The 113,332-nt window shown below is 42.3% G+C and overlaps 3 protein-coding genes across 3 annotated transcripts; 2 read left to right on the top strand and 1 right to left on the bottom strand.

The window, feature by feature from the left end:
• Positions 1–3,275: 3,275 nt before the first annotated feature.
• LOC147011328 (protein FAM162A-like) lies at positions 3,276–18,801 on the bottom strand. The gene is made up of 3 exons (XM_085856682.1): positions 18,564–18,801; positions 8,158–8,260; positions 3,276–3,423 (listed from the first exon to the last, which is right to left on the bottom strand). The coding sequence occupies exons 1-3, from the start codon at positions 18,709–18,711 to the stop codon at positions 3,291–3,293; spliced, it is 384 nt and encodes a 127-aa protein (XP_085712808.1). The 5' UTR covers positions 18,712–18,801; the 3' UTR covers positions 3,276–3,290.
• Positions 18,802–62,834: 44,033 nt separating this feature from the next.
• Positions 62,835–87,675, top strand: LOC147011329 (cystatin-B-like). The gene is made up of 3 exons (XM_085858499.1): positions 62,835–63,005; positions 85,831–85,932; positions 86,757–87,675. Exons 1-3 carry the CDS (start codon positions 62,913–62,915, stop codon positions 86,883–86,885), a joined length of 324 nt encoding a protein of 107 aa, XP_085714625.1. The 5' UTR covers positions 62,835–62,912; the 3' UTR covers positions 86,886–87,675.
• Positions 87,676–88,746: 1,071 nt separating this feature from the next.
• Positions 88,747–96,323, top strand: LOC147011330 (cystatin-B-like). The gene is made up of 3 exons (XM_085858500.1): positions 88,747–88,934; positions 94,326–94,427; positions 95,376–96,323. Exons 1-3 carry the CDS (start codon positions 88,863–88,865, stop codon positions 95,502–95,504), a joined length of 303 nt encoding a protein of 100 aa, XP_085714626.1. The 5' UTR covers positions 88,747–88,862; the 3' UTR covers positions 95,505–96,323.
• Positions 96,324–113,332: the final 17,009 nt, after the last annotated feature.

The raw sequence follows: 113,332 nt of genomic DNA on the forward strand, positions 1-113,332 counted from the left end.
CCAATGGAGGAAAAGACAAGAACGAGCTGGGAACATTTCTAAACACATTTATTTAAAACCAGAATGCGAGGAAAGTTATGTGGCACAGTAAATGGGGTTTATTGCAAATGTACAGCGGGGTAAACGAGGAATTTGTGGGGTGCAGCAAAAGGCAAACAATGGTTCAGAAGACACAGTGCAGAGTTATCCCGATAGTTCTTACACAGTCTTAACTTTCACTACGACAGGCGCCATCTCGCACACGGAAAATTAGAGATAGCCCAGAGAGAAAAAAATCGTTGAGGATTAATGACCTCTCACTACCTGGTGTGGCGGGCAGACTAGCGCGCTTAGTAAAAGGGAGGAGGGAGAAATATTGAGGTTGTCTCGGGTGTGGGAGTGTGAGGTGTGAATGTAATGCAATGTGGGGGGTGCGGCATCGTGCAAGAGGAAAAAAGTGAGTTGCAAGTCAGTTTGCTCTTTTAGTTTACTCTTGAGTCCTGCCCCGAAAAGAACAGTTGGTTGGTCTTTGCCCGTGTTGATTGCTCTTTTTGCATCCACAGTTGCTGAGATGCACAAGGTAGAAGAAAGATACGTGTGAACCCTATCCTATTCATAAGAATCTGTACATGTAATCTAATGAGCATCGATTGGAATGGAGCAACCTCGGCTTGTCGCAGCAGCACGTGTTCGTTCCTACGCTTGGTCATACAGACTCGTGGCGCCCCTCGCTCAGTGCCGACGTTTGTTCTCCTTACACCGCCTGTCTCCCCGGCGAGGTCCGATGTCCGACGAGTGCTGCTCCGGCTCGTCCTCTCCCTGTCCCTGATGGTCCAACCTGCTCTCCAATAACTAACTACTCCAAACTGCTCTTTTTATGAATGAGCTCTGGGTGAGGGGAGGAGGCAAACATCTGATCAAACGTGGCTGTAAGTGAAGTCGTACTTCCCCATTGGTCCGTAGCCGTCGTAGACAGGTCCCGAACGTGAAAACTGGCTCAGTCGCTCGCCGACTTGGTCAGGCGTCAGAGGTCAGAGTTTAACATGGTGCCGTGGTTTTTGGAAGTGTTCTCCGGCCCGGAACGTGCGGTGGTCTCCATTCAAATGTGGGATTTTTAGGGAAATCCCTGTGCCACTCGTAGGTCCTTAAACGAGCTCGAGCGCACGTTCGCGCTTTGAGTTATGCCCAGAAATAACCCGACCTACGTGTCCTTCGAGGCTATAGTGAGAGTTCAATCACCATGGGGCAGTTGCGGTGGTTGTAGAGTCTTGCGAACATGTGGAATTTATAGCGAGAAGGGATTGTAACATGGCGTTGTGGGGAGGAGGCTGAAGTTCGTTGTAATGAGATGCTGAATAAAGGTCACGTTTGTAAGCACGAGTTGCTGCAGCGATTTTTCTTAGTCGTACGAAGCGGTTATGGTGAGTGTCGTTTAGTTTGTTGAGTGCTATGAAGGCAAGGAAAAACGGTGGTTGATTGGTGCTAATGCACGGGAGGCGCTCGCAGCGTGGACACCTGGGAGGCGCTCAGTGTGTGCTTCGTTTCTATTGATGTGCGTGCTTGCTTGCATGTTTCGTGTGAGAGAAAGAGGTGGCACAGAGTGTGAAAGAACTGCAAGGGTTAAAGGTTAAAGAAGTATGAGAGGTCTAACTGAAAGAGTCCCACACAAGGCATATTTCCCCTTTAACTACTGGACATATGGAAGGGACTAACCAGTACACAAACTATTGTGTTCCGATTTAGTCATCGCGGGACCTCATTTTGACCAGTCACGGTTTTTCAGCTAAGATGAGTCATCGTTTGCGTCAGCATGTACGATTATCTCACATTTCGAGCCTTTTGTTTCTCGCACATCGTTAGTAATGGCACCAAAACGTAAAACGATGGACAAAAATAATTTGGCCAAAAAAAAAATTGAGTTAGAAAGGTTGTCTGGAGGTAAAAGTGTGGGATCTGTGAGCTGCCATTGCAGGATCAATGAATTGACTGTGCGGTATATCCGTGCAAGTGCTGCCGTCAGCTATCCGCAAAGCGCAAAAGTATCATTCCAGTCACGTGATCCTTGTATTGAAGGGATGGAAAAAAGCCCTTGATGTTTGTATCGAGGACCAAACACAGAAAAAGGAGCCTTTGAGTGGATCGGTGATGCTGGAGAAATCATTGCGGATTTATCACCATTTCTCCCAAGGCACCCAGGGCCGAAAACTCCAGTTCAACCACAGCTACCCACAAGCTCCACGCCAGCAACGGCTGGTTTGAGAACTTCAAAACAAGATTTAGCCTCTTTCATGTCAAATTAATTGGAGAAGCAGCATTGGCCGACTATGATGCGCCGCAGCTCGTGGAACTAATCGAGGCGAAGGGATTCATGCCGGAGCAGGTCTTTAACGGCCGACGATACGAGATCATTTTGGAAGAGGATACCATACCAAGCAGGAAAGATCTATTCAGGCCAAGAATCGTCTAACCCTTCTGCTATGTGGCAATGCAGCAGGTGACTTTGTCGTAAATTTAACTATCGCAGCATGTTCCAGGAACGTAACCCCTGCAATATCTTTGGATTGACTGCATATGGTTAAAAAAAACAAAAAACTTTGTGCTCAGCACTGCTCTACTGATTTTAAAAATCAAGCGGGAAAGAATAAATTTCACTTGTGGTCCTCCATCTTGGTCGAGCGCATGTTCCAGCTGTTGTGTGATGTCATTTCTGACCATGTACCCAAGCAGAGCATCTTTAGGAATGCGACGATAAAGCAATGCCGTTGTTGTTGGGGTTCTGTTTATTATCGGGTAGCAACTGCTGTGATCTGGTGTTTCATCGATGGATGTACGTGAGTGGTTATGCGAACATTTCCTTGCTCACGCACTTCCCAGGGAGCACTGTGTTGCTTCCCCTTCTTTTTCCTGTTCCCTGTGTGGTGTGCAGGTAGACCTTGCTGGAAAGATTGGTTGTGTGATTTCTCGGCAAGCGAGAGTGGAGGGAGGGGGGGAGTATGTGTGTTGCATGGTGAAGTGACACGCTGGCATGGTGTAGTGAACTTATGTGCACACCATGTTGGTGTTATCTGCTGACATTTCTAACCCTATCCACTTTATTCCATCCTGTGTTTTTTTTTTCCATATCCACTGATAGATTTTATTCAATGGAGGAACGCAGTCGTTTCACAGGTTAAGACCATCCGATTGGCCTTTTGCATACCGCACTTCGAGGAACAATCACCGATTGTGTTCGGCTTTCCCAAGACAAGTTGCCACCATTCATTGTATGCACCAAAGGGCAATGCTGACTTCGACATCGTAAGTACTTCGCTTCATTCATTGTTTTGATGCAATACCTTTTTTCCAGAGGTTATCATGATGAAGCAGCCAATAATCGTGAGAACCATCATGATGTACGCAATCTTCACTCGGAGACGGTTCTTGGCAGTGTTGATCATCTGGAAACTGAAGAATGTGGCACTCTCTGAGTTGTACAAAAACATTCAAAGGTCCTGTCTAACATGACAGATTTACATTTAAACAGATTTTTTGGGGGAAAAGGAAAAAGCCACGGAGGCAACACACTGACATGGATCAGCAGGTCAACAAGCAAGGCAAAGAATGAAAAGGAAAGGGAGGAAACGCAGCAACAGACACAGGAAATCAACAAGCGGAGGAAATCCAGGTGAGGACACCAAGGCATGCAGCACAAACGCACAACATGGCAGTTCTCCATATGGCCTGTTTCCTCATTCAATCTTTGCTAAACCTTATCCTTAATCAAACTTGTCCTTTAATTGTTTAGAGAGTCCGTTCTGGGAGGTCGGCAGTTTGAACCCTTGCCATGTCTGACATATTAAAACAAGAAAAAGAGCAATCAGAGATTGCAGACTCTTGCGAGGACTTATTTTGTGTGGCATTTATTTACCGGTGTGTTATGTAATTAATAAGACATACCAAACTGCCACTTTATAACTGCTGGCAGTGATGACCGGGTTCCAAGACGTCCCGCTTTTTGCCGGTCACATTTGCTCTACGCCGAGGATACGGCGGCCGTACGCCCTCTGAATTGACAGAAACGTGCGGTGGCCGCAGAGTTTCTGCGGTGGCCTCAGGATGGCCCTACGCCGTTTGGCTATATTTTACAGGTGGTAAGGTCGCCGTGGAATTATAGCGCGGAGTTATAACTTTTTTCATTTATACGTTCGCCGTAGCAATTCGACAAGCCGAAACAAAAGAACTGCAAAAAAACCCACTCGTTGCCGTCCGTCTGGCCGCACGTTCGCCTTAGGGCCCCCCTGCGGTCGCCTTACGGGCACCTTGCGTCTGCCTTGAAAATTCTATGGCCGCCGCAGGAACGCCCTAAGGTCACCGTGTGACATCAAATCAAAGACCGTACGGCACCCCCACGTTTTCGGTCTCCACAATTTATAAATAGGCCGTGCGGCTACCCGAAAAATAAAAACATATATGACTGCTCCATCGTGTGACCGTGGAAATACTGCAGCCGCTGTATAATTGCTTGTGGCCGTAGATTTTGGAGACCCCACGGCTGCCGTGGCAAATGTGACTTTGGCCTTAATCGAACACCTGACCTTGACCAATGACATTTTAAAAATTGTTATTCATTATTCAAATGAATTTAGAATGGGATTCAAATAAATTCAATTCAAATCAAATGGAAGACTAAATAGGTCGAGTCCTGCATTGGAGTAATCAGAAAGAATCCAAACAAGCAAAAAGTAAAGATGAAGTCATCAGGAGGAACCTGGATAGGATTCACATTTCAGCTGCTGCTACTCTACCCTCAAACTCGTCCAGGCACAGCCAAGTGAACCTTATTCAAAAAAAAAAAACTCGTGTCAAAAATGAAATAATTCTGGCTGCCAGATCATGTGTCCGTCCGATCACGTTGAAATTTAAAACGTGTATTCCCCATCACTACTCGATCGTAATTGTGAAGTTTCACGACGATTGATTAAGTGGGTCGAGAGAAAACATTACTAAATATTTTTCTTCAATCAAATATGGCTGCCAAACCATGCGACCTATGACGTCACGTGTGTGAACCTTTTTACTCGTGGACAGACGGTCATACGTGTAAAGTTTTTGCCTCAATCTGTTCAGCCACTTCAGAGGAAGATTTTTGAAGGTTTCTTTTTGAAACGATATGGCTGCCAAATCACGTGACTGATGACATCAATTTTTTTTTTTTTTCTGTGAACAATTTTATCCCAAGATGACCCTCAAAATTTTTCATACTGATCAGATGTGGTGCTATACATATGCAATTATGACGTCACAAGGCACCTATGACATCATAAATTAAAATAAATCGCACTCATTCCCTTTGAGGAGTACTTGTTATGTGTGAAGTTTCAATTTTTTTCATTGGTGGGGTTTCAGAGATACAGGGGTCCAAAGTTTTTCCGTTTTTTCCATGACTGCCACACCACGTGACCTATGACGTCATAATTAGCATTGTGACCTTCTACATGAGTAGTCGTACCAATGGTGAAAATTTCGTCTCGATCTGACAAGCGGTTGCGGAGAAAAAAAACAAACACGGAAGTTCTGTGTGGACAAACGGACAAACAAACACCCAAATGCAATGCCCTCTCTCCTTTGGCGAGGGTAACTCGAGAGTTCATCGAACACCTCACCCCATGCAGTCTCGATTAAAAAGGACATGGGAAGGCTCTTTAAAACTGTGGCTTTGTGTTTCCGAGCACGATCTATATTTCCAACAAGCCGCCATTTTATCTGAATCTCGATATTCTCCAGAATGCTGAGTGCGAGCAGCAAGTTGGATTGGCTGAGATGGCGTAAAATTTTGTCCAAGTACTGCTGAACTGGAGCTTTTTGGAAGTGGCAAGAAGACTATTTGTGCTCTATCATGTTCAAGTCTCTAATTAAAAAAAAAAAATTTTAATTAACGTTTTAAGGGTTGTAGGAAAAAAAATATTTGAGAAGTTTTCCGCCGTTGACGCATTGTCTTTTGCACCACCTTATCACGTTAGATTATTTATTTGTGCCTGTTTGTGTCCTTTATGACTTCCCTAAAAACGGTTATCTTCCTGTTTGGAATTGATGATTTTGAATGTCGGACAAGCAGACGGAGTAAAATAATTACCTTGCTCCTTCCTCTCCGCGCATGTACAATCGGGATGAGATTCTGTACAATTTACCAAATTCAGAGCCAAAGTACCGATAACCTGCAGGTCCGTGTTCCGATTCATGTCGTTCAGTGTTCAAAGCGTAACATTCGATCAAAATTAACTTGTCCCTGCATCATAAACCGATGTCTGGAGCCGGACAAATGAAACCGATTGCTTAACCCAGCTTTGCGCCGCACGCGTGCGGTTTACAATGGAAGTCGTGCTTCCTTATTGACGCCCACCGGTGGAAAGGGATAAAGCACGGACAAAAGATAGCGGCTCGTGCTTCGCAAACAGATACTCCACGATTTCATACTGCTCCCCTTGGATCTCATCTTGTAATGAGAGACCCGTGTCCATGGTGTCTTTCCCTGTCATTCTCTCCTTCCTCCTTATCCACTGCTCTGTGGAGATTCCCATTTGTTCGTTAAAATCAACGGCCTTCATTTTCGCCGCCTCTATGATGTTATCCCTACTGAGCACGTAATTCTCCCACATTTCATGCGTGTGCGTGCGTGCGTGCGCGTGCGCGCCCCCCCCCCCCCACCTCCTCTCGTCTCTTCCCATCTGTTCATCCACTTGCTTGTTCACGTATTGGCGCTTACCCTCCACCCCACTGCCAGTACTTTGCCCCTCATCCAACAGAAGCTCATCCACGAGCCTTAATTTTTTGAAAAAACAAAATAATATTTCAAAATCCGACCTCATAGCTGTGTTCACATGGTTAGGATAAGCCAGTGAGGGTCATAACCATATGTGGTAGTGCTGCTAGTTTTTCTTCCAGACCCACTAATTCCATTTGACTGCTGTTTACACAAGCCCATGCCTGGAAAGAAAATTACTGCCACTAATAACCTCAAAATGTATCACAACAGGAACATGAAATTGGGTTTGGAGCCCCTAAGGAGCTAAAGTGTACATGTAGTCCACATTGCATGAAGCAGCTGTACCATGGAGAGGTGTGTGATCCATCAAATGCACTCTCATAATAACCTCGAGGCTGGGACGGTACCGTTTGGCATGGCAGAGGGCCTTCAGGCTTTGCCTTGCTCTTCCCACAACGCTCCATGGAGCAACCAATGGTGTTTATGTTTGTTGAGCAGAAGCTGCTACCCAAACAAATACACTCTGTGATATGAAGTAGCGTAACCTGCTCGGTGTGTCCAGGGATATCCAAGAGGACTAGACCGCTTGCTGCATGCAATCCCAGTTAGGAATTTGTAATCCGTTCAGGGTGCCGGCGATAACTCGCCTTCTCTTCGCGAAAGACACCGTGGGGTCTTTCATGGCCACAGAGTCATGCCGGCAGACGTGACGTCCGGTTTAACGTCCATCCGAGGGATGGCGCTCGCATTGATGAATCGCCCTGCCTGCGAAACGCCGGTTTATAGGTGTGTCGGGATTCAAACCCGAGTTGGCTCGGAAGTGAGTGTGCTACCTCCACACCACCTGGTGGGACACATTCGTTGCATAAACGTGTCGGGATGACCGTCGATGTGGAGTTCTTTTTTGGGGTTTTAAAAATGAAACAGCAAATCCTCGTTTGAAGTATTAATCCTGAACAGCGATGTGAACGGATCCTTAAGTTGTACAAGGAGAGTACAGCTCAAGATGGAATCCACATGGGGACGTTTGGTCAAAATCCTGCTCCCATTGGTGCTATATGTCTGTGATTGAACACGTACACCGGTGTCATGGCAACTGATGGAGAGCTAAAAGGTACACCGCACCCCAAGCAGGGTAGGTGTTTGGAACTCGGACACCAGGGATGTTTAACTATATTGCAATGAACCAGGTTGAGGCGTTTTGGTGCTAACACTACGTCGGGTACAAGTCCACCGTTGCAGGGTTTGTCAAACATGGTTTCAGGACAAGACCCATGATGAACGTACGACTCGGCACATTCCTTACGGTGATACTCTTGTCAGCTTCTATCTCCTCTACCAGGCTACATGTTATCCATCTTGAGTGTGCAAGACCATTATGAACCATTCATTAATTTTTTTTGCTTTTTTTTATGATCCCAGAATTCCCTGCTTACCTCACAACTTCTGGAATGTCATCGAAAGACTTGTACCTTCGTGCCCACAGCAGGATGCGCTTGTCCAACGGGGTGGGTCTCCGAGAGGGCAGCAAGGGCTTGTCTGAACAGGAACACGGGTGAGATGGTGTCAGGGTCAGCTTCTGTACTGTCATTGCAGATTACATGATAACCAGGGGTTAACGACTCTCAATCAAACGGAATTGGTAAATATCCAAACTTCCCACCGATTGCTTCACCGTCAGGTTACACGTGACCCAATGCTTGTGCTTGCATTTCCATTAAGGAAACCAGAGAGTGTTTATTCCAGGTTGGAATTTGTTTGATTCCCAAACATGTCTCTTAAATTCCAACCTTGTGATGGTTCAGGATGTTTCACTTCTTTCATTTTCAGCCACGGGGACATCATCATCATCATCATCATCCACAATCACAGTATTTACATAGAAGGATATTTCTCAGTAATTGGAGATGGGGTCTGGAGGGGGTGGGGGGGGGGGTTGTAGGCAAGCGAAGGTGGAGGGGTTGTGGGTCTGGCCGATGGAGAGGTTGTGGACCATATGTCAAATAAGTTGAAAATAGTTTACAAAACACTGGATACAAGGAAACTTCAGTTGTCCCGTTGTAATTGAATCTCACCAACCAGATGCACCGATAACGGCTTAAATATACTTTACGTAAATTTAAATTGAGAAAAATTGATGGAATCAACCAGAGGTTCATTGAGGTAGGCTCACCACCCTGGGGAGCGAGGAGACCTTTCGGCCGTTATCCCTTCATCAGAGCCAAAATAACATGCTGTTACCATTACCCAGCAGCACGGTTTCACTGGTCGTTTGCTTTTCCTCCAATGATGGATTAACGCCCAAGATGTCAGCTTCTCCTTGCTTCCCACGGTGATTATCATCCTTCGGTAAACGTGGTGTTTGTTTCGTCCATTGTTCTACCTGTCCGCCAAAATTCACCAACACTAACCTTCACCAGCAGCACGAGTTCATTGTATTGGTTGATAACACTTACTTCGCATAAAGGTGAGATCGTTATCTTCATCCCATCATTCTTCCGAGGCAGTTGGCAAATGAAGCAAAGATCATTACTTCACTCCGGATCGAACGTCGGACCATAACTTGGGTGGACAGGGTGGCTAGGACCATGACCAGGGTGGCTGGGACCATGACCTGGTTGGCTGGGACAATGACCAGGGTGGCTGGGACCATGACCTAGGTGGCTCGGATCATGACCTTGGTGGCTTGGATCATGACCTGGTTGGCTTGGACCATGACCTGGTTGGCTGGGACCTTGACCTTGGTGGACAGGACCATGACCTGGGTGACTAAGACCATGACCTGGGTGGCTCGGATCATGACCTGGTTGGCTCGGACCATGACCTGGTTGGCTGGGACCTTGACCTTGGTGGACAGGACCATGACCTGGGTGGCTAAGACCATGATCTGGTTGGCTCGGACCATGACCTGGTTGGCTGGGACCTTGACCTTGGTGGACAGGACCATGACCTGGGTGGCTTGGACCATGACCTGGGTGGCTAGGACCATGACCTTTCCCCTTTTGATTTGGTACATCTTCCTTTTACTTCACTGTATCACATGCATCTGCAAGGGGGGTATATTTTTAAAATGTCCTTGTACAACCTTTCACGTTGTATAATAAAAAAAATGTTATTCCCATATTTACTTATGCCCATCAGCTTTGGGTGAAAGAAAGCATAAAACGAGTTTTGTGGAAAACAAATTTAAAATATCAGGTGAATCGGGTCATCTGTAAAGGTACCAGGTAATCTTGTCCCACTCCGGTGCGTCAAATGTCAGCGACAGGTTTTTGTGTTTTCTCCTACAAGCAACTTAAATGGTTTTTAAATCTTTACAATTCCTTATATAGCCTTAAATCCATGAAGTGCAGCGCACAGGGACGGAGTATCGTACAGACTGTGGGGCTGAGAACGAACAGTGAGAAGCACGTCCAGCACGGTCTTGGCCTTACCCACCAGCACGGTCTTGGCCTTACCCACCAGCACGGTCTTGGCCTTACCCACCAGCACGGTCTTGGCCTTACCCACCAGCACGGTCTGGCCTTACCCACCAGCACGCTCTTGGCCTTACCCACCAGCATGCTCTTGGCCTTACCCACCAGCACGGTCTGGCCTTACCCACCAGCACGCTCTTGGCCTTACCCACCAGCATGCTCTTGGCCTTACCCACCAGCACGGTCTTGGCCTTACCCACCAGCACGGTCTTGGCCTTACCCACCAGCACGGTCTTGGCCTTACCCACCAGCACGGTCTTGGCCTTACCCACCAGCACGGTCTTGGCCTTACCCACCAGCACGGTCTTGGCCTTACCCACCAGCACGGTCTTGGCCTTACCCACCAGCACGCTCTTGGCCTTACCCACCAGCACGCTCTTGGCCTTACCCACCAGCACGGTCTTGGCCTTACCCACCAGCACGGTCTTGGCCTTACCCACCAGCACGCTCTTGGCCTTACCCACCAGCACGCTCTTGGCCTTACCCACCAGCACGCTCTTGGCCTTACCCACCAGCACGCTCTTGGCCTTACCCACCAGCACGCTCTTGGCCTTACCCACCAGCACGCTCTTGGCCTTACCCACCAGCACGCTCTTGGCCTTACCCACCAGCACGCTCTTGGCCTTACCCACCAGCACGCTCTTGGCCTTACCCACCAGCACGCTCTTGGTCTTACCCACCAGCACGCTCTTGGTCTTACCCACCAGCACGCTCTTGGCCTTACCCACCAGCACGCTCTTGGCCTTACCCACCAGCACGCTCTTGGCCTTACCCACCAGCACGCTCTTGGCCTTACCCACCAGCACGGTCTTGGCCTTACCCACCAGCACGGTCTTGGCCTTACCCACCAGCACGCTCTTGGCCTTACCCACCAGCACGCTCTTGGCCTTACCCACCAGCACGCTCTTGGCCTTACCCACCAGCACGCTCTTGGCCTTACCCACCAGCACGCTCTTGGCCTTACCCACCAGCACGCTCTTGGCCTTACCCACCAGCACGCTCTTGGCCTTACCCACCAGCACGCTCTTGGCCTTACCCACCAGCACGCTCTTGGCCTTACCCACCAGCACGCTCTTGGCCTTACCCACCAGCACGGTCTTGGCCTTACCCACCAGCACGGTCTTGGCCTTACCCACCAGCACGCTCTTGGCCTTACCCACCAGCACGCTCTTGGCCTTACCCACCAGCACGGTCTTGGCCTTACCCACCAGCACGCTCTTGGCCTTACCCACCAGCACGCTCTTGGTCTTACCCACCAGCACGCTCTTGGTCTTACCCACCAGCACGCTCTTGGCCTTACCCACCAGCACGCTCTTGGCCTTACCCACCAGCACGCTCTTGGCCTTACCCACCAGCACGCTCTTGGCCTTACCCACCAGCACGCTCTTGGCCTTACCCACCAGCACGGTCTGGCCTTACCCACCAGCACGCTCTTGGCCTTACCCACCAGCACGCTCTTGGCCTTACCCACCAGCACGCTCTTGGCCTTACCCACCAGCACGCTCTTGGCCTTACCCACCAGCACGCTCTTGGCCTTACCCACCAGCACGCTCTTGGCCTTACCCACCAGCACGCTCTTGGCCTTACCCACCAGCACGCTCTTGGCCTTACCCACCAGCACGCTCTTGGCCTTACCCACCAGCACGCTCTTGGCCTTACCCACCAGCACGCTCTTGGCCTTACCCACCAGCACGCTCTTGGCCTTACCCACCAGCACGCTCTTGGCCTTACCCACCAGCACGCTCTTGGCCTTACCCACCAGCACGCTCTTGGCCTTACCCACCAGCACGCTCTTGGCCTTACCCACCAGCACGCTCTTGGCCTTACCCACCAGCACGCTCTTGGCCTTACCCACCAGCACGCTCTTGGCCTTACCCACCAGCACGCTCTTGGCCTTACCCACCAGCACGCTCTTGGCCTTACCCACCAGCACGCTCTTGGCCTTACCCACCAGCACGCTCTTGGCCTTACCCACCAGCACGCTCTTGGCCTTACCCACCAGCACGCTCTTGGCCTTACCCACCAGCACGCTCTTGGCCTTACCCACCAGCACGCTCTTGGCCTTACCCACCAGCACGCTCTTGGCCTTACCCACCAGCACGCTCTTGGCCTTACCCACCAGCACGCTCTTGGCCTTACCCACCAGCACGCTCTTGGCCTTACCCACCAGCACGCTCTTGGCCTTACCCACCAGCACGGTCTTACCCGGATGGTTGTCTGACTTTGTGTCCTCCCATACCACATCAGGATTTCCACCTCAACCTCTTCACCATGCAGCGCCGGCACCTCCAATGGGATCTTGTGGAGGTGTATGAGGTTGTGTGGGTTGATGAAAATCTCTCAGGGCATCTTGTGGAGGTGTATGAGGTTGTGTGGGTTTATGAAAATCTCTCAGGGCATCTTGTGGAGGTGTATGAGGTTGTGTGGGTTTATGAAAACCTTGACCAAAATCAATTTTCATCTTTCATCAAGATAACGCCCTGCGTGGACACCCTCTGACGATCTTCAAACAACAAGCAAGAAGGAATTTCTGCTCTTTGGCCTTTTCCCATGGAATTATGAACCTGTGGAATGCCCTCCCTTCCGAGTTGGTTCTCATACCAACAACAGCTGCGTTTGAAGCCACACTGGATATCGCAACGAGCTCAGCTCGTCCGACACATTATTTAACCTTTCATTAGCTCCGTCACCAAACGTGGAAGGATGTTATGTTTTCACCTCTGTCGATCTTCTTGTGTGCATGGTTTCTCAAAAAGTTGTCGACGGATTTGGACGAAACTTGGTGGACACGTTGGGTGTTTGACAAGGAAGAATTGATGAAATTTTGGTGAAGATCCGGATTCAGATTTGGATATGAGAATTATTAAATTTATCAGGTGATTCATCAGCATTGAGAGATGGGGCCAAAAACGATCCTTCCACGCACCATATCACAAAAAATTATTGGGCCCAATATGTTCCACTGGATCAGGTAGCGGATCATGTTCTACTGGATCATGCGGAGGTGTGCGCTCTACCGAATGGTCTTCCAATTTTATTACCTCCGCCACCGAGAGTGAAGGAGGTTGTTTTCACTCCTGTTTGTCTGTTTGTTTGTTTGTTTATTAGTTGCAAAATTGAAGATTTTTCAAGTACATTGGTTAGTCGATTATGTTATTCTGTTTGTCTGTTTGTCACCTTCAGGTCACAATTTCAAAGCGATCTTCACGAAACTTCAGCACATGGTAGAGTTTGTCATCAGCAAGAAGCCTATTGTTTTTGAGGTCAAAAGGTCAACATCTTTGTCAAATTTCTAAAATCCTCAATTTTCATCCGATTTTCTTGAAATTTGAACAGGATTTATAGTTTGCGTCACCGATTTCAACCAGTGAATCTACTCAGATTCTGCAACCGGTCCAGACGGCAACAGCCCACGTGTCCTAAAAACCTGCTCCTCTGCTCTTGCTCACCTTCTCTCTGTTCTATTCACCCTCTCATTTGCTCAAGGTCATCTGCCATCTGCTTGGAAATCTGCTAACATCACTGCCCTGCACAAAAAAGGTGCAAAAACAGATCCCTGCAACTACAGACCAATCAGCCTTCTCCCAATCATCAGCAAGGTTATGGAATCCATCATCGCTTCAGACATTAAATCCTTCCTCTTCTCCAATGGCCTGATTTCTGATCATCAACTTGGATTCAGACCAGGTCACTCTACCCTGGATATGCTGCTTCTGCTCTCCCAACAATGGATGGAGGTCATCAATGCCGGACATGAAATCTGAGCCGTATCCCTGGACATATCACGTGCTTTTGACACGGTCTGGCACCCTGCTCTGCTCACCAAACTCTCTTCCTATGGTATCCAAGGCCATCTCCACTCATGGCTCGCAGACTTCCTCTCCTGTCGCAGCCAACGTGTGGCCCTAAATGGAGTTCTTTCATCCCCTCTTCCTGTCCAGGCTGGAGTTCCTCAAGGTAGCGTTCTGGGCCCTGTTCTTTTTCTTGTTTTCATCAATGATCTCTCCGACTCTCTAGAAAATCCTCTATCTCTTTGCTGATGACTCCACCCTCTGTCGTACCATCTGTCATCCCTCAGACCGGCAAGCAGCAGCTTCTTCGCTCACTGCAGATCTGGATAAAATCACAAACTGGTCCAACACATGGAACATGTCTTTCAATCCGGACAAATCTCACTCTCTCACTATGTCTCTCTGAAAAGACCATTTGGAACCCTCCCCCCCCAATCCACTTTCTCAACAATCCTCTTGAAGAAGTCCTTTCTTTCAAGTTTCTGGGTCTCACTATCTGCCATGACCTTTCCTGGGAAAGCCACATTTCCAACCTCGCCTCCAAAGCCAGTCACCGACTGAGCATCCTCCATCATGCAAAGTCCTTTCTCAGCCTACCTGAGCTTCTGACCATGTACAAAGCTTTCATTTGCAGCCTGATGGAGTACTGCTCTCCACTCTGGGCTGGTGCTCCTGCCCCTCACCTTTCTCAGCTTCATGCTGTGGAAACCAAGGCATTTCGGATTATTGGTCTCTCCCGCGATGAGGCTGAATCTTTGGACCTCACTCTCACCACAGGCAGGTCGGTGACCTTTGTCCTCTAACCTCTCCTCTGGTCTCCCCCCCCCCCACCCCTGATCTCTGCAATTTGTCCCCAACATAATTCCACAGGCGCTCAAGGTCCGCCAACAACCCCCTTCTGATAAAACAACCAAATCATAAATCACTGCTCACCTTCTTGATCATTCCTTTTTTCCTGCCTTTGGAATAAATTCCCTCACTCTCTTCAATCCCATTCTTCCCTCCAGGCCTTCAAACAGCTGTTCACCACCACCTATCATCCCCAATCCAAATCCTCGATCTTTTCTACCCCCATTAATCCATCCAAACCCACCTCCTTCAAATTCCCTGCTTTCCTTCCTGAAAGTCCCTGTAGTGTCCATCTTGTATTCCCCATGTTCCCCACCCCAACCCTCTCCCTTCCACAGATCTCCTAATGTCTGTGTTCCCCACCGTTTTGTCCTTCCCACTCCCGCCCCTCTTGCTGTGCGTTGTGTGTAAGCCTTAAGAGCCTTGATAAGGTATTCATAAAAAAAATCAGCGATTGTTTTTGAGGTCAACAACTTAATAAGTGGAATTTCTAAATTCCTCAATTTTCATCCCATTGATTTACATCTTTCTTGTTTGTGAACAAAATATCTCGAAAGGTTGTGAACGGATTCGGACAAAACTTGGTGGATAAGTTGGTTCGGTGACGAGAACAAACAGATTACATTTGGGTTCAGGTCCGAATCCAGATACGGACTATCGGTGGGATACAAAATGTAAACGCATCAGCCTGGCAGAGGTGTGCGCCCAACCGAGTGCCCTTCTCCTGTGTATGTGTATATATAATTAATAAATAAATACTTTTTCCAGCAAACGAACCTCGTGGAAGCAACGCATGAAAATGATAATCATCGGGTCAACGGCCCCACAAATATAAATATCCACGATGAAGACAATAGAAGCGCTCATGTATTGGTGAGTTTGAGTATACAATACACACCTGGTATACACATGGAATCAAACACTGGCACAGTCAAACAAAAACCCATGAAATACACGGCTCGGTAAAAATATCCTCAATAAAAACAAGATGGTCAACTCGAGGAGGAGCACTCGGTAGAGTGCAAAACCTCCGCCGCCAATACTGTAAGGTCACTCAAGTGAACCTGATATCCTATTCATTCAATTTGACGTCAAAAGTGCTCACAGAGTTATAGTTTGCAACTTCCCTTTTACATACTCAATTCATTCGTCATAACTAGATTCCTTGAGACAGAAATTGATTTTACGTGGGTATATCCACCTGAAGTTCCAAAATCAGCCGCAATTATAATTTTAGCATTTTGTTGAAAAAAAAAAGTTGCAAAAAAAAGTTGCAAGTCCAAAATCTAATGGCATGATCCTTGGACCATACCTCATTCCCCCACCAAGTTTCGTCGAAATCCGTCAAGGAGTTTTTCTGTAATACTCTTCACAAACAAACAAACAAGCAGTCATAGACTAGTACGAAATCGTCAACTTGACCTCTGACCTTGTCTAATAAAAGCTGTCTCTCGAGAAGGGAGCGACGCAAACCAGAAGTTTCTCCGATGATTCTGTGCCAAACCATCAAAAATCGTAACGTCGACCGAAGCAAAAATCTCCATTTCTCCACGCAATTATTTTATATTATTTTATCAAAGTCACAAAACCGTAATATTCGGCCATCCACCAACAATCTTTACATAATCCGACGGCTTCGCAAGTCAGGCATGCGACGATAACCTTTATTGGGATAAAAATGACTTTTAAACACCATCTTTATCGAAAACACCATCAGCGTGCAGACGCAAAACCTTTACGTGATCAACGCCGCCTCTGCTCGAGTGCACTGCATCACGTGACGACCTGTGACACGCGAGTGAAATTTTTTATACAATCTTAAAACGTCTCCAAAACATCCGATTTTTACCAGAATTTCGACAACCGAGTTTTAAGCATCCAAAGCGATCGCAAAAAACCGAAGACAAAATTAAAATTGAAATTAAAACGAACTCGTAACGTCGACCGAAGGAAAAATCTCCATTTCTCCACGCAATTATTCAATATTATTTTATCAGTCACAAAACCGTAATATTCGGCCATCCACCAACAATCTTTACATAATCTGACGGCTTAGCGAGTCAGGCATGCGACCATAACCTTTATTGGGATAAAAAATGACTTTTAAACACCATCTTTATCGAAAACTCCGTCAGCGCGCACACGGAAAACCTTTACGTGACTCAACGATGCGTCTGCTCAAGTGCACTGCACCACGTGACGCGCGAGTGAAATATTTTTTATACAATCTTAAAACGTCTCCAAAACATCCGATTTTTACCAGAATTTCGACAACTGAGTTTTAAGCATCCAAAGCGATCGCAAAAAACCGAAGACAAAATTAAAATTGAAATTAAAACGAACTCGTAACGTCGACCGAAGGAAAAATCTCCATTTCTCCACGCAATTATTCAATATTATTTTATCAGTCACAAAACCGTAATATTCGGCCATCCACCAACAATCTTTACATAATCTGACGGCTTAGCGAGTCAGGCATGCGACCATAACCTTTATTGGGATAAAAAATGACTTTTAAACACCATCTTTATCGAAAACTCCGTCAGCGCGCACACGGAAAACCTTTACGTGACTCAACGATGCGTCTGCTCAAGTGCACTGCACCACGTGACGCGCGAGTGAAATATTTTTTATACAATCTTAAAACGTCTCCAAAACATCCGATTTTTACCAGAATTTCGACAACTGAGTTTTAAGCATCCAAAGCGATCGCAAAAAACCGAAGTCAAAATTAAAATCGAAATTAAAACGAACTCGTAACATCGAGCGAAGCAAAAATACTCTTTCTCCACATGAATTTACGGAATTATGTTTGACCTCACTGTGACCTTGACCTTTGACCGATTTTGACCAAAATCTAATCAGCCCAAGCCATCACCCTCCTGAATCACGTGGTGTAATTTGACATTGGTAGCTTCTTCCGTTCTCGAGTTATCGTGCCTATAAACAAAAATACACAAACAAACAAACAAACGGAAGTGATCAATAGACTTACGAAATCTTTAGATTACCATAGAATGACGTCATATAAATTGATATGACGTCATAGTGATGTGTCATATGTGCGGTAATTCATCTCTGCTAATGCCCTGTTCGATTCCCGCAAACAGAATTCAAAATTTTTAATTAAAAAAAATCTTTAGATTTCGTAAGTAACAAACAGAAAGGGGTGAAAACCGTAACCTCCGATCTTCGATGGCGGAGGTTAATTAACATTCAAACACTGGCACAGTCAAACAAAAACCCATGAAATACACGGCTCGGTATAAATATCCTCAATAAAAACAAGATCGTCAATAAACATTCAAACAGTGGCACAGTCAAACAAAAACCCATGAAATACACGGCTCGGTATAAATATCCTCAATAAACATTCAAACACTGGCACAGTCAAACAAAAACCCATGAAATACACGGCTCGGTATAAATATCCTCAATAAAAACAAGGTCGTCAATAAACATTCAAACAGTGGCACAGTCAAACAAAAACCCATGAAATACACGGCTCGGTATAAATATCCTCAATAAACATTCAAACACTGGCACAGTCAAACAAAAACCCATGAACTACACGGCTCGGTATAAATTTCCTCAATAAAAACAAGATCGTCAATAAACATTCAAACAGTGGCACAGTCAAACAAAAACCCATGAAATACACGGCTCGGTATAAATATCCTCAATAAACATTCAAACACAGTGTGCACAAAGGCTCGACCAACGCACCATTGAAGGGATGTGAGGACGAGCGTCTGTGATTGCAGACCTTCTGATCACACTTGAATGTACGAAGGTGCTGGTTATCCGTCCAGTGCTTTGCAGCATTGGGGATCCAGCGCAGCACGGCTCGTGGTCCGTGCATCGCCTGCAGCATCGTGGCAAGTGGGTCGGAATTCAGCACCCGCCGGTGATCGTCATCATTTTCCCGCGCTTCAGGTACGTCCCTCCCCCCACCGTAAGCCAATGGAGAGCCTCGCTTAACCGAGCGTCAACCAATGGAGAGCCTCGCTTACCCGAGGGTCAGCCAATGGAGAGCTTCGCTTACCCGAGCGTCAACCAATGGAGAGCTTCGCTTACCCGAGCGTCAACCAATGGAGAGCCTCGCTTACCTGAGCGTCAACCAATGGAGAGCCTCGCTTACCCGAGCGTCAACCAATGGAGAGCCTCGCTTACCCGAGCGTCAACCAATGGAGAGCCTCGCTTACCCGAGCGTCAACCAATGGAGAGCCTCGCTTACCCGAGCGTTAACCAATGGAGAGTCTCGCTTACCCGAGCGTCAACCAATGGAGAGCCTCGCTTACCCGAGCGTCAACCAATGGAGAGCATCGCTTACCCGAGCGTCAACCAATGGAGAGCCTCGCTGCGCTTGTGCTATTCCTGAATGAGAAGTCACGTGAGCTGATTTCTGCACCCCCGTCTCTGCATCTTTTTCCTCCAGCTGTCTGCTCGATTTTACTCTTGAACCTGCGAACAAGATGGTTGTGGACCATTGCACTGATAAACGGTAAACTGAAGAACCTGTGAAACCGGGAACTGTTCAAACGAAACGAACCTGGTGACACAAAGCCCCCGGTAATGGCACAGAAAACCTCCAAAGGAAGGACACAGAGAAAGGAGGCACCAACAGCAGGGATGAAGGTAAAGATAGAGAGGGACGGACAAGAAACAATGGGGGGATGCATGGCCATCCAGGGTGGACAAGATGGACACAGAAGGAAACTCGAAGGAGGGAGAATTGGAAGGGGGAGGAGGGATGGTGGTGGGTTGTGGGTGTAGAAAAGATCGTGGTTTTGAATTGTCTGATCTGAGATCTGAGATCTGATCTGAGAACTTGGTGATCTGATCTGATCTGAGAACGTGGTCGATCTGAGAACTTGGTGAACAGGTGTCTTGAAGATTGAGATTGAAGAGAATGTGAAAGTTGGTTCCGCAGTTGAGAGAAACAAGCTCAAATGAGCTGAGATCCTTGTCCTCTTAATGATGACGTCATAAAAACGAATATGACGTCATTGTGATGTATCAGGTTTGCGATAAATTTTCTGTGCTAATGTCCGGCTTGATTCCTGCAAACAAAATTCAAACAGCTTGCCTAGTTTTGGAGATATTGGTATAGGCGATTTCCATTAGCGGCGATATTATGACGTCAACTTTTTTTCTATGAAGAATTTCTAAAATCGGAGATGGTTACTGCCTGCGCGTGGGCTTTCTGCAGAAACATGGCAAGTTTCACGAAAATCCGATGAAAACTCTGGGTTGGGAAACAAAAAAATGTCAATAAATAGGAATGACGTCATATAAATTGATATGATGTCATAATGATGTATCACATGTGCGGTAATTCATCTCTGCTAATGCCCTGTTCGATTCCTGCAAACAGAATTCAAAATTTTTAATTAAAAAAAAATTTTTTAGGCGATTTCCATTCGTGGAGATATTTTGATGTCAACTTTTTTTCTCGGAAGAATTTCTAAAATCGGAGATGGTTGCTGCCTGCGCGTGGGCTTTCTGCAGAAACATGGCAAGTTTCACGGAGATCTGATGAAAACTCTGGGTTGTGAAACAAAAAAATGTCAAAAAATAGGAATGACGTCATAAAAATTGATATGACGTCATAGTGATGTATCATATGTGCGGTAATTCATCTCTGCTAATGCCCTGTTCGATTCCCGCAAACAGAATTCAAAATTTTTAATTTTTAATTTTTAAAAATTTTTTTAGGCATTTTCCATAAGCGGAGATATTTTGACGTCATAACTTTTTTTTCTCGGAGGAATTTTCAAAATCGGAGATGGTTACTGTCTGCGCAGGGTATTTTTACATACATATGCCAAGTTTCAGGAAGTTTCGATGAAAACTGTAGGCTGTGAAACAAAAAAGTCCACAAGAAGAAGATGAAGAACAACAACGTGAGTAAGACTTGGAGATCCTCCACGAGGATCTAAAAAAAGAGGAACGAATGAGTGGAGGTGAGCAGTGATCCTGGATTTAAATATGTTTACTTTTCCAGAAGGGGGTCGGTTGATGGTGGACCGTGCAAGTAATGCAGAGACTTGGGGGGAACAAAACACGGAAAGAGCACAGAGGGTGCAAGACCTTGAGAAGGTGGTGGAGAGACGGAAAGACCACCAACCTGTCTGCGATGGGAGAGTGACGGGCCCATCGATTCAGCTTCATGGCGGGACGTTCCAATAATCTTAAAGGCCTTGATTGGTTTCCATGAGCAACGTGATGTAATTGAGCTGAGCAGGATGTGAGGCTGGGGAGCCAGCCCATAGAGGAGAGCAGTACTCCATCAAGCTGCAGATGAAGGTCTTCCAGGTGGATAGGAGTTCAGGTGTGACAAGGAAGGACTGTGTTCCTGGTAATGGTGGAGAGATGTGATGCTGCGTGCCGCACTCGCAAATCTTGGGCCTGGTAGTTGGCTCACAAACCATGGACCTTGAAACCATCCCTATTCGGATGCAGTGATTGTCGTCTGACCAACTCTAAAGGCACGTTCAGGTATTCACGATCATACAGCCAGTGGCAGGTGATGGTTCAAGGCAATCGGGGGGGGGGGGGGGGATGTTCTTTCAAGGTGCCCCGACGTTGTGAGAACAGTTGTCAACGTCCCTCCTCGCCCGCACCGGTCCCATGATCAATGCCATTGACTGAGGTTCAGGAACCAGCCAGACGTTGCGTACCCACTGTGCATGCACCGCAGAGTCGTGCAGGAGGGAGCAAAGAAGACTTCTCAAATATTTCAGGTGAACATGCTTTTCTTTCATCCAAATCACTCATCATGTCCTGATGGATCTGAGTCGCTTGGAACACTCAGCCATTCTGTCTGTTGATGATTTGATGCCACTTTTGCCTTTTGCAGCAAACTGATCAATATCATATCGTCGACGTTGATTGAGTCAAAAGAGTCTTTCTCGGTGGACAGAATGGTGAGTTTTGCTGTGCGTTGACATTTGGAAAGACTCCTGGTCATACTGAGGAGTTCCCAGTAGTGAAGCCTTGGAATTCTGACTTTTCCAAGAAAAAAACAACAGATGACCAGTGTCACCTTAATATGCAAATCCAAAGTCGTCACAGGCACAGGTGAGAAACAAAGCGTCGGGATCAATGTCACCACTGATGAGCAGAGTGGAGGGTACTCGGACCAGGGGCCATGACCTTGAGGAGAGAGAAGATGAGTGTTTGGACAGTTTTAAGGTAGGGGTCTTTCAGTCAGAAAGTGGTTAATGCAGACAATGGTCTCCCTGGAAAGGTAGTTGCAGTGCAGGTTTAAAGTTGGAATTAAACAACTACCTGGATACATTGGAGATGGAAGCGTAATGACAGGGCTCATCAGTGGCTCGTGTGTGAATGGGTGATGAGACTGTGTGGTTGGTGCAGCGCAGGCATTATGGGCCGACTGGCCTCCTTTGCCAAACAGGCTCAGGTGTGCACATGCTAGTAAACTGAACGTCCCGTCTGCTGGCATAATTGTGGACCTTAAAAATCCCACAGTGTTCTCCACCAAGAGTAGGTGAGTTCTCGCGAACCTGAACAAATTACAAATTTCTCTTATAACCAACAGGGGGCACTGCATCAGCGGCACAGCCATCGCCCTGTTACAACTAAGCCGAACCAACAACCACTTGCTGCTAACAAACGATGATAAGTGCTTGAGTGAACATTGTTTAATACATTTCACTGGATGGTACCACTAACTTTAGGAAACATTGTTTCATACATTTCACTGGTTAGTACCAGTAACTTGAGTGAACATTGTTTAATACATTTCACTGGTTAGTTCCGGTATCTTGAGTAAACATAGTTGAATACATTTCACTGGTTAGTACCGGTAACTTGAGTAAACATTGTTGAATACATTTCACTGGTTAGTACCGGTAACTTGAGTAAACATTGTTGAATACATTTCACTGGTTGGTACCAGTAACTTTCGTAAACATTGTTGAATACATTTCACTGGTTAGTACCGGTAACTTTAGTAAACATTATTTTATACATTTTACTGGTTAGTACCGGTAACTTGAGTGAACATTGTTTAATACATTTCACTGGTTAGTTCCGGTATCTTGAGTAAACATAGTTGAATACATTTCACTGGTTAGTACCGGTAACTTGAGTAAACATTGTTGAATACATTTCACTGGTTAGTACCGGTAACTTGAGTAAACATTGTTGAATACATTTCACTGGTTGGTACCAGTAACTTTCGTAAACATTGTTGAATACATTTCACTGGTTAGTACCGGTAACTTTAGTAAACATTATTTTATACATTTTACTGGTTAGTACCGGTAACTTGAGTGAACATTGTTTAATACATTTCACTGGTTAGTTCCGGTATCTTGAGTAAACATAGTTGAATACATTTCACTGGTTAGTACCGGTAACTTGAGTAAACATTGTTGAATACATTTCACTGGTTAGTACCGGTAACTTGAGTAAACATTGTTGAATACATTTCACTGGTTGGTACCAGTAACTTTCGTAAACATTGTTGAATACATTTCACTGGTTAGTACCGGTAACTTTAGTAAACATTATTTTATACATTTTACTGGTTAGTACCGGTAACTTGAGTGAACATTGTTTAATACATTTCACTGGTTGGTACCAGTAACTTTCGTAAACATTGTTGAATACATTTCACTGTTTAGTACCAGTAACTTGAGTGAACATTGTTTAATACATTTCACTGGTTAGTTCCGGTATCTTGAGTAAACATAGTTGAATACATTTCACTGGTTAGTACCGGTAACTTGAGTAAACATTGTTGAATACATTTCACTGGTTGGTACCAGTAACTTTCGTAAACATTGTTGAATACATTGCACTGGTTAGTACCGGTAATTTTAGTAAACATTATTTTATACATTTTACCGGTTAGTACCAGTAACTTGAGTAAACATTGTTTAATACATTTCACTGGTTGGTACCAGTAACTTTAGAAAACATTGTTTTATACATTTCACTGGTTAGTACCGGTAACCTCAGTAAACATTGTTTTATACATTTTACTGGTTCGTACCGGTAACTTGAGTAAACATTGTATAATACATTTCACTGGTTAGTTTGGGTAACTTGAGTAAACATTATTTAATGCATTTCACTGGTTAGTTCCGGTCACTTTAGTAAACATTGTTTAATACATTTCACTGGTTAGTACCAGTAACTTTCGTGAACATTATTTAATACATTTCACTGGTTAGTTCCGGTCACTTTAGTAAACATCGTTTAATACATTTCACTGGTTAGTACCGGTAACTTGAGTAAACATTGTTGAATACATTTCACTGGTTCGTACCGGTAACTTGAGTAAACATTGTATAATACATTTCACTGGTTAGTTTGGGTAACTTGAGTAAACATTATTGAATACATTTCACTGGTTAGTACCGGTAACTTGAGTAAACATTGTTGAATACATTTCATTGGTTGGTACCAGTAACTTTCGTAAACATTGTTGAATACATTTCACTGGTTAGTACCGGTAACTTTATTAAACATTATTTTATACATTTTACTGATTAGTACCGGTAACTTGAGTAAACATTGTTTGATACATTTCACTGGTTAGTACCAGTAACTTTAGTAAACATTGTTTAATACATTTCACTGGTTGGTACCAGTAACTTTAGAAAACATTGTTTTATACATTTCACTGGTTAGTACCGGTAACCTCAGTAAACATTGTTTTATACATTTTACTGGTTCGTACCGGTAACTTGAGTAAACATTGTATAATACATTTCACTGGTTAGTTTGGGTAACTTGAGTAAACATTATTTAATACATTTCACTGGTTAGTTCCGGTCACTTTAGTAAACATTGTTTAATACATTTCACTGGTTAGTTCCGGTAACTTGAGTAAACATTGTTTAATACATTTCACTGGTTAGTACCAGTAACTTTCGTGAACATTGTTTAATACATTTCACTGGTTAGTTCCGGTAACTTTAGTAAACATTGTTTGATACATTTCACTAGTTAGTTCCGGTAACTTGAGTAAACATTGTTTAATACATTTCACTGGTTAGTACCGGTAACTTGAGTTACCGGTTCAAAATAGAAACACTACACAAAAGGAAGAGAAGCGTAAACAAGTACAGCTTCTCGGTATCGTACAATGACTTGTGTACACAGTTCGTGTAGATAGATACAGGATCTGACACCCAAACGTGTTGGTCTTGCCAGCACACTGCACCAAGCCTTTTTTTGCAGAACCCACAACAGAACCCACAACTGTGAAGTCATCTATTCCAACATTAGATCTCACGTCACTACAAGCTGACTACGAGGAAGCTGACCACGACATTTTCCATTGTCTGCTTGCTGATGTATAATGAACTGTTGTGTCAGTGCGTGGCACTGATGTTGTGGTGCTGTTGTTGGTATATTTTGATTAAATGCCATATATATATATATATATATGTGGATCACTGAAGGCTGGCACTGCCAAACCTCCAAAATTCATTCCGGTGCATGACATCCGTAACAAGCTTCATATTCCACAAGTTGAAACAACAATCGGATTTCACTCCATTACTGGATTCAATAATGTGTCGCAGCTATTTTGTCACTCCAAGTTAACTGCTTGGCCCATGTTCAAGGAACGCCATTTGTTGTTGAACAGTCTGAGTAAAGGTGACATCACCCATGAAATCATTAAGTCATCAGAGATCTTCATTTGTGAGTTGCTTGGATTGTCTGATGTCAACAGTTGTCAAGCTGTTATGCCTGACACAAATTCAAGAAAACCTCCCTCCAACATCCGATACAGTGCATGGTTCCACATTAAGCATGGCCACCACCAAGCAAGTATTTGGAACCAATCCATCTCCCTTCACCCGTCTCTCCCATATGTAACATCTATGGGATAGACTCATAAGGATGAGAAGTTGGTCCCAGAGTTACTCTCGCTCTCTTCGCTCTCAAATTCCCAAAGTACGCACAGAGATTGTGTCCTGGTGATGGTGGTGGTAGTGGTGCACAAAGTGGTGCCTGGGTATGCGTTGCAGCTGCAGAAAGTTAAGATTACCTTGTACAGAAAGAAGCCTGCTGTGTTGGACCGCTGACAGCTAGTATCGGAACATTTTGGAAGACTAAACATCTAGAACTGTTGCACTCATTCTGATCTGCGTAAGATTCAGTATTTACAATGGCTGAGTGCTATTTTACACATACACATGGGTGTAAGATTGGGGGTAGGGGAATCTTAAGGAGATGGGGTGGAGTTGGGTATAAAGTAGCTTGAGTTCATATTTAACTGAGATTAATGTATTAAATCTTCGTTGGTGTCGCAATGATGTACTCATAAAGTGATTATGTGGGGTTAAATAGTACATGTATATGGCAGCCATTTTGAATGTAATTGTGGGGTTAAAAAAAGCATTTAAACCTTCCAATAGTTTGTTGGTCTGGTTTTATATAGTTGTGTTTTGGTAAATAAAGTCATTTTAACGTGAAAATGTCGGCGTTGGAATCATTTTTATCGGACCTGTTCTACGGCGAAAAAAAGATAAAATGGGGGAACCATTTTGAATTGAGGATTAAAGGGTTAAAATTAAAAATCCAATCCATCATACACTTGATTTGAAATTGGCGTACTTTAAAATATAAGATCCACATGAAATCCAGCCGTTAAAACAGAATGTTTCCGTCGCCCTTCTTTAGCTCCTTTTCTCCAAATCTGACCTGGTCTATGAGGTCAGGACTTGGTGGAATCACCTTTTTCAGCAATGACTGCGACGAATCTTTGTTGGTAGGTCTCTAACAGCTTTGTTCAGTGAGATGGTGGAACCTTTGTTCATTCTTCACGTGAAAATTTCTCTAGTTCTGCCAAGTTGGATGGGGATCGTCGATGGACTGGAATCTTCAAGTCTCAAGAAAAATGATCAATTGTGTTCTAGTCAGGACTTTTACTGGGCTACTCAAGAACATTTATTTTATTTCAACTCAAGAACACTCCAGTGTTGCTTTAGCTTTTTGCTTTGGATCATTGTCCTGAAATGTGAATCTCTTACCGAGTTTCAGATTCATTGCTGACTCGAGCAGGTTTTCATCAAGGATCCTCCTCTACTTTACACCGTCCATTGTCCCTTCTATCCTGACAAGCTTGCCAGTCCCTGCTGATGAAAATCAGCCCCGCAACATGATACTCTCACAACCATGCCTGGCAGTAGGGATGATGTTGACTCGGTGATGCGCAGGGTTAGGTTTACGTCAGATATAATGCCTTAAATTTAGACCGAAAAGTTCAATTGTTTTCTCGTCTGATCACAAAACCCTGCTCCACATGTCTGCAGCGTCATTAAGATGCTTTTTTCTTTTTTTCACAAACTCCATAAGAGCCTTTATATGCGTGTTTTACAGTAACGGCTTCTTTCTTGCCACCTATCCACAGAGGCCAGCTTTGTGAAGGGAACAGGATATTGTTGATTGATGAACAGTGACCCCCATCTCGGACATAGAGCCTTACAGATCTTTCAAAGTCATTGTTGGATTCACAGTGACTTCAGAAAGTATTCACACCCCTCGACTTTATCACATTTTGTTGTGTTACAGCCTGAATTTAAAATGGCTTAAATTTAAATTTTTATCACCGATGTATACAAAAAATCCCATCATGACAAAGTGAAAACATGTTTTCAGAAATGTTTACAAATTGATTAAATATGAAAATCTGAAATGTCTTGCGTCGGGAATTATTCAACCCCTTGAGTCAATACCTTGTCGAAGCGCCTTTGGAAGTGATTACATCTTCGAGTGTTCTTGGGTATGTCTGTATCAGCTTTGCACATCTGGTTTTTGGGATTTTCTCCCATTCTTCCTTGCAGATTTGCTGAAGCTCTGTCAAGTTAGATGAGGAGCGTCAGTGAACATCAATCTTCAAGTCTTTCCACAGATTCTCAATGGGATTCAAGTCTGGGCTTTGACTGGGACACTCGAGGACTTTCACGTTCTTGTTCTGAAGCCATTCTCCTGTTGCTTTGGCTGTATACTTGGGGTCGTTGTCCTGTTGGAACATAAATCTTTTCCGCAGTCAAAGTTATTTTGCCCTCTGAAGCAGGTTCTTCTCACGGATTTGTCTGTATTTGGCTCCATTCATGGTTCTCTCTATCCTTACAAGTCTCACAATCCCTGCCACTGAAAAGTATCCCCATAGCATGATGCTGCCACCACCATGCTTCACAGTAGGGATGGTGTTCGATGGGTGATGAGCTGTGCTCAGTTTCTGTCAGACGTAGCGCTTTGCATTCAGGCCAAAGAGTTCAATTTTTGTCTCATCAGACCACGGAATCTTTTGCCTCATGCTTTCAGGGTCTTTTACTTGCCTTTTTAGCAAACTCCAGACATGCTGTGGTGTGTCTTTTTCTCCGAGGTAGCTTCAATCTAGCCACTCACCCATAAAGCTTTGATTTGTGAAGTGCTCCAGAGATTGTTGTCCTTCCAGCAGGTTCTCCCATCTCAGCCAAGGAACTCTGCAGTTCTGTCACAGTTGTCATTGGGTTCTTGGTCACTTCCCTGATCAAGGTCCTTCTTTCCCAGTTGCTCAGTTTGGTTGGATGGCCGCTCCAGGAAGAGTCTGGGTAGTTCCATATTCTTGGAGCTCACTGTGCTCTTGAGAACTTTCAACACTAGAAATTGTTCAATTCCCTTCCCCAGATCTTTTCCTCCACAATTATATATCAGAGTGCTACTGACAGTTCCTTGGACTTCATGGTAGAGTTTCTGCTCTGACATGTACTGTCAACTGTAGGACCTGAAAAAAACAGAACTGCCACTTTATAACTGCTGGAGTAGGGTGAATATACTGGTTCTGGCTCACTTTTCCCCATGTAAATGAATGGGGGATTTTCAGCGATTCATATTTTTTTCCCTAAAAATAAACCCCCTTTTTATCCCGAGGTATATTTATTTGTCTCCCCTTTTAACCTGGGGACACTTTTTTTTCAAATAATCCATGTAATAAGATAAAGATTTGTTAAAGGTGATTCGAAAGAAATATCTAAAACGTCTAAGCCTCGGGACACTCTTTATCAAATAACCGATGCATATTGTTTAGCTCACTCATTGAACCTATAAAGATTTGTTCATTCTCAAATTCCTTCAATAGTTTAATTTTCTTTGCACAATAATCCCCATCTAAAATATTGAAAAACAAAACATTTGAATCTTTATATTTTTTAAGATACCCCTTTTGTGCTATTACGAAATGATAAACTTCTCTTAATGCTCTTGTTTGACCACCTCCTGAGCCACATATCATTTTGAGATTATAGTAAATTGTTTTTTCATTGTTCAATTGATAACCATCAAAGTTTTCAGTCCATTCAAGGATATTCATTTTTTTTCTTTACATCCTCTAACTTGCCACTTTTTAAAATGATTCGCTTATTTGTTTTATTTACCTTTGTTTTAGTTATTTTTTTCAATAAGACTTATTTGATATTTTTCACATTCATTATGTTTTCCATTTATATACCAAGACTGAGATTTTCTCCACTCTTTAGTTTGATTAATACTTGGTTTGACCATTTATATATTGCAAAAAAAAACGCGGCGGTAGCCCTTAAAAAACCCTAACCCATCTTCCCATCGTTAAAACACAATCTATTCTCTTCACTCTATCATACAATATCCATATGGAACACAATCTATTCCATTATCTAAAATAAATCTCTTATCATCAAAGGCTCCTAATGCCTTTTTATTTACTTCTTCACTATATATGTTATGTTTATAACTTCTTATTGTATTCATTTTCCTATATTCTTCTTTCTTATTCATCAAACATTTATAATAATTTCTAAAAGTTATTGATTTCTTTATTACATATTTCTTTATTCCCTTTAACCTCTTATCAATCTGATCACCATACTTATAAGCATATGCCTTTGCTCTCAATCCAATAAACTCACTCATTACTTTTCCACCCAACTCATCCTTAAACTTACCAATAACCTTTTCATTCTTTTTGGAAAATAACTCACTCTTCTTGCTGAAATTACTTGTATCATATACTCCAATATTTTTCTTCATATCTTTATAAACATCATCAGTTTTTATATCTAGGATAAAACTATCAGTGTCCATATACAACAATGAAACATTTTCACCATACTCTTTCTTTAAGTCATTATACAAATAATCATACATCAATATCTTTGATAAATCAAGAACTGCTGTTCCAATATAAATTGGTTTATCCATTACAATACTTTCCTTTTTCATATGAATTGCAGAAAAGTTCTCTGAAAAAACCTCTTCTCTCTCAAAACTTGGTTTATTTATCAATCTCGAAGCTTCTTTCCAAGATGTTGCGAATCTAATGTTTTGCCTGTTTCTAACATTTTCCATAGTCTTTCCAAAAACAGCATTATTCATTAATTTATAAAAGTCCCCTTCAAATTTTACTTTTGTATTTGCTCTCATATCTGTATTGAATTGAATATACTTTTTCACCCAAGGACTTTGTTTAAATTTTAAAACTCTATGAATTTTAGCTACTCTCAATCCTTCTCTCAAAAACTGTTTTAAGCTTCTCTGATGCAAAACATATCCCTCTTTATCATAGAATGTTGTTAATAACTTTTCTGTTGATTTGCCTTTAATATTAAAACTTTTATGATAATCACTGAACCATTCTTTCTTTGGGGTTTCTTTCTCACATGCAAAAGGAAGGTCTTTATGCTTATTATGAAGATCACTCGGGTACCTCAAATCAACTTCAAAATAATAACCTTCTTCTTCGTCATTCAATTCCTCTTGAGAAGAAATAACAATATTCATCAAAGCCTTTTCATAATCCTTTTCTTCCACCCACTCTAATTTACCATAAGGCAGAGATTGAGACATTGCCCATCCATACAAATTATTAGCATCAAAATACATCAAATAATTACTATCTTTTTCACTATCATAATTTGGAAGATATTTATTATTTGCTTTAGCATATCTTTTTGAACATACTTGTGATATTCCACCTCTCTTGGACTTCTCAATCATCAAAAGCATATCAACATCACTGATTAAATCTATATCTTGTTTTGTCATTTTCAACATTGCACTCCAAGCTAAACCAGGAGCTGTGAAATAGTGGGCAGGATCTAATCCATAACAATTTTTATTATGACAGAGTGATCTAAAAGCTTCAAACACATCAGCTAACAATAAAACATCTGTTTTTAGATATAAATCATGATATTCTCCAAGGTTCTTTATCTTAAATATTTTCCATATTTCTTGTGCATGTTTATATTCCTTATCACTTATCTCTTCTTCATTAAGGTTATTATAGAAACTTTCTTTTGAAGGAAGTTGTGTTTCTTTAAATCTCATAAATGAATCCATATAATCATAAGGATAAATTCCCTTACTTGTAAGAATTTTCTCTTTACTTTGAATTTCATTCCTTGTTTGAATTTCCTCTCTCGTGAGAATTCCTTCTTTAATCAGAATTTCATCTTTAATCAGAATTTCCTCTTTAGTTAGAATTTCATTCATTGTTCGAATTTTCTTTATAATTAGAATTTCATCTTCAGTTAGAATTTCTTCATTAATTAGAGTTTCCTCTTTACTTTGAATTCTCTCTTTAATCTGAATTTCCTCTTTAGTGAGAATTTCCTCTTTTGGAAAGAATGAATTAAGATTTGGAAAAGAGTCCGTGGAGCTTAGATTTGATGTGAGATAGGCTAGTGGTGTTCCCATAAACTTGTAAGAATCTAGAAACCTAATACGAGTTAAAGGTTTTGTGAATATCATTTTTGTAAATGAAATATACTTTTGACTTGTGTTTGTTATGGCAGAAATATTCCCTGGTGTTTTTGAAAGTTCATTTATAAATAGATGTGTATCATAGTTGGCGCTGTTGTGAAGAAAGACTGGAATAAAAGAAGGTAATTTATAATTAAGATTACAACAGGAATGAGCGGGACCTCTATATTTACCAGTAAGATGACAATGATCCCTAACTTTAGACTCCTTAATTTCCCCCTCACAAATATGACAGATATTGTTCTTTCTAAATTCTAATTTTTCTTCTTTAGTTAATTTCATCGGTTCATTTGTTTCTTTCATTAATTTAGTGAGTCTTATACAATCCTTTTCTAATCGTTTTACAAACTCTTGTGAAGCTTTTTTTCCACTATAATGTTCAAGTTTGTTATACTTTTCTCCAACAGATGATTTGATATAATAACAGAAACCACAAGGAATATGTTTTTGATATTTATTTGTATATGATTCTTTTGGATTAGGAGAAGCAGTATTTATCTTTTACAGGATACATTCAAAATCAGCGTATATCACAAATGGGTGCATGATAGATTTATTATAATCTTCAAAAGAAATCTTTTCACCAGGTTTAGGCATTGTAATTACAGCTGATTTATGATTACTACAATATTTTGAATGTTGTTCTAATCGTTCTTTTGTATGAAATGAATTAAGACATCGCTTACAAGGATATATTTTGTTTGCTGTTCTGAATACCTGAGAAGAGATTAATCTTGATAAATTATTGATGTATGTGTAATGTGAATTATTTCCAACACTAAAATATAAAAGATCAATGTGTGTTTCTTCATTTTTATAGTTGTTTGAAATTTTTAATATTTGAACTTTGTTTGTATCCGTTAATCCATAGACATTAATAGAAAGATTATTCTTTTTCTCAAATTTAGGAATATCTGTTAGTGGCATTGGGAATTTAAAATCTTTAATGTCCAAGGTATTCTCATATTTCATATATTGTTTTACTCTTTCTGAATTACATTTTGGTGGATGAAAGTGAGCAAGAACAGACCAGAGAAAACATTTATTATCATTGTTCTTAATATTAACAACTGCCTTCTTTAGTTTTATTTCTTTTGGTAATTCAATATAAGAAGAAGCTTTAAGAGGGTTTGATTTTAGAATGTGTAGGGCCTATATCTAAAAAGATGATTTTTTAAATATTGAATCCACTTCCTACCACTGTATTATCAACATCCTCCTCTTGTTTTGATAGTTCTTCATAAACCCAACTATTCAAAAAAATCTTGAAATTATGTTATAAAATGAAGATCTGTTCTCATATAAGGAGTTTGTTCTTCATCTTGTCTTTTCATATTCATTTTCACTCCCATATAAAACTTTAAAGTTTTCATTTCTTTTAATGTCTTTTTAATAACTTTTTCAACATCAGGTTTCACTATTTCAATTGATTCAGCTATTGATGATGGACCGGGTTCTCCAAATTGAAAAATCCTTATTTTTATATGCCCTTTAAATGCCCCATCAGTGTTTTCAATATAATAGTCTCCCTTTACTTTAAACTCATTTTTCTTGTGTTTTTGTGATTGAAGATGTCTATTATAACTACTCTTCAAAACATCCTTTGAGCAGATATCACAATGTTTTCTTTCCAACTCAAGAGGAGATATTTTATGAAATAGATTAAATGTGTATTTGTTGGTTCGGAGGTGTTTTCTATAATGTTTATATTTGTGATTACAAACATCGCAGTATGTTGTATTCACCATATTTATATAATAAATCTTTGCTTAAACTAAAATTTTCTTGATGAAAATTTCCTTTATTTTACAGGTGAATCTGGTTAAAACCATTTTATCCTCCAACTTTTTCACTTAATAAATACAATGTTTCGAGACACAAAAGACAAGTTTCAATCAATCTCTTCATTTGTTAAAGATACTGAGAAATATGTCAAGGATGTAAAATTGAACAAAGATAAATATAACAACTATTGGATAAAAACAATTATGGTAAATAATATGAGTTCTTCAATTTCCTTCCGTGGAAGGGCTTTTAGTATACCTGGTAGAACATCAATTAAAGTATCTCTAACAAAAGTTTCTCCTCTCCTTCTGGTGATATATTCAAAACTAGAAAAAGCAATGAAACAAGAAAAAGTATCAAAAAACAAAAACCTTATGGATGAAGCTTTGGAAAGAAAAGATAAGACCATCTGTAATATGCAAGGAGAAATTTGTATTTTTTTCAACAACCCTAAAGATGTAAATCCTGATGAAATAAAGGATGTTAATATATCAGGTGAAATGACATTTCGTTCAATAGTAGTTAACGATCATTTTAAAATTACCTTTAATATAAAAAATGTTGTCGTTGAATCTGGTAGTGAAAAAAAGTATATTGATATCGATGGTAATATTATTAAATATGAGTCAATATACAACTGAAAGTATAGATGAATTTCAGTTTAAGTAAAGTTTTACTTTATAAATATGCTAGACTTTCCTGATTCTCCATATGACAAATTTGAGAATTGTCCTGCGTGTGAAAGACGGGGATTAAACACAGAGTCAAAAGCCTATAAACAATGTATATTCTGTGATTATCTTCTAATTAATGATAATAAAAAATATAAAAAGGAAAATAATTCTTTTAGATTTACACCAAAAATGAATTCCTTTACAAGATTGATTAGAGAAATGAATGTAAAGTATGAGGGTGATAACACACCTTTCCTTACAAGGGAAGAAACTGAACGTATAAGAGAAATGTTCAAAGGATTGTTGTTATATATTATTCATGGATGTAATTTTCAGGGAAATATCAACACAAGGTATTGTATAAATAAAATAATGGATTATCTTGAAATTAAACCTGAACTTAGGATTAAATATAGAGTTTCTAAAAAAGCCAATAATAAATTAAATAACCTGTTTTCCAAATATATAAATGAATGATTTTTTACCCATTTGGGAAAATAAGATAAAATTTAACAACCATAAAAATCTCCCAAATTCATTAAGATGTCTCATAGTTGGTTCAAGTGGATGTGGAAAAACCTGCTTACTTTTAAAGATGCTCCTCACTCCCAACTTTTTAGATTATGATAATTTAATAATTTTCACAAAGTCGAGTTTTCAACCAGAGTATGAACTACTCTCACAAGGTTTTAATGCTGGTCTTCAAAAAGAAGATATAATCGGTTTATTTAAACGTCAAAAAAACCTAAATGATTATAACATTGAAGATATAATTCAACTATTTTGTGATACACAGAGATGTAAAAAGAAATCAAATCCTATAACTTGTATTCTTAGTGATAATACGGATGATATACCGTCTCCCCAAGATTTGGATAAATCAAAAAAGAACCTCGTTATCTTTGATGATTGTGTTAATGAGAGAAACCAAACGGTAATGGACAGCTACTACACAAGAGGGAGACATTCTTCTTGTAATTGTATTTATCTTAGTCAATCGTACTTTCAACTTCCTCGTCGTTCCATCAGAAACAATGCTAATACTTTTATTTTATTCAAGTTAAATTCAATAGATATCAATAATTTTTGGAGAGATAATTGTTCTACATTATGTAGTAAAAAGAAATTTGAGGATTACATGAAGCACACGACTGAAAAATATAAATATATTGTTGTGAAACAAGATGAGATATTAAGGGATATATTTTTTGTTTTATAAACAATTACATATATAAATGACAACTATTATTGTAAATCTTGTGGGTAAATCTGCTTCTGGAAAAAACTTTCATAAATCAAGGTTCTTGTGTAGTACAAATGAGAATATTGTAAATTTACTTAAAAAACACCCCGTGATACGCATTGTATCAACAACAACGAGAGCAATAAGACCTGGAGAAGTAAAAGGTGAAGATTATCACTATATTTCAGTGGAGGAACATATGCGATTGAGGAATGAAGGTCAAATATTTGAGGAGGTTTCTCTTGGTACAACAAAATATTCACATTGTAAGAGTGAGTTAAGGAAACTAAAATCTGGTGGTCTTGGGATATTAGAAACTAATCCAGAAGGAACGAGACAAATTATTAAACATCTGAGCGGAGTGAAGATTTTATCATTCGGTTTTGATGTTGATGAAGAAACTCAACGCAAACGTATGAAAAGCAAAGATGCAAGTATTAGTGAAGAAGAAATTACAACTCGCATTAATGTTAATAAAGAATTTGATGAAATATTTAAAGAAAAGGATTTATTTGAACGCATCTACTTGAATGATGAAGAAAAGGAAAATTTCCCTGTTGATCTTTACAATTCATTAAATGATATTTTACAATAAATAAATGGATGCAAAAGAAAGAGCAAGAAGATTTAAGGAACATCAAGAGTTGGTTTCAAAAGTTGTAAAACAGCAGGAAGACATAAAGAAGAAACGCAGACAGAAACTAACGGGCGAAGAAGCATTTGAAAGAAAACAAGAGAAATTTTTTAAACCACTTTTAAAAACTTCCCAAGAAAAAATGAAAGATGTTTCCACAGTTCCCACAGTAGAATATACTCCTAAAAAACTTCAAATGTTAAAAGATTTTGATCAAATGACGGAGGAAGAATTAGAGCATTTAGGAGAATTAAAGGTATATGATGATGAAGGTTTATTTCAACAACTGGAAGAGATTAATCAACCCCCTGATTATATTGTGAATGCTCTTCAAAACAATGAATATTCAGCAGATTCAAAAACCAAAGCAGGACTCATTCCAACAGAACAACCAGCAATATTTCAACTTGTTCAAGAAAAGGTATTGATATTTAATGATGAATTAAGGTTCTTAGGTTCTGCTCAACCCCCTGATAAACTAACTCCGAGATTAATGTTTCTTCTCACAAAAGATGGAAGACAAGGTTCAACTGTGAGGGATGAATCAAAGTATATTGATAAACCATTGGATATGGAAAATAATGATGATAGAGTATATATTGATCTGCTGAACACTCTAAATTATAGGGTTATTCTTTCTGGTAAAAGTAGGAAGAATGAGAAGGAGAAACACATTATTCAGGCTTTAAGTATGCTTGGTTCAGGTGTTAGTTTTCTTCCAAATGACCCATCACAATTAGTTAATGGACTGTTATTGTTGTTAGGTCGTAAGAAGGCTGGAAATAACAATTGTTTTAATGAAGCATCAGCCATTTTAGACCAGTTGATGAACATGAAAATAATTAATAAATCTCAATATAAAGACATTTTATCTCATATTAAATAAGATGAGAAGCACAATCCTGAGTTTTAATTTCACAACAAGTGACCACACATCTTCATTCCCATACCCACTACAACTTGACCCAACAAAAGAATGAGGCATCTTTATTGTCCATGGAAACTTATAATACCTTATTTAATATAACTGATAAAAATGACAAGTTTAGTTATAATCCCGGAAGTGGATACAAAACTATAACAGTCTCACCCGGAGCATATGAGATTTCTCAAATATCTTCCGAAATTGCTCGTCTTATGAAAGAACAGGGTGATGAACCAAAAAATATTGTTATAGACATTCAAAAACATACTTCAAAATCAACGATTAAAGTTAAAAATAACTACAAGGTTGATTTCACAATTGATAATTCATTTAGAGAGTTATTGGGTTTCTCCTCAAAAAAGATTGAAACTAATGGGACGTTTTACAGTGATAATGTCATTCAAATATCCTCAGGAATAAATTCGGTGTTAATTCACTGTGATTTGATTGATGGTGCTTATAATGATGGAAAAAAAACAAATGCAATATTTTCATTCAGCGCATACTCAACCCCAATTGGTTATAAATTCAATATGGAACCCAAAAATTTGGTTTATCTCCCTGTGTCAGGAAAAACCATACACAGAGTAAATTTTAGGATAACCGACCAAGATAATCGTATGATTTCTTTTAATGGAGAAGTTATATCCATCAGAATTCACCTACGTGAAGTTTTCCAATAAATAAATACGATGGTTATTGTGAGGAAACACGAGTTGGGAAAATATAAAATAATTACAGGGGATGGGATGTTCCTTTCCCCATACTACAAGGGTGAAGGTATGTATCTTGGTAGAGGATACTATAAACCTAAGAGACAAAGGGGTGTTGGACATCAATTTAGAGGAGATGGGATAATTGATACTCTAATGGGTATTGGTTTAACTATTCTTAAACATAAAGATCTAATTGGTTCAACTGCTTCTGCTGTGGGAAATGTAGCAGGTGTTGTAAAGAGCATAAAAGATGCCCAGAAGGAATCTCATAAATTACAAGCAATAAAAGAAATTAAGAAAGGCAAAACTCAGTTGTCCCCCCAAGAACGACAGAAAATAATTCGAATACTTGGATCAGGGTTTCAAAAGTTTTAGCATCTTTTTTCCTAAATAAATACAAGTATGGAAGCAATTGATAGTATCTATGATTTGGATGATACTATTATTATCTCAAACTCCACTAAAAAAGAAGATTACTTCAAGATAAATGCAATAACTGGAACAGACTGGAATACGAATGGTACAAAAAGTTTTGAAATAAATAATCAACAAACCTATTTGAATCTATCCGAAAGTTTCTTGTTGTGTAAATTTAAATTCACTAAGGCTGCGACTAACACAAACGCTACACTTGTAAATGATTTCTTCTGGAAAATGTTTGATAGTGTGCGTTTGTATATTGGAACACAAGAAGTTGAAGCGGTTGATTATGTCTCTGCTGTATCTGAAATGATGAAATTTACACTCTATACATTCAGTGATAGAATGGGAAAGGGGTCTGTCGAAGGTTTTATTCCTGATATGTCAACGGGAACAAACACAGACCCTGGATATACTCAAAGGAAAGGAGCGTATAATGATGATACAAAAGCAGAAAATAGTTTTACTGTGGCAGTTCCTCTTAAAGGTATATTTGGATTTTGTGATCATGATAAAGTTCTGTATGGTCTTAAAATTAGATTTCAACTACAAAGGAATGATAATGAAAATCGATTGCTTTTTGGTGTTGGTAGTGCTTTTGGTGATCAGAATAAATTTGTAATTGAGGAAATGAGTTGGTATATCAGTGAATATACTCCTAATCTTAAAACAGAAGAGATGTTGAATCGAAGACTTAACTAAAAGAAACCACTCAGTGTATCATACCTCAAAAGAAGATGTCAACACGTTAAACTCAACCAAACTACTTACACGTGGAATTTGGGTGTTCTGGAAGGAAAGCCACGATATCTGTGGATCATTTTTAAAAAGGCAGATGGTGATACTGCGACTGATAAGAATAATGCATTGAGTGATAATGCTAAGGTGAAACAACTTCGCGTTTCTCCAGATGGAACATTTTATCCACGAGATAGATTGGAAATTAATTGGGAAAAAATGATTTTGCTGAAGCATACAAGTCTTACCAAAAGGTGTGTGAAAGTAATGGCAATAAAGAACCTATTTTGGATATGACAGCATTTAAAAGTTTGTATACAATCTATGCGTTTGACCTGAGCGCTCAAAAGGAAACTATAAAGTCTAATCGAGTGGATACTTCCCTATACATTGAAAGAGGAGAGAGTGAAGAAGTTGATACATATTGTTTGCTTTTGGAAGAAACAGAATTGCAGATTAATACAGATAATGGTGTGATGATTAGTCTCACATAATTTTTTGTTAAATAAATGAGTGGCAAAGTACCAACTGGGGTATATGTTAATCAAATCAATCTTCATAAACTATCATCTTGTGTTCAAAATCAAAAGCCTTGTACGATTAACGTTAATACAATTCAGAGAAAAGGAGCAGTAAGAATTGATGTTTTGCTCACAAGAGAACAGGTTAAAATCTTGAATGACACTGGCTCACTTAAAATTAAAATGACAAAACCAATGTTGAAAAAATATTCAATGAGAGAGACGAGTGGAGGATTTCTCCCATTTCTAATTCCTTTATTTGCTGGTTTAAGTGCGGTTGGAGCATTGACGGGTGGTATTTCAACAGCGGTGAAAACTGCCAACGAAAGGAAAGCTCAACTCCAGGCTCAAAAAGAATTGGAAAGACATAAAGAGTTGGAGAAACAAATTAGTGGAAGTGGTGTAATTGTAGATTTTGCTGAAAAACTTGAAGGTCTGCTTGATAAAGCGAGATTGTTAGTTGGGGATATGCTTTCTTCTATAGCACAAGCAGGTGTAAAATTAACGAAAAGAGGTAATGGATTATATCTTTCTAATTAATAAATGAGCATTGATGAGTGGTTTAAAGAATTTGGAAAGAATACAACATCAAATTTACAACTTAACAAATATTGTAAGAAATTAAAAATTCATAATGTGGTTATTTGTATGAGAGATGAATTAACAAATGTGCCGAAACATACAAAGAATATTATTATGAACTTAGAAGATAATAATGGGAACGGTTCTCATTGGGTTTGTATTTTTAATAGTCAAGACAAATATTATTTTGATAGTTTTGGTCTTCCACCACCTGTTGAAGTCATAAAATTCTTACAGAATGGTGTTTATCAAACATTTCAAGTCCAAGAATTAAATTCCAAGTGTTGTGGTCAATTATGTCGATATGTGTTATTTCAACTCAACAAAAATAAAAATTTTTATGATATTATTTTTAATCTAATATAAATGACTTATGTTGGTAAAGATGGTTCTATCTTTGGTGTATCTCAAGAACTGGATATTGATTTATCAAATTATTACACAAAGGCACAGGCTGAACGACATAAATATAATATAACCAAAAATATTAACATGAAAAATGCTTATAAATTAAAAAATTATCCAAGCCCGACTGACGCGAATGACTTGGTGAGATTAAGCGATTTATCACAATATATATCCTTAAATAAAACGGCCGTGTATTCCAAAGATACAGAAGTGTTGATATTATCTCCAGGTCATACAGAATTCACAGTTCGAATTAAAATAAATTTTGAGAAAGAAGGGCGTATAGTTTGTATGAGAATAGAACAATGGGGGTATGATATGAATGATTTAGGGTATAATTGGTCATTTAAAATTAACCTCGAAGACCTGGAACAATTAAATCAGTCTCGTAAGGAAGAATATTATCCACTTGGTATCGAGAATGAGTTTTGTGGGGCCACGATTAGTAAACAACAAATAAAATAATTTAATAAGGGTAAATATAATAATGGTCTTGCCCTTGTTTATATCATGAAAACAGAAAAAACAGGATTATATATAATAAGTAAGGAAATACAAAATGATTTAACTATGGGAAGATGGGGAGGTGTTTCGTGCCATAATATTATTCTAACATATGTTTCTAATACATAATTGACAGCAAGAAGGCTTCAAGAAAATTATCATTTCTGTGTCCAAGCATCCCTTCAAGAAAAGGGTATTCGGTATTTTAATAAATATGTTCTACAACATAAGAATGAGGTATTTTCAATAAAAGATTGGCATTATGCTGATGTTGATAAACCGACAACTTTAGATTTAATTAGAATGTTAAATAATGAAAAAAATTATAAAGTTAAGAAAAAGTAAGGCTCTTTTAGAAATTCAAAAGAAATTTTATTGGTTTCCTGTTGTAAAAAAAATTATTTTGGATACAGGAATAACAAGAAATCCTGATGAATATATGTATGATATTCTATGGGGTGTAAGCGATTCAAGGATAATAAGGGATGAGGAAGGAGTTGAAGAAGAGAGGGAAGAGGAGGAAAAGGAGAAGAGAGAGAATGAGGAGAGGGAGAAGAAAGAGAGGGAGGAAAGAGAGAGAAGGAGGAGAGGGAGAAGAGAGAGAAGGAGGAGAGGGAGAAAAAAGAGAAGGAGGAAAAGGAGAAGAGAGAGAAGAGAGAGAAGGAGAGGGAGGAAAGAGCGAGACAAAATAAATATCAAAATATGGAAACCAGTGAGATTAAAAAAAGATTGGTGGTATTACAGAAAATAACTCAACCCACCGAGGAGGAAAACAAAGAATTGACAAGTCTATTTGAAATATTTTCGACAAGACTATTGACATCGACAAGCTATTCATTTTAATTCAAGTTTTTCATTTTTTTTCTTAAATAAATGGAGGAGAGAGTGAAGGCATTTCTAAGGATTCTTTATGTTTTAAAAATTAAGATTCAAATGTGCATGTTGGAAACTAAAAAGGTTTTTGCACTCTGCAGGAATTTTTCACATAAATAAATGAGTTATTGTCTCAAATGTAAAAAGAAAACTAATACTAAAAATATTTCATATATTAAAAGTAAAAATAACAGGGTTATACAAAAAGGTATATGTTCGGTGTGTGGTTCAAAAAAAATCAATTTATCTCCAAACACAAACGAGGAGGAGATATACAAAAGTTTTTATCAGGAAGTAAATTTACAACTACTGGAATACCAGGGGAATTACATCTTCCAGAGTATTCTTTCTGTGGTCCAGGCACAAACTTGGATAAAAGATTAGATGAGGCAGACAATCCTAAATCCTGGAGTAAACCCATCAATAGAGTTGATGAAGTGTGCATGAGACACGATATTGATTATGGGAATACCACAACGTTGGAAGAAAAGCATGAAGCCGATAGAGAAATGTTGTATAATTTGTCTCTGATACAAAATCCAACCTTGAGAGAAAAAGTTGATCGGTTCATTGTGAAGAAGATGATCAGTACTAAATTGAAACTTGGACTTGGAAATTCAAAAAACTTATAGGCTCTAATGATGTCATTAAGACTGAAGAGCAATTAGCTGATGAATTACATAAACCAATATTCACAAAGTTTCAGAGAAGGAAAGTTTATTCCAAGGAAGTTGATTATATCTGGTCTGCTGATTTGATTGAACTCAATAATGATAAGGGGTACAAGTATGCTTTAACCGTTATTGATTTGAGGAGTAGATACGCATGGGTTGTACCATTAAAAAAACAAAACAGGTAATACTCTTATGTTAGCCTTTCAACAGATATTTAATAAAAGTAAGAGAAAACCTAAAAAATTGTGGACTGATGAGGGTCGAGAGTTTTATAACAAGACATTTATGAATTCTCTAAAAAATAACAGTATTACATTATACAGTACCTTTAATGAAGGGAAGGCAGTTGTTGTTGAACGTTTTAATCGTACCTTAAAAGAGAGACTATATAAAAAATTCACACAACTCGGTTCACAACAATGGTCATCTTTTATTCAGGATATTGTGGATAAGTATAATGACACGATTCACACGTCAACAAATATGAAACCATCAGAAACATTTACAAAATTAAAATATGAAAAAGAGATTAATGTCAGAAAACCTAAGTTCAAAGTTGGTGATATCGTAAGAATATATAGGTGGAAATCTCATTTTGAAAAGGGTTTTACTAAACGATGGACGAAAGAACTTTTTTAAATTGTTGATGTAATAGATACGGTTCCTTGGACTTATAAAATATATGATTTGGAAGGGGAAGAGATTTTAGGTTCATTTTATTCACAGGAATTACAAAAGACAAAGATAAATTGAAATTTTTTGACTCCACCCCTTTTTGACTCCGCCCACACAAAACCCACCCACATAAACCCCACCCCACACAAGCTCCACACAAACCCCACACAAACTCCACACACACAAACCCCACACAAAAACTCCACTCCACACAAGCTCCACACACACAAACCCCACACAAGCTCCACCCATATTCATCATATTCACATAATTAGTGATTAGTTAATTAGTTCCCCACACACAACATGTTTATTTAATTAAAAAATTATCCACCCATCCACAAAGCTCCACTCATCCACCCATCCACCCATCCATTTATCCACACAAACCTCATCCACATAAGCCTCATCCACATTCACCCCTCCCACATAAACCCCACCGAAGCCCCGCCCACATAAACCCTGCCCACATAAACCCCTCCCACACAAGCTCCACCTTACATAAACCCCAGCGAAGCCCCGCCCACACAAGCTCTACCCACATAAACCCCACCCACACAAGCCCCACCCACATAAACCCTGCCCACATAAACCCTGCCCACATAAACCCTGCCCACACAAACCCCACTGAAGCCCCGCTCACATAAACCCCACCCACACAAGCCCCGCCCACATAAACGCCCTCCCACAAACCCCGCCCACAACGCCCCGCCCACACAAGCCCCACCCCCCTCATCCCCCCTGTGCGCCCCCACCTTTGACCCAACACCTCCCTCATCCCACCCCCACCCTTCCCCACACACACACATGGGGAGGGGAGGGGTGGGATGAGGGGTGATGGGTCGTTGGGGGAGCGCACCTACCCCCCCCACCCCTCCCTCCCTTTCCTTCATGTCTTAATCCTTTTTTTGAAATTCAAAATCAAGTAATTGTAAACAAAACAAATATAATTAATCAAAATTGCAAATATTAGATATTCATTTGCGAGAATGTATAATCTTTCCCAGCAATCTTCTTCAGATGTCTTGTGATTTCGAAACTCAGAGACACCATATTCTGTTTTGAAACAAAAAGTGGATAATAATTAGGTTTTATAAAGATAATTACATGGTAATATGAGTAAGCCTGTTGTTGGTTCTAAGTTCAAGCCTCGTTGACCACTGAATTAACACACCAGGAGGCCGACTCAGCCTGTCATCCTTCCAAGGCCAATAAAATGAATTCCAGTGTACTGGTAAAACCGCGTCCAAACTAATGATGCAACCAACATTAGACGACATTCTAAAGAGAGAGTGATATTAATAATAATTCAGAAACATTTACCTCCAGAAAATCATGTGTTGTACAAGATTGCTTCAACAGCTGATGTTGTGTGATTGAGCTGAAAAAAAATAAAATAATAAGTCAAGGGTATAGATGGAGAGACAGACAGAGAGAGGTAGGTAGAAAGACAGACAGATATACAAAGAGACAGACAGGGAGAGATAGAGAGAGACAAACAGACAGGGAAAGACACACACACACACACACACACACGCACACGCACACGCACACGCACACGCACACGCACACATACAAAAAAAAAAATTAATATATATTCACACACACATATACACACACACACATACATATATGCACACAGACACACATATATATATATACACACACACACACACACACACACACACACACACACACACACACACACACACACACACACACATACATATATTCACACACACATACATATATTCACACACACACACACACACACACACATACATATATTCACACACACATACATATATTCACACACACACACACACACACACACACACATACATATATTCACACACACACACACACACACACACACACACATACATATATTCACACACACACACACACACACACACACATACATATATTCACACACACACACACACGTGTCTCACCATTGGTTTAATTTATTCGAGATCAGAGGCCGTGATAAGACTTCGTACCAGTCATTATAAATGTTTTTCAATTCTCTTCTAAAATCATTGACCTCTTCAATAAGAGCATTCATTTGATGCACCTCATCGTGATATGTAAACTCCACTTCTTCCAAGGACCTGTCAGGAAAAAATATCTATTTTCGCATTATCACAATTTAATTTATAATCAATTGCTTCATTGTTCAAAGAGGAAACCATACACAAACTTACCAACTTTGTAGTGAGCTGTTATCTTCATCTGAAGAGAGTGAGTCCATGTCTCAGTTTTTTTTTACCATTGGTACAAGATGGCAAAAAGATCAGAGGCCGTGATAAGACGTCGTGTCAGTCTTTAAAAATGTTTTTCAATTCTCTTCTAAGATGATTGACCTCTTCAATAAGAGCATTAATTTCATGCACCTCGTCGTGATATGTAAACTGCTCTTCTTCAAAGGACCTGCCAAGAAAAAAATATATATATATATCAGAATTATCACGATTTAATTTATAATCAATTGCTTCATCGTTCAAAGAGGAACCTATACACAGGCTTACCAACTTTGTGTTGAGCTGTTTTGTTCGCGGAAGAAAGATCGCTCATGTCTCAGTTGTAAAAATGAAAATCCCGTCTGGCAGAAACTTTGTCTGGCGAATCACTTATAAAGCAACGATGAGGAGATTGCTTAATCATTGGGTGTGGCCACAGGAAATGACGCTTCGGGAGAGACAGCTTGGAAAATAACTGGGAGATATATTCTCAAATTGTATGAATCATTTTTAAAACATACTTAAAATACCCTAAAATGGTTTTGATTCAAATGTTTTCAGTTCGTGTTCTGAGATAAAATATAAACACGAGACCTTGTCTCACAGAATAGTTCCTATTTTTTCACAGCATGACTGTCCAAAAACACTTCCTCATTCACACAGCACGACCATGTCAAAAAAAAAACACTTCCTCATTTTCATGACACGAACTGAAAACATTTGAAACAAAACTTTTTTTATGGCGTGGTTTATGTACAAAAATGATTTGCAACTCGGGCGGTGGCCAGATGAGATCATTAAGAGAAGTTTATCATTTCGTAATGGCACAAAAGGGGTATCTTAAAAAATATAAAGATTCAAATGTTTTGTTTTTCAATATTTTAGATGGGGATTATTGTGCAAAGAAAATTAAACTATTGAAGGAATTTGAGAATGAACAAATCTTTATAGGTTCAATGAGTGAGCTAAACAATATGCATCGGTTATTTGATAAAGAGTGTCCCGAGTCTTAGACGTTTCAGATATTTCTTTCGAATCACCTTTAACAAATCTTTATCTTATTGTATGGATTATTTGAAAAAAAAAGTGTCCCCAGGTTAAAAGGGGAGACAAATAAATATACCTTGGGATAAAAAGGGGGTTTATTTTTAGGGGAAAAAAATATGAATCGCTGAAAATCCCCCATTCATTTACATGGGGAAAAGTGAGCCAGAACCAGTATATTCACCCTACTTGCTGGCAGTGATGACCGGGTACCAATATGTTCTGCTTTGATGCAACCGCGCTTTGATCGTACACCTGACCCTGACCCACGACGTGTTTTTTTTTTAATTGTTCATTATTCAATTAAAATATATTCAATTCAAGTCAAATGTGAGACTAAATAGGAACAGTCCTGCATTGGAGTAATCAGACGGAACCCAAACAAGAAAAAAGCAAAGATGAAGTCATCAGGAGGATCATGGTAAGATTCACATTTCAGCTGCTACTCCTCTACCCTCAAACCCACCCAGGCACAACCAAGTGAGCCTTATTCAAAAAAATGAAAAGAAAAGAATAAAGAACCCAAATCAAAAATTATATAATTCTCGCTGCCAAACCATGTTTCCGATCAAGTTCAAATTTAAAACTTGTATTTCACACGTATACGAGATTATAATTTTCAAGTTTAATGTTGATTGATGCAGCGGTTTCAGAGAAAATATTATTTAATATTTTCCTTCCATCAATATGGCTGTCAAACCATATGGCCCATGAGGTTGAAATTTAAAACCTACATTCCACCTGCCTCTCGGATCGTAATTGTGAAGTTTCACATTGATTGATATTGCGGTTTCAGAGTAAACATTATATTATTAAATATTTTCCTTCAATACAATATCGCTGCCAAACGATGTCACCTATCAATTATTCATGAATAAACTTGCATCCCCTCGTCTTGGAGAACATTTTTGTGAAGTTTCCCCTCAATCCGTACAGCTGTTCTGGAGAAGAAGATCTGGCAATCGCACAGGCAGGCCCATCCCCATCTCCTTGAGAAGGTGATCAACTTGCTGCAACCATGAGACATGTGATGAGCCCATTGGCTTTCTTCACCCACAAGGCTCCCTCACTGAGAGAATCTGGTGAGCAGGATCAGTGTCTGGAAAACGAGCCACATGTCTACACAGCCACAGCTGATGCTAATGGACCATGCAGGTAACAAATCTCATTTGAGTCTCTCTCAGCAACCACTCGCTGGACACAAAGTCTGACCAGTGATAGCCAAGGATTCTCCAAAGAGACCTGGTACGAAAGGAATTAAATCTCCTTCTCAGATCACTGGTCAAAGTCCAAGTCTCACATCCGTAGAGCAAGACTGGAAGCCCCAAGACCTGAAGACTCAGACTTTTGTCCTCCTGCACAGGAACTGACAGGAACTAATCCTCCTGCACAGGAACTAATCCCATGAACCAGTGAATCTATGACTCCCCAGGACTGACCCAGACATCTATTGACCTCTGCCTCACAGCCAGCAGAGACGTGAATATCACTGCCAAGGTAAGTGATTCTCACTGTGACCTCAACATCCTCACCACAAACAGGTACAGACAGGATAACAGCATCCAAGATGTCAATGAAAGCCTGGATCTTAGTTTTGATCCAGGAAACCTGTAATCCCAGCGGCTCCGACTCCTCATTCAGCACCTTGAGGGCCCCCAAAAGGATATCTAGGGTATCCGCAAAGATGACTGCATCATCTGCGAAATCAAGGTCAGAGATCTTGGCATTCCCAAATTATGCAACACAGCTTGATCTCTCCAACATCCTCCCCAGAATCCAGTTCATACAAGTGCTGAAAAGTGTGGAGGCCAGTACACACCCCTAACGAACTCCAGTAACAACTGGAAATAAGTCAGAGATGGTACCACCACATCTCACAGCACTCTCAGTAACAGAGTAGAGTTCAGACATCAGATCGATCAGTTTTGGAGGCACCCCATGAAGACCAAGAATCCTCCAGAGGGAATCCTGATGCACTGAATCAAACGCTTTACAGAGATCAACATAGGCTGCAAGCAGCCCCTGTGGAAACTCTCGTCTGCGTTCGGTGAGAACCCAAAGAACAAGGACGCGGTTGATCGTTGACCTCTTTGGTGTAAAGCCTGACTGCTCTGGGCACTGGTGCTCTCGCAGATGGTAGCGGACCCCAATCAATAATTATCCGAGCAAAGACTTTGCTCGGCACTGTGAGCAGCTTCACCCCTCAGTGGTTGTTGCAGTCTTGGTGATCACACTTCCCTTTCCAGAGGGTGACGACAAGGCCCCATTTCCAGTCAGTTGTGATGATACTTGTGTTCCGGGCAGAGCACAGCTCTGCAGGCAAAGACACGAGTGCAGCATCTCCACCAGCCTTGAGAAGTTCAGCATGGATGCCACAGATCCCTGTAGCTTTACCACATTTCAACCGGTTCACCGCAGTCTGTATTTCCACAAACAAAGGTGGATCACATTTCATCGGAGGGTCAGCAACAGGGATTGTAACACCCTTGATGTCCAACTCGACAGCTGGTGGATCAGCCTGGTACAGCCGCTCAAAGTAACCGGCCCAGCGGGCCTTCACTTCAGACTCCTCTGTCAAGAGCCCACCACCTTCCGCTCTAACTGCAGTACACCGAGGGATGGGCTTGGATGAACGCAATGCGTGAATTCCCCTGTAAGCAGGACGAGAATCACTTGACCACAGGTGATGCTGTACCCCCTCACAGATTCCTCACACATAGGCCTCCTTATCCACCCTTAGCGCACGTACAGTTTTATGCCTCAGCTCCCTGAGCAGCTCAGCTCTGCCATTCAGCCTGGCCCTGCGACTCTCGTCAATGGTATCCAGTGTCCCTTGAGAGACTAAATTCTTCTTCACCCTGCAGTAAGTTTGAAAGACATAAATCGGCAACATCAAGGACGGTGGTCTTGAAGGCACTCCACAACTCTTCAGGATTCCCTAAAGCACTCAGACCCCCCAAATGTCCACTCACCCTGTTCACAAACTCCTCAGTTACCCTCTCATCCTTGAGCTTGCCAACATCCAGCCTTGGCTGGGATGGTACCATTCTCTCAGTTTTGAGCTGCAACTTCATAGTTACCACAACAAGCCTCTGGTTGATATTGAGGAACTGAGCACTCCAGTGGACCCTGCAGTTCTGGATCATCCTCCAGAAACCATCAAAGAGCACATGGTCAACGTCCTTTGCCACACCACCAGCGTTGGAATACCAAGTCCAGCGATGAGCTTGTGGGCGCTGAAACCATGAATCTAAATCCATGACTTCTTGCAAAGTGAAGGAACTTGGTGCTGTTCTGGTTCACAATTCCAGAAGCATGGGGACCAACACACGTCTCATAACCATCCCTATCAGTTCCAGTCGATGCATTGAAATCCCCCAAGACTAGAAGAGTGTCTCACCTGGGGCACTGATCAGCCACAGACTCCAGCGTGGCACGGAATGCTTCCTTCACGGTGAGATCACTTGCCTCAGTTGGAGCATATACAGAGACCAGGGAAACGGAACCCAAGGAGTGACGAATTATTAGTCTCATAATATGCTCGTTGACCAGTGTTACCTCAATTATCATTTGAGTCAGCTTATTAGACACAGCTACAGCAACTCCTTGGACATGGCAACTATCAGAGTGACCAAACCAATAGTAGGTGTAACCACCCGCTATGATCTCGCCGCAATCCGGTCTCCGAATCTCAGAGAGAGCTGCAATACCAATGTTGAAACGCTTGAGCTCAGATGATAATAGAGACATGTGATCATCCTCTTTTCGGGATAGGACATTCCAGGCACCCACCTGAAGGGGTTGCCTCAGGTTAGCCCAAGGAGACCGCCGTCTGGTGATCATTCCAGAATTGCTTTCCCACATGAATCCTTCTCTCTCCAAATGCCACAATTGCGTTTCACAATCATACCCAATCAATTGTCTATTCTTTGATTTTAATGCTGTAATATTGGACCGATGTCCTTTGCCTTGTGGTCTGTTGCCACAACGAGGTTAGATGTGGCGTTGCATTTGAGGGCTGGTCCCACATCATACTCTGTTCGTTACCGGTCGGTGTTTGTCTCCGGACGCGTCCGGTCGGTGTTTGTCTCTGAATGCGTCCAGGCAGTGTTTATGTGGGGACACTGTATGTGTTTTATAAGTCATCAGCGTTTTTCCACTGTTGTACAAAGGGAAAACTGGAACAGATAATCTGTTTTTGAGACGAGCTAAAGGATTGCTTGTGGAATGTCATCCAGCCGAGCCTCCCAGCCCTACGGGATAAACAACATGCAAGTGGTGATCACCGAGTGAAATGGGTCATCAGTGTTTTGTTAACATCTTTGCACTTTGGGAAGAGGGAATGGATTAATCTTGTTTGTCTCTGCACTGTCAAAGGGATAGCTTTGTCAGCCAAAAGGGTTGCTTGTGGATTGTCACCCAGCTGGGCCTCCCAGCCCTAAGGGGTAAACAACCTGCAAGTGGCAATCACTCAGTGAAATATGTCATCTGTGTTTTGTTAACATCTTTGCACTTTGGGAAGAGGGAATGGATAAATCTTGTTGTTTATCTCTGCACTGTCAAAGAGATTGCTTTGTCAGCCAAAAGGGTTGCTTGTGGATTGTCACCCAGCTGGGCCTCCCAGCCCGAAGGGGTAAACAACCTGCAAGTGGCGATCACTGAGTGAAAGAAGACATTGAGCTGGGAGAAGATAAGTTGGGAAAGGGGGTGACCCTTTACTTTCATAATTACCACAGGAGCTTGAAAAAGTAAATGGATGAACAACAAGATCAATCTTGCTTGACATTTGCACGCAAGCAGTCACGCAGGGGTCAGAGTAAAACTGCATATAAACAAGAGCTGAAGCTGAGCTTTTCAGAGCGGAGCCGGGGCTGGACTGACTACTGTGCCTGGCCTGTCTCTCCATATGCGCATCTGTATTTTGATGTGTATTAAACTCTTCTCTATCTAAGATCAGTGTGGATTTCAATCAGTATGGAGTTCACCTGGATCTCAACATTTATGCCTGGACGGGAGTTTATCTCCGGACGTGTCCGGGCAGTGTTTGTCTCCGGACGGCTTGGCTCTGGACGTGTCTGGGCCGTGTTTGGTGCCAGACGATGTTTATCTCCGGACATGTCCAGGAGGTGCTTGTCTTTGGGTGGTATTTATAGTATGACCAGTAGAAGATGGATTTCAGACGTTATTTTGTTTCCATCTTTATTGTTATTCAATGCAGAATCATTTTTATGAGACACTATGAATCGTAATTAATGCTCCACCACACGTCTGCCTTCCCTTCCTCTCACTGCCTCCCTTCCTCCACCCTCCTCACTCTCCCTCCCTCTTCGCTCTTCCTCCATCCACTCTCTCTTTTCCCCTCTACGTCCTCTCCCCCCTCTCTTCCCCACCCTTCCCTCTCCTTCCCCCCCTCTCAGTATTCCCATCGGTGAAGCAACAGGTGGTATTTGCTGGTATCTAATAGATGAAGCTCTTTCTAACCACTGGCTCACTATCTAACTGACTCACTCACTGACAGATATTAAGGATCGGTACCTTCCGGGTGACGTAGAAAGGCGAAATTTTGCATGTTGATGGACATCGAAGCCAATACACCGGAAAAAAAAGATCACAGAACTGTTGGAAAGCATCCATAAATGAAAAAAATATATAAATTTAAATAAATTAATGAAAAAAATACAGGTGAGCGACCCGAGACAATGGGGAAACACCGTAATTCTGCATGCCGATAGACATTGAAGCCTTTCGGCGAGGAAAAATCACAGAACCATCGGAAAGCTTTCGTAAATTAAAATATACATAAATGAAAAAAATGAGAATAAATGTACGAGATATCAAATCCAGGTGAGCGAGCCGAGACAATGTGGAAGCACAGTTCGTTATTGCTTACAATGTGTAAGCATAGCCGACTACCCCCTCCACACTGCCTTCTCTCCCCTCCCCTCATACCATCCTCCTCCCAAACCCCCTCCCCCACCATACAACTCTCCAGAGGTCAAGGAGAGGTAGGGGTGTCAAAGAATGTGTGAATTGGACAAATGAAAGCTTTTTTTTTTTTGAGCATTTTTTTTACCCCCCGGCTTTCCCTCAAGTGCCCTTACCAAACGCATGTCCAGAACACCCCCTTACCCTCCCCACTACCCCCACCCCCCCTCTCACGTGGTTTGGCAGCCATATTGTTAAAAAATTAAAGGAAAAATCTTTTTCTCCAGAACCGCCTTACAGATCGAAGTGAAACTGCACACAAATGATCGACTGTCCATGCGGAATAAAGTTTGATAACAATGACGTCATAGGTCACAGTCTGGCAGCCATCTTGGATTCACCCTCAAATCTTCAAAAATCTTCTTCTCCAGAACGGCTGGACAGATTGAGGGGAAACTTCACAGACATGTTCCACATGACTTTGGGATAGTGGGATGACACGTGGTTCGGCGACCATGTTGGATTGAAGAAAAATATTAAATTATGTTTTCTCTGGAACCGCTTATCCGATCAAAACGAAATTTATCACGACCATCAAACCACGTACATACACAGAGTGTGGAAATGATGACATCGTAGGTCACTTGGTGTGGCAGCCATATTGGACAGAAAAACTAACCTTATCCGATCAAAACAAAACTTCACGCGTGATCCTCCACCAAATCTTAGGCAGAGTCCAAATTTTCAATGCCACTGGGCACGTGGTTTGGCAGCCATGTTAGTTTGAAAACCGAAAATGTAAAAACCTTTTTCTCCAAAAACCGCTTAACAGATCAATATGAAACATGTGTTACATGGAGCCAGGGCAGTGAATCACAACGGCAAAGTTTTGCAGCTTATGGCTGTAGTGGTTTCCGAAATAGAATTTTTTAATATTTCCCTTGTCATGTGATGTGGCAGCCATCTTAGAAAAAAGGAAAAACTTTGGACCTCTGTGTCTCCGAAACTACTCCATTGAAAAAATTGAAACTTGGCACATGTGAAGTCCTCCCTCCCCATAGGAAACAAGTGTGATATTTTTTTTTGATGATTCCTTATGACATCATAATTTCATGTCAAACCCTTTATCCGATCAGTCTGAAAATTTTTGAGGGTCATCGAGGACTCAAAAAATGATGACGTCATCGGTCACGTGGTTTGGCAGCCGTGTCGTTTTTAACGTAAAACTTTCAAAAATCTTCTCCATAATGGCTGAACAGATTGAGGTGAAACTTCACAGATATGATCACCTATCCATGAAGAACCAAAAGTTCTTCACCTATGACATCATAGGTCACATGGTTTGGCAGCTCTGATTTTTTTTGAAGAATAAACATTTTAAAATATTCTTCTGCAGAACGGCTTGACAGATCGAGGGGAAACTTCACTTACATTTTCCCCAAGCCTTGGGGATGCCAGGGTATTCAAGAATAATTAATGGGTCACATGGTCTGGCAGCCATATTGGTTTAAATGAAATTCTTTTTAAAAATCTTTCTCTTGAACTGCTTCATCAATCAATGTGAATCGTCACATTTATGAATGAGTAGACATGTGGAATATGCGTTTAAAATTTCAACCTGATTGAACGCATGGGCTGGCAGCAAGAATTATTTAATACTTTAAATCTGGGTTCAGGGATTTAAATCAAACTTAGTACAAGTATATAAAATGATGTAATAATGTGGGCAGAGGCATATCTGGCGATGCCGTCGGATGTCGTTCTACTTTATAATGTGTTGTGGTATACTGATGTGGTTGTAGTTGATCCGTGACCCCTGTCTTTATCGGTGCAGTTAAAGATGGAAGTTGAAGAGAAAATCAAGAAGTTTGATAAATTTGTCGCAGTCAACTTTAAACAACAATGTGTTGCTGGAACAAACTTCTTCATTAAGGTGAGCTGCCTTTTCTCATTTATTGTGGTGAAGTTATCTTTTCAATGAACCTGAACATGTTTTTATTTTACAGGGTAGAAGAGGTTACAAATTAGTTGGGGAAAGGGGAAACACAGGGACAAGGAACAGAAGCAGGTGAATGTTGTTGGAGGTGGAAAGGTCACTAACTGGTTTAGTAATGATCATGGTAGAAATTGGAGAGATCATGAGGTAGTGGAGGGCAGCTGATTTGAAATTTGAGGTTGAGGGAAATTTTGATGAAGCGGTTTCAAAGATTAGTGAAGGGAGTTTTGTTCAGTCTAGCTTTGGACGGGTAATCAAGGTGAGTTTATGATGCATTTCCACTTGACCTGGATGTGTGATGGAGAGGGTAAGAAGGCGGGCAGTACATTATCAGGTTATAGTTGCTGAAACACCTGACGCTTCTCTACATTGATTGATTGACATTGCAAGTCTTGTTTGATGATCATAAAGCCAAATATATACGAAGTGGAAATTCTTATTATTTTTCAGACAGTACCATGGCCAGTCCACCAACAGCATCGGAGGCAGATGTGGACACTGCCATATCACAACATTTGAAATATGCCCCTGATCGGTGTGGAGGTGCGGACAGGAACAAGCCCTCATCTATCTATAATTCCAGCAGTGTGTGTGTGTGTGTGTGTGTGTGTGTGTGTGTGTGTGTGTGTGTGTGTGTGTGTGTGTGTGTGTGTGTGTGTGTGTGTGTGTGTGTGTGTGTGTGTGTGTGTGTGTGTGTGTGTGTGTGTGTGTGTGTGTGTGTGACCGCTGTTTCTCGACAACCACTGGTCCGATCTAATTGAAACTTGCCAGCTATATTGCTGGGGACCTGAGTGTGTGCCTTTTCAAGGTTTGATATTAATTGGACAAGTGCTTCCCAAGTTATGGCCATTTATTTACCAAACCAACTGCGTAGGCGTGGCCGATGGGGAAGAGATCCTCAGCCGCGTTCTCCATTACGGGTTACAACGTACGGACTTCCAGATTGTGATGACAGTGTATTCTAACAATTTCTTATGCGGATTTATAGATAAACACAATGCCCCAATCCAGTCGTCATTTACGAGGGCGAAGGAATGGCCTGTGTGTTTGTTTGAAAGTTGTTGTTTTTTTTTGCACGTACGGGCACGCACGTACGGACATGTACTAGTGTAATAATAACGAGTAACAGCAACACGCTGTGCCAGCCATCCACGTCCTTGATTATTAAGAATTTGCAGCATAGTTAATTGTAACGTTGTATGTTGGAAACTCAGCCAAAGTTTACATTGTGAAAATATTTACATGTACTTTTATGCAGAATGAAGTTATTTTATTTTCTTGTGAAATTAAGATTGAAAACACCCGACAAATTCATTTTTTTGTGCTTTGGAATTATTTATGTGAGATGCATTCAAAATTGTGTTTTAATACTTAATGATGTTAGATTTATATATTTTCTTTGTATGAATACACACAGATATATATATATATATATATATATATATATATATATATATATATATATATATATATATATATATATATATATATATATATATATATATTTGGTCTCATTGATTTGCCTGATTGTAATTTAGTTTTATATAATTTTATGCACTGTTCATATCATGTCAAGTATCATCTGTTTAAGTTTGTCTTTATGCATCTCATTCTATTGATGCCCGCTGTGGGACATAACAAGTAAAAATATTTCTAAATTATATATATATCATGGAGAAATTCTATCAGAAAGGTGTTTGACTTCCCAAGTGGGACCCATATTGTACTCTTTTACCAGTCATTGCTGAATTTCTACCGAGTGAATGTCAACTATTATGTCGTAGAGCAAAATTGATACGTGCTTCTTCGTCTTCTCATAATTCTAACCTGAGGTTGCTTAATTATGAATCTTGTAACAATAGGTAGTATGTCATCAGTTGCTAAAACTTTTAATTACATTTTATATAAATGTAAGTTATCGGTCAATACCTTTCATGCCCATAATGTACGCAAGCATAGAATTATCAGCAGTTTTACTAACACTGCATGATGATGTTGTTATTGTACTTAAAGGTGCCGTTGTGCAGTCAATTATATTTGAGAGAGAAGAAGATCCACAGTTCCTCTCTGGAGCAGAACTTTCTGAATTTGAATTGTTAACTGTGCTTTGCACAAAGTGAGTTTGTCAAAAAGGTATTATTGCGAATTCGCGCCGGCCGGCGTGCGATCGGCCGCTCGACTCGAATGGCGGCCGCCTTGCCCACCGGAACGGACAATTCTGTCGTGACCCTCTCGGAACAACGCCGGGAGCTCGTCATGTGTGGGGGTTTAACCCCACTATGACCCTGCCAATTGCCCACCCGCGCAGGATAGGGTTGCTCGCCAAATTCGATCTACCTAAGTACCTGCGCGGATGGTCGACCGGGCGATCGTACCTTGCCGCAGGCCGACTCTGGACACGAACCGCTTAAGCGGTCCGTTCCGTGTTATCGGGATAACCGAGCGGTGTTATCGTCGGCCTCGACGGTTCCAATTAATTATCGGGCGTATTAAGCCCACTACGAACCCTTTACGTGAAGCAGGATGGAGGGTCAATAAAGAAAAGACGAAGCGAAACGGGAAAACAGTTCACACAATGCACATTTATTACCCAACACACGGAAAGCACACATATACAGCCAAACAGTCAAAATGCACCTATAGCAGTAAAACAAAAGAAACAACGACGCAGAGTTACTACCGAATACGCGTACACACGGCAACACTTATAGAGTTCTACTTTACAAGACACGGCGCCAACACACATTTACTCAAAAGCAAAGGAAAGAAGCCACCCTCATAGACAAGGGGGCAGATGGGCCTGTAGGCCAATATGTGCGTGGGACCTGAAGGAGCGGCCAGGTCCGCGAGACCGGGTGGGTCCAACCCGCGTCCTCGTGACGCGTTGGCGGACGAGCCGCAGATGTGGCCGCGTGGCTGTGCCCCGACTCCGTGCTCCTTGACGGGTTTCGTTGGCATGACGTTTGGAGTGGGGTGGGAACGGGCCCCCTTGTTGCACTATCTCAGCGTGGGGGAAAAGGGGGAATTGTTGATGCTCTGGGGGAGGGAGAATGGCTGGCTGGCTTGGGTCCCGCGACGAGTGATCTCCCACCACGACCTCGTCACCGACCGCCGTTCTTCTCCCCTCGGACCCGAGCTCCTTGGCCTCTTCCCACAACTCTCCTCAGCCGACTGCAGAACCCAACTCGATGCCTTCGCCACCCGACTCCACTCTCTGCCACACTCTGCTGCTGCCACACTCTGCTGCTGCCACACTCTGCTCTTCCAACCAAAAACTGACTCTGCCACGATTCGCCTGGTGCTCGCCATTTTATAGGCCGGCAGGAGAAACAATATGCAAATTTCCGGATCAAAATGACCTCGGGGGCGGAGCCACGCTCGCCAATTGCACAGAGGAAAAGTGGGTGTGAACCTCCCCTGATCCTAGAATTTGCATATATGGATTTCACACAGACGCGCCTGGAGGCGAAGCCAAGCCGCTCCACGCTTGCTAATTGGACGGATCAGAAGTGGGCGTGTAGCGTTCTTGATCCGAATTCTCCCTCGGAAAGGCCGCTATTTGCACTCGCGGCTCGGTGCGTATCTTGAACGAGCCCAAGACAGCCCGATGCTCAGTGTTCACAGGTGGCGCGGGAATGGCCGTAGAAGGAGAGAGGTGAGGGTGGTGGAGGGTTTTTGGTGGTGGTTTGATGGTTATGGCGGTTGAGACGTGGTTGGTTCAAAATAAAGATGGAACAGAAAAACGGCTATCTCGAAGCGTCGCAGCCCGAATAAATCACATAAATTCCCTCTAAACAACGGGTTTGGGGCTAACTACACATGTACTTAGAGTTATCTCACCTACGGGCCCTGAATGGTGGTTTGCAAATTTCCACAGCCATAACAGTATTTACGACTTTTACCCATGTGGTATTTCTTTTTATTCCCAATTTTTAGGATATGTTTCTCAATTGCAATGGTATCTACTTTTATTTATTGTACGTTTGTATTTGAGTGTGCTTTTTTGGTACGAATAAAGATATTATTATTGTTAATACTGCTTGTATATTTTTGCCGCAATCATGCTTTGCGTGATACGTGATAATAAATGATTATGAATTACAGTTGTTTTCAAGTTGTGGTCATTATGTGTTACTGTGCAATGTAATGATGTTGCAATACAACTTCAATGTTTTGATAATGGCACCGGTAGAACAGCGGTGCTCCGCTGGCCCCAGACCTACGGATCGAGGGCTCCATCAAGCTGGAAGCTGAAGGGTGTCATGCACTGCAATGTTCGTTTCTTTGGCGTGCAAACAAAAGGGTAAAAACAAAAACTCCATTTTATGAACGTTGTGATAAAGTTGAAAACTAACGTCATGCTTCAATGTTGTGACAACGTTGAAATCTGACGTCATGGGTGTTGCAAATACAACTTCCCACTGACCCAATTCTGACGTCAGGTACAACCAGAACACGACGCTGCAACGACGTCAGATTTCAATGTTGTCACAACGTTGAAAACCGACGTCATAGGTGTTGCAAAAACAACTTCCCACTGACCCAATTCTGACGTCAGGATAGAACTGGCAACAACGTTGTGTGCCTGCTGGGTTGCTATGATGAATGTTTTACATTTATTGTAACTTTTAAAAACATGATCATAACTTGGTTGTGGAAGCTTTGTTTATTTATTTAAAATACCATGATGTACTCCCTGGCTGAATATTTTGGTGAACTTTAACATTCCTCATTCGGCTTTAACACCTTAGGTGGATGTTGGAAATGATGGGTATCTGCACCTGTAGTCCAGGCAATCTCGCCCATTTTTTCACTTGATCGGGAACAAATGGCAACAGAATTTTTTTAGCGCAATGCATTTCTATGAGACCCACAACACCATACTAAAAGTCCTAAGAAATCCCTGTTGCAGAAATACGTCTAATTTGCATAAATCCAATATGGCGGCCAATTATCAATATCTTGCCAAATCTTTGTTCTCAGATGATGTATTTTAGTGATTTAGATTTCTATAATGAGATCTTTGGATCCAAGGATACACTTGTAATACTTAAAAATTTCATTGGATGCATCTAGGACACGTGCTTTATGCAAAGTCTGTATATGTATACCTGCAAATGATGCTTAATCTGCCAGAAAGTCATCCAGATGTCCATCAGCAATTTGAGAAAGGATACCATGTGGTGAGGCGCAGTGATAGGTACTGGGCAGAACTATCCACGGATCTCACAATTGAGCAAGTGCTGATGAGAGGTATAGACACATGGAGGCTTGACAAGAGGAAAAGGAATGACAGAAACTCAGCGTTTGGTGTGGGTCCTTTCCATGCCAGCATGTGCAAATATCAACGAGGCTATGCAGAAGCTCAGTGGCATCCCATTTGAAACCAGTGACCAGCACAAAGACCTGTCAAAAGCTAGACAAGCAAGAGATGTCAATGACACCCTTGATCTTATCAGCTATCTCAGGAAGAGAGATCCATTCGCACGGGATCTGTCCCTGTTTAACATTGCAAATGGCATGACAGCCCAGGAAGGAGTCAACGTTGAAAGATCAAGAACAGTTGGAGAAAGGATTCTAGCATCCATGGTTGGGAAATCTGCAGAAGAGTTCACCTTCCGGAACTGTGATCGAGCAGTGACACTTAATTCAAGATCAACTGTCAAGATCAAAGGAGAATCTGTGAAGGTAGATCCACAATTGATCTTCCAGAGACTGGTAACCATTGGGGAGCGCTGTGAAGATCTACAGTCACTCTTCAAATATGAACTGTGTAGTTACCCCCCAGCATTGTTTGAATCTTCCTTCCTTCCCCTGCAGGCCAATAAGGCTGTCCTTGCCGATGTTCTCTGGAAGACCATGCAAGGGAATCAACGAGAACCAATTGGAAATGTCCAGTATATTGTCGATGGTGGTGCGCTACTTCATCATCTTCCATGGCCAAGAGGTTCCACATATGAGAGTGTCAGTCAGTTTTATGTCACATATGTTACACATAAATATGGGGCTGCTACCATTTTCTTTTATGGATACCAAGATGGTCCAACAACAAAAGATGCCACGCACATGAGAAGGACAGGGGCTTGTTCAGGAATGACAGTAAACTTCACTGGTGGAATGGATATAAAGTCCAAGAAGGAGGAATTCTTGAAAAATGTGACAAACAGTGATTTATTGTTTATCTTAGTGACAAACTAGAGTGGGCTGGGTGTAATATAGATCATGCAAAGCATGATGCTGATGTGCTCATTGTCCAAACAGCTGTTGCATCTGCGAGAAGCAAAGACACTGTCCTGATAGGGGATGACACGGCCTTGCTCATCCTCCTACTGCATCATGCTGAACTGGATGCAGATGACTTGTTCCTGGTCCCAGAGCCCAGGCAATCAGCAAAAAAGACCAGGATATGGTGCATAAAGCAGTCTGAGGAATTTCTTGGTCCTGATCTGATGTTTGTGACCATGTGTTATTTATCCATGCAATCCTTGGTTGCGATACAACTTCTCGCCTGTTTGGATTGGGAAAGGGTTGAGCAGAAAGGAAGATCAAGAGTGTTGCCCTGTTCCATCAGCAAGCTAAGGTGTTCAGTCAAGAAGGACGTGTGGCAAAACAGGACATTATTGCAGCAGGAGAAAAAGCACTTGTGTCATTATATGGTGGTGCCAAAGAACAAGGACTGGACACTTTATGATGCAGGTGATTTTGTGAGGTTTCCAAGAGCACATCTCATGTTGAACCTCAAACTCTACCCCCAACCTCAGCAGCTGCAAAGTATCACAGCCTCCGTGTATATTGTACATCAGGTGATGGAGTGGAAAGGAAGAAGCATCAATATGAAGCCGGAAGAGTGGGGATGGCACATGGTGGATGGACAATGTTTGCCAATACAAAATGACCAGCTTGCAGCCCCATTAAAACTACTGGATGTCATCTGTTGTAACTGTAAAACAGACTGTCATACAAAGAGGTGCACATTGCAGAAAGTATAGTCTGCATTGCAGTGCTGTTTGTGGAGAATGCCGTGGGACAAGTTGTGCCAACCCACAGCTGCCAGATTTCACTGATGACTAAAATGATGACCTTGATGGGCATCTTCAGTAGGGTATTAATATGCCTGCAATGAAACACTCGCCAAAGAAGTGACTGTCATAAATTTCATCACAAAATATTGATATTTGGTGGCCACATTGGATTTATGCAAATGAGATTTTGTTCCAGGGAAGTTTAAAAGTATTCTAAATGCATCCTTGTACACAAAATACCCATTCTAAAAGTAGAAATCACCCAAATATGTCATCTGTGAGCAAAGATATGGCACTATTGATATATAATTGGCCGCCATAATGGATTTATGCAAATTAGACGTATTTCCGCAACAGGGATTTCTTAGGACTTTTAGTATGGTGTTGTGGGAACCTCATAGAAATGTATTGTGCTAAAAAAAAAATCTGTTGCAATTTGTTCCCGATCAAACCTTATTTTGCCTGGACTACTTTGTGTGTTCAAGCCCCTGCCGCATGCAGATGGGAAACTGTCATTGTCTGGGGTTCAACAGGGCAAACGCCTTGATGATGAAATCATACATTTCTGATCAGTGTTTACTCCACCTGCTCGACACAATGCCATCCAAGAAGGGGTTTGGGTTCAATGTGACTTATTTCAGGAGTTTCATGAAATCCAACAGGAAAATTGTAATCCATCATTACATCACCAAGGAAATGCTTTCTGGAGAGATTTTTTTTAAACAAGAGTAACAGGAGTCAGGTCAGTGACCCATGTATAAAATGTGATCTTTTTTTTTTTTTTTTTTTTTTTTTTAATCTGAAAAATTGATGAAACATCCTCAAACTCGATCTTGTTCTGTAACTTATCAACCCATGTACCAAGGTTCAGTTGGATGTGTTGTAGGGTTTGGGAAAAGTCTGGAAAACCACAGGTGTGACGGATGGATGGACGGTACACCTATTGTGTCCACAGGTGAACCCGGTAGGGGGACTAAGAACAGACCAAACGAACCAACCCACCGTCCTTGTGACACACCTTCGGTGGGGCAGGTAAACATGGATTTTGAAAGGAATAAACATGAATTATTGGGTTGAAACGTGTTGAAGCGAAACACATTTTACACTCGTTAAATACTAGTTTTATACCTTTGTTTGCTCAATCACGTGCAAAGTATGGAAGGTGCACGTATGGAACATGTATGTAACATGAAGAAAGAGAAACGAGACATTTCTCCTCACAAATGAGGTGCTGACACAAGAGGAAGGGTCACGCAGACCCAGGTGAGTGATGACATTGATGGATGGAAAGAACCATTGTGGGGTTTGTGCCAAACTCATAAGACCACGTGACCAACTCGTAGTCTCCCTTTTGTGTGATAGTTCGTACTAACATCGCCGATATCTCTCCATCAACATTTACATTGTTTTATTCTCCTCAAAATTGTGAAACTCACTTGGTTGACATCACAATCTCATTATCTCACCCATTATATACATTCTAGTAATTAATTCATAAGCCTGGTGGATGGTGAAGTCCGTTCACAGACACGTGCGGTCACGTCACCGATTCATCAAGAAGTGAGGCCCCGCCCCCCAGCAACTCCTTGATTGTCCACCAATCACGTGGGGAGGGGAACGCGTCACGATCCTCCCTGACTGTTTAAAAGGGACACGCGGGTTGTGTTTCCACATTCGAGTCGATACTTTCCCGGTGAAACAATGAAACCCATGCAGAAACCCATGCAATTCAATCCGGGAGCTCCGAGTGAGGTTCAACCGGCGAACAAGAAGATCCAAGACATCTGTGACCAGGTAACCTTGGTGATCATTTTGGTTTCACGTGTATATAATGTTCCTGTGTATAACGTGTGTGTATATAATGTTCCTGTGTATAACGTGTGTGTATATAATGTTCCTGTGTGTATATAATGTTCCTGTGTATAACGTGGATGTATAACGTGTGTATATAATGTTCCTGTGTATAACGTGTGTGTGTATATAATGTTCCTGTGTATAACGTGTGTGTGTATATAATGTTCCTGTGTATAACGTGTGTGTACAATGTTCCTGTGTATAACGTGTGTATAACGTGTGTATATAATGTTCCTGTGTATAACGTGTGTATATAATGTTCGTGTATATAATGTTCGTGTGTGTGTATAACGTGTGTGTATAACATGTGTGTATACTGTTCCTGTGTATAACGTGTGTGTATATACTGTTCCTGTGTATAACGTGTGTGTATACTGTTCCTGTGTATAACGTGTGTGTATACTGTTCCTGTGTATAACGTGTGTATATATACTGTTCGTGTGTGTATAACGTGTGTGTATACTGTTCCTGTGTAGAATGTGTGTATATATACTGTTCCTGTGTAGAATGTGTGTATATATACTGTTCGTGTGTGTATAACGTGTGTGTATAACATGTGTGTATACTGTTCCTGTGTATAACGTGTGTATATATACTGTTCGTGTGTGTATAACTTGTGTGTATACTGTTCCTGTGTATAACGTGTGTGTATACTGTTCCTGTGTATAACGTGTGTATATACTGTTCCTGTGTATAACGTGTGTATATACTGTTCCTGTGTATAACGTGTGTGTATAATGTTCCTGTGTATTACGTGTGTATATAATGTTCCTGTGTATAACGTGTGTATATATACTGTTCATGTGTGTATAACGTGTATATATATACTGTTCGTGTGTGTATAACGTGTGTATACTGTTCCTGTGTATAACGTGTGTATAACGTGTGTGTATAATGTTCCTGTGTATAACGTGTGTATATAATGTTCCTGTGTATATATACTGTTCGTGTGTATACTGTTCCTGTGTATAACGTGTGTGTATACTGTTCCTGTGTATAACGTGTGTGTATACTGTTCCTGTGTATAACATGTGTGTATACTGTTCCTGTGTATAACGTGTGTATATATACTGTTCGTGTGTGTATAACGTGTGTGTATACTGTTCCTGTGTATAAGGTGTGTATATACTGTTCCTGTGTATAACGTGTGTATATACTGTTCCTGTGTATAACGTGTGTGTATAATGTTCCTGTGTATAACGTGTGTATATAATGTTCCTGTGTATAACGTGTGTATATATACTGTTCGTGTGTGTATAACGTGTATATATACTGTTCGTGTGTGTATAACGTGTGTATACTGTTCCTGTGTATAACGTGTGTATATAATGTTCCTGTGTATCATGTTCCTGTGTATAACGTGTGTGTATAATGTTCCTGTGTATAACGTGTGTATATAATGTTCCTGTGTATATATACTGTTCGTGTGTATACTGTTCCTGTGTATAACGTGTGTATATACTGTTCGTGTGTGTATAACATGTGTGTATACTGTTCCTGTGTATAACATGTGTGTATACTGTTCCTGTGTATAATGTTCCTGTGTATCATGTTCCTGTGTATAATGTTCCTGTGTATAACGTGTGTATATAATGTTCCTGTGTATAACGTGTGTATATAGACTGTTTGTGTGTGTATATATACTGTTCGTGTGTGTGTATAACGTGTGTATATATACTGTTCGTGTGTGTATAACGTGTGTGTATAACATGTGTGTATACTGTTCCTGTGTATAACGTGGATGTATAATGTTCCTGTGTATAACGTGTGTATATAATGTTCCTGTGTATAACGTGTGTATATAATGTTCCTGTGTATAACGTGTGTATATAATGTTCGTGTGTGTATAACGTGTGTATATATATATATATATACTGTTCCTGTGTATATAATGTTCCTGTGTATAACGTGTGTGTATAATGTTCCTGTGTATAACGTGTGTATATATACTGTTCGTGTGTGTATAACGTGTGTGTATACTGTTCCTGTGTATAACGTGTGTATATACTGTTCCTGTGTATAACGTGTGTATATACTGTTCCTGTGTATAACGTGTGTGTATAATGTTCCTGTGTATAACGTGTGTGTATAACGTGTGTATATAATGTTCCTGTGTATAACGTGTGTATATATACTGTTCGTGTGTGTATAACGTGTATATATACTGTTCGTGTGTGTATAACGTGTGTATACTGTTCCTGTGTATAACGTGTGTATATAATGTTCCTGTGTATCATGTTCCTGTGTATAACGTGTGTGTATAATGTTCCTGTGTATAACGTGTGTATATAATGTTCCTGTGTATATATACTGTTCGTGTGTATACTGTTCCTGTGTATAACGTGTGTATATACTGTTCGTGTGTGTATAACATGTGTGTATACTGTTCCTGTGTATAACATGTGTGTATACTGTTCCTGTGTATAATGTTCCTGTGTATCATGTTCCTGTGTATAATGTTCCTGTGTATAACGTGTGTATATAATGTTCCTGTGTATAACGTGTGTATATAGACTGTTTGTGTGTGTATATATACTGTTCGTGTGTGTGTATAACGTGTGTATATATACTGTTCGTGTGTGTATAACGTGTGTGTATAACATGTGTGTATACTGTTCCTGTGTATAACGTGGATGTATAATGTTCCTGTGTATAACGTGTGTATATAATGTTCCTGTGTATAACGTGTGTATATAATGTTCCTGTGTATAACGTGTGTATATAATGTTCGTGTGTGTATAACGTGTGTATATATATATATATATACTGTTCCTGTGTATATAATGTTCCTGTGTATAACGTGTGTGTATAATGTTCCTGTGTATAACGTGTGTATATATACTGTTCGTGTGTGTGTATAATGTTCCTGTGTATAACGTGGATGTATAATGTTCCTGTGTATAACGTGTGTATATACTGTTCGTGTGTATATACTGTTCGTGTGTGTATAACGTGTGTATACTGTTCCTGTGTATATAATGTTCCTGTGTATCATGTTCCTGTGTATAACGTCTGTATATAATGTTCCTGTGTATAACGTGTGTGTGTATATAATGTTCCTGTGTGTACAATGTTCCTGTGTATAACGTGTGTATAACGTGTGTATATAATGTTCCTGTGTATAACGTGTGTATATAATGTTCGTGTATATAATGTTCGTGTGTATATATACTGTTCGTGTGTGTATAACGTGTGTGTATACTGTTCCTGTGTATAACGTGTGTGTATATACTGTTCCTGTGTATAACGTGTGTATATACTGTTCCTGTGTATAACGTGTGTGTATACTGTTCCTGTGTATAACGTGTGTATATATACTGTTCGTGTGTGTATAACGTGTGTGTATACTGTTCCTGTGTATAACGTGTGTGTATACTGTTCCTGTGTATAACGTGTGTATATACTGTTCCTGTGTATAACGTGTGTGTATAATGTTCCTGTGTATATACTGTTCGTGTGTGTATAACGTGTATACATACTGTTCGTGTGTGTATAACGTGTATATATACTGTTCGTGTGTGTATACTGTTCCTGTGTATAACGTGTGTATATAATGTTCCTGTGTATAACGTGTGTATATAATGTTCCTGTGTATATATACTGTTCGTGTGTATACTGTTCCTGTGTATAACGTGCGTATACTGTTCCTGTGTATAACGTGTGTATATATACTGTTCGTGTGTGTATAACGTGTGTATATACTGTTCCTGTGTATAACGTGTGTGTATAATGTTCCTGTGTATAACGTGTGTGTATAACGTGTGTATATATACTGTTCGTGTGTGTATAACGTGTGTATATATACTGTTCGTGTGTGTATAACGTGTATATATACTGTTCGTGTGTGTATAACGTGTGTATACTGTTCCTGTGTATAACGTGTGTATATAATGTTCCTGTGTATCATGTTCCTGTGTATAACGTGTGTGTATAATGTTCCTGTGTATAACGTGTGTATATAATGTTCCTGTGTATATATACTGTTCGTGTGTATACTGTTCCTGTGTATACTGTTCCTGTGTATAACGTGTGTGTATACTGTTCCTGTGTATAACGTGTGTATATAATGTTCCTGTGTATCATGTTCCTGTGTATAATGTTCCTGTGTATAACGTGTGTATATAGACTGTTTGTGTGTGTGTATAACGTGTGTATACTGTTCCTGTGTATAACGTGGATGTATAATGTTCCTGTGTATAACGTGTGTATATAATGTTCCTGTGTATAACGTGTGTATATAATGTTCCTGTGTATATATACTGTTCGTGTGTGTATAACGTGTGTATATATACTGTTCCTGTGTATAACGTGTGTGTATAATGTTCCTGTGTATAACGTGTGTATATATACTGTTCGTGTGTGTGTATAATGTTCCTGTGTATAACGTGGATGTATAATGTTCCTGTGTATAACGTGTGTATATAATGTTCCTGTGTATAACATGTGTGTATATACTGTTCGTGTGTGTATAACATGTGTGTATATAATGTTCCTGTGTATCATGTTCCTGTGTATAACGTGTGTGTATATAATGTTCCTGTGTATAACGTGTGTATATACTTTTCGTGTGTGTATAATGTTCCTGTGCATAACATGTGTGTATAATGTTCCTGTGCATAACATGTGTGTATAATGTTCCTGTGCATAACGTGTGTATATACTGTCCGTGTGTATAATGTTCCTGTGTATAATGTGTGTATATAATGTTCCTGTGTATAATGTGTGTATATAATGTCCCTGTGTATAACGTGTGTATATAATGTTCCTGTGTATATATACTGTTCGTGTGTATACTGTTCCTGTGTATAACGTGTGTATATACTGTTCGTGTGTGTATAACGTGTGTATACTGTTCCTGTGTATAACATGTGTGTATACTGTTCCTGTGTATAACGTGTGTATATAATGTTCCTGTGTATCATGTTCCTGTGTATAATGTTCCTGTGTATATAATGTTCCTGTGTATAACGTGTGTATATAGACTGTTTGTGTGTGTATATATACTGTTCGTGTGTGTGTATAACGTGTGTATATATACTGTTCGTGTGTGTATAACGTGTGTGTATAACATGTGTGTATACTGTTCCTGTGTATAACGTGGATGTATAATGTTCCTGTGTATAACGTGTGTATATAATGTTCCTGTGTATAACGTGTGTATATAATGTTCCTGTGTATAACGTGTGTATAACGTGTGTATATATATATATATACTGTTCCTGTGTATATAATGTTCCTGTGTATAACGTGTGTGTATAATGTTCCTGTGTATAACGTGTGTATATATACTGTTCGTGTGTGTGTGTATAATGTTCCTGTGTATAACGTGGATGTATAATGTTCCTGTGTATAACGTGTGTATATACTGTTCCTGTGTATATACTGTTCGTGTGTGTATAACATGTGTGTATACTGTTCCTGTGTATATAATGTTCCTGTGTATCATGTTCCTGTGTATAACGTGTGTATATAATGTTCCTGTGTATAACGTGTGTGTGTATATAATGTTCCTGTGTGTACAATGTTCCTGTGTATAACGTGTGTATATAATGTTCGTGTATATAATGTTCGTGTGTGTATAACGTGTGTGTATAACATGTGTGTATACTGTTCCTGTGTATAACGTGTGTGTATATACTGTTCCTGTGTATAACGTGTGTATATACTGTTCCTGTGTATAACGTGTGTGTATACTGTTCCTGTGTATAACGTGTGTATATATACTGTTCGTGTGTGTATAACGTGTGTGTATAACATGTGTGTATACTGTTCCTGTGTATAACGTGTGTATACTGTTCCTGTGTATAACGTGTGTATACTGTTCCTGTGTATAACGTGTGTATACTGTTCCTGTGTATAACGTGTGTATACTGTTCCTGTGTATAACGTGTGTATATACTGTTCCTGTGTATAACGTGTGTATATACTGTTCCTGTGTATAACGTGTGTGTATAATGTTCCTGTGTATATACTGTTCGTGTGTGTATAACGTGTATACATACTGTTCGTGTGTGTATAACGTGTATATATACTGTTCGTGTGTGTATACTGTTCCTGTGTATAATGTTCCTGTGTATAACGTGTGTGTATAATGTTCCTGTGTATAACGTGTGTATATAATGTTCCTGTGTATATATACTGTTCGTGTGTATACTGTTCCTGTGTATAACATGTGCGTATACTGTTCCTGTGTATAACGTGTGTATATATACTGTTCGTGTGTGTATAACGTGTGTATATACTGTTCCTGTGTATAACGTGTGTGTATAATGTTCCTGTGTATAACGTGTGTGTATAACGTGTGTATATAATGTTCCTGTGTATAACGTGTGTATATATACTGTTCGTGTGTGTATAACGTGTATATATACTGTTCGTGTGTGTATAACGTGTGTATACTGTTCCTGTGTATAACGTGTGTATATAATGTTCCTGTGTATCATGTTCCTGTGTATAACGTGTGTGTATAATGTTCCTGTGTATAACGTGTGTATATAATGTTCCTGTGTATATATACTGTTCGTGTGTATACTGTTCCTGTGTATACTGTTCCTGTGTATAACGTGTGTGTATACTGTTCCTGTGTATAACGTGTGTATATAATGTTCCTGTGTATCATGTTCTTGTGTATAATGTTCCTGTGTATAACGTGTGTATATAGACTGTTTGTGTGTGTGTATAACGTGGATGTATAATGTTCCTGTGTATAACGTGTGTATATAATGTTCCTGTGTATAACGTGTGTATATAATGTTCCTGTGTATATATACTGTTCGTGTGTGTATATATACTGTTCCTGTGTGTATATATACTGTTCCTGTGTATAACGTGTGTGTATAATGTTCCTGTGTATAACGTGTGTATATATACTGTTCGTGTGTGTGTATAATGTTCCTGTGTATAACGTGGATGTATAATGTTCCTGTGTATAACGTGTGTATATAATGTTCCTGTGTATAACGTGTGTATATACTGTTCGTGTGTGTATACTGTTCCTGTGTATAACATGTGTGTATATACTGTTCGTGTGTGTATAACATGTGTGTATATAATGTTCCTGTGTATCATGTTCCTGTGTATAACGTGTGTGTATATAATGTTCCTGTGTATAACGTGTGTATATACTTTTCGTGTGTGTATAATGTTCCTGTGCATAACATGTGTGTATAATGTTCCTGTGCATAACGTGTGTATATACTGTCCGTGTGTATAATGTTCCTGTGTATAATGTGTGTATATAATGTGCCTGTGTATAATGTGTGTATATAATGTCCCTGTGTATAACGTGTGTATATAATGTTCCTGTGTATATATACTGTTCGTGTGTATACTGTTCCTGTGTATAACGTGTGTATATACTGTTCGTGTGTGTATAACGTGTGTATACTGTTCCTGTGTATAACGTGTGTGTATACTGTTCCTGTGTATAACGTGTGTATATAATGTTCCTGTGTATCATGTTCCTGTGTATAATGTTCCTGTGTATAACGTGTGTATATAATGTTCCTGTGTATAACGTGTGTATATAATGTTCCTGTGTATAACGTGTGTATATAGACTGTTTGTGTGTGTATATATACTGTTCGTGTGTGTATAACGTGTGTGTATAACGTGTGTATACTGTTCCTGTGTATAACGTGGATGTATAATGTTCCTGTGTATAACGTGTGTATATAATGTTCCTGTGTATAACGTGTGTATATAATGTTCCTGTGTATATATACTGTTCGTGTGTGTATAACGTGTATATATACTGTTCGTGTGTGTATAACGTGTGTATACTGTTCCTGTGTATAACGTGTGTATATAATGTTCCTGTGTATCATGTTCCTGTGTATAACGTGTGTGTATAATGTTCCTGTGTATAACGTGTGTATATAATGTTCCTGTGTATATATACTGTTCGTGTGTATCATGTTCCTGTGTATAATGTTCCTGTGTATAACGTGTGTATATAGACTGTTTGTGTGTGTGTATAACGTGTGTATACTGTTCCTGTGTATAACGTGGATGTATAATGTTCCTGTGTATAACGTGTGTATATAACGTGTGTATATATACTGTTCGTGTGTGTATAACGTGTGTATATATACTGTTCCTGTGTATAACGTGTGTGTATAATGTTCCTGTGTATAACGTGTGTATATATACTGTTCGTGTGTGTGTATAATGTTCCTGTGTATAACGTGGATGTATAATGTTCCTGTGTATAACGTGTGTATATAATGTTCCTGTGTATAACGTGTGTATATACTGTTCGTGTGTGTATACTGTTCCTGTGTATAACATGTGTGTATATACTGTTCGTGTGTGTATAACATGTGTGTATATAATGTTCCTGTGTATCATGTTCCTGTGTATAACGTGTGTGTATATAATGTTCCTGTGTATAACGTGTGTATATACTTTTCGTGTGTGTATAATGTTCCTGTGCATAACATGTGTGTATAATGTTCCTGTGCATAACATGTGTGTATAATGTTCCTGTGCATAACGTGTGTATATACTGTCCGTGTGTATAATGTTCCTGTGTATAATGTGTGTATATAATGTTCCTGTGTATAATGTGTGTATATAATGTCCCTGTGTATAACGTGTGTATATAATGTTCCTGTGTATATATACTGTTCGTGTGTATACTGTTCCTGTGTATAACGTGTGTATATACTGTTCGTGTGTGTATAACGTGTGTATACTGTTCCTGTGTATAACATGTGTGTATACTGTTCCTGTGTATAACGTGTGTATATAATGTTCCTGTGTATCATGTTCCTGTGTATAATGTTCCTGTGTATAACGTGTGTATATAATGTTCCTGTGTATAACGTGTGTATATAATGTTCCTGTGTATAACGTGTGTATATAGACTGTTTGTGTGTGTATATATACTGTTCGTGTGTGTGTATAACGTGTGTATATATACTGTTCGTGTGTGTATAACGTGTGTGTATAACATGTGTGTATACTGTTCCTGTGTATAACGTGGATGTATAATGTTCCTGTGTATAACGTGTGTATATAATGTTCCTGTGTATAACGTGTGTATATAATGTTCCTGTGTATAACGTGTGTATATAATGTTCGTGTGTGTATAACGTGTGTATATATATATATATATATACTGTTCCTGTGTATATAATGTTCCTGTGTATAACGTGTGTGTATAATGTTCCTGTGTATAACGTGTGTATATATACTGTTCGTGTGTGTGTGTGTATAATGTTCCTGTGTATAACGTGGATGTATAATGTTCCTGTGTATAACGTGTGTATATACTGTTCGTTTGTGTATAACATGTGTGTATACTGTTCCTGTGTATATAATGTTCCTGTGTATCATGTTCCTGTGTATAACGTGTGTATATAATGTTCCTGTGTATAACGTGTGTGTGTATATAATGTTCCTGTGTGTACAATGTTCCTGTGTATAACGTGTGTATATAATGTTCGTGTATATAATGTTCGTGTGTGTATAACGTGTGTGTATAACATGTGTGTATACTGTTCCTGTGTATAACGTGTGTGTATATACTGTTCCTGTGTATAACGTGTGTATATACTGTTCCTGTGTATAACGTGTGTGTATACTGTTCCTGTGTATAACGTGTGTATATATACTGTTCGTGTGTGTATAACGTGTGTGTATAACATGTGTGTATACTGTTCCTGTGTATAACGTGTGTATACTGTTCCTGTGTATAACGTGTGTATATACTGTTCCTGTGTATAACGTGTGTATATACTGTTCCTGTGTATAACGTGTGTGTATAATGTTCCTGTGTATATACTGTTCGTGTGTGTATAACGTGTATACATACTGTTCGTGTGTGTATAACGTGTATATATATACTGTTCGTGTGTGTATACTGTTCCTGTGTATAACGTGTGTATATAATGTTCCTGTGTATAATGTTCCTGTGTATAACGTGTGTGTATAATGTTCCTGTGTATAACGTGTGTATATAATGTTCCTGTGTATATATACTGTTCGTGTGTATACTGTTCCTGTGTATAACATGTGCGTATACTGTTCCTGTGTATAACGTGTGTATATATACTGTTCGTGTGTGTATAACGTGTGTATATACTGTTCCTGTGTATAACGTGTGTGTATAATGTTCCTGTGTATAACGTGTGTGTATAACGTGTGTATATAATGTTCCTGTGTATAACGTGTGTATATATACTGTTCGTGTGTGTATAACGTGTATATATACTGTTCGTGTGTGTATAACGTGTGTATACTGTTCCTGTGTATAACGTGTGTATATAATGTTCCTGTGTATCATGTTCCTGTGTATAACGTGTGTGTATAATGTTCCTGTGTATAACGTGTGTATATAATGTTCCTGTGTATATATACTGTTCGTGTGTATACTGTTCCTGTGTATACTGTTCCTGTGTATAACGTGTGTGTATACTGTTCCTGTGTATAACGTGTGTATATAATGTTCCTGTGTATCATGTTCCTGTGTATAATGTTCCTGTGTATAACGTGTGTATATAGACTGTTTGTGTGTGTGTATAACGTGTGTATATAGACTGTTTGTGTGTGTGTATAACGTGTGTGTATAACGTGGATGTATAATGTTCCTGTGTATAACGTGTGTATATAATGTTCCTGTGTATAACGTGTGTATATAATGTTCCTGTGTATATATACTGTTCGTGTGTGTATATATACTGTTCCTGTGTGTATATATACTGTTCCTGTGTATAACGTGTGTGTATAATGTTCCTGTGTATAACGTGTGTATATATACTGTTCGTGTGTGTGTATAATGTTCCTGTGTATAACGTGGATGTATAATGTTCCTGTGTATAACGTGTGTATATAATGTTCCTGTGTATAACGTGTGTATATACTGTTCGTGTGTGTATACTGTTCCTGTGTATAACATGTGTGTATATACTGTTCGTGTGTGTATAACATGTGTGTATATAATGTTCCTGTGTATCATGTTCCTGTGTATAACGTGTGTGTATATAATGTTCCTGTGTATAACGTGTGTATATACTTTTCGTGTGTGTATAATGTTCCTGTGCATAACATGTGTGTATAATGTTCCTGTGCATAACGTGTGTATATACTGTCCGTGTGTATAATGTTCCTGTGTATAATGTGTGTATATAATGTTCCTGTGTATAATGTGTGTATATAATGTCCCTGTGTATAACGTGTGTATATAATGTTCCTGTGTATATATACTGTTCGTGTGTATACTGTTCCTGTGTATAACGTGTGTATATACTGTTCGTGTGTGTATAACGTGTGTATACTGTTCCTGTGTATAACGTGTGTGTATACTGTTCCTGTGTATAACGTGTGTATATAATGTTCCTGTGTATCATGTTCCTGTGTATAATGTTCCTGTGTATAACGTGTGTATATAATGTTCCTGTGTATAACGTGTGTATATAATGTTCCTGTGTATAACGTGTGTATATAGACTGTTTGTGTGTGTATATATACTGTTCGTGTGTGTATAACGTGTGTGTATAACGTGTGTATACTGTTCCTGTGTATAACGTGGATGTATAATGTTCCTGTGTATAACGTGTGTATATAATGTTCCTGTGTATAACGTGTGTATATAATGTTCCTGTGTATATATACTGTTCGTGTGTGTATAACGTGTGTATATATACTGTTCCTGTGTATAACGTGTGTGTATAACGTGTGTGTATAATGTTCCTGTGTATAACGTGTGTATATATACTGTTCGTGTGTGTGTATAATGTTCCTGTGTATAACGTGTGTATATACTGTTCGTGTGTGTATACTGTTCCTGTGTATAACATGTGTGTATATACTGTTCGTGTGTGTATAACATGTGTGTATACTGTTCCTGTGTATATAATGTTCCTGTGTATCATGTTCCTGTGTATAACGTGTGTGTATATAATGTTCCTGTGTATAACGTGTGTATATACTTTTCGTGTGTGTATAATGTTCCTGTGCATAACGTGTGTATAATGTTCCTGTGCATAACGTGTGTATAATGTTCCTGTGCATAACGTGTGTATAATGTTCCTGTGCATAACATGTGTGTATAATGTTCCTGTGCATAACGTGTGTATATACTGTCCGTGTGTATAATGTTCCTGTGTATAATGTGTGTATATAATGTTCCTGTGTATAACGTGTGTATATAATGTCCCTGTGTATAACGTGTGTATATAATGTTCCTGCGTATAACGTGTTTATATACTGTTCGTGTGTGTATATAATGTTCCTGTGTATAACGTGTGTATATACTTTTCGTGTGTATCATGTTCCTGTGTATAACATGTGTGTATAATGTTCCTGTGTATAACGTGTGTGTATAGTGTTCCTGTGTATCATGTTCCTGTGTATAACATGTGTGAGTAATGTTCCTGTGCATAACGTGTGTGTACATACTGTTCGTGTGTATCCTGTTCCTGTGTGTATATAATGTTCCTGTGTATCATGTTCCTGTGCATAACGTGTGTATATACTTTTCGTGTGTGTATCATGTTCCTGTGCATAACGTGTGTGTATAACGTGTGTATATACTTTTCGTGTGTACATAGTGTTCCTGTGTATAATGTTCCTGTGTATAATGTGTTTATATCCTGTTCGTGTGTGTATATAATGTTCCTGTGTATAACGTGTGTATATACTTTTCGTGTGTGCATAACGTGTGTATATAATGTTCCTGTGTATAACATGTGTATATACTTTTCGTGTGTGTATAATGTTCCTGTGTATAACGTGTGCATATACTGTTTGTGTGTGTTTCATGTTCCTGTGTGTATATAATGTTCCTGTGTATAACATGTGTATAGACTGTTCGTATGTGTATAACGTGTGTGTGTGTGTATATACTGTTCGTGTGGGTATAATGTTCCTGTGTGTATATTGTTACGGATTCGCGCCCGCCGGCGTGCTGACGGCCACGTAACTCGAATCGCGGCACGTCGCCCACCGGACGGACAATCCAGTTGTGACCCTCTCGGACTAACGCCGGGAACCAGTCACGGGTGGACCTTTCGGTCTCACCGCGATCGAGCCAATCGGCCCCCGCGTGGGATAGGGTTGCTCGCCAAATTCGACCTACCTAAGTACCCACACGGCGGGTAGACCGGGCGATCGCACCTCGCCGCAGGTCGACTTCGGACACGGGCCACTTAAGCGACCCGTTCCGTACTATCGGGATAACCGAGCGGTGTTATCGTCGGCCTCGACAGTTCGATTAATTATCGGGCGTATTCAGCCCACTACCAACCCTTGACGTGAAGCAAGATGGGGGTTCAATGAAAGAAATGACGAAGCGAAGCGGGAAAACAGTTCAATATAAAGCACATTTATTCGCGATGAACGGAAAGCACACATATACAATTCCACCAAAAGCACATAGAAAAGAAGAAGAAACACAATGCAATTTTACACAAAAAGCAAATGTAAAAGCGAAGACACAATGCAGAGCTATCCGACTACCGAGCACACGGCAACACTTATACAATTCTACTTCACAGACACAAAACCAAGAAAAAGAACACCCTCAAGGATGAGGCGGGCCTGGGGCCGAGACCGGGTCGGGCCTACCCGTCTGATGATGAGGCGCGAAGTGGCGATGGTGCCCCAACTCCCGCGGGCCTCGCGAACAGTGTCTGGTAGGGGGTGGGAAGGGGGCCCCCTTTTGTCGCACTATCTCAGCGCGGGGGGGAAACAGGAGGGGGTTGCTGATGCTCGGGGAAAGGAGGATTTTTATTCTGCCTCGGGTCCCGCGACGAGCGTCTCCACCTCGACCAGGTCGCGCCGTCGGCCTCCCTGGTGTGCAGCTCCCGGCACCGACGCGAGCACCCCCTCGTCTGCCTTCGCCGCCGCCGCCTCTCCACAGCTCCGTCCTCTTCGCTCCGACTCCAACTCCGAACTCTTCCTCCTGCGAACTCCTTCCAACGCACACACGACTCCAACGCACACGACGACACTTTTCTGACGAACGCAGCCGCTTATATAAGCCCCGTGGCTTCGCCTTTGACCCCCTGCCTTCGACCTTTCACCTCGCTCCCCATTGGCCCGAGAAAAAGTGGGCGTGAATGCATTTTGATCCATGAATTTGCATATAGCGACCGCCCTCCAACGCCCTGGAGGCGGGGCCAAATCGCCCCTTGCTCACCGATTGGACGGAACAAAAGTGGGCATGAGTCGTTTTTGATCCGTTTTTGGAGCGGAAAGTCCGTGGTTTTGTACACTCTGTTCGGCGCGCGCCCTGCACGAGTCCAATACCGGTACCCACAAGCGGCGCAAGAACGGTGGCGAAGCGACGGTTGCGAGGTGTGACGGCAAAGGTCATGGCTGCTGTGGTGAAGCGGCGTTGTGGTGGGTGGTTGATGTTGTGATGACTGTTGAGACGCGGTTGGCGGTGGTGATAATGGCGGTTGGTCCAAAATAAAGATAGTAAAAGAAAAACGGCTATCCTGAAGAGTCGCAGCACGCATGAATAACATTTATTCCCTCTAGACAACGGGTTTGGGCCTAACTACACATATACTTACCGAGATATCTCACCTAAGGGACCTGAATGGTGGTTTGCGAATTTGGTAACCACAACAATATATATATATATATATATATATATATATATATATATATATATATATATATATATATATATATATATATATATATACTGTGCCTGTGTGTATAACGTGTGTATATACTGTTCGTGTGTATAATGTTCCTGTGTATAACGTGTGTATGTAATGTTCCTGTGTATAATGTGTGTATATACTTTTCGTGTGTGTATCATGTTCCTGTGTATAACGTGTGTGTATAATGTTCCTGTGTATAACGTGTGTATATACTGTTACGTTTGAGGGGGGTGTGCATTCAAAGGGTAATTAGGATGTTAAATTAGGTATGCCATGCTGTTCGAGTGTACCAGGATCTTGATGTAATAAGTAGCAATTCAGTTGTGATAAGTTGTCTAGTAAATGTCCATTTCTTCAAGGGGGAAATGATAATTGTCACGTAATTAGATAGGGATACGGGTAAGTGTGTCTGCGTAAACCCCTTTTCGTATTCCCTGGAGGCTTGCCGTGACGTCACAGGACAGTGCTGCGGATGGCTCCGCCCCGTGATCGCGATTGGCGGAGGGCGACGGCGGAGGGCCAATGGGGCGGCTCAATTGGAAGTGACGAGGATTTGAGGATAAAAAGGCTCTGTTTGGAGCGAAGAGGAAAAAGATCGGTACAGAAAAACCGATCTGGTGGAGGCTGTTGTTCTGGGAGCGTGCTGTTTGTTGGGCTGATTCGATCCTGGATTTGATCGTGTCTCGTGGCCTTGCTGAGCCTCGTGCCTCACCTTGGTTGGCTCTGAGGTTCTGCTGGCTCGGAGTACGGGGTCGAACGGTGGGCGGACCTGCCTCCCTCTCCTGCTCGCAACTTGGCGCCAGAACTGGTTCCCTGGCGCCTGTGAGCGGACTTGGGCCGACACCAGGAGGTCGACAGCACCACGGTGTCTCCTGCACCAGACGAGCGCAACGCCAGCTTGTCCGACGCCAATCCAGGGACTGTTGCGTCACCACCACGGGCCAGCCTGACCACCAGGACCAGCTACGGTGTGTGTGTGTGTGTGTGTGTGTGTGTGTGTGTGTGTGTGTGTGTGTGTGTGTGTGTGTGTGTGTGTGTGTGTGTGTGTGTGTGTGTGTGTGTGTGTGTACCTGGCGCCTTAGAGGGTTTGAGATCTGTATATCCATTGGAATTGTTTGTGTTTTTCCCCACGCACGAACCCACACCACCATCCGGTCGAATCGCCCCGGATCCCTCCTCTTGCCGAGTCTTATTATTTCTGGTTAGAGAAATAAACATCATTAACTCATTGAAAAGTGACTCGTGCCACCTTCCTCGTCCCGTTTGCGGTAGAGCGATTAGAACCGCCATGTTTGGGTTATAAATAAATAAACCGCCTCCATCGTTTCGGCTCATTCTACGTGAGCGGGACTGTTCAAGTCCCGTGAACGTCACAATACTTTTCGTGTGTATATAATGTTCCTGTGTATAACGTGTGTATAGTGTTCCTGTGTATAATGTTCCTGTGTATAACGTGTGTATATACTGATCCTGTGTATAATGTGTGTATATACTGTTCGTGTGTGTATAACGTGTATATAATGTTCCTGTGTATAACGTGTGTATATACTGTGCCTGTGTGTATAATGTTCCTTTGTATAACGTGTGTATAATGTTCCTCTGTATAACGTGTGTATAATGTGTGTATATACTGTTCGTGTGTATAATGTTCCTGTGTATAACGTGTGTATAATGTTCCTGTGTATAATGTGTGTATAATGTTCCTGTGTATAACGTGTGTATAATGTTCCTGTGTATAACGTGTGTATATACTGTTCCTGTGTATAATGTGTGTGTGTGTGTGTGTGTGTATATATAACGTGTGTATAATGTTCCTTTGTATAACGTGTGTATAATGTTCCTATGTATAACGTGTGTATATACTGTTCGTATGTATACTGTTCCTGTGTATAACGTGTGTGTGTGTGTGTATACTGTTCCTGTGAATAACGTGTGTGTGTATATACTGATCCTGTGTATAATGTGTGTGTATATACTGATCCTGTGTATAATGTGTGTATATACTGTTCGTGTGTGTATCCTGTTCCTGTGTATAACATGTGTGTGCATACTGTTCCTGTGAATAACGTGTGTGTGTGTGTGTATACTGTTCCTGTGAATAACGTGTGTGTATACTGTTCCTGTGTATAACGTGTGTGTGTATAATGTGTGTATATACTGTTTGTGTGTGTATCCTGTTCCTGTGTATAACGTGTGTGTATACTGTTCCTGTGTATAACGTGTGTGTATACTGTTCCTGTGTATAACGTGTGTGTTTATACTGTTCGTGTGTGTATCCTGTGTATAACGTGTGTGTGCATACTGTTCCTGTGAATAACGTGTGTGTGTATACTGTTCCTGTGAATAACGTGTGTGTGTGTATATACTGTTCCTGTGTATAACGTGTGTGTTTATACTGTTCGTGTGTGTATCCTGTTCCTGTGTATAACGTGTGTGTGCATACTGTTCCTGTGAATAACGTGTGTGTGTGTATACTGTTCCTGTGAATAACGTGTGTGTGTGTGTATATCCTGATCCTGTGTATAATGTGTGGATATACTGTACGTGTGTATATACTGTTCCTGTGTGTAACGTGTGTGTGTCTACTGTTCCTGTGTATTACGTGTGTATATAATGTTCCTGTGTATTACGTGTGTATATAATGTTCCTGTGTATAACGTGTGTGTGTGTGTGTGTGTGTGTGTGTGTGTGTGTGTGTGTGTGTGTGTGTGTGTGTGTGTGTGTGTGTGTGTGTGCGCGCGCTGCACTGCAGTATACTTATGTAGTTGTCATTCGTATTTTTGTTTTAAACGTTGGTGTGTTGAGTTAACGATGGTATTTTTGTTTTAAACGTTGGTGTGTTCAGTTAACGATGTATTTTTATTTTTAACGTTGGTGTGTTCAGTTAACGATGTATTTATGTTTTAAACGTTGGTGTGTTCAGTTAACGATGTATTTTTGTTTTAAACGTTGGTGTGTTGAGTTAACTGGTATTTTTGTTTTAAACGTTGGTTTGTTCCAGTTCACGATGGTATTTTTGTTTTAAACGTTGGCGTGTTGAGTTAACGATGGTATTTTTGTTTTAAACGTTGGTGTGTTCATTTAACGATGTATTTTTGTTTTAAATGTTGGTGTGTTCAGTTAATGATGTATTTTTGTTTTAAACGTTGGTGTGTTCAGTTAACGATGTGTTTTTGTTTTAAACGTTGGTGTGTTCAGTTTACGATGTATTTTTATTTTTAACGTTGGTGTGTTCAGTTAACGATGTATTTATGTTTTAAACGTTGGTGTGTTCAGGTAACGATGGTATTTTTGTTTTTAACGTTGGTGTGTTCAGTTAACGATGGTATTTTTGTTTTAAACGTTAGTGTGTTCCAGTTAACGATGTATTTTTGTTTTAAACTTAAGTGTGTTCCAGTTAACGATGTATTTTTGTTTTAAACGTTGGTGTGTTCAGTTTACGATGGTATTTTTGTTTTAAACATTGGTGTGTTCAGTTAACGATGGTATTTTTGTTTTAAACGTTGGTGTGTTCAGTTAACGATGTATTTTTGTTTTAAACGTTTGCGTGTTCAGTTAACGATGGTATTTTTGTTTTAAACGTTGGTGTGTTGAGTTAACGATGGTATTTTTGTTTTAAACGTTGGTTTGTTCCAGTTCACGATGGTATTTTAGTTTTAAACGTTGGCGTGTTGAGTTAACGATGGTATTTTTGTTTTAAACGTTAGTGTGTTCCAGTTAACGATGTATTTTTGTTTTAAACGTTGGTGTGTTCAGTTAATAATGTGTTTTTGTTTTAAACGTTGGTGTGTTCAGTTAACGATGTATTTATGTTTTAAACGTTGGTGTGTTCAGTTAACGATGGTATTTTTGTTTTTAACGTTGGTGTGTTCAGTTAACGATGGTATTTTTGTTTCAAACGTTGGTTTGTTCCAGTTCACGATGGTATTTTAGTTTTAAACGTTGGCGTGTTGAGTTAACAATGGTATTTTTGTTTTAAACGTTGGTGTGTTGAGTTAACGATGGTATTTTTGTTTTAAACGTTGGTGTGTTCATTTAACAATGTATTTTTGTTTGAAACGTTGGTGTGTTCATTTAACGATGTGTTTTTGTTTTAAACGTTGGTGTGTTCAGTTAACGATGTATTTTTGTTTTAAACGTTAGTGTGTTCAGTTTACAATGTATTTTTGTTTTAAACATTGGTGTGTTCAGTTAACGATGCTATTTTTGTTTTTAACGTTGGTGTGTTCAGTTTACGATGTCTTTTTGTTTTAAACGTTTGTGTGTTCCAGTTTACGATGTATTTTTGTTTTAAATGTTGGTGTGTTCAGTTAACGATGTATTTTTGTTTTAAATGTTGATGTGTTCAGTTAACGATGCTATTTTTATTTTTAACGTTGGTGTATTCCAGTTTATGATGTATTTTTGTTTTAAACGTTGGTGTGTTCAGTTAACGATGTATTTTTGTTTTAAACGTTGGTGTGTTCAGTTAACGATGCTATTTTTGTTTTTAACGTTGGTGTGTTCAGTTAACTATGTATTTTTGTTTTTAACGTTGGTGTGTTCAGTTAACGATGGTATTTTTGTTTTAAACGTTGGTGTGTTCAGTTGACTATCTATTTTTGTTTTAAACGTTGGTGTGTTCAGTTAACGATGTATTTTTGTTTTTAACGTTGGTGTGTTCAGTTAACGATGGTATTTTTGTTTTAAACGTTAGTGTGTTCAGTTAACGATGGTATTTTTGTTTTAAACGTTGGTGTGTTCAGTTAACGATGTATTTTTGTTTTAAACGTTGGTGTGTTCAGTTCACGATGTATTTTTGTTTTTGGTGTTGGGGTTCCAGTTTATGATGTGTTTTTGTTTTTGGTGTTAGGGTTCCAGTTTACGATGTGTTTTTGTTTTTGGTGTTAGGGCTCCAGTTAACGATGTGTTTTTGTTTTAAATGTTAGTGTCCAGTTAACGATGTATTTTTGTTTTTGGTGTTAGGGTTCCAGTTTACGATGCCTTTTTGTTTTAAACGTTAGTGTGTTCAGTTCACGATGTATTTTTGTTTTAAACGTTGGTGTGTTCAGTTTACGATGTATTTTTGTTTTAAACGTTGGTGTGTTCAGTTTACGATGTATTTTTGTTTTAAACGTTGGTGTGTCCAGTTAACGATGTATTTTTGTTTTTGGTGGTAGGGTTCCAGTTTACGATGTGTTTTTGTTTTTGGTGTTAGGGCTCCAGTTAACGATGTGTTTTTGTTTTAAATGTTAGTGTGTCCAGTTAACGATGTATTTTTGTTTTTGGTGTTAGGGTTCCAGTTTACGATGTGTTTTTGTTTTAAACGTTAGTGTGTCCAGTTAACGATGTATTTTTGTTTTTGGTGGTAGGGTTCCAGTTTATGATGGTATTTTTGTTTTAAACGTTGGTGTGTTCAGTTCACGATGTATTTTTGTTTTTGGTGTTCGGGTTCCAGTTTACGATGTGTTTTTGTTTTTGGTGTTAGGGTTCCAGTTTACGATGTGTTTTTGTTTTTGGTGGTAGGGTTCCAGTTTACGATGTGTTTTTGTTTTTGGTGTTAGGGCTCCAGTTAACGATGTGTTTTTGTTTTAAATGTTAGTGTGTCCAGTTAACGATGTATTTTTGTTTTTGGTGTTAGGGTTCCAGTTTACGATGTATTTTTGTTTTAAACGTTGGTGTGTTGAGTTAACTGGTATTTTTGTTTTAAACGTTGGTTTGTTCCAGTTCATGATGGTATTTTTGTTTTAAACGTTGGCGTGTTGAGTTAACGATGGTATTTTTGTTTTAAACGTTGGTGTGTTGAGTTAACTGGTATTTTTGTTTTAAACGTTGGTTTGTTCCAGTTCACGATGGTATTTTTGTTTTAAACGTTGGTGGGTTCATTTAACAATGTATTTTTGTTTGAAACGTTGGTGTGTTCAGTTAACGATGTATTTTTGTTTTAAACGTTGGTGTGTTCAGTTAACGATGTGTTTTTGTTTTAAACGTTGGTGTGTTCACTTAATGATGTATTTTTGTTTTATACATTGGTGTGTTGAGTTAACGATGGTATTTTTGTTTTAAACGTTGGTGTGTTCAGTTTACGATGTATTTTTTTTAACGTTGGTGTGTTCAGTTAATGATGTATTTATGTTTTAAACGTTGGTGTGTTCAGGTAACGATGGTATTTTTGTTTTTAACGTTGGTGTGTTCAGTTAACGATGGTATTTTTGTTTTAAACGTTAGTGTGTTCCAGTTAACAATGTATTTTTGTTTTAAACGTTGGTGTGTTCAGTTAACGATGCTATTTTTGTTTTAAACGTTAGTGTGTTCCAGTTAACGATGTATTTTTGTTTTAAACGTTGGTGTGTTCAGGTAACGATGGTATTTTTGTTTTAAACGTTGGTGTGTTCAGTTAACGATGGTATTTTTATTTTTAACGTTGGTGTATTCCAGTTTACGATGTGTTTTTGTTTTAAACGTTAGTGTGTTCCAGTTAACAATGTATTTTTGTTTTAAACGTTAGTGTGTTCAGTTAACGATGCTATTTTTGTTTTTAACGTTGGTGTGTTCCAGTTAACGATGTCTTTTTGTTTTAAACGTTTGTGTGTTCAGTTTATGATGTATTTTTGTTTTAAATGTTGGTGTGTTCAGTTTACGATGTATTTTTTTTTTAACGTTGGTGTGTTCCGGTTAACGATGTATTTTTGTTTTAAACGTTAGTGTGTTCAGTTTGCGATGTATTTTTATTTTTAACGTTGGTGTGTTCCGGTTAACGATGTATTTATGTTTTAAACGTTAGTGTGTTCTGGTTAACGATGTATTTTTGTTTTAAACGTTAGTGTGTTCCAGTTTACGATGTATTTTTGTTTTAAATGTTGGTGTGTTCAGTTTCCGATGTATTTTTTTAACGTTGGTGTGTTCCGGTTAACGATGTATTTTTGTTTTAAACGTTAGTGTGTTCAGTTTACGATGTATTTTTGTTTTAAATGTTGGTGTGTTCAGTTTACGATGTATTTTTTTTTAACGATGTATTTTTGTTTTAAACGTTAGTGTGTTCAGTTTACGATGTATTTTTGTTTTAAACGTTAGTGTGTTCCAGTTTACGATGTATTTTTGTTCAGAATGAACTTGTGAGGTGAGACGATGTGCTCCACTATCACCTTTCTTGTTACCTTCGCCGAAGGAGAGGGTTTTGGGTTTGTTTGTCTGTCTGTCTCTGTGTTTGTTTGTCCGCACAGAAATTCCCTGTGTTTTTCCTCCAACCGCTTGTCGGATTGACACTAAATTTTCATCATCGGTGTGACTACTCATGTATAATTTTTTAATCATAATTATGACATCATAGGTCATGTGGTGTGGGAAAAACTTTGGACCTCTGCGTCTCTGAAACCACACCAAGAAAACAAATTGAAACTTGGCACATAGCAAGTACTCCTCATGGGGAATGAGTGTGGTATTGTTGTGACGTCATAATTGCATTTGTAGAACGCCACATCCGATCAGTGTGAAGATTTGAGGGTTATGGCGGGAGAAAATGGTCCACAAAAAAGAAATTGATGATGTCATCAGTCACATGATTCAGCAGCCATCCAGTGTTGATGAAATAACCTTCAAAAATCTTCTTCTGAAATGGCTGAACTGGTCATCACCGGCAGCTGTTATAAAGTGGAAGTTCTAATTCTTCTTCTTCTTTCGGCTGCTCCCGTTCGGGGTCGCCACAGCGGATCATCCGTGTGATCCACATAGTGATTTGGCACTTGTTTTATGCCGGATGCCTTTCCTGACACAACCCTGGTCGCCTCTTACGACACAGGGATATGGTACACCTATTTTAACCGGGGTATACACCGGCCCAGTATACCGGTACTCATTTCACCGACCTCGGAAGGATGACAGGCTGAGTCAACCCCGTGGTGTATTAATTCAGTGTCCCAACGGGGCTTGAACTCAGGACCTTTTGGATCCCAAGCCGCTGCCCTAACCACTGCCCTAACCACTGCGCCAACACCAGGCTATGGAAGTTCTCATTAATTTATTAACACACCACACAAAACGAGTTGTGGCAAGGGTCTGCAATCTCTGATTGCTTTTTCTTGTTTATCATGTGTGTGCTTATAATTTATCATAATGATATGTAATGTGTGGTTGTCATTGATCCGTGACCCCTGTGTTTATCGGTGCAGTTTCGGATGGAGGTTGAAAAGAACAAAAAGAATAAGTTTGATAAATTTGTTGCAGTCAACTTTAAAACACAAGTTGTTGCTGGAACAAACTTCTTCATTAAGGTGAGCTGCCTTTTCTCATTTATTGTGGTGAAGTTATCTTTTCAATGAACCTGAACATGTTTTTATTTTACAGGGTAGAAAAGGTTACAAATTACTTGGGGGGGGGAAAGGGGAAACACAGGGACAAGCTTGTCTGGGGAACAGGAGCAGGTGAATGTTGGTGGGTCTGGAAAGGTCACCAACTGGTTTAGTAATGATTATGGTAGAAATTGGAGAGATCATGAGGTAGTGGATGGAAGCTGAAATTTGAGGTTGAGGGAAATTTTGATGAAACGGTTTCGAAGATTAGTGAAGGGAGTTTTGTTCAGTCCTGTGTATAACGTGTGTGTGTGTGTGTGTGTGTGTGTGTGTGTGTGTGTGTGTGTGTGTGTGTGTGTGTGTGTGTGTGTGTGTGTGTGTGTATACTGTTCAGTATAGATGGGTAATCTAGATTTTGTGATTTAGACGGGTAATCAAGGTGAGTTTATGATACATTCCACGTGACCTTTATGTGTGGTGGAGAGGGTAAGATGGTGGGCAGTACATTATGAAGTTATTGTTGCTGAAACACCTGAATTCTCTACGTCATGTCATGTTTCAGAGTTCTCTAGACTCCATTACATCAAAGAAGGGTAAAATAGGAAGTTGTATCATGAGACGATATGGTGGAGCCATTTTCTGTGTCTTGCAGTGTTGGCTCTGTTCCTTGCTGTGATTAATGTTTTACATTTGTTTTAACTTTCAAAACTTGTGATCACAACTTGGTTGTGGAAGTTTTGTTTATTTATTTAAAATACCATGATGTACTCCCTGGCTGAATATTTTGGTGAATTTTAACACCTTAGGTGGATGTTGGAAATGACTGGTGTGTGCACCTGAGTGTGTGGCAGCACCTGCCGTGTGATGGTGGGAAACTGTCATTGTCTGGTGTTCAAGAGGGCAAACGCCTTGATGAGGAAATCGTATCTTTCTGATTAGTGTTTACTCCACTTGCTCGACACAATGCCGCTTTAGTGACACCTTCATTCCTTTGTCCTACCTACTGCTTATTTTCATTAACATTAATGAACAAAACTGATCTGTGTGGAACATGCGTTGCTTTCAAATATCAGTTTGGGTTTGTTTTATCACCACAGTGGCTTTGTGCTCCAGTTCACCAAATGCTCTCTTAAGTTGTTCAAGTTTCGACTAAATTCATGATATTCCTACAAAATTATAGATGGGTTAATTTCCACAGATTTTGAGTATTTTAACATGACTTGTGATGCCCCCTCCCCATATCCTACATATTTAGAGAGAATTGGGGTCTTTCCAACTCTGCACCCCAGGCTGTGAGTTCCATTTATACCTCCAAAAACCATCCAGTGTAAACCCCTTTCCCCCCCTCCCCTTCACCCTCCACCACCTCCCTGATTACAAACAGCAATTCTCCACTCATTCTGATGTTCCAGGGGTTCAGGAGTATGTCGAAGTCAAACAAACACAAGCACACTTAACAAATTTTAATATGATGATGGGAATATCACGTGGTTATTTTTTGTCCTCGTGAAATGTCGATCTATGTATCCCTGGAGCTCTTTACACGGTGGTTTGAAAAGCAACGTGTTGAGACAGTCCATCAGACTGAGGAAGAACCTGTTTATTCTTCCAATCCTTCATACCTGCCTGGTGTACGTGTTCATCCCAAAATTATTTATGATTGAGGAACATGTCCTGAAATGCTTGTCTTTGGGAGAATTCTTTGCAATAAATATTTTTGTCTGATTTTGTGTTTGTTGTTGCTGTGTTCTGAGGGCAAAGCCGCGCGACCTTTCGTCAATGCCGTCCAAGAAGAGGTTTGGGTTCAATGCGACTTATTTCAGGAGTTTAATGATATCCAAGAGGAAAATTGTAATCCATCATTACATCACCAAGGAAATGCTTTCTGGAGAGATTATTAACAAGAGTAACAGGAGTCAGGTCAGTGACAAATGTATAAAAAGTGATCTTTTTTTTTTAAATCTGAAAAATTGATGAAACATCCTCAAACTCGATCTTGTTCTGTAACTTATCATCAAGCCATGCACCAAGTTTCAGTTGGATGTGTTGAAGGGTTTGGGAAAAGTCTGGAAAACCACAGGTGTGACGGATGGATGGACGGCACACCCATTGTGTCCACAGGTGAACCCGGTAGGGGACTAAGAACAGACCAAACGAACCAACCCACCGTCCTTGTGACACACCTTCGGTGGGGCAGGTAAACATGGATTTCGAAAGGAAGAAACATGAATTATTGGGTTGAAACGTGTTGAAGCGAAACACATTTTACACTCGTTAAATACCAGTTTTATACCTTTGTTTGCTCAATCACGTGCAAAGTATGGAAGGTGCACGTATGGAACATGTATGTAACATGAAGAAAGAGAAACGAGACATTTCTCCTCACAAATGAGGTGCTGACACAAGAGGAAGGGTCACGCAGACCCAGGTGAGTGATGACATTGATGGATGGAAAGAACCATTGTGGGGTTTGTGCCAAACTCATAAGACCACGTGACCAACTCGTAGTCTCCCTTTTGTGTGATAGTTCGTACTAACATCGCCGATATCTCTCCATCAACATTTACATTGTTTTATTCACCTCAAAATTGTGAAACTCACTTGGTTGACATCACAATCTCATTATCTCACCCATTATATACATTCTAGTAATTAATTCATTAACCTGGTGGATGGTGAAGTCCGTTCACAGACACGTGCGGTCACGTCACCGATTCATCAAGAAGTGAGGCCCCGCCCCCCAGCAACTCCTTGTTTCTCCACCTATCACGTGCAGAACACCGACCAATCAGGAAGCACTTGGTACGTCGATCACGTGAGGGAGGAGAACACGTCACGATCCTCCCTGACTGTTTAAAAGGGACACGCGGGTTGTGTTTCTACATTCGAGTCGATACTTTCCCGGTGAAACAATGGCACAGATGATGGGAGGTCTTCGTGGCGCTCAGCCGGCGAACAATGATATCCAAGACATGTGTGATCAGGTAACCTTGGTGATAATTTTGTTTTCACGTGTATATAATGTTCGTGTGTGTATACTGTACCTGTGTATACTGTTCCTGTGTATAACGTGTGTGTGTATACTGTACCTATATATATATATATATATATATATATATATATATATACACTGTACTTGTGTATAACGTGTGTGTATACTGTACTTGTGTATAACGTGTGTGTATACTGTACCTGTGTATACTGTTCGTGTGTGTGTACTGTTCCTGTGTATAACGTGTGTGTATACTGTTCGTGTGTGTGTACTGTTCCTGTGTATAACGTGTGTGTATACTGTACCTGTGTATACTGTACCTGTGTATAACGTGTGTGTATACTGTTCGTGTGTATACTGTTCCTGTGTATAACGTGTGTATATACTGTTCCTGTGTATAACGTGTGTATATAATGTTCCTGTGTATAACGTGGATGTATAATGTTCCTGTGTATAACGTGTGTATATAATGTTCCTGTGTATAACGTGTGTATATAATGTTCCTGTGTATAACGTGTGTATATAATGTTCCTGTGTATAACGTGTGTATATCATGTTCCTGTGTATAACGTGTGTATATCATGTTCCTGTGTATAACGTGTGTATATCATGTTCCTGTATATAATGTTCCTGTGTATAACGTGTGTATATAATGTTCCTGTGTATAACGTGTGTATATAATGTTCCTGTGTATAACGTGTGTATATAATGTTCCTGTGTATAACGTGTGTATATAATGTTCCTGTGTATAACGTGTGTATATAATGTTCCTGTGTATAACGTGTGTATATAATGTTCCTGTGTATAACGTGTGTATAATGTTCCTGTGTATAACGTGGATGTATAATGTTCCTGTGTATAACGTGGATGTATAATGTTCCTGTGTATATCATGTTCCTGTGTATAACGTGTGTATATCATGTTCCTGTGTATAACGTGTGTATATCATGTTCCTGTGTATAACGTGTGTATATCATGTTCCTGTGTATAACGTGTGTATATCATGTTCCTGTGTATAACGTGTGTATATCATGTTCCTGTGTATAACGTGTGTATATCATGTTCCTGTGTATAACGTGTGTATATAATGTTCCTGTGTATAACGTGTGTATATAATGTTCCTGTGTATATCATGTTCCTGTGTATATCATGTTCCTGTGTATAACGTGTGTATATCATGTTCCTGTGTATATCATGTTCCTGTGTATAACGTGTGTATATCATGTTCCTGTGTATAACGTGGATGTATAATGTTCCTGTGTATAACGTGTGTATATAATGTTCCTGTGTATAACGTGCGTATATCATGTTCCTGTGTATAACGTGCGTATATCATGTTCCTGTGTATAACGTGCGTATATCATGTTCCTGTGTATATCATGTTCCTGTGTATAACGTGTGTATATCATGTTCCTGTGTATAACGTGTGTATATAATGTTCCTGTGTATAACGTGTGTATATAATGTTCCTGTGTATAACGTGTGTGTATATAATGTTCCTGTGTATAACGTGTGTATATCATGTTCCTGTGTATAACGTGCGTATATCATGTTCCTGTGTATATCATGTTCCTGTGTATAACGTGTGTATATAATGTTCCTGTGTATAACGTGTGTATATAATGTTCCTGTGTATAACGTGTGTATATAATGTTCCTGTGTATAACGTGTGTATATAATGTTCCTGTGTATAACGTGTGAAAATAATGTTCCTGTGTATAACGTGTGTGAAAATAATGTTCCTGTGTATAACGTGTGTGAAAATAATGTTCCTGTGTATAACGTGTGTGAAAATAATGTTCCTGTGTATAACGTGTGTGAAAATAATGTTCCTGTGTATAACGTGTGTGTATATAATGTTCCTGTGTATAACGTGTGTATATAATGTTCCTGTGTATAACGTGTGTATATATCATGTTCCTGTGTATAACGTGTGTGTATATCATGTTCCTGTGTATAACGTGTGTGTATATCATGTTCCTGTGTATAACGTGTGTGTATATCATGTTCCTGTGTATATCATGTTCCTGTGTATAACGTGTGTGTATATAATGTTCCTGTGTATAACGTGTGTATATAATGTTCCTGTGTATAACGTGTGTATATAATGTTCCTGTGTATAACGTGTGTATATAATGTTCCTGTGTATAACGTGTGTATATAATGTTCCTGTGTATAACGTGTGAAAATAATGTTCCTGTGTATAACGTGTGTGAAAATAATGTTCCTGTGTATAACGTGTGTGAAAATAATGTTCCTGTGTATAACGTGTGTGAAAATAATGTTCCTGTGTATAACGTGTGTGAAAATAATGTTCCTGTGTATAACGTGTGTGTATATAATGTTCCTGTGTATAACGTGTGTATATCATGTTCCTGTGTATAACGTGTGTATATATCATGTTCCTGTGTATAACGTGTGTGTATATCATGTTCCTGTGTATAACGTGTGTGTATATCATGTTCCTGTGTATAACGTGTGTGTATATCATGTTCCTGTGTATAACGTGTGTATATAATGTTCCTGTGTATACTGTACCTGTGTGTATATATATGTGTATACTGTTGCTGTGTATAACGTGTGTCTGTATACTGTTGCTGTGTATAACGTGTGTCTGTATACTGTTGCTGTGTATAACGTGTGTGTACTGTTGCTGTGTATAACGTGTGTGTGTGTGTGTGTACTGTTGCTGTGTATAACGTGTGTGTGTGTGTGTGTACTGTTGCTGTGTATAACGTGTGTGTGTGTGTGTGTACTGTTGCTGTGTATAACGTGTGTGTGTGTACTGTTGCTGTGTATAACGTGTGTGTGTGTACTGTTGCTGTGTATAACGTGTGTGTGTGTACTGTTGCTGTGTATAACGTGTGTGTGTGTGTGTACTGTTGCTGTGTATAACGTGTGTGTGTGTGTGTACTGTTGCTGTGTATAACGTGTGTGTGTGTGTGTACTGTTGCTGTGTATAACGTGTGTGTGTGTGTGTGTGTGTGTACTGTTGCTGTGTATAACGTGTGTGTGTGTGTGTGTGTACTGTTGCTGTGTATAACGTGTGTGTGTGTACTGTTGCTGTGTATAACGTGTGTGTGTACTGTTGCTGTGTATAACGTGTGTGTACTGTTGCTGTGTATAACGTGTGTGTACTGTTGCTGTGTATAACGTGTGTGTACTGTTGCTGTGTATAACGTGTGTGTGTACTGTTGCTGTGTATAACGTGTGTGTGTGTGTACTGTTGCTGTGTATAACTGTGTGTGTGTGTGTACTGTTGCTGTGTATAACTGTGTGTGTGTGTACTGTTGCTGTGTATACTGTTGCTGTGTATAACGTGTGTGTGTATACTGTTGCTGTGTATAACGTGTGTGTGTATACTGTTGCTGTGTATAACGTGTGTGTGTGTATACTGTTGCTGTGTATAACGTGTGTGTGTGTATACTGTTGCTGTGTATAACGTGTGTGTGTATACTGTTGCTGTGTATAACGTGTGTGTGTGTATACTGTTGCTGTGTATAACGTGTGTGTGTGTATACTGTTGCTGTGTATAACGTGTGTGTGTGTATACTGTTGCTGTGTATAACGTGTGTGTGTATACTGTTGCTGTGTATAACGTGTGTGTGTGTATACTGTTGCTGTGTATAACGTGTGTGTGTATACTGTTGCTGTGTATAACGTGTGTGTGTGTATACTGTTGCTGTGTATAACGTGTGTGTGTGTATACTGTTCCTGTGTATAACGTGTGTGTATACTGTTCCTGTATATAATGTGTGTGTATACTGTACCTGTGTGTATATATATATGTATAACGTGTGTGTGTATACTGTGTGTGTGTGTGTGTGTGTACTGTTGCTGTGTATAACGTGTGTGTGTGTGTACTGTTGCTGTGTATAACGTGTGTGTGTGTGTACTGTTGCTTTGTATAGTGTGTGTGTGTGTGTGTGTGTGTGTGTGTGTGTGTGTGTGTGTGTGTGTGTGTGTGTGTGTGTGTGTGTGTGTGTGTGTGTGTGTGTGTACTGTTGCTGGGTATAATGTGTGTGCTGCACCTGTGTGTGTGTGTGTGTGTGTAATGTTGCTGTGTATAACGTGTGCTGCACCTGGGTATGACGTGTGTGTGTGTGTGTATAACATGTGTGTATACTGTTGCTGTGTATAACGTGTGCTGCACCTGGGTATAACGTGTGTGTGTATAATGTTGCTGTGTATAACGTGTGTGCTGCACCTGGGTATAACGTGTGTGTGTGTGTGTGTGTGTGTGTGTGTGTGTGTGTGTGTGTATAATGTTGCTGTGTATAACGTGTGTGTGTGTGTGTGTATAATGTGTGTGTGTGTGTGTGTATAATGTTGCTGTGTATAATGTGTGTGCGTGCTTCACTGTAATATACTTTTGTAGTTGTCATGAGTCTTACCCTGAAGGGGATGCAAGATGTGTCTGTATGTGTCCAGTTTACGACGTATTTTTGTTTTAAACGTTAGTGTGTTCCAGTTTACGACGTATTTTTGTTTTTGGTGTAAGGGTTCCAGTTTATGATGGTATTTTTGTTTTTGGTGTAAGGGTTCCAGTTTACGATGTATTTTTGTTTTAAACGTTAGTGTGTTCCAGTTTACGATGTATTTTTGTTTTAAACGTTAGTGTGTTCCAGTTTACGATGTATTTTTGTTCAGAATGAACTTGTGAGGTGAGACGATGCGCTCCACTATCGTCTTTCTTGTTACCATCGCCGAAGGAGAGGGTTTTGGGTTTGTTTGTCTGTCTGTCTCTGTGTTTGTTTGTCCGCACAGAAATTCCATGTGTTTTTCCTCCAACCGCTTGTCGGATTGACACTAAATTTTCATCATCGGTGTGACTACTCATGTATAATTTTTTTTTTAATCATAATTATGACATCATAGGTCACGTGGTGTGGGAAAAACTTTGGACCTCTGCATCTCTGAAACCACACCAATGAAAAAAAAATTGAAACTTGGCACATAGCAAGTACTCCTCATGGGGAATGAGTGTGGTATTGTTGTGACGTCATAATTGCATATGGAGAACGCTACATCCGATCAGTGAAGATTTGAGGGTTATGGTGGGATAAAATGCTCCACAAAAAAGCAAATTGATGATTTCATCAGTCACATGATTCAGCAGCAATCCAGTGTTGATGAAATAACCTTCAAAAATCTTCCTCTGAAATGGCTGAACTGGTCATCACTGCCAGCTGTTATAAAGTGGCAGTTCGAATTATGTCTTTCTTTAATTAATTTATTAACACACCACACAAAACGAGTCGTGGCGAGGGTCTGCAATCTCTGATTGCTCTTTTTCTTGTTTATAATGTGTGTGGTTATAATTTATCATCATATGTAATGTGTGGTTGTCATTGATCCGTGACCCCTGTGTTTATCGGTGCAGTTTCGGATGGAGGTTGAAAAGAACAACAAGAATAAGTTTGATAAATTTGTTGCAGTCAACTTTAAAACACAAGTTGTTGCTGGAACAAACTTCTTCATTAAGGTGAGCTGCCTTTTCTCATTTATTGTGGTGAAGTTATCTTTTCAATGAACCTGAACATGTTTTTATTTTACAGGGTAGAAAAGGTTACAAATTACTTGGGGGGGGGGGGGGGAAGGGGAAACACAGGGACAAGCTTGTCTGGGGAACAGGAGCAGGTGAATGTTGGTGGGTCTGGAAAGGTCACCAACTGGTTTAGTAATGATTATGGTAGAAATTGGAGAGATCATGAGGATCGTGGAGGGAAGCTGATGGGAAATTTTGATGAAGGGAGTTTTGTTCAGTCTACCTTTAGATGGGTTATCAAGGTGAGTTTATAGACTCATTCCACTTGACCTGGATGCGTGGTGGAGAGTGTAAGATGGCAGGCAGTTCATTATCAGGTGAAAGCTGGTGGTCGTATGGCAGCTTAGCTGCCGGGGTAGCTATCATTTCTTGAAGCGTGACTGTGTCGCTGATGCAGTGCCCCTCTACCAGTACACACACTGGAACTGGTACTCATTTTGCCGTCCTCGGAAGGATGACAGGCTGAGTCAACCCCCCTTGTGTATTAATTCAGCGGCCGACGGGGCTTGAACTCAGGACCCTAGGATCCCAAGCCGCCACCCGAACCACTGAGCCAACATCAGGCTCAGGTTATAGTTGAACAGAAGCGTCAGGTGTTTCAGGGTCATGTCATGTTTCAGAGTTCTGGAGACTCCATAATATCAAAGAAGGGAAAAATGGGAAGTTGTTTCACCAGACCAGATGGAGGAGCCATTTTCTGTGTCTTGCAGTGCTGGCTCTGTTCCTTGCTATTATGAATGTTTTACATTTGTTGTAACTTTTAAGAACTTGTGATCACAACTTGGTTGTGGAAGTTTTGTGTATTTATTTAAAATACCATGATGTACTCCCTGGCTCAATAGTTTGGTGAACTTTAACATTCCTCATTCGGCTTTAACACCTCAGGTGGATGTTGGAAATGACTGGTGTGTGCACCTGTGTGTGTTCAAGCCCCTGCCGTGTACAGGTGGGAAACTGTCATTGTCTGGTGTTCAAAAGGGCAAACGCCTTGATGATGAAATCGTACATTTCTGATCAGTGTTTACTCCACCTGCTCGACACAATGCCGCTTTCGTGACACCTTCATTGATTTGTCGTACCTGCTGCTTATCTTCATTAACTTTTAATGAAGAAAAATGATCTGTGTGTAAACATGTGTTGCTTTCAAATATCAGTTTGGCTTTGTTTTATCACTGCAGTGACTTTGTGCTCCATTCCACTGAATGCTCTCTTTAATTGTTCAAGTTTCCACCAAATTCATGTTATTCCCACAAAATTATAGACAGGTTAATTTCCACAGATTTTGAGTATTTTAATATGACTTGTGATGCGCCCTCCCCATATCCTACATATTTAGAGAGAATTGGGGTCTTCCCAACTCTGAACCCCAGGGTGTGATTTCCATTTATACCTCCAAAAACCACCCAGTGTAAACCCCTCTCCTTCTCCCCCCCCTCCCCCTTCACCCTCCACCACCTCCCTGAGTTCAACCAGCAATTCTCCACTCATTCTGATGTTCCAGGGGTTCAGGAGTATGTCAAAGTCAAACAGACACAAGCACACTTAACAAATTTTAATATGATGATGGGAATATCACGTGGTTATTTTTTGTCCTCATGTAATGAGGTGAAATGTCTATGTCTGTCCCTGGAGCTCTTTACACGGTGGTTTGAAAAGCAACGTGTTGAGACAGTCCATCATAATGAGGAAGAACTTGTTTAACTTTTTTTTTTTTTCTTCCAATCCTTCATACCTGCCTGGTGTACGTGTTCATCCCAAAATTATTTGATTGAGGAACATGTCCTGAAATGCTTGTCTTTTGGAGAATTCTTTGCAATAAATATTTTTGTCTGATTTTGTGTTTGTTGTTGCTGTGTTCTGATGGCAAAGCCACGCGACCTTTCGTCAATGCCGTCCAAGAAGAGGTTTGGGTTCAATGTGACTTATTTCAGGAGTTTAATGATATCCAAGAGGAAAATTGTAATCCATCATTACATCACCAAGGAAATGTTTTCTGGAGAGATTTTGAAAAAGTGCAAGTTTCCCATTTGTCACTTTGCAAGTCCATGCAGGTTTTGTTTCCGTGAAGACCACATACAGACATGAAAAATCTTGTTGACAGTTTCAATTATCGGTCATGAGAAACAAGTTATTCAATCAGTGATTGTGAAACAATTGAGTTTGTATTCGCTTTACAGCAAGAATTGGCCGTTAACTGTCCACAGACCATTGATGTGAAATCTTCCTGATGTTTCTGTGGATTTTGTTACCCCATTTGGAAAACACATTTACGATCTGCTGCTCATGTCTGCTTCGTTCTGATGTTTTCTATATGTTGTGCATCCTTATTGTTGATTTAGCCAAAGTCCTGCTTGCTCCTCTGTTTATCCTCCTCTGTGTTGCAGATAAAGCTGAGATGCTGTTGCAATAGTTTGTTTAGCCAGGACCTTGAGAGATAACAGATGAGCCGTGTTGCATGGTATAATGTGTTACATAGTCTATCTCGATCATGTCACTGTTTTTATTTTTTTTAAGCTTCAGGAGGTGTGTGTGGTGGTGTATCGACACAGAGCTGCTGGTTCCGTGTCCGCAACAAAACTGCACATACCAAAATTGTGTGAATATCAATGTTTTTAGACCTCCACATGCACTGTCCAGGCCCAAGAGGTCTAGTTCCCAACGTTCCGTTCAGCATTACACATGGTTTGGTTATGACCTATTGAGACACAATCATGCAACTTGCATTTATACAGGTACTTGTCGATAACCCAGATCCACTGCGCTGCAGCAAGAAAATTGGACACCTTACTCCTTCAAGGCCTCAATCTGTCATCTCCCACTCCCAGCTCCAATTCCTCAATCCCTCGCTCCCCCTTTCGAAACCCTGTCCCTGCCCCCTCCCCCTTTTCCCCAACACTCCTACTTTGTCGTCCTCTCCTCCTTTCTTTCAAATTAAGCTAAGTTCCCCAGACTAGATACGTTGTGTTTTACTGTTTTTTATTTTTACCTCCACCACCAAGGGTGGATGGAGGTAACGTTTTCACCCCTGTCTCGCTGTTTGTCCCTGATAAGGACATCTCAAGAACTTGTGTACAGGTTGGGTGTGTGAAAAGGAAGAATTCATTCAATTTTGGTGAAGATCTAAATCTGGATCAGGATACCAGAATATTTTTAAAGTGATCTTTCACATAAAGGGATAAGGCTAACACTGAAATATGGCACAATATCTCAAAAAGTTGTGGAGGAGTTGTTACAAAACAAGATGGATGCATTGGTTGGGGAACAAGACCAAGCCGATTGGATTTTTCTCTTCCCTCCCCTCTGCCCTCTCTCTCCTCTCCTCTCCGCCCTCTCTCTCCTCTCCCCTCAGCCCTCTCTCTCCTCTCCCCTCCGCCCTCTCTCTCCTCTCCCCTCGGCCCTCTCTCTCCTCTCCCCTCCGCCCTCTCTCTCCTCTCTCCTCCGCCCTCTCTCTCCTCTCCCCTCCGCCCTCTCTCTCCTCTCCTCTCCCCTCGGCCCTCTCTCTCCTCTCCCTCGGCCCTCTCTCTCTCCTCTCCCCTCCGCCCTCTCTCTCTCCTCTCCCCTCAGCCCTCTCTCTCCTCTCCCCTCCGCCCTCTCTCTCCTCTCCCCTCGGCCCTCTCTCTCTCCTCTCCCCTCGGCCCTCTCTCTCCTCTCCCCTCGGCCCTCTCTCTCTCCTCTCCCCTCCGACCTCTCTCTCCTCTCCCCTCCCCTCGGCCCTCTCTCTCCTCTCCTCTCCCCTCGGCCCTCTCTCTCCTCTCCTCTCCCCTTGGCCCTCTCTCTCCTCTCCTCTCCCCTCGGCCCTCTCTCTCCTCTCCTCTCCCCTCGGCCCTCTCTCTCCTCTCCTCTCCCCTCGGCCCTCTCTCTCCTCTCCTCTCCCCTCCGCCCTCTCTCTCCTCTCCTCTCCCCTCGGCCCTCTCTCTCCTCTCCTCTCCGCTCGGCCCTCTCTCTCCTCTCCTCTCCCCTCGGCGCTCTCTCTCCTCTCCTCTCCCCTCGGCCCTCTCTCTCCTCTCCTGTGCGCTCGGGCCTCTCTCTCCTCTCCTCTCCCCTCGGCCCTCTCTCTCCTCTCCTCTCCCCTCGGCCCTCTCTCTCCTCTCCTCTCCCCTCGGCCCTCTCTCTCCTCTCCTCTCCCCTCGGCCCTCTCTCTCCTCTCCTCTCCCCTCGGCCCTCTCTCTCCTCTCCTCTCCCCCTCGGCCCTCTCTCTCCTCTCCTCTCCCCTCGGCCCTCTCTCTCCTCTCCCCTCCTCTCCCTCGGCCCTCTCTCTCCTCTCCTCTCCCCTCGGCCCTCTCTCTCCTCTCCTCTCTCCCCTCCGCCCTCTCTCTCCTCTCTCTCTCTCTCCCCTCTCTCTCCCTCCCCTCTCTCTCCCTCCCCTCGGCCCTCTCTATCCTCTCCCCTCGGCCCTCTCTCTTCTCTCCTCTCCTCTCCCCTCCGCCCTCTCTCTCCTTGGCCCTCTCTCTCTCTCCTCTCCCCTCGGGCTCTCTCTCCTCTCCCTCGGCCTCTCTCTCCTCTCTCTCCCCTCTCTTCCTCTCTCCCTCCGCCCTCTCTCCTTCTCCTCTCCCTCCGCCCTCTCTCTCTCTCTCTCTCTCTCTCTCTCTCTCTCCCTCCCTCTCTCTCCTCCCTCTCCCTCGGCCCTCTCTCTTTCTCTCTCTCCTCTCCCTCCGCCTCTCTCTCTCCTCTCCTCTCCCTCCGCCCTCTCTCTCCCTTGGTCCCTCTCTCTCTCTTTCTCTCTCCCTCGGGCTCTCTCTCTCCGCTCTCTCCCGCTCTCCGCTTCTCCGTCTCTCCCGCTCTCCCTCTCTCCCTCTCTCTCCTGCTCTCCCGTCTCCCTCTCTCCCTCTCTCTCCCTCCCTCCGCCCGCTTCCTCCCTTCTCCTCCTCTCCTCTCTCCTCTCCGCCCGCTCTCTCCTTCCTCCTTCTCCGCCCGCTTCTCTCCTTCTCCTCTCCGCCCGCTCTCTCCTCTCCTCTCCGCCCGCTCTCTCTCCTCTCCTCTCCGCCCGCTTTCTCCTCTCCCTTCCTCTCTCCTCTCCGCCCGCTCTCCTCCTCCTCTCTCCTCTCCTCTCCGCCCGCTCTCTCTCTCCTCTCCTCTCTCCCTCTCCGCCCGCTCTCTCCTCTCTCTCCTCTCCTCTCCCTCCCGCTCTCTCTCTCTCCTCTCCTCTCCGCCCGCTTTCTCCTCTCCTCCGCCCGCTCTCTCCTTCCTCTCCTTCTCCGCCTGTCTCTCCTCTCCTCCTCTCCGCCCGCTCTCTCCTCTCCCTCTCCGCCCGCTCTCTCCTCTCCTCTCTCGCCCGCTCTCTCCGTCTCCTCTCCGCTCCGCTCTCTCCTCTCCTCTCCGCCCGTTTTTCCTCTCTCCTCTCCTCCGCCCGCTTCTCTCCTTCTCCGCCCGCTTCTCTCTCTCCCTTCTCCGCCCGCTTTCTCTCTCTCCTTCTCCGCCCGCTCTTCTCCTCTCCTCTCCTCTCCTCTCCTCCCGCTCTCTCCCTCTCCTTCTCCGCCCGCTTTCTCTCCTCTCCTCTCCTCTCCTCCCGCTTCTCCTCTCCTTCTCCTCCCGCTCTCTCCTCTCTCTCCTCTCCTTCTCCGCCTCGCTTCTCCCTCTCCTCTCCTCTCTCTCTCCGCCCGCTCTCTCTCTCTCCTCTCCTCTCCTCTCTCTCCGCCCGCTCTCTCCTCTCCTCTCTCCTCCTCTCCGCCCGCTCTCTCCTCTCCCTCTCCTCTCCTCTCCGCCCGCCTCTCTCCTCTCCTCTCCTCTCCTTCTCCCTCCCTCGCTCTCTCTCCTCTCCTCTCCTCCTCTCCGCCCGCTCTCTCCTCTCCTCTCTCCTCTCCTCTCCGCCCGCTCTCTCCTCTCCTCTCTCACTCTCCTCTCCGCCAGGTCTCTCCTCTCCTCTCCTCTCCTCTCCTCTCCGCCCGCTCTCTCCTCTCCGCCCGCTCTCTCCTCTCCGCCCGCTCTCTCCTCTCCGCCCGCTCTCTCCTCTCCTCTCCTCTCCTCTCCGCCCGCTCTCTCCTCTCCGCCAGCTCTCTCCTCTCCTCTCCCTCTCCCTCTCTCCTCCTGCTCTCTCTCCTCTCCTTCCTCTCCGCCCGCTCTCTCCTCTCCCTCTCTCTCCTCTCCTCCTCTCTCCTCTCCCTCCGCCCTCTCTCCTCTCTCCTCCTCCTCTCCCCTCCGCCTCCCTCTCCTTGGCCCTCTCTCTCTCTCTCCTCCTCCCTCGGCCTCTCTCTCTTCTCTCCTCTCCCCTCCACCCTCTCTCCCCTTTCTCTCTCTCTCCTCTCCCTCGGGTTCTCTCTCTTCTCCTCCTCTCTCCTCTCCCCTCCGCTTCTCTCCTCTCTCTCCTCTCCTCTCCTCTCCCCTCCGCCCTCCTCTCTCCTCTCTCTCTCTCTCCCTCTCTCTCTCCCTCTCTCTCCTCCCTCTCTTCTCCCTCCCTCGTCTCTCTCTATCCTCTCTCCCCTCGGTCTCTCTTCTCTCCTCTCCTCTCCCCTCCGCCTCTCTCTCTCTCCCTCTCCTCCCTCCGCCTCTCTCCCCTTGGTCCCTCTCTCTCTCTTCTCTCCCCCCCTCGGGCTCTCTCTCTCTCTCTCTCTCTCTCTCTCTCTCTCTCTCTCTCCCTCTCTCCGCCTCCCGCTCCCCTCTCTCCTCTCTCCCTCTCTCTCCCTCTCTCCCTCCCTCCCTCTCTCCCTCCCTCCGCCCGCTCTAGACCTCTCTCTCCCTCCCCTCCGCCCGCTCTCCCTCTCCTCTCCCTCTCCTCTCCTCTCCGCGTCCGCCTTCTCCTCTCCTCTCCGCCCGCTCTCCTCTCCCTTCTCCGCCCGCTCTCTCCTCCTCTCCTCTCCCTCTCCCTCCTCCTCTCCGCCCGCTCTCTCTCTCCTTCTCTCCTTCTCCTCTCCGCCCGCTTCTCCTCTCTCCTCTCCTCTCCTCTCCGCCCGCTCTCTCCTCTCCTCTCCTCTCCTCTCCGCCCGCTCTCTCCTCTCCTCTCCTCTCCTCTCCGCCCGCTCTCTCCTCTCCTCTCCTCTCCTCTCCGCCCGCTCTCTCCTCTCCTCTCCTCTCCTCCTCCGCCCGCTCTCTCCTCTCCTCTCTCTCCTCTCCGCCTTTCTCGCTCTCTCTCTCCCCTCTCCTCTCCCTCTCCGCCCGCTCTCTCCTCTCCTCTCTCCTCTCCTCTCCGCCCGCTTTCTCTTCTCCTCTCCCTCTCCTCCTTCTCCTCTCCCTCCGCCCTCTCTCCTCTCTCCTCTCCTTCCTCCCCTCCGCCTCCTCTCTTCTCTCTCTTCTCCCTTGGTCTCTTCTCCCCTTGGTCTCTCTCTCTCTCTCCCTGTCTCCCTCGGCCCTCTCTCTCCTCCTCTCTCCCTCCCCCCTCTCCTCTCCCCTCCGCCTCTCTCTTCTCCCCCTCCTCTCCCCCTCCCGTCTCTCTCTCTCCTCTCTCTCTCTCCTCCTCTCTCTCCCTCCTCTCTTCTCCCTCCCTCGTCTCTCTATCCTCTCCCTCGGCTCCCTCTCTCTCTCTCTCTCTCTCTCTCTCTCCCTCCGCCCTCTCTCTCTCTCTCTCCTCTCTCCTCTCTCCCTCCGCCCCTCTCTCTCTCTCTCCCCTGGTCTCTCTCTCTCTCTCTCTCCGTTCTCTCTCCCTCGCTCTCCCTCTCTTCTCCGCTCTCCCGCCCTCTCTCCCGCTCTCTCCCTCTCTCCGTCTCTCTCTCCTCTCTCCCTCTCTCCTCTCTCTCCCTCTCCCTCTCTCTCCCTCCCTCCGCCCGCTCTACTTCGCTCTCTCCTCCCCTCCGCCCGCTCTCCCTCTCCCTCCTCTCCTCCCCCCCCGCTCTCTCCTCTCCTCTCCCCCCGCTCTCTCCTCTCCTCTCCGCCCGCTCTCTCCTCTCCTCTCCGCCCGCTCTCTCCTCTCCTCTCCTCTCCTCTCCGCCCGCTCTCTCCTCTCCTCTCCTCTCGTCTCCGCCCATTTTCTCCTTCTCCTCTCCTCTCCTCTCCGCCCGCTCTCTCCTCTCCTCTCTCTCTCGCTTCTTCCTCCTCTCTCTCCTCCTCCCTCTCCTCTCCTCTCCGCCCGCTCTCTCCTCTCCTCTCTCCTCTCCTTCTCCGCTTCTGCTTCTCCTTCTTCCTCTCTCTCTCCTCTCCTTCCGCCCGCTTTCTTCTCCTCTCCTTCTCCTCTCCTCTCTCCTTCCTTCCGCCTCCTCTCTCTCCTTCTCCTTCTCCTCCTCTCCTCCTCTCTCCTCCGCCCGCTCTCCTCTCCTCTCCGCCCGCTTCTCCTCTCCTCTCCGCCCGCTTCTCTCCTCTCCTTCCTCCTCCGCCCGTCTCTCTCCTTCTCCTCTCCCTCCTCTCTCTCCGCCCGCTCCTCTCCTCTCTCCTTCTCCCTCCTCCTCTCCGCCCGCTTTCTCTCTCCCTTCCTCCTTCTCTCCTCTCCTCTCCGCTCGCTCGCTCTCTCCTCTCCTCTCCGCCCGCTCTCTCCTCTCCTCTCCCTTCTCCTTCCTCTCTCCCTCATTTCTCCTCTCTCTCCCTCCTCCTCTCCCTCTCCGCCCGCTCTCTCCTCTCCTCTCCTTCCTCCCTTCCTCCGCTCCGCTCTCTCTCCTCTCTCCTTCTCCTCTCCGCCCGCTCTCTCTTTCCTCCTCTCCTCTCCTCTCCTCTCCGCCCGCTTCTCCTCTCCTCTCCTCTCCTCTCCTCTCCTCTCCGCCCGTTATCTCCTCTCCTTCCTCCCTCCTCCTCCTCTCCCTCTCCTCTCCCTTCCGCCCGCTCCTCTCCTCTCCGCCCGCTCTCTCCTCTCCTCTCCTCTCCTCTCCTCTCCGCCCGCTCTTCCTCTCCGCCCGCTCTCTCCTCTCCGCCCGCTTCCCTCTCTCCTCTCCTCTCTCTCCTTCTCCGCCCGCTCTTTCTTCTCTCCTCTCCGCCCGCTTCTCTCCTCTCCTCTCCTCTCTCCTCCTCCGCTCCGCTCTCTCCCTCTCCTCCGCCCGCTCTCTCCTCTCCGCCCGCTCTCTCCTCTCCGCCCGCTCTCCTCTCCGCCCGCTTTCTCCTCTCCTCTCCTCTTCTCCCTCTCCTCTCCTCTCCGCCCGCTCTCTCTCTCCTCTCCTCTCCTCTCCGCCCGCTCTCTCCTCTCCTCTCCTCTCCTCTCTCTTCTCCTCTCCTCTCCTCTCCGCCCGCTTCTCTCCTCCTCTCCTCTCTCTCTCTCTCTCCGCCCGCTTCTCTCCTTCCTCCCTCTCCTCTCCTCTCCGCCCGCTTCTCTCTCTTCCTCTCCTCTCCCTCTCCTTCTCCGCCCGTCTTCCTCTCTCTCCTCTCTCCTCCTCTCTCCGCTTCTCTCTCTCCTCTCCTCTCCCTCTCCGTCTCCGTTTCTCTCCTCTCTCTCTCCCTCTCTCTCCTTCCTCTCCTCTCCGCCCGCTCTCTCCCTCTCCCTCTCCTCTCCTCTCCTTCTCCGCCCGCTTCTCCTTCCTCTCCCTCCGCCCGCTCTCTCCTCTCCCTCCTCCTCCCTCCCGCCCGCTCTTCTCCTCTCCTCTCCTCTCCCTCTCCGCCCGTCCTCTCTCCTCTCCTCTCCTCTCCTCTCCGCCCGCTCTCTCCTCTCCTCTCCCTCTCCTCTCCTTCTCCGCCCGCTCTCCTCTCTCCTCCTCCTCTCCTCTCCGCCCGCTCTTTTCCTCTCCTCCTCTCCTCCTCTCCGCCCGCATTCTCCTTCCTCCTCTCCGTCTGCTCTCTCCTTCCTCTCCGCCCGCTATTTTCTTCTCTCTCCCTTCTCCGCCCGCTCTCTCCTCTCCTCTTCCGCCCGCTCTCTCCTCTCCTTCTCGCCCGCTCTCTCCTTCCTCTCCGCCCGCTCATTTTCTCCTCTCCTTCCTCCCGCTCATTTCTCCTTCTCCTCTCCGCTCATTTCTCCTTCTCCTCTCCGCCCGTCTTCTCCCTTCCTCCTTCTCCGCCCGCATTCCTCTCCTCTCCTCTCTTCTCCTCTCCTTCTCCGCCCGTTTTCTCCTTCCTCCTTCCTCCGCCCGCTCCTTCTCCTCTTTCCTCTCCGCTTCATTCATTTCCTCCTCTCCTTCCCGCTACTTCTCTCCTCTCCTTCTCCGTCATTTCTCTCCTTCCTTCCTCCGTACTTCTCCCTTCTCCTTCTCCGCCCGCTTCTCCCTCTCCTCTCCTTCCTCCGCCCGCTCTCTCCTCTCCTTCCTTCCTCTCTCCTCTCCGCTTCCGCTTCTCCTCTCCCTTCTCCTCTCTCCTCTCCGCCCGCTCTCTCCTCTCCTCTCCTTCTCCTCTCCGTCCCGCTTCTCCTCTCCTCTCCTTCTCCTCTCCGCCCGTCTCTTCTCCTCCTCCTCTCTCCTCTCTCCTTCTCCCTCCGCTCTTCTCCTCTCTCCTCTCCTTCTCCTCTCTCCTCTCCCTTCCTCCCTTCTCCGCCCGCTCTCTCCTCTCCTCCTTCCTCTCCTCTCCTCTCCGTCTCGCTTCTCCTCCTCTCCTCTCCTCCTCTCTCCTCTCCGCCCGCTCTCTCCTCTCCTTCTCCTCTCCGCCCGCTCTCTCTCTCTCTCTCCTCTCCTCTCTCCTCTCCTCTCCGCCCGCTCTCTCTCTCTCTCCTCTCCTCTCCTCTCCTCTCCGCTCTCCGCCCCGCTCTCTCTCCTCTCTCCTCTCCTCTCCTCTCCTCTCCGCCCGCTCTCTCTCTCTCCTCTCCTCTCCTCTCCTCTCCTCTCCGCCCGCTCTCTCTCCTCTCCCTCTCCCTCTCCCTCTCCGCCCGCCCGCTCTCTCCTCTCCTCTCTCTCTCCTCTCCGCCCGCTCTCTCCTCTCTCCTCTCCGCCCGCTCTCTCCTCTCCTCTCCTCTCCGCCCGCTCTCTCCTCTCCTCTCCGCCCGCTCTCTCCTCTCCTCTCCGCCCGCTCTCTCCTCTCCTCTCCGCCCGCTCTCTCCTCTCCTCTCCGCCCGCTCTCTCCTCTCCTCTCCGCCCGCTCTCTCCTCTCCTCTCCGCCCGCTCTCTCCTCTCCTCTCCTCTCCTCCATCCATGTTTGCGAAGTGACCATTTTGTCACGAAGTTGTATTTGCTTGACCATTTTGTACGTGACATCTTCCATATGAAACACAATGTGTGTTTGTATGATGTCTGTCCCCCTTCAAAAGGACGACTTCAGAAGTATTTTATCGGCCGATCTTTTCACATGACTGCGAGATCACTGCGTTATATTTTTTTTCAGGATTAAAAAAAAAAATAAAAAAAAAACAAAACATTTGAAGTCTTCTTTTGGAAATGTAGACACTGACTTGTAACTTGGCCTCAATGGCTGTGTGCAGAAGCGTTTCGAAATAAAATTGCAATACATACAAAGTGTCGGGAGGTGAAACTCGCTGCATGTGATGTATAATGCACGCAGAGTAAAACGAGTGTTCATTTACATACGTGCGATATCTCGTAGGTAAAGAAGATAGATATAAGCACACCTGAAGTTAGGCCAAGGCTTCAGGCTTTGGCACACTCACAAGGCTGCACTCTCGAAATGAAAGGTCACATAAGATCAAGAAAATGGGGTAACATTTGTACACAGTGTTTTAATGACACTTTTTCTTGCAACAACACCATATCTTCCAGTCTGAATATTTCACATAAAATAATTCCAACCCGTCGTATTTGATTGGCTGATACTCGTATTACAAGTTATATACACACCTGAAAATAAAGACCAATTACTGCACCGTAGTCCCAAGAAGGAAGCCAGACCACACACACACACACACACACACGTAAGTACTTACAAAAGCTACTTTTAATTGAAGTTATAACCTGAACTTGTAAACAATTGACTGATTTCTCAACTGCCCGGATCATCAGCTGGACACCATTTATCATGGAGGTTTCGATCCTTTCAGCCCAGAACCTCTAAATGGAGGATCCACAACCCCGATCACAGGTCCACATCAGTAGATTACTCAACATCGATGGACCCACAACCTCAAAGTTGTGTCCAGTCAGTCAACACAGCGATGTAATATTGTTACAGGGCCGGGTATCGGTGTCGAGCACGACTGCAAGCGGGAGCAGTAGAGTCTGCTCCACCGCACACACCGGAATTGAGGTCGTGACTCTCGGATAAGTCCGAAAGGCACGGGTTCCTTACGAGACCATGAATCACCAATAATTCAACCATGTGGGGTCGGGTCAATTGGCAAACGTCAATATACCTAATTACCCACATGGGCAAGATTTGACAAAAGGGATATTTATTTATAATGGGGCAGGGGAGCACGCAAGAAGGCCGAGTTAACCGAATAAAAGGAATGCAATTTACACACACGGCACTTAAACGTTTCTACTTAAAAGACGGGCCCACACAGACACACGTCCCCCAAAAAGAAATGGTGGCCACGGCCTTTATTGATACCCCCAGCTCAGAGGGAAGGTGAGCTGGAGGTAAGAAGCTGGCTTGGACCTTTCCGCTTCATGCGGTTCTCGATGATCTGGCCCGGCGGGACTCGAACCCGCAACACGATGCCGCTCCAAGCACCAGGTACGGAGGATTGTGTCAGGCGCTGGCACGCTCCACTGGCAAAACAGGTGAGGAGGCAGACAAAGCAAGTCAGCTGGGCAGGCAGGCAAGCGATTCTCCTCTGGCGCACAGGCAGGCAATTAACGGTGGGAAGACTCTCTCAGCAGGTCACCCCCACACAATTATCCCTTTTTCTTGACGGGTAGGAGGGATCCGTCTCTTGTCATCCCCCTCCTCATTGGACAGGCAGGTCGGGCAATCTCCCGGCCATCCGAGATTGGTCGGGGGAGGGGGTGGGGGAGTGGTGCTCATGTCTCCACCCCTCGACCAGGAAGTAGAGCAGCAATATGTTGCGTTGGCTCCCCATTGGCCGAGAGGCGGCTGACGTGCTCGCACCTCTCCGATTGGTTGAGAGGGGCGCCATGCCTGTATTTGGAGCGAAATCCAAGACACCAACGTCCAAAGAAACCCCGCCTGGCAAATTGGACTCCGCTCACCTACGTGCTGACATGCACGCGCGTGGGAAAGGCCGATGGTGAAGAAGCGAAGATGGGCGTTGTTGAAGTTTAAAATGTAAAAATCCTAACTATAAAATAACACAGCACACGTACAATTAATCATCCATTAAACATAGGACAGGACCCTAACTAGAATCACATACTTACCGATATAACTGATCTATAGGACCTGGCTGTTGTGTGCAGTAAGCTTCCAAATTCGCAACAATATCCTTATACATACTTATTTAACTTTTACTTATGAATAACTTTAATCACACTACCTTATATGTTAATATTGTTGAGGATTCAGCGACGGAGGGATTCTCAACCCACTCCGGGCGTCTTCGGGGTTATAACGCCGGCTGGCTCAGCACAGGCCTCGGGTCACGCGTCTTCAATCGCAATACCAACGTAATCCTGGACCTTACCAGTTGGGGAAATAGAACCCCGGTTACAGACTGGTTTTGTCAGATGCCGAGCGTTTTCTGCCAGTCTGTAACCATTTTGGTTTTATATACCAATCGAACGGATCATTCCTCGACGCGACACAAATTAATCCATAGCGGCAACTTCATACGAACCAACCAGATTTATTGGGGAACATAGGGGAACACAACACAAGCAAAATATTCACGACAATGTTATTAACAATCTCGAACCCATTCTTAACTGGGGAACTGCGGATTACGGGTTTCGAGGGGGTCCTTACCGAGATATACCTTAAACAACATGCAAACAAGACAGACAGACAGCATGCAGACAAGACAGAGTACTTGGTGATGTTTCATGGACGAGAGGAAAGTGTCAAAAGCACGAATGTCGCTTGTAACAAGCCAATGTCCACGGATTCAAGCCCAAGCTCGAACACGCCGCGTGGCGAGACGGCGCTCGCCTTCCTTTTTCGCACCGCACGCAGTCTCCGCGCGCTCTGACCCCACGTAAGGTCGACGGCACAAGACCGCCAGATCGACGATGGGTCCCAGCTGGTTTCTCTCAAGGTCCAGCATACAAGTCCAGGCCTGGCCTGTTCACCTGGCCTCCTTCACGAAGCAGATCGCAGACAGACACAGCCGTCCCCTACACAGCAGATCACGACTCCCACCAGTCGTCTCTCATCCAGCCGAGGGCAGACAGACCTCCTGCAGTCCTTTCCCTGCCTTTCCTTCGGCCCGCGCTCGCTTCTCCAAGCCACAGAAGGCAGACCCAGCACGCCCAGGTCCAGTTTATCTCCTGGCAGAATCACCACTGTCTCTTCTCTTCTTCGTTCGCTCGCCTCAAAGCCACTGGCTCCTCCCCTTTGCTCCACCTCCCTCTTCAGGCCACTCCCCTCGGTCGACTGGGCGGGGTCCATCATCCGGAGAGGGGAAGGAAGAAGAGGAGCCCTCGGCACACCACCACTGTACGAACAATAAAACATGCATCCTACACCTCCCGACACACATGTAACGTCCATTTTACCGAACAGCCTAGCTAAACATGCATTTAATGGAGGATCTGAGCTAATCCTATATTTAGTTGCCTACTAAGGGCCATTACCGCAACACTACCCCCACATTTCTCCCGAGCCTCCATTTGGGCAGCCCACGGCAATGGCCCTGTCTCACATGCAGCACAGATCTCCCATTTACTCTAACCCACAACATGGGAAGCACTTAACTCCAAAAACGAAAGTGTCACAGTAAGATTGGCATGTCCCTATCCTAGTGGGTCGGGTCCCCAATCTAACCAACAAATTCACACTCTATGCACACTACTTAACATTCTAATTATGGATTTGAACGGGAGGGCATTCAATTTCGCATTCAACACCAATATTGGCAGAGGAGCAGAACATTCAAAGGTTCAAAGTTCTTTCACGTGTTCGCTCCTTCATGCCCCCTCCCGGCAGTATCGTCTATTCACCCCTGAGGGTTTTCTCACATCGTGGCCTTATTGGCCTCTCACCAGGTGAGTTCAGTCGGCCCAGTGGCCTAATCTCACAAAGAGTTCTTCGGCTCACCGAGCCCACAAAATGGCACGAATCTTCGGCCGCAACGGCCCACAAAACCACTTTGGCCTCAATGGCCCACAAAAATGCTTCGGCCCTTATGGCCTACTCACAAGCAGCAGCAGGCAACAACTCCTACATTGGATAGCAGATGACACAGCAATGGTGGCACGGTGATATCGATGGTAAGCAAATGCAGTTTGGAGGTGTTCTTGAGGACGCAAATGGGTGTGATAACCTCAGACCAGGTGAGATGGAGTGTACCCTTAACCTTCCTTGCCTGACTTGTTTTGGTTAAGTTCTCCTTTTTTTCTCTTTTACAGACAGGATGGTGTGTTTCTTACTCAACTGTTATCTTCGTGGATGTGTGCTCAGGACATACTGGTGGCCTCTCTGGCACTTGAAGAGTGTGACCAAGCCTGGACCTTGCCAACAAATTTTCTCATCAACACTACTCGTACCAGGTGTCACGCATGAATGGTGCGGAGGAGAATCCATCGAACCTAACCATTTACTTTTAGCTCTAGACAATGCAACAAACCCTGCTATGGCGAAAATGATCCTAATGACCCATTTTTCCCGACCTGGCACACTGTTCCATTCTATTAAACCTGGGCAAGGCCCTTATTTGTCTTTTCCATTTGGTGGTGCCAGGCATAACTCGCTGGCTGGGGAGTGTGACGACCACTAGGCCTCTTTGCCTGTTCCCATTCGGGGGTGGAGGACACCCAGTGACCTCGGGGTTCACCCGAGCGTGCTTCTGGCGCTCCTAACTAAGGGATGGCTCTCTCTCGCCCCCATACCGTGCCCTCCTCGCACCTACACTGTGCTGTCCTGGCACTAAAACCTACCATGCTCTCCTGGCACCTCAGACAGCCTTCACCTGCCAGGAACCCCCAAAGCCCTGCTGCCCTATTTCCCGACTCACCAACTTCCAATACCATGTCACACTACCAGCCAGTATCCCCATACCTTGGCCTGCACCTACCCCTCACAGTTCACCTGCACAATGGAACAGCAGCCAGAATCTATGTCAAATCCTCTCAGTCCCCCTAACCTACATTAACTTGGTTAAGAGACTCCTACCGACAGGATACGTTGTTCGCGCTCACTCTCCTCATTTTCACAATCACGCCATTCACCCAAACACCTGTCATTCATTCCACAGTGCCACACACCCAGTCCACAACACCATCCAACACCTTTCACTTTTATGTGAAAACAAAAACACACCAGTCCCTCAGATCCCACTTGGTCATCAAATTTAACTGGTACACTTTTTCTTCAAACCCCAATTAATTTGTCTCTACGTCCGTCGTCCGCGAGCCGCCTCCATACTGTCCGAATCGTTTATGTCCAACAGTTTAAACAAGACATCAAAATCTCTTCACCAGCCCCATGGAACCTCTGGATGGTTCCAACCAGGCATTTCAGTCTTTCCTAAAACAAGCCACCCTTTGTCATCCACTTGTTTCAGGTGCGTTTAACGCGCTGACTGTAATGTCTCCACCACTTTTTTTTTCAATAATCACCCAAATCCACTCGTGCCACTCTTATGCCTTCTGTCACCTCTGAATTTGCAATCACTTTCAGTACAATTTTTAATCAAAATTTCTTACATCCCACTATGGCCTGCTTCTTTAGCTCATTGGAAGGGGAGTGAGGGAACGAATCCCTCATTACCCATTACATGACCCCGCCGCCTTTCCGTCACGTCTCAATTGGAGTTGTGATCCACCCCCTCCCTTTCTCCAGGGTTCGCGGAAGTCAGGTAAACCCCAATCGGTGGAACGGCCTCCCCCTCTTCTCCAGGGTTCACGGAAATCAGGTAAACCCTGACGTGGATTTCTATCATCGAACCGCGTCGTGATCGAAAGGATTCTTTAGATTGTTGAGGGATCTTGTCCTCCTCGAGGATTCAACGTCTTGCCGACTCAGTGTTGCTTGTATCGGGATAAAATAAAACCACAGAAGTCCAGTAATAATCAATGTCCACAAGGAGTTCTTTCTTCTGTACCATTTATTTGCTGTCTCTCATTTCCTCCCCACCCCCATATATCCATTCCATTTTATAAGCAGAGAGGGCTCTTGATCGCAAGAACAGAATACACAGCTTATCAGCCCGGTCACCTTGTACTTGCAGAAAACCCAAGCAATGTCCAAAGTGTCAAAGAAAGACAAGATTATAAGTAGGTGGTAGGCCTTAACAACTAAATAATAGAACAGTAGAGGAAAAACACAAACACTTTGACCTACACAGACTGAGGCAAAGGTTTCTTGTCTAGAGAGTAATAATTTCCCCAACACTCCCCCCTTGTTGCCTAAAAAGGCAACACTAGTTAAGTTTAACGATATATATATTTTCTCTTCACTTGGAAATACATTCTCTCTTGCGTTCGAGTGTGCCCATTTTCTTGGGTAGTCACATCCCCCCTTTTCCCCATCGTAGAGCTCAGTCCCTTAGCCTTTCCTGTCCCACAAGCCAGGTGGCTTCATGTGGTTGTACAGCTTCGGACCTGGTTGAGGTTCCGGTAGGCCCCTAGGCCGATAGAAGATAAGGCTACCCGTTGGGCTGCACAGCTGATTTTCAACAACCTATTTCGGGAACAAAGCAGATGAGCAAGAGTGGATTGACAATTCCCGTGAATATTGAACACATTCATTTGCGCTACTTATGGATTTCCAAGTTCAGGTTCTATCTCAAAAGAGTCGTAGGACTCAGTCTCAAAACCAGGGTATGAGGGTGGTGCTTGGGCCACCATCACCTTTTTAGCAGTATTCCTCTTTAGACAAGAAACAATCAATGCCAGCATTGTAATTGTTGCACATCTAACAAGCACCACTGCAATGATGATACACAATAACCCAACGGAAATCCAATGCAATAGGGTAGTTCCCCAGCCTCCAAAAATCCCTTCAAACCAGGAATAAAGGCCATCTTTCGTAAAATAATTGTGATACTTGGCTCCTTCTTGCTTAATCTTGTCAGCTATGTTTGTGATTTTCTCCTAGTTATCAGGGATATAAGTACAACACTCAGAGTTAATTACAGCACACGTTCCTCCTTGAGCCGCGAGAATGAGGTCGAGCGCATCTCGGTTTTGCATTGAAATTGCACGTAGGGCGACGACCTCCGAGTTGATATCAACCATGCCTAGAGAAGTTTTATTTGCCAATAATTCAAGCGAAGCAGCTAACTCTGCCAATCCCACAGACGTTTGTCCAACACCGTAGTGAGGGATTAAAATCATGAAGAACAGGTCAGTTGACGTGAAACCCTGTTTACCCCGTTTCAAATGCACAAAAGGTGACTTAGATAACAGGCGCATATGTGGCAAAATGAATGACAAGAAACAAGATCCACTCTAATTAACTGGAAGCCATGGGTATGCTCGATTTCCACACACCAAATAGGTATTATTTAAAGCGACTTGTGGTCCCATCGTGTGATTTTCATAAACATAATGACTGCATTCAGAATTCCCTAATCTTCTTTCTCCCCATACCTCTTGTACCAAGCATAGTTAGGGTTTTTCTGTCGCCCGTTCAACCATAAAATGTGGAGGCATTTTACTTAAATTAAAATTTGGCCAAAACCAGTTACTGAAATTTCGTTGTCGGAGGCAATTTCCATTTCCATTGGTAACGATGTGGACGTTAAGGTTATTATCTTGTTTATCCCAGTTTCTTTCCTTTGCCCAGTACCCACACCATTCACTCAGATTAAATGGTATAGCCAGAAGCAGTATCCCAGTAACTGCTGAATGAGGTATCTTAGTACAAACCCAGCAATTGGTTTTATTAAAAGCTTTCGCGTGTTTACGAGAAAGAGCCAGATAAGTGTTTATTCCATGTGGTGAACTCACTCTGCTCGTTAAGCTTCTTCGGTCTCTGAATGCCCTAGGCTTAGTTTGGTGGGTAGTCTGACAGGCCCATCTCCAAAGAACATGCAAATAACGTTGATCACAGACAGTACTAAT

This window comes from Eptatretus burgeri, chromosome 15, assembly GCF_056783735.1.
Source record: "Eptatretus burgeri isolate ZD-2024b chromosome 15, Ebu_testis_v1, whole genome shotgun sequence".
In the NCBI taxonomy this organism is placed as follows: Eukaryota; Metazoa; Chordata; class Myxini; order Myxiniformes; family Myxinidae; genus Eptatretus; species Eptatretus burgeri.

What these genes read in the sequence shown, in the direction of transcription:
- LOC147011328 (XM_085856682.1), bottom strand. Translation starts at nt 18,711, where the DNA reads ATGCTGCAGGCGATGCACGGACCACGAGCCGTGCTGCGCTGGATCCCC. An exon ending in GTCCTCACATCCCTTCAATG is followed by an intron (nt 8,261 to 18,563) that starts GTGCGTTGGTCG and finishes GTTCCTGTTCAG; the next exon opens with ACAAGCCCTTGCTGCCCTCT. An exon ending in GACATTCCAGAAGTTGTGAG is followed by an intron (nt 3,424 to 8,157) that starts GTAAGCAGGGAA and finishes CACATTCTTCAG; the next exon opens with TTTCCAGATGATCAACACTG.
- LOC147011329 (XM_085858499.1), top strand. Translation starts at nt 62,913, where the DNA reads ATGAAACCCATGCAGAAACCCATGCAATTCAATCCGGGAGCTCCGAGT. An exon ending in TCCAAGACATCTGTGACCAG is followed by an intron (nt 63,006 to 85,830) that starts GTAACCTTGGTG and finishes TTATCGGTGCAG; the next exon opens with TTTCGGATGGAGGTTGAAAA. An exon ending in GAACAAACTTCTTCATTAAG is followed by an intron (nt 85,933 to 86,756) that starts GTGAGCTGCCTT and finishes TTAACACCTTAG; the next exon opens with GTGGATGTTGGAAATGACTG.
- LOC147011330 (XM_085858500.1), top strand. Translation starts at nt 88,863, where the DNA reads ATGGCACAGATGATGGGAGGTCTTCGTGGCGCTCAGCCGGCGAACAAT. An exon ending in TCCAAGACATGTGTGATCAG is followed by an intron (nt 88,935 to 94,325) that starts GTAACCTTGGTG and finishes TTATCGGTGCAG; the next exon opens with TTTCGGATGGAGGTTGAAAA. An exon ending in GAACAAACTTCTTCATTAAG is followed by an intron (nt 94,428 to 95,375) that starts GTGAGCTGCCTT and finishes TTAACACCTCAG; the next exon opens with GTGGATGTTGGAAATGACTG.